This window comes from Symphodus melops (genome assembly GCF_947650265.1).
Source record: "Symphodus melops genome assembly, chromosome: 14".
NCBI lineage: Eukaryota > Metazoa > Chordata > Actinopteri > Labriformes > Labridae > Symphodus > Symphodus melops.
Genome location: NC_136704.1, coordinates 2425946 through 2570124, shown reverse-complemented (window position 1 = coordinate 2570124; position 144179 = coordinate 2425946). Strand labels below are relative to the sequence as shown.

Sequence of the window (144179 nt, the reverse complement as noted above, 5' to 3'; positions counted from 1 at the left end):
AGATGAAACCATTACAGCTACACAACTTTGGCTTGGGGCTGCACAGTTGTATTGCTGTTGCCTCACAGCGAGAAAGTTCCTGGTTGGGATCCCCAATGGGCCATTGTTCTCTCCGGGTACTCAAGCTTCCTCCCGCAGTTCAAACACATACTTGTTAGTTTAACTGGTGAGTCTAATGGTCAGCTCCCTGTCCCAAACTTACGTCCTGATGTGTGCTTATTTTTCTGAGGAAGGAATCACAAATTAACTAACCCTAACCCTTAGCCAAATTCTAAATTTATAATGTGATTACATTTAATTTTATGCGTAACATTAATATTATGATTTAGTCTTTGTGAGGATTTAAAGTTTGTATCAACAAGAACACCATGTTTCAATCAGAGCTTCTCAAAATGATCTTGTTCATCTACTCAAACATTCATTTAACATCTCTGCCCGTAGCTACAACCAGTTTACCGAACTTGTACCGCAGTGCTGTTGTGGATCCCTTCACTCGACTCTTCATCTCCTCCAGTTTCTTGACCTTCTCTGTGTCTCCGTTCTCCTTCATCTTTTCAATCAGAAAGTCCAAGTGGACAAGAGTGGACAGAGAATCAACATTCAGAGCGATCTGCTCCAGTCTGAGAACATGCTCATAGGACTCTTCCAACAATCGATCTTTGTCGTCTTTAAGTTTGTCCATTGTCTTCTGAAGTGTTTCCAGAAGACTTGTTTTCTCTTTGCGGTCTGCTTTACCTTGGTCATACTTCTCTTTCACATCTTGAAGAGTTATCTGACGTTTCCTTGTCTTCTGAACATATCTCCACTTTTCCTTCACATGATCAGACGCAGGGCATTTCCCTGTACAGACAGTGCAGCGACCCTTACTCATCACCTCACAGTGTTTGGGATACAAGGCCATCGAGCATCCAGGGTAGTGACAGTTCTCCTCACAGACTGTACAGCACACAGCCGCTTCATAAAACACCAACCACCACATTCCACTGCTGATATCTTCTTTGTCTTTGTAGACCTCATCGACTTCGACAGTTAAGTTCTTGTTGCTCTTCATCTCTTGTTCACGTGTCTTCAGGGCTTCCTGAGTCTGTTGGACTTCTCTCTGTTTTAATTCAATCAGCTCAACTCGCTCTTTCAGGTTTTGGATCGAGGCTTTCAGTCTGACGCGTTCGATCAGAACGGCCACAGTTGTCCTCAGCTGTTGTGGAGGCGTTTTTCGCAGAAACTTTCCAAACTCTGACATTCCTTCTGTTGATACATCATATGCATGTTTAAGTGCTCTTTTGTTCTTTGTGTTCGTCCTTTCTTTATTTTGAAGGTTATCAAACAGGAAGTGAACAGGCTGCTTCTCTTCATTTTTGGCACACTTGATGTTTGCTACTTCAAGGGCTTTAAGAAGATGTTCAGGTGTTATTCCATTTGAGTATGTGATGAGACAGACAATGTTGTTCTTCATGTTTTTTCCAAACAGAGACGTCACTGAATCAAGGATGTACCTGAAACGATCACTCAGGCGATTGTCGCTCGCTTTCAGCACCAGACCCACAACATTTATCTCAGAAACTCCGTCCTCTGAGCGGAACAAGTCAACTAATCTATTGGTGATGTCGTCATCATGTGCAGTCCCTCTGGTGTCTCCGTATCCAGGAGTATCAATGATGGTCAGAGAGCAGGACAGAGTTTTATCTTCAAAACCAAAGAGATCATACACGATCACATCTGATGTCTGACTGTCAAACTGATCTCTCTCCTTCTCCTCCTTCTCTACGATCTCAAACCAGACATTGTCGTTCCACGTCACTCCCATGGCGTAGTTGACCAGAACGTTGATCAGAGTAGATTTTCCTGTTCCTGTTTCCCCCACAAGCAGGATGGTTTTGTGTATTTTAGTTGGATCTCTTTCACCAAGAGTCATTCTTGTTACGGTCCCAATCTTCTCTTTCTTTGGTGTCAGCTGGTAGACATCAGGAGATCCTGGACGGATCAGGTGTTTGCAGGTGATGTTGTCATACCTGGTTGTTGTGCTTCTGTTGAGAGGTGAAGACATCCGATCAAAAACCAGAAAACATGAACAAAGAGATCCAAATGGGATCTTTTAATAAAAGCAGTTCCTGACCTAGCTAAAGTCAACATGGACCCCCTGCTAGACCAACTCAAAGCAGATATTGTAAGATGGGTCCCTTTATTCCTATCATTATGGGGAAAAGCTAATGTACTGAAAATGACTTGTGCACCCAAAATTTATTACCTTCTCCAGGCATTTCCAATCAGAATCCCCCTAAAAATTTCAAGCAGCTAGATGTGCCTTTTAATAGATTCTTCTGGAATAGTAAGCGTCCAAGGCTTCATTTATCGAAATTACAAAAACCGGTTGTAGAGGGAGGTTTGGGCATCCCGAATTTGCTATTGTACTATTATGCCTTTGGCCCTGGACACCTTGCACACTGGTGCCTTCCCCCTGAACGTGCCCCTCCCTGGTTTCACATTGTAAAGGACCTTTGTCATCCACTGTCCCCCATCCACCTCATCATAGCTGCACTGCCTGGGGAGGTTCAAGCCCACCCAAATCTTACGAATATGCAATAGATCTGGAAAAGGGTTTCTATTAAACTTAATATGAATCCCCACCTGAATTTGTCTGCAAATCTCTGGTTGAATCACAAGCTAAAAATAGAAAATAAGCCATTCTTGTGGAAGCATGGGTGGAAAAAGGTATTCTGGTGCAAGGATATCTATATGAGGGAGGCACACTGAAATCTTTTACATTACGAGCGCAGCAGTTCGGCCTGCATCAGCAGCAGTTCTGACATCTCCTTTCTCAAACCTTTAGTTCCACCTCAACAGCCCCCCCTAGCTCCAACATTCTATCTTGTATAATAAAAATATTTGGTACAGGCCGAGAGGCCTCCAAATACTACTCTTTATTACTTAAAAGCACTACTAGCAAGAGTGCTAACCTAAAGTCGGCTTGGAAGTGTGATCTTAGACGGCCATTTACAGAGGAAGAATGGAGCAGTATTTTAAAGAATTGTAAGAAAACATTGCGAGAACTTAGAACTAGACTGGTACAATTCAAAATACTAAACAGGGTGTACTGGTCACCCTCTAGGCTTCATGGGGTGAAATTGAGGGATAGCCCGGATTGTTGGAGGTGTGGGAGGAGTATTGGTACACTCCTCCATATGTTGTGGTCCTGTCCGCTGGTACAAACCTTTTGGTCAGCTATTCATGAAAACATTAAACTGATCCTCAAGGTAAATATTCCCTTCTGCCCGAGCCTGGTCATCCTCGGCGATCCTTTCCCTCTACAAGCCCTCCCTTCGGCACAAGCAGAGTGGGTACAAACAGCCCTCATGCTGGTAAGAGAAAGTGGTGGTCTGACAGATGTGCAGATTGCATCGGCTTTGGTGGAGTGACCATCACACATTGGGCTAAGATCACATGAATGTTTTTAAATGCATTAAATGGATCTCAGCCTACTGCAAAGAGGCAATACCACTCCTTACCAGCAGGTGGTAGGAGTCTGATATTTTTCACTCAAAGCAGAAAACTTAAAGTTGAGGAAACACAAATGGGATGTTTACACTCTTTCATCATTATGTTCTGAACGCATTCGTAATGAACATGACTTGATGGAAACATGGTACAGGCGTAACATGAGAAGAGACTTCTGTAAACGCCCTCTTCATGCCTTGTTGACTGACTGTATGTCTCCAACTGGTCGCCACCAGTTCAACATGTTAAATCTGACAACAAAACCTTCAACAAGCTCCGAGCAGTACCGACCAGAACCACAGACTTTACCTGGAAGCCCTGTGTACCTGCCTTAAAAGTTCTGCTCTCTCTTAATTCAAAGCTGTTTATTGGCTTGAACATGTAAATATATTACCAAAGCATAAAAGAACAAATAATGTTCCGTTACAGCTGTAACTTTGTGTGTTATCTGCCCCCGAGTGGTTGACTTTAAGTTAGGTTTCAGGTGTCATGTGACAGGAAGTAGTTACATTGCTCATCACGATCACCTGCTGCTGACACTTTCCACAATCCTTCGCCATGTGCCTTCATCCTTTGACTTTCAAGGCATTGTCTGTATGTATATTGTTTATATGATATTGATCTTTAAGTACATGCAGATATTTTTTTAAGTTTACTGTATTTTATGCTGTTTTTAAAATGTTGTATCTTTGCACTGTTTAGGCTTGCTTTAAGTTATGTGGTACTGCTGTGAACAGCGTATGCATGTCAAGGACTCTGTAAGAGTACATTTACTATTTTTTAAGTCTAATGCTAATGCCAACTGCACAGGTTTAACCTTTACTCTTAGTCACATAGGGGCTGCTAAATCTTGTTTGGGGGATTATTGTATACAGAGGGGAGGGGGGAAAGCGGGTGTGTATTGTAACCAATGTCTTGTGTCCTGCCTGTCTGTATACTGCTACTGGATGCCCTGAATTTCCCTCGGGATCAATAAAGTATCTATCTATCTATCTATCCATCTATCCATCTATCCATCCATCCATCCATCTATCTTTAAGTAATCTATTGTTTTATGTTTTATTTATAGTTTCACAACTTCGATCATTATTAAACCTGTGGACAACAACTACTACGGTCTTCAGAGTCGTAATGTGAAAAAGATGTTGACACTTGCTGCCAGTGCTCTTGTTCAATCACAAGACAAGAGAGACGGTACAAATTGTGACATGGCCACTACTGTGAGGGAGGTCCCTGTGGGTGTGAGGGTGTGTGTGTGTTATCTCCCTGCCTGTGTGCCTGGAGTGGCGACCTAATTAGCTAGGGAGACACAGGTGTGTGAGGGGGGGGCGGAGCAGAGGTGAACAAAGGGAGAGGGGGAAATGTTTGCAGGGGATTTTTTTTTGGTTTGGTTAGGAGTGAGCAGTGGGACGGTGTGGCTGAAGAGAGATGGTTTTTTACTGGATGAAGATGAGGGAATAAGTGTTTTTGGAAGTCGCGGTGTTTCCTCCTGGACAGGGTTTTTGTGTTGGAGTTGGGAGGTCCGGACGTCACAAAAAGAGACCTGATTTTCCCTGGACAATCTCAAAAAAGGAAGTAGGCCGCCAGACCGGTGAGTGCCAAACGAATGTTTTTTTTATTTTGTTTCCTTTTTTTCTTTTTTTGTGGAGTATACTTTTTTCCCCTTCCGGATCCCTTTCAGTGGACTTGGAAATTTTTTTCTTGACTGTTAAAGGAGGACATTATTTGTTTTCTGTGGCAATGACATTTGTTTTGTTTTTTTTTGTTAAAAACGGAGTAAAGTCTGTATTTAATTTCATCCAGTGCTCTTTTGATTTATTTTGGGGAAATTAAGGTCCTAACCCAGTGACACTATTGAGTTTACAGTAGGTTTTGATTGAATTATGTAACGGTGACCTTAAAAATATTAAGGGGATTGTTATAAAATAATGTAATTATAATAATAACCATGAATAATAATAAGGAACAAATTAAAAGTAACAATAATAACTAACAACAACATAGGGTTACGTTGTAACCTTGGTTCTCTGAGTGAAGAGACTATCTCTCCACCCCGTTACATTCTATGTACGGGATATGATCCCTTGCTTGTCAGAGTCCGTGGATATTTCTTTAAGACACACCGGCTTAACCGGGCACGCCCCACAGCTCACCTATAAAGCACCTGTGCTGGCGTGCAATCATTGAGCGTTTGATCGGAACGTGTCTCCCAGCGGCCTAGAGGCTGGAGAGATAGTCTCTTCACTCAGAGAACCAAGGTTACAACGTAACCCTACGTTCTCTTTCGTCTCGAGACTATCTCTCCACCCCGTTACATTCTATGTACGGGGTAACTCTTTAAGACACCCCGCTGGGAGACAGTGCAAACCAATCCCATACACCAGTGTGTAACAAATGAACTTTTTACAAATATACACTATTTACATGCCAACCAGGACAAGGCGCCGCAAGACGCAAAGGCCAAGCCTAGGAGGCTGAGGGGCCAAATGAGCCAGTCTGCAAGACGCGGGACTGACTGAGAACGCGGGCAAGGCCCCACCAAGCCAGTGAATCGAGGCCACTCCGGTCAGCCTACAGCCGCTAGGCTGACCGAGGGACCCCATTGTCTACCAAGAGGTTACACCCAGCACCCGCTCCCCAAAGGAGGGACTGGCTGCCACATTGAGCTGGTAGAATCTGGAATATGTGGATTTTGATGACCATGTGGCCGCAGCACATATGTCAGCAAGTGAGGCACCGCGCCACAAGGCCCATGAGGTAGCCACACAGCGAGTCGAGTGTGCCCAAATCCCAGATGGAGCAGGCACACCCGAGAGGGCATATGCATGCTGGATAGTCTCCACAACCCAGTGAGACAGTCGAGGTTTTGACAAGGGCCGGCCCAAGTTTCCATGGTCAAAGCAAATGAAGAGCTGGTCAGACCTCCTGAAAGCCTGCGTACATCGGATGTACTGAGCCAGGGTCCTGACCGGACACAAGACAGACTGGTTCTGCTCTCCCTCCTGACCATCCATGCCAGAGGAGAGTGACCGCAACTCGACCACCTGAGACAGATGGAATTTAGATAAGACCTTAGGCAGAAATGCCGGGTTGGGTCGGAGGACTACACCAGAGCCATCTGGAGAGAATCTGAAGCAGTCTGCATGAACAGACAGTGCGTGGAGCTCACTTATTCTTCTGGCAGAAGTTACAGTCAGCAGAAATGCTGCCTTAAAGGAGAGCCATTTCAGATTCACCTCCTCAAGAGGTTCAAAAGGCAGGTGCCGCAAGGCACTGAGGACTAGATCCAGGTCCCAAGGTGGAACTGGGGGTCCCCTCCTGCGGATTGTAAGCCTCTGTGCACCCCTGAGGAACCGTGAAATTAAGGAACAGCCTTCTTCGGTAAGTGCGTATTCACCAAGTCGAACTGCCTTAATTGCTGCCACCAATTCCTGAATTTCCCTCGGGATCAATAAAGTACCAACCAACCAACCAACCAACCAACCAACCCACCCACCCCCGCAGCGTAACAGCTGATTTTCGAACCTCTAGCTGAGACTGCAAGAATTGCAGGACCTCCTGATGCTTGGCCAGGTAGGGGTCCACGTTGTGGGCCCCACACCAAGATGTCAACAGACCCCAACGGTAAGCATAAGCAGCCCTAGTAGATGGTGCCCGTGCTTCTTGCATTGTTCTCACTACAGGCTCTGGTAATCCTAAAGCAAGGAGCCTGTCCTTTTCAGGGGCCAGGCCACCAACCTGAGCCCTGCTGGAAATGGATGGAAGAGGGTCCCACTGGCTTGAGACAGCAGGTCTCGCCAAGGTGGGAGCTCCCATGGCACACCGTCTAACAGGGGCCGGATTGACGAAAACCACGTCATGTGGGGCCAAAACGGTGCCACCAGTATCAGCCTGACTCCCTCCAACTGCACCCTTCGGAGAAGGGGCTGTAGGAGAGTGAGTGGGGGAAGGCATAGAGCAGAAGCCATGGCCAAGAATGAGCCAAGGCATCCCACCCCAGAGGAGGATTGTCGTTCTTCAAAGAGAAAAAGAGCGGACAATGAGCCGACTCTCTTGAAGCGAACAGGTCGACTTCCGCTCTGCCCAGGCGACGCCAGATTTCCCTGACCACCTGTGGATGAAGCCTCCACTCCCCAGGGTGTGGGCCCCCTCTCGACATTATGTCCGCCACTGAGTTTAACAGACCCGGCACATGCACAGCTCTCAAGGAGCAAAAGAGGGGCTGAGCCCACTGCCACAGAGTGGTTGCCAGTCTGCACAGAAAGGGAGACCGCAGGCCCCCCTGCCTGTTTATATAAGCAGCTGTCACTGTGCTGTCTGTCCGAATGATGACATGGTGTCCTCTCAGTCTCGGCAGTAGTGCTCTGAGGGCGAGGATAACAGCCCTCAGCTCCAGGACATTTATATGCTGGTTCAACCAGCGGCCAGACCAGTGTCCACTGATCCCGCAGCCCTCGTGAACAGCACCCCAACATAGTAGGGAGGCGTCTGTGAAGACCAGCTGGCGATAAATCACCGGCCCCAGAGCATGGCCTAACTTGATGTTGGCTGGGTCTCTCCACCACTGGACCGCACTGTGCAGCCTCCGAGAGACAACCACCCTTGTTTGGTGACATCTTTGTGGATGCAAGCCCTGACGCAACAGACACCTCTGTACAGGTCGCATGTTTAAGAGTACCAATCCCATTCAATGTCTGATTCTCAGTGTGAGATATGCTCTCAGACATCATTTCAAATGAATATACTGATGATTTAGGTTTTTAAAAGCACCAGCAACATTTACCCAAACTGCATCCCAGTCTAATTCTTGTCCCAGTCTGGATATATCCCTGTCCCAAGCTTTCATTTCTGATGTGGGCAAATATTTCTGGGAAAGGAATTTTAGATTTACAATGTGATTACATTTAATTTCATGTCTAACATTAATATTATGATTTCATTGTTTTGAAGATTTAAAGGTCGTATCAACAACAACAACAACGATTTTTCAATCAGAGCTTCTCAAAATGATCTTCTTCACTTACTGAAACATTCTGCCAGCAGCTTCAGCCAGATTACCGAATTTGTACCACAGCGCTGTTGTGGATCCCTTCACTCGACTCTTCATCTCCTCCAGTTTCTTGACCTTCTCTGTGTCTCCGTTCTCCTTCATCTTATCAATCAGGAAGTCCAAGTGGACAATAGTGGACAGAGAATCAACATTCAGAGCGATCTGCTCCAGTCTGAGAACATGCTCGTAGGACTCTTCCAACCATCGATCTTTGTCCTCTTTAAGTTTGTCCATTGTCTTCTGAAGTGTTTCCAGGAGGCCTTTTTTCTCTTCACAGTCTGCTTTACTTTTGTCATACTTCTCTTTCACACCTTGAAGAGTTATCTCACGTTTCCTTGTCTTCTGAACATATCTCCACTTTTCCTTCACATGATCAGACACAGGGCATTTCCCTGTACAGACAGTGCAGTGACCCTTACTCATCACCTCACAGTGTTCGGGATACCAGGCCATCGAGCATCCAGGGTAGTGACAGTTCTCCTCACAGACTGTACAGCACACAGCTCCTTCATAAAACACCAACCACCTCATTCCACCACTGATTGGTTCTTTAACTTTATAGGGCTCATCAACTTCTACAGTGAAGTCCTTGTTGCGCTTCATCTCTTGTTCATGTGTCTTCAGGGCTTCCTGAGTCTGTTGGATTTCTCTCTGTTTTAATTCAATCAGCTCAACTCGCTCTTTCAGGTTTTGGATCGAGGCGTTCAGTCTGATGCGTTCGTTCAGAACGGCCACAGTTGTCTCCAGCTGTTGTGGAGGCGTTTTTCGCAGAAACTTTCCAAACTCTGATATTTCTTTCATTGATACATCATATAAATGTTTAAGGGATCTTTTGTTCTTTGTGTTCGTCCTTTCTTTATTTTGAAGGTTATCAAACAGGAAGTGAACAGACTGATTCTCTTCATCTTTGGCACACTTGATGTTTGCTTCCTCAAGGGCTTTAAGAACATTTTCAGGTGTTATTCCATTTGAGTGTGTGATGAGACAGACAATGTTGTTCTCCATGTTTTTTCCAAACAGAGACGTCACTGAATCAAGGATGTACCTGAAACGATCACTCAGGCGATTGTCGCTCGCTTTCAGCACCAGACCCACGACATTTATCTCAGAAACTCCGTCATCTGAGCGGAACAAGTCAACTAATCTATTTGTGATGGTGTCATCATGTTGAATCCCTCTGGTGTCTCCGTATCCAGGAGTATCAATGATGGTCAGAGAGCAGGACAGAGTTTTATCTTCAAAACCAAAGAGCTCGTACACGATCACATCTGATGTCTGACTTTCAGATTGATCTCTCTCCTCCTTCTCCTTCTCTACGATCTCAAACCAGACATTGTCGTTCCACGTCACTCCCATGGCGTAGTTGACCAGAACGTTGATCAGAGTAGATTTTCCTGATCCTGTTTCTCCCACAAGCAGGATGGTTTTGTGTTCTTTAGTTGGATCTCTTTCACCAAGAGTCATTCTTGTTATGGTCCCAATCTTCCCTTTCTTTGGTGTCAGCTGGTAGACATTAGGAGATCCTGAACGGATCAGGTGTTTGCAGGTGATGTTGTCATACCTGGTTGTTGTGCTTCTGTTGAGAGGTGAAGACATCCGATCAAAAACCAGAAAACATGGACAAAGAGATCCAAATGGGATCTTTTAATAAAAGAAGTTGCATTTTCACACCACATGGTAACCTTTCACAACAATAAGTCTGAATGTGACTCCATCTCAACATTGAATATAAGAAGAAGACGTGCGCACGTGGGTGCGTTCGGATTGTCCCTCCTATCCACTTTCACTTGCGGTCTTTCCTTAACCCTGGAAGCAGTTAAGTGGCGGCCATGATAAGAGCCGTTCGAATTCTTTAAAAGTTAAGGAAAGGTGGCTCAATGCTTCCTTTATAACGTCCTTTAGCACAGGAAACACTGGCCCATCCTTTACCAAAGGAAATAAGAAAGTGCCGCCCCACAATTCATTCACTCGCGCATCCCACCCATATCGGAGCGTTCACGAAAACTAAGGATCTGTCAGAGGAGAAATGTGAGGACAATCTGCTCACTGATTTGACTTATAATTATTTACAGCCTGCCTTTGTATTTATTTCATTTCTTTCTGTGTGTGTGTGTGTGTGTGTGTGTGTGTGTGTGTGTGTGTGTGTGTGTGTGTGTGTGTGTGTGTGTGAGTGAAGAAGGTGAACCTTGCTTTTATAAGGATAAGGATAAACTTTATTGATCCCCTAATGGGGGAAATTTGGGTGTTAGAACAGCTCCAAAAAACAGTAAAACAGGGAATATAAACAGCATCAAATAGCAAAAAAGAAAAAAAGAACAGCTATGAGCCAGTTTACAGTAATTAAATAAAGGGGTTAAAGAAAAATACAATAGACTTAAATAATACCAGGAATAAACACTATGTACACTGTTGCTTGTGGAAAGACAGATCAGGAATTAAAACACACAGTGTGTAACATTAATGATAAAGATGATTATAACAGTCATGTGGTAGTGATGCTGTTAAACAGCAGATGGGATGATCAGTCTTGCAGGGTGGATGTCTCAGTCTGCTGCTGAAGGAGCTGCTCAGAGACCCCACAGTGTGATGCAGGGGGTGAGAGGGATTGTCTATGATGGATGTCAGCTTCACTAACATCCTCCTCTCAGCCACCTCCTCTACAGAGTCCAGAGTCCTGTATGAATTCTCCTAACACCTTTCCTTAACCCTGTGACGTTTTCACAGGGTTATGGAAAAGTGGTTAGTGAAAGTAGATAGGAGGGACAATCCAAATGCATCCCTTGTCACCTTTCAGTTCCCCTTATGGAGGCTACAGACTGAACGGTAAAGGGATTTTCAGGGACTCAAAGACCCCGTTCATTGGATTTTTAATGCTGATTCCCGCCCTGTGCACAGTGGTGTTCAGCTTCTCCCGTCTGGACGGAGGTGTTAAGTCCCACAATGCAGAACAAAGCTGTAAAAAAAATGCTGAGACCACTGAACTGAACAAGGTGTAACTATATTTGTACACTTTCATGTATTTATTTATGTCCAAAAAAATATTCATACCCTTCCTGAAGAGATTTGTATTTTTCATTGATCTTATCAGTTCAGACTTCTCTCTCCTTTATTCCTACAATTCACTTAGCAGATGCTTTAATCCAAAGCAACGTACATCAGAGACGAAGTAAAACACAAGCAAAGAGCAAACCATGTCAGTATGTGCAAACAATCAGCTTTAAGTCCGACTGGACACACAAGTGCTGACAGGAAGTGACCAGAGGTAAAGCACAACAGCTGTTTTTAAGAGTTCTAACCAGCATAGAAACCATCTTAAAAGTTTTTGTTATCAAACAAAACCATCTTCATTATCAATAATATTCAGACCTGATTGGTGGAACCTAAACGCTTTAATTACTTTTTATGTTTTTATGATTGTTTGATAGCTCTCCTTGTTGATGTGTTGTTGGATGTTGTTCTTGCTATCTGATCACAAATCTACTTTCGGGCAAAGTCACCTGAACAACAAACAAGCATTCCACACAGATCAGATAACAACAACACAAAAACCTCATATCAAGATCTCATTGAACCGTTGAGTCTTGAATGATTGGAATGTAGTTGGGCCGGTCAGTGTTGAATGTGTCTGGAGAGTTCCTGAGGGAGGGAGGGAGCTGTGGAGAAAACTCTGACCCAGCAGGTTCAGTGTTCAGTTATGTGTGGTGGATAAAAGATGTTGGTGTCTGAAGATAGGGGTCGGCTCCTTCCCCTAAGCGTCTGAGGCTCGGAGAAGGAGTGTGATGGTGAAGGACATCAGTGAGGTAGGAGGGGGTCAAGGACTTTGTTTAAAGAGAAGGATTTTGAACTTAATCAAATAATAATGTTGGACCAACAAGCATGTACACAGAGTGATGAGCTACGTAGTGCATCACAGGCTGCAAGTCGGCACGAAGCGTCATTCACAACATCAGTGTGCATCAACCAGATCGAGGTCGAGGCAACACGACACAATCCACTGGTCAACTCACCGGTACACAAAGATAACACCAGAGATACAGACGGACAGAGAACAAAAAGAACCTTCAGGTCGGTCATGACCAGCATGTGGTCAAAATGTTCTGACAACACGCGGTCAAATGTGACAAAGCAGGATTTGTATTTCAACAATCAAATAATAAAAACTGAAACAACTCATCTGTGTTCAGGAAATATATAAATATATTACTCACGTTGCCATAGTTACCAGATGAGCTGGAGGAGGGGGCAGCTGATTTATTCTCTGAAATAAAAATTAAAAAAATAAGCAAATGACCTCGACGTCCTGTCCGCTGATTTCTTGATATTTTCAGCTTTTACCGAGTGAACAAACTTGCTTAGCTTCTCCTCCTTCATGCAATCATGTATTAAAGAATTTCACTTAATTTCAGTCTTACCGTCACAGTTTGTCTCCAACGTGTCCCACGTACTTCAATCTGCTGTTATCCCTTGTTTGTAAGTCTGTGTTTTAAAGCATTCTAACCTGTCGCTCAGCTCTTGAGGACAGCGAGCACAGTTTATATCAGCAGTGGGAGGGCGCTTTGAGGTCACAAAAAAAACAGACTGCAGAAATGTTTGAGTTATCATAACAATAACATTACCTTTTAAAGTCAACTCTCCTCCCTCTCTTCCATTCGGTTTCACTCAACCTCACAGTTTCTCTGAAATCACGTGACAAGAAAAGATTTTTATTACATAATGAAGAATAATACCTGACCTGTCTTCCCAAACATGACAAGAATCTTATCAGATACCAGCTAACTTAGATTCAAGAAGTTGAAGCAAGGTAGTTGAAGCAGATGAAAGGGAGAACATACCATCATTCCTCCATGACCTCAACATCAAGGATGGTCCCTTCACGGTCACTGAGTTTGCCGAAGCTAAAAGTACTCTAAGAGAGGGTAAGAGTGCTGGGCCGTACGCCATACATCCAGAGGTTGCAATGAAGTGCGGTCAACTCAGAGCAAGAGCTGAACGTGAGAAAGGCACTTGCATGGAGAGCCCTGAATGGTATGGCCAGTGTCTGGAACTCCAATCTCCAACAACAAATCAAACTCAGCTTCTTCTATGCGACAGTGGAGTCTGTTCTCCTTTATGGCAGTGAATGCTGGACCATTAAGCCAACTTTGCAGAAGGCTTTAGACGGGTGCTAAACTAGAATGCTACGTGTAGTGCTGAACATCAGCAAGAGCGCACATGTCACCAACAAGACTCTGTATATTGGAGTATCCAGGGTGAGCGACAAAATAGCTGCTAGGGGAATGAGACTTGCAGGACACTGCCAAAGACACCAAGAGCTGCCAGCCAGCAAACTGGTGCTGTGGGAACCAGCACATGGGCACCGGTCACAAGGACATCCCACAAACACATGTCTGGATGTTATCAAGAAGGACACAGGAGCACAAAGCTCCAACGAGCTGCCGGAAGTATGAAAAGCTGGGATAACTGGAAGTGACGATGGAAGGCTCATCTGACGATGACCTAGAGAGAGCAACCCACTAGAAACGTCAAAGTCAAAGAAAAAACTGTTTAACAAAAGGAACTCTGAGTTATCTGACAAAATGCTTGTGTGTAGTTTTTTATATTGTGCATGTATTTCTACGGAAAGACAAATAAAAGGACATTGAGGAACATGGAGTATTAAATACAAACAACGTTTCATTAAAATGATAAAATGCAAGAAAACAACAACACTAGGTAATTTTTGACCCACTTATCTATTTATGGGAAAGCTTTGTAACCAGCACCATTGGTACTCTGACCCTTAAAATGTGTGTACAGCAGTTAAATCAACATTCCAGCTTCTTCAGAGGTCAAGTTTTGAGTTCTGTTTTGTTTATTCCATGCTGTTTTTTTTCCGTGTAACTTTGTTTCCTCTTGTCCTTCTATGTTGTCTTCAATATTGTTGCCTGTTTTACTTGTGCATTAATGTTTCTTGGTTCAGTCTTTAATGTTCCCTGTTTTAAGTTGTAGTTCTGGTCTTCAGTGTTCTTGTTTCCTGCTCTGTTTCCCTCCTGTCTTGATTACCCTGATTGTCCTCACCTGTCTCATTGGTCTCAACTGTGTCTGATTTGTCTATTTAGTCTGTGTTTTTCTTTCCCTCTGGTCGGTTCATTGTCTTTGTCAATTCTGCAATTGGGTCCTCCCTCCCTGTTTTTTGCCCGTAACAACATGACTTAAGCCCCGTTTCCACTGAGCGGTCCGGCTCAGTTAATCTCGGTACGGCGTGCATTTTGCGGCATTTCCATCGACCAATTCTGGGGAAGATTCCCAAATAACCGATTCGTACCATCCCACTTTTTGGGACCCTTCCGTTGGGGTGCCAAGAATGATGAGCCGACCCAAAAAGGTGGAACTAAACACTGCAGTCCGTTGATTGGTTGAAAGAATCGTCACTTCCTGTGTTACGTCGGCAAACAAAACCCCACCGTGTTTAAACCATTGACTGTAACACAGCTGATTGTTTACGTCTGTATTTCATCTCGCGGCACACAGCCTTCTCAAAGCTTGATTGAGTTCTTGTAATGAAGAGTCACATGTCAGTGACAGAGGAGATGAACTGCTGGATGTCTTCCAGCGTTGGTTTTGTTTGTGTAGCGTTTTTCTCCTTCGTTGAATTTATTATTTTGCAGTTAGCTGTTAGGTTCAAGGTTCAAGGTTCTTTATTGTCAATTCCAAAATATGTCAGACATACAGTGAAATCGAAATTACGTTTCCCCCTCCCCACGGTGCAATGTAGATAAAAAAAAGGTATGGTAAATAAAATAAAACAAGGTAAAAGATAAATAATATTTACATTAATAAAACCTAAATTTGCAAAAAGTACAATGTTAAATAAAATGGAGTATAAAACAAGATTATAAGAAAAGTGAAACTTGTGCATGCGTGCAATGTGCAATAAGTGACATGGGTTCTGTTTCAATGTTCAAACAGGAGGAGGTTCCAATGTTCAGTGTTCATGGGGGCAGAGGGGAGGGAAGGGAGGGGGGAGAGAGTTGTTTCTCAGTCTGGCAGATGTCTCCCCGATGGCAGGAGGCTGAAGAGGCTGTGTGAGGGGTGGGTGGAGTCACTCACAATGCGGGTTGCTTTGCGGGTGAGGCGGGTGCCGTAGAGGTCCAGAAGAGAGGGGAGCGGGACACCGATGATCCGTTCAGCCGCCTTCACTGTGCGCTGCAGGGTCTTGTGGTTGGCAGCAGTGCAGCTCCCCAGCCACACAGTGATGCCGCTGGTCAGGATGCTCTCGATGGTGCCTGTGTAGAAGGAGCACATGATGGGTCGGGGTGCTCTCCATGGTGCCTCTGTAGAAGGAGCACATGATGGGTCGGGGTGCTCTCCATGGTGCCTCTGTAGAAGGAGCACATGATGGGTGGGGATGCTCGTGCTCTGTTCAGCTTACGGAGGAAGTAGAGGCGCTGCTGGGACTTCTTGACCAGTGATGTGGTGTTGGCTGTCCAGGAGAGATCCTCACTGATGTGGACCCCCAGGAACTTGGTGCTGCTCACTCTCTCCACAGCAGCACCGTCGATGGTCAGGGGGGGTTTGGGAGTGGGTGCCCTCCGGAAGTCGACAACGACCTCCTTGGTCTTGTCGATATTCAGGAAGAGGTTGTTGTCTTTGCACCACGTGGCCAGTTGGCCCACCTCCATCCTGTAGTGCGTCTCATCGTTGTTGGAGATGAGACCGACCACTGTTGTGTCGTCCGCGAACTTCACAATGTGGTTGCTGCTGAAGGATGGAGTGCAGTCATGGGTCAGCAGCGTGAAGAGCAGGGGGCTGAGCACACAGCCTTGGGGGGCCCCAGTGCTCAGGATGGTGGTTTTTGATGCGTTGCCGCCAACCCGCACAGTCTGAGGCCTCTCGCTGAGGAAGTCCAGCAGCCAGTTGCACGGGGAAGTGCTGAGCCCCAGCTGGTCCAGTTTGCCGATCAGCTGCTGAGGGATGACGGTGTTGAATGCTGAACTGAAGTCTATGAACATCATTCTGACGTATGAGTTTTTGGAGTCCAGGTGGGTGAGGGCTGGGTGAAGAGCAGAGTAGATTGCATCCTCGGTTGACCTGTTGCCCCGGTATGCAAACTGGTAGGGGTCCAGGGTGGAGGGAAGGGTGGATTTAATGTGGGCCATGACTAATCTTTCAAAGCACTTCATGGTGATGGGCGTCAGTGCAACGGGTCTATAGTCATTGAGAGTGGATGGTGATGGCTTCTTTGGAATGGGTATGATGGTGGTCGTTTTGAAGCACAACAGAACAACAGTCTGCCTCAGAGAAGTGTTGAAAATGTCTGTGAAGACATCTTTGAGCTCCTCTGCACAGTCCTTCAGAACACGGCCAGGGATGTTGTCTGGGCCTGCAGCCTTGCGGGTGTTCATGTTGGAGAAGGTTCTCTTCACGCTGGCTGCAGTCAGGCACAGGGTCTGGTCGTGGGGAGGAGGGGTTGTCTTCTGTGCGGGCATGCTATTGTTTGCTTCAAACCTGGCAAAGAAGCTGTTTAGGTCGTTCAGCAGAGAGGTGTTGTTGTCACAGGTCTGTAGCTTGGGTTTGTAGTCTGTGATGGTCTGGATACCACGCCACAGGCTCTGAGCGCCTCTGCTGTCCTTGAAGTGTCTGGTTACTTTAAGTGAGTAGCTGTGTTTAGCTTTCCTGATGCCACGGGACAGGTTAGAAGTTAGCTGCTATCATATGATGCTATTTACATAGCGGCTATCTTCATCCGGCATACACGCCACCTACCAAATAGGGCACGGGGCCAAACTGCTGTGTGGAAACGGGGCTAAAGAACAAAGTAAAGTTTTACAATGGCTGTTTTTAAAAATGCAACATGGCCGCCACTTAGACAACTAGGAAAATGCACACATTGTTTTTCTGACTCCTTATCCGATTACCTTTCCAAAAATGTTTAGTTTAGCAAATCCCGCAAAAAGATATTGTGAACCTGACTATTTGTTTAATATTGATCTTTCTCAGACTTGAGTGTGAGAATAATAATACATGATTTTTGCATCATGACAAATGCATAATCACCAAGTGTAATCTATTAGTGTCTGCATTGTTACTGTAAAAATCAGTTACTGTTCTCATTGTCTTAACAGAACTGCTTGACTGCCTCTTGAGCCTGTGCATCTTTTTTATCTCTCTCTCTCTCTCTGTGGAGCGGGGATTGCTTGCTGTATCAGTTTGTAAGTCTGTAAAAACTTCGACCAATGTCTGCCACGAGGTATGAAGGATAAAAGTTGCGATATAATCCTTTTCCTATGTTGTTAATAGAAATCTGACTCCTTTAAATAATTACCTCAAATCTCTGTGCATTCTTTTGATGGGATGAGAGGAATGACTGGAGGCGTCTCTTTCAGGTTAACAGAGTTTATTAACCCGATGAATCAAGAATAGAAGTTTCAGAGTCTCTGGGTTCAAACCACGCGTCCCTGACAACAGACAGATGCTGGATCAGTTCACGAAGTCTGAACCACGACTATCTTTCCCTGAACCCTTTTATACTTTAGACAGAGATTATCTAACAAAATTATGCATTTGAGAATGTGCGGTGTCCTTCCTCCAATTGGGCAGCTTTCCAGATTATGCGCCTCCTGATGTTTGGTTCTGCTTCTCTCATTGGTGCATCATACTCCAGAATCCTTTGTCCTATCTGTAGGGGAAGACACATCCTGCCTGGCCTGTTTCTTATCACAGGAAGATGTCTAGCCTAGTCATCATTTCCTTTTAAGCAACAAACCATTTGAGTGATTATCTATCAAGGCCCACTGAACCTATCAATGTGGATGAGTGATTAACTATTCAGGGCCTTAAACTAAACCTATGTTTGATGTGGTGAGTGATTTATTTTAAAGGGCCACATGAAACACATGTTGGAATGTGTAATCACTTCTGCAAGCCCTCTTCACAGAATACCTTTAACCTCTGAACTGAAATGTCAAACAATTGGATTAAAACACGATATAACAACTGATATAATATAAATGTGAACAACAATCATTCATACTGTAAATATCAAACCTTTCCTTTGGACCGGGTGATGAAACTTTATTGCAGTAAGCACATTGAATATAAGCAGAAAGAGGCCTAATATTCTATCAACTCCCCCTTTTGACCTCTTTAAACATGAGGTCAATATAAAAGAGTCTTCTTCATGAGAATCAATGTTAAGTTCCTGAATAACAACATCAAGGAAAAACAAGGCCTAAGCATTAACATGCAATCAAGGGCAATACGCCCTGATAAACTGAATGGTGGGCTTCATTTTATTACCACTTACATCCTGGGGTTGTGTAGTCCAGTCATCTGGTCTGGTAGTGGTGAAATCTACCTGCATTAAAGGAATTAATCATTTACGTCTGTTAAACACATGTTGCCATTGAAGTCTAAGAATTTCAATGGTATTGGAGAAGTGAAGATATTGAGAACTTGCAAGATCACTGCGCCTGCCTCTGAATCCTAAGAGAAAGATAGCACAAGAGAAAAGGAGAACAAAAAGAGAAAAAAACAAAACAAAACAAAACTGTCCTGATCCATTCTTAAACATGTCAATAATAATCATTAAACAAAAAATTTGTATTAATTTATTATTATTATTATTATTATTATTATTATTTTATACATATAGAAAGAGAAGCTACGAGTACAATTAGAGCCCCATAATAAAATCCATATTCAAGTCTGGTGAGATCCAGGGGCGTCCCCCTTAGACCCACTGTCACTGAATATGAATATATTAGAGGGATAATGACTGAAAGTACTTACCAAAAACAACGTAAAGTTACGTGTGGCTTAAAGTTCAAAAAACACCAAAAAGAAAAAATATATATCTTGAGAGAAGTGACAAGAGCAGCAGATCTTAGTGTGCTACCATCAGTCTTTCACACCATCTCCACAGGTCATTTAAATCTCAAATGACCCTCAGTCAGAGGCATAAAAAGAACTAAAGTATTCTTAAAAATGAAGGTACTATTTTTTATTAATATTTTACTAAAATACTCAAAGTCAGTCTAAACATGCACTCAAATGAAAATAAAAACTAGCTAATTGAAAATCTACTGTAAGTAAAAGTTACTTATTACTGTCTCTTTTTTTGTTATTCATTGAAGGAAAATATTTACAAAGATGTATCCTGCAAACATATTGTTTTGTACCCCTTTAACAAAAACAAATTATAAATAGACATTAAATCTCCAAACCTCCTTCTAACTGCATCCTCACATTTGCTTCCTCACATCCACCAACAGGTTCATCTGAACCACTTTTACTTTCTGTCACCTTCTTTCACTCACTATTACCTTTAAATTCTTCCTTCAGGATCATTAAAGTGTCTATGTCACCTTTTGCTGCTTTCAATGCTATATCTAGTACTTTTACTTTTTGTGATGAAGGGAATCTTCTACATTTCCCGTTTAGTCAGAGGTAAGTGGTACAGTTTCTCTGGATGTCTAACACAACAGACATCTGTAAAAAATATTCTCACCTCTAAATGAGCAATATACACATTTGACAAATTAGCCTTTAGTTTTACATATTTCTGGACTTGTTCTTCACAGATATAAGAAGTTAAGGTTCATTTAGTCAGCTATGTTGATGCTTTCTGCAGTGTAAATAATGTGTGGATGGAACAAAACTATTTACAACTTTGTTTGTCTGAGATTTGTCACGATGAATGCTTTAGATAAGATGAGGGAAGTCACACTATGTGTTGTCTTTACAAGAGCTTTTACTACAGCCACTGCATATATTATTATGCATCAATGCCCGTCTATATCCCCCTTTTTTCGAAAAAGGGCCAAATTAACAACACCCCCTTTTTCAGAAACATCTAAGAAGAATGGAGTAAAATAATCTGAGAATTAAAACTATTCTGTCTGTTAGAGGTCAAATGAACAGCAGCTACAACACGCTCTGAGCCCATAAGAATACAGAGAGAGGTAATACACCAGTGAGAGTTAACAACATGCTTCAAAAGCATCATGATACACAAAGTTGGGAGTACGAATGTAATTTAAAGTGACATGGTACAGGTCTTTTGGAGGGACTAAAGGCTGGATGGACTGCACCCAAGTTTTCCAAAAGTTGTAAAAAGCAAGAATGTCCCCTTTTTTCAAGTGTCTCTGAGAATGGTCGTTGGTGTACCCTTGAACTCCACTACTGGAACCCATTGCGATGAAGATTGAAGGTTGTGAAACATCACCAGTGAGAGTGGAGTAACATAGTCTTGTGTCAACCATAGAGCTGCATGAAGTCAACAGTCATTGTGAGGAGGGGCTCTGCCAAACCCTCTCCCTTAAAGCACTCTGGATGACCCTTGACATGTAACCAGGCTGCTGTCACACCTGGATAGCTCCTTGTCCATTAGGAGTCCGGTACTGATAAGAACCATGCTGCTTGCTGCTACAGAGGGCCCTGTGATGGAGGGCTGGAGCAGCCCACTGTCCTGGGCGGTGTCTGGCCCAGTGGTCGAGTGTCCCATAATAAAAACATCCTTGATTCTGTGGACCTGGAGCAAACCCAACCCAGCCAAGTCCACCATATCCCCTGTAACCACGCCTGTACGGATTGAAATTGTACCCTGTACTCCTCCCATAAGAGTGATATAGCTGCTGTACATATGGTTGCTCTAGATGAAACACCGGAGTGTATTTGGTTGCATCATAAAGTAGCCTCTCCCTCTTGAAGCTGAATCTTTAGGAGGTGCAGCTCTAAGTCTTATTAACTCTATCATCTGCTGTTGTTTATGTGAGCGTAAGTGATGTAAGATGTGTATCTCCCATCTGGGGAGCGATACACTATTACAACCATTACAGTACATTACAGTAAAACCAGGCATTTCAACTAGTTCTGCTTTTACTGATTCTGGGATGCCTGCTACTAGGACTGCTTGTTTGAACTGAAGCTATGCCCCCCTAGTACAACCTTATATTAAGAACATGCCAAAAAGATTAGCACCATCTAATTTGACTTTTACCCCAAATTTTTGTGTACAGTTTGTCAGTCATATCAGTAAAATGTCCAGTCTAATTGTTTAAACATCACTCGTAAACAGTCTAGAAATAGTTGAAATGTCAGCAAGGTGAACATATTATAAAGTTTAAATTATTTACTAAGCTATGGGGCCAAATTAAAGTAATTTTTGGTGTTCTATTTTAACAATGTAAAAAACAAAGTCAGAATGGGTTGTTTGTATAATCAATGCATGCAAATAAGTACTAGTGATCTACGACAGCTACCTCATTTCCTGCGCTCCTTGAATTAATCAATGCTTAAATTTAGCTATATAATATGTCTATATAACAACAAGAAAAAAACACTATAAAACATGAACACATTTAACTACATAAAAACAAAGCAACAACAGTGAGGACTGTGGGGTAATACTGAATGGGCTAAGAAAGGGTGGGGACTTCTTCTCTCCTGTAAAACACCCTATCTAATCTCTCCTTTAAAGATACTGATCAACTCAGTGCACAAAGTCAACAAGCACACAGACCAGAGCCCCACTCTTCCAATCAACAGCCAAAACCCAAAATGTATCTTTTAGCAGTTAAAAAGGAACTATGCAAATGTATAGTTCATTTGTTTAAAACCTTTTAGAAGAGTTTTAAAAGATTTCCCCCTCTCCTTCAGTAAATGTTCCACTATTATTGCCTATTTAATAACACCAAAATTCTATTTATCAATCACACTCAAACAAAATAATCACACAGGCCTTCACACACATGATTTACCACACAGCACACAAACACACATCTACTCAGCACAGCACTCACACACACACATCCAAAAACTCCACCAGCACACACACATCTACTCACAGGTTTACCAGGTAGAGCTAAAGGTGTTGCTCAAAATACCCGTAACAGGGTAGAAGAAATAACCCCTACCTTTCCCCTTTCCACTCTCTGAACCAGTGAGAGAAAAGAGAAAAGGGGGTCCGATGGACGAAAAAAAAAATATATTTCTAAATATTTGTACTTAAGGAGCAGAACTTAAGTTCAAATTAACGCACAACAAAAAACACTATATACACGTGAACAGCAGAAAATGTATAGACGCAATGCTCTATTTGGAGTCCTAACTGGCAAGCTTCTACAGCAGTCCTAATGACAACTGCGGCCAGTCACTGGGGGTTCTATCCCAGACTCACAAACAGTTTTAATACACTTCTGCTGGTTCACCGCCTCCCCAATGATCCCACACACAGTTCTCTGTCAACTGAAATGACTAGCGCTCAACCTGTTGCCTTCTTTACATTGTCATTCAGCGTCAAAAGAAAAGACCCAGCCCAACATTTATCCCAGCCAGTCTCTCGCCCCTGGCTTTCTAACCAGTCTCTCGCCCCTGGTTTCCTAGTCAGTCTCTCGCCCCTGATTTTCTTACCAGTCTCTCGCCACTGGATTCACAGCCAGTCTCTCGCCCCTGACTTCTCTTCGTACGGCCTTCTGTTCGATCGCTTACTTGTATTCTTGATTCATTTTTCTAAATTTAGACATTAACACCGTCTATACCCAAACCAGACACCGATAATTTAGATTTTCCAATGTGCACAATTTTATGGAAAAGGTTTGTGTCCACCTTTGGTATTTGTGAGGCCTCTCAATGTCTGGACAGGTCTGGACGTTGTACCATAGACTGCAATGCAGTCATTCTACTACCTTAAGAAATTAATACATTTGAATGAAAGATATTTAAAAATTTTTTTTAGAAATTAATCAATACTTACGTCCTCCGTCAAACCTCATCCCCCATCGTCGGGGTCACCAAGTGAAGGATAAAAGTTGCTATTTCATCCTTTTCCTATGTTGTTAATAGAAATCTGACTCCTTTAAATAATTACCTCAAATCTCTGCGCATTCTTTTGATGGGATGAGAGGAATGACTGGAGGCGTCTCTTTCAGGTTAACAGAGTTTATTAACCCGATGAATCAAGAATAGAAGTTTCAGAGTCTCTGGGTTCAAACCACGCGTCCCTGACAACAGACAGATGCTGGATCAGTTCACGAAGTCTGAACCACGACTATCTTTCCCTGAACCCTTTTATACTTTAGACAGAGATTATCTAACAAAATTATGCATTTGAGAATGTGCGGTGTCCTTCCTCCAATTGGGCAGCTTTCCAGATTATGCGCCTCCTGATGTTTGGTTCTGCTTCTCTCATTGGTGCATCATACTCCAGAATCCTTTGTCCTATCTGTAGGGGAAGACACATCCTGCCTGGCCTGTTTCTTATCACAGGAAGATGTCTAGCCTAGTCATCATTTCCTTTTAAGCAACAAACCATTTGAGTGATTATCTATCAAGGCCCACTGAACCTATCAATGTGGATGAGTGATTAACTATTCAGGGCCTTAAACTAAACCTATGTTTGATTTGGTGGTGAGTGATTTATTTTAAAGGGCCACATGAAACACATGTTGGAATGTGTAATCACTTCTGCAAGCCCTCTTCACAGAATACCTTTAACCTCTGAACTGAAATGTCAAACAATTGGATTAAAACACTTAGAGTAAAACATGATATAACAACTGATATAATATAAATGTGAACAACAATCATTCATACTGTAAATATCAAACCTTTCCTTTGGACCGGGTGATGAAACTTTATTGCAGTAAGCACATTGAATATAAGCAGAAAGAGGCCTAATATTCTATCAGGTACCAATCTGATGAACCAATCACAGCCTCCCTGTCTCCCTGCTCGTTCTCTACCTCTTGCGTGCTCTAGCTCACATTCAAAGCTCGTCCCTGATGACGGAGTTTATACTGAGAGTTTACTGACCGCTGAATGACACATGAAACGACGTTGTTTCTACATGAAGAGATGAGCTGAGGTCACCTTCTGGAGCAACGGCAGTAGGCCATGTAAGTGAGGGGGCGTGGCTTCAGAGGGAGCACAGAGGGGAGGGGGAGGGTGTAGACAGAGCACTGAGGGAATGCGACTTTTTACATTTCAGTTATTTAAATTCACCAAACCTGCCTTTAAGTGTAATGTGGACATTTTAAGTTTTCAATTTAACCATCAGCTCTTACAGCGTGAGAAACGGCGATATTATCGGTCACATCAAGATTCAAGCGGCCCAGAAATCTGAACTGACGAGCAGGTTGCCATCAGTGTTGCTTCACACAGTATACCTGCACGGTAAATATACTGTGTGTGTGTGTGTGTTTGTGCGTGTGTGTGTTTTAAGAGTGGCCTCTGTGTCTGCATGTCGGTTACACTCTGTTCGCTTCATCCTTGGAGTCTGTAATAGAAATGATCCTGAATGGATGAATAAACTGCTGCACTGAAGGGAAATGAACGTGTTCATGTCTGAAGGTCTGGTGCTCGGCGAGAGATTTAATGGTGTGTTGAGAGACTACAAGCCACAAAGAGTGCAAATGTGGCGTGTGGGTTGAAGTGTTGGTCTGCAGGTACAGTCTCCCAGGCACAAGGTTTTATAAAAAGGCTGCACTTTAAAAAGTCAGTTTGAACTACTGCAGTGACCTCTGGAGAGACCGGTGAGCCGGAAAGGTACCTCAGAAAGAACAGACAGTGATATAGTCCTTCTCCTGATTCTCCTGACATCTGATTTCTTCTCAAGCTGTCACAAGAAACTGAGGTCACGTTTGATGGACGACAGACAGACATCTAAAAAATGCAGTCAAAGAAATATATATATTTTTTTTTTCAGGTGAATTGTTTGGATTGGTAATCCAATTAAATCCTTAACACAGACACCATGCCGAGTCTGACGCATTTATTTTTCTATTAATTGCGAAGAGCCGAAAAAGTAAAAAAAAAAAAAAGACAAAATGGACTTACCATGTTTCCACTCACATGTACCTCCACAGGCAAATCAACTGTAAATCCATTAAATCTTATGGGAATCTCCTTGATATCTGATGTGGCTGAGAAAATCCCCCCTTCGTAATATTTTGGTCCAATGGACAAAAAAAAAACTGAACTTCAGGATTTCAGAGACAGATGCAAATTTCGTACGAAAAAAACCGTACACAATGTGCATGGTTTCTGCACATTAGAGTTTTTATCAGTTTGTGGTAAAATAAAAATGGATACAATAAAAACAGACTGTGAAATGACCTTAATATATTATCATGCTTGAATGGAAACCATGGAGGTTTTCTCCCAGCAGAGGTTACTCATGACACCGTTTCGTCTCCCTCCATCAAATTACATCTCTTGCTTGTAATTTTACTCCAAAGCTTCCTCCCTTATTGCCTCGCCGGCTGTGTCCCCGGGGGAATCAGGTCCCAATTTGAGCAGGTTTGTGCAATATAGGCTCCTGTGGATTGTTTGTTTATTGGCTGCAGGCTGTCTGTCAGGTTGGTCGTTTCTGTTCAGATGAGGTTTTGTGAGAAACTTTGTGTCCTAAAGGGGAAGAAGCTCAATGTGTGTCACTCTCAGGAGAAGATCTGCTGCCTGACAGATGAACTACAGCAAGAACGTTTATGCCGAGGAAAGTTTTTAAAGACATCTGCACATAATGAAATCCTCTTTTTGTTTTATTCTGCTGTTTACATGTTTGGCCTTGTAGTCAAAGATGCAGTCTCTACACCAGAGGTCGGGAACCTTTTTTGCTGAGGGAGCCAAAAAAGTCACATATTTTGAATTTTATTTCTGTGAGAGCCATCCTATATTTTGACCGTTTCATCAATGAAATGTTATCATTGCATATTAGACACACTGCGGTCCCTGCTCTCTGCACAAATGTGAATTCCTCTGTCCATTCATGCTGAAGTGTACGGTACTCCTCATCTCTTTTTCTTTTCCCCATCTTCTTCGGGTTTGCTCTGCATCAAGCAGCGAGCTGATTTACTGATTAAAACGGCAGGAAGTGTACGCTAATATAGCTATTTACCGCATATAAGTCCCATACGTAAAGTCGAAGGACAGCTGTGATTGGCTCCAGACCAGCGCAACTCTAAACAAGTGCGGTAAAAAACGATAATAATGTATGGTGGTTTGTTTTTTTTTAAAGATTATTTTAACACTATGATTTCTGTAACATTTTACTTGAATATCAGTGGATTTATTTACTACTTTTTGTGTAAAGAAATGCCAGTTGAAATTTATCTGAGAGCCAGATGCAGTCATCAAAAGAGCCACATCTGGCTCGCGAGCCAAAGGTTCCCGACCCACTTAAAGGTGCATTCAGTCAGCCGTGTAGTGAATGAAGTAGTAAAATGATCCTCTGTGATCAGACATGAAGGAAACATGTTATGTTGAGATAGCTCTCTGCAATGATTAGAATTTAGACTGTAGTACCCATTTCAAACACTAGGTGTCAGAGTTACATATTACTCCTTTAAATCTACACAAACAGAACAAGTCTGTAACTAAGAACACTTATAAATGTTATGCTAAAAGATCCTTAATTACACATTTTCAGTGAAACGTGTTTCCACACTTTAAATTCAACATGAATAGTAAAAACCATAAAAACCTGGATTTTTTAGTTATTTTTCTGACATTTTAATCTTTGGCGTGAGGCAGTAACAACGGGCCCAGAGCAGGCTGTCAGTGCTTGGGCTCCGGAGTTAGAAGGTACACACACACACACACACACACACACACACACACACACACACACACACACACACACACAAACGAGTGTGTTCAAACTGAAAAGTCCTTGATGAAAACAGAACACTGTGTCTGATCGACTTCATGTGTGTTTAAGTTTCTGCAGGTTAACCGTTAAAAGCTGAAGTTGGAGGTCTGGTTGATGGCGGCCGGTTTAGTGAGTAGATTTCTGAGGTGGAGGTCGACGGTGCAGCTTTCTTCCACTTCCTGCAGGTGTAGGCGACGGTGATGGTAAATTAATGGTTGAAGAGGAGTAGGTGATGAAGATTCATCAAGGCGAGCACACTGGAAATAAATGTGATCATATAAATGTTAAAGTTCTGCCAAGCTCGTGAGTTTCTAAAATGTTGAAGAAAGTTGGTTACTTTCTTGTTTTTATTAAGATATGTGACTTACTTTAGTTTTTGATTGTATTGACAAAGTTCGATGTTTCTGGCTGAAGATGCTCCTCATGGTGAACACGCTGTTTGTGACGCCGGCCTCAGAAGCCACAAAGCTGATCCTGTCCTCTCTGAACGTGACGTGTTGAGGATGTGGTCTGTAAAAAAACATCCAACATGACATTAAAGAGTGAGAAACTTTGCTGCAGGAGACATAAAGTGACAACAACAGGAAGTGATATCTAAAATAACAGCAGTCACATTTCAGTAATAATCAAGCTAATGCTAATCTCCCCTGAATATTAAAGTAGGAGATGAGGCTGCAGCTTACTTGACTTTCAGTAGAAGAAGAGTGCAGACAGGAGCTGAAGCTTCATCCTGTATTTCAGGAAGTCTGCAGGCAGAAGCTGGAGCTTTCACAGGTAGAGGTCAATGCTACAGGATGGGTGCAGAACCTTCAGCTGGATTTGGACAGCAGGTGGAGGCTTCTGACCCAGGAAGAGGCAGAGAGGGAAGTTTCTGCTTTCTTTTGTACCTGTCTACACCGGTGAAGGAAACAGAGCAGGTTATTTAAAGAAGCAAGAAGAATCTGAGGATGGAGGCAGCGGCTGTTGCTTTCTCCTTGATGTTTGGGATTCCCTCTCTTTCAGAACCTTGCTGACTGAAATCCTGACCGTAGTTGACTCCTCTAAATAGTGTGGCATAAGTGTATAATGTATGTAATAAGGCATAAATGTGTGACATAAGTTCTTTAAACATGTTGGAAACACAATGCAGGAACTGGCAGAGTTAAAAAGTTCAGCTTCAGGGTGCAGCTGTCTATTTTGCAGACAGGAAGCTGCAGGTTGGGTTTTACATTGTGTCTTAGTCTTTGATGTGGTTAGAGTATAAAGCTCCTCTCAGTCTGTCTGCAGACGGAGGAAGCTGCAGGTTGCTGACAAAAGCTTCAAGGTGGAAGTCTTAGCGGCATATTTCTGCCTGATGCAACCAGTAGAGACGACATTACAGGTTGCATGCAGGAGTTAGAGGACACAGCTGGTGTCAAAGTTGGCTTCAAGGGTCATGTGCAGTTATACACCTGTGCAGGTTGAGGTGATATTTGCTTGCAAAGGCCCTCAGTGGAGGTTTGATATGAGTCTGTCTGCCAGGATGCAGGTGGAGGAAGCTGCATGTTTCTGACAGAGGTTGAAGGTAAAGCTTGGTTGAGGAATCAGAGACTGGTGTTGTAGTTTGAGGCCTCAGATCCTCAGGTGGAGGCAGACTGGTTTCTAGATGTTGTCATGGTAGCTCTTAGCAAGCAGCATCTGCAGGTGGAGGAAACTGCAGGCTGCTCACAAAGGCTTCAAGATGGAGGATTAATATAGACGATTCTGTCAGATGCAACGAGCTAAGATGACTTTTCAGGTTGCAGACAAGAGTTAGAGGACATAGTTGGTGTAGAAGTTGGCTTTTAGAGTCATTTGTAAGAATCTACAGGTGGAGTTTGTAGTGATATTTTAATGCAGATTCCTTAGTTGGAGGTTTGATATCCACATATCTGTAAGAGCCTGCAGGTGGAGGAAGCTGCAGGATCCTTGCAGAGGTATCAAGTTGACCAATAAGGTGAATATTGTAGTTCTAGCTTCGAGCTTGGAGGTAGAGCTAAGCTAAAGCTAATGGTTGTAGGTAGAGAATTTGTATTTGGCTGTGTGCAGGTGGAGGTGTTAGCAGCAGAGGACTGATGGCAGTGTTTAGATTTTAAGAGTGATGGAAGATCCTCCTGCTGCTTGCTGTCAAATGTATTTATCCCAGGAGGTGCTTAAGGTGGAGTCTTGATTTAAGAGCTTTAATCTAAGTCACTAAAAGTCTATTAATCTATTCTAATATTTACAGCTGCATTTTGGTCTTTGTATGCAGCATCTTCTTTCGTTTTAGTTTGACTTCTTGGCTCTTTTACGGGGCGAGTGTTCAGGACTCGGCTCTCCAATCGTGTCGATATCAAACAGTGGAGGATAGACGCCGCGTCCGTATGACACGTCGACACTCACCTGTCCGTCTTCGTCCTCTGACTCTGTGAAAGAGGGACGGTCCAGTGATTCCCACAGCTTCTGTTTGAGCCGACGTCCCAGGTCTAAACTGTAGGGACGAACCCGGCCACTCTTGTATCTGTGAGGACAGGAGGGAACACAAATATAGTTAATATTAATAATTACATATAAATCAAAAATTCAGATTTTTAGCAATGAGTGATTCATTATTTTATGGAAACATACCGAAGGAGATCATCTGCCACTTCATGGTAGATGATCTGGAACTCGTCCACTGAGCGGTTGTGAACAGCCAGAGGACCCGTGTCAGGAGGGCTCGGCTGGTCCTCGGTGGAGGCCGGGAGGCTTCGGGGAAACTTTGATGCCACCGGCAGGTCAGCAGGTGGGATGGTGGCAGAAAGAGGCCTGGAGAGGAAGTCCGTCTCCACTGGAGGTTGAGCAGGAGGACGGGGCTCAGAGCTCCTCTTCCTCTTCTGACGGAGGTTTTCAGCAGAGGGCTGCGGCCTCGTGCTGCTGGCTTCAGGCTTCTCCGCACGCCGTGCAGAGATTCTTCGCCTCCAGTAGTTATGGTCTCTCAGGTGGACAGGACACTGCAACAACAACACAGACACCGTACATGAAACCTCTATGATGTAAATGTTAAAATGACACGAGGCAGAGAGTTTGGATCTCTGTCTTTTAGCTTTACATAAAAGAGCAGCAAAATTCAGTTTGTTCACCTTCAAAACAAAAAGTCCTGGATGTCATATTTGTGAGTGGGAACTGAAATCACAGTGTAATGGTGTTTTTTCTCGTGCTCTAAACTCCTCTGTTTGTTATTCTGCACACTCGAGTTGATACTGTGAATATGTCCAACGTGTTCGTACGTAGCATTGATATAAAGGCCAAACACCGTCATTATATAGAAGCTCTCAATAAAGAAACCTCAGGCCAGAGGAACTTCTCATATCTATAAACTCTGGGAGTAATGTGTGTGTCTGATCACACTCAGTCACATTTTACAACCTGTACTTGGACACAGAATAAAAATAACCACTTCAATATGAGCCCTGAATTCAGCTAATGAAGCTCCACTTACACTGATAAAAATATTCTGCGAGACCTACTTCAAAAGATTAAGGCAACTTTTTGCATAATTTCTTTATGTTGATCAAGCAAGATCGCTCTTTGTTTAAACTACTTTTTCTTTTTTTACATGAAAAAGAAAGTCCAAGTAAAGTGTACGTAATTTTGTCAAGTAGATTAAGCAAAACTAAACTTTGTATAAACTACACATTGTTGTTGTCAATGACATTTGCAAGTATAACCAACTTGATTATATCATGTAGATTAAACAAAACTAGTCTTTGTACATTACTTATAATCAGGGGCCTTTATAAAGGAAATAATCAACTTTATGCAAAAAAAATCCTCCTTAACGATTTAATTTTAGTCGACGTAAAGTCCCTGCAAATCTGCTGAGATAAGAATTATACTAATATATTTACGTATTCTTAAATGATTCATTTTGTTGATGTGTTTACTTTAAAACTTAATATTACATCTGGAGGACGTAGCTTAGCATCACTGACAGCGTGTGGAGTTAGATTATTTACTAACCTGCCCAGAAGGCCTAAAACACGCGTGTTGGTGCATCTTTAGCGTGTACACATGTAGTAAATATTCTCGCATTAATGACTGAGCGTCCACACACATTTAAAAGTAAAACAAATAAAAGTTCTAAAATGTTTATAATCTCACATTTTCCATGACGGTGGCTCGTTTATTTTCTGTCCTCTGGGAGTCTTTCGTTCTTCTCAGGATGAAGAAATTTTCAGTCGAATCGGAAACTTTTTGGGACAAATCGTCGAGATAAAAGTTGTGTGACCTTTCTCTTGGCTGTTTGGATGATGAGTGAGTCCAAATGTTGTTTTGATTCAAAGGATGCACCAGGAGACGCTGCCTAGCAACCGAGCATTCTCACCTGCACGTCTGTTCTAGAATGTCATGAAGTTTCATCCAATCAGAGCGCAGAATGACCCAGACTGTTTCCGTGTATGGAAATGAATTATTATTAATAATCAAGAATATAGATACAGGCAACATGGCAGTGAGATATCTACTGAATTAGTTCATAGCATGACCTCACTGCATCATCAGATATTAAAGGGGACAAATCCACCTCAGTGTTTTTGAACATTTATCTGGGTAAAGCCTGGTTCACACGGCAGGATAATTACGTCGATTTTGGCCCCAATTCTCCCCTTCCGATAATCTTAAGGACGCCCTGATCATCATAAAATAATCTTAGAAGATCACCCTGCTGTGTGCGGTGTGTTAAGACTGCTCTTGTCGGGACCGCTCCGATCTCAAATCGGGGATATTAGGATAGGATATAACTTTATTGATCCCCAATGGGGAAATTCAGGCGTTACAGCAGCAGCAGTGCAGAATCAAAACAAAGAGTCAAAAATAAAATAAAATAATAACATAAACATGAATACAGTCCAGGTAGAAAGGGGGGTATATACAGAGGACTATAGTGTGGTGGACTCAGCAGGACAATAAAAGAGATAGTATACTGTGCAGTAAATGGCATGTTAAAGTGACCAGTGATGAATTTAAAGTGGCATTTGTGATCAGAAGGTTATGTAAACAGTATTGACCGTTATAAGTAATAAGTTATAAGTATAATTTATATAGTGCAGTTTTGACTAGAGTATAGATATATAGTTATAAGAATATAAGAGTCTAATGTAATATATAATATAGATAGTATAGACATATAGGGAGTTGAAGACCTCGCTAACAGAGGGTTCAGCCAGACGTTCCCAGCAGACCCTCACTACACGTTTGGGCCTGCCGAGTCTGACCGGCTTCCTCCCCTGCCAGCGCATCCAACTCACCACCAGGTGGTGATCAGTTGACAGCTCAGCCCCTCTCTTCACCCGAGTGTCCGAGACACACGGCCGAAGGTCAGATGACACGACCACAAAGTCTATCATCGCCCTCCGGCCGAGAGTGTCCTGGTGCCACGTGCACTTACAGTATGGACATCCCTGTGCTCGAACATGGTGTTTGTTATCTGGTTCAGATCAGAGAGGCCGTTCATCTCAATCACCCCCAGATCTCACTGTTATTGCCCATGTTGTGAAATTATTAGTGTTATTATTAACACACATCGTAATAAAAACAGGGCACCACCTGGCTGACCAAGAACAACTATGTTAATAATTATGGGAATTAATAAGTTATTAATTATGAAATTTTGATGAAGTTATTAATTATGAATTCCATCAACCTCATATCTGAAATTATGAATTCCGGATCAATCAGCAACCGGAAATCACACGAACAAGCTTCTGAGTTTTATGTGCAGAATTTAATGAAAGAAAAAGTGAACAATATCAGAATAATGGCATGAATGAAATTGCGTTATGAACGTGGAACCAAAATACAGTGACTGATATATTTGATGTAGGTGAACACCAGAAATGATAAATGTTATTATGCCGACTTGAGTATGGTATTGTGGTCTAACGTTCATCTGATAAACGTGTTAATTTAGTTCGGGACAAAAAGGATGGATGAACGGTGAAAAAGTTTTCTTCTAGATTAAAGAAGAGTATAACCTGAACTCTGGGGAGTTGAAAAGGACACGATATGACAGACCTCTTGCATATATATGACACCAGCTGTTAAATGCGTCTTACTTTGTTGTAGACTCAACGAATCCACCCTGGGGGTACCGAAGATTAGAGGACGTGTTCTGAAGATCCGTCCTCAGCTTCCACGGTCCAGAACTGCTGTGACAATTCGAGTCGGGTCTACTGGTGCAGTTGGGTCGCGTCTTGAGCGTCCAACGGCTTCCCGGAGAGCTCAGAGATTTATCCAAAACAAATATTTCTCTTGATGAACGATAGTTAACTTCCTGTTAACTGAAATGGCCAATTCAGTTAGTTCAGATAACTAAAACGTTTAAGAGTCAATGGTGGAAAAAGGAATAATTCCAAAAAATTTCCAAAAATGATGAAAAACTATTTCATTGAAAATGCGCATGCCTGGACTGGGTTTTTTCATTCAGACATACAGCTTTAAGTTACTGGCTCTTTTTAACTATTTTTTATGCTTTTTTTTTTTTTTTTACATTTTTATCGAATTAATTTTGCACAGTGTGATTTTCTTCTGCTATCTTGCTTTTCTGCTGTACCTGTAAATTTCTCCTTTTGCGAGATGAATAAAGGATTATCTTATCTTATCTTTTAGAGATGTAAAAATACCACAAGGATAGAAAGAATATACTTAGACTTGTTTTAATATGACTTTATTTTATTCATCGACCAAACAAACTAAATAAATAAAACCATATAATCTCAAAATCTTGAATGAAAAAAGAAGAAATGAGAAAAATAATCCCACAACTAGCCCCTAAATTACATGTCATTTTATAGTAATCAAAGATCATGTATCCAGCATAGCACTGAAACAGCCCTCCTTATAGTCACACATGACCTCCTCCTCTCCTCTGACTACTCTCCATCCTCATAGATTGTATCTGATGTGGTGGTCTGACAGATGTGTAGATTGTGGTTGTTGTGGTGGTCTGACCGTCACACATTGGGCAAAGATCACATTAATGTCTTAATGATGATGACATCATTGACTGCAAAATCTGAAGCTCAGGTTTGACTGTCAATGAGTTTTGATAATTTCTTTAACTGAAGCTGTTGAACCATTGAATCCTTATCAGCAGAGCTTTATACAGTCTAATTGTCAAAATTTTCAAAAACAGTTACAATGGTCGTGTTAGTTTACTCTTTGAATCTTTGACTTTGTGGTCAGAATAAAATGAAGCTGTCGGATTGATAAAAACATCTTTAATTGAAGAATAAAAACAGAAAGTTGCAGATGAGATGAAGACAAGCTGAGCAAACGGATTCCTAAAAACTCATTATTACAGATTCAATAAATGTAGATTAGATTACATATAAAACATAGATCAATGAAAATAACATCAACATGAATCAGAACGTTTGTGTCGGCTAATTATTTGATTTCAAACACACATTTAGAAAGCCATTAATCAGCTTTTTTTGTGTGCATTTCGTACTTATTCATCACTCTGTGTTCAAAAACTTTTGTTTTCATGTTCTAAAGACGAATAAATGAACTGCAAATAGTTATCACTGAGCAGCAAGGTTTTGACTCACTGTCTCCATCTAGTGGCAAGATGAAACCATTACAGCTACACAACTTTTAACAGAGATGACTGGCTTGGGGCTGCACAGTTGTATTGCTGTTGCCTCACAGCGAGAAAGTTCCTGGTTGGGATCCCCAATGGGCCATTGTTCTCTCCGGGTACTCCAGCTTCCTCCCGCAGTTCAAACACATGCTCGTTAGTGTTAACTGGTGAGTCTAATGGTCAGCTCCCTGTCCCAAACTTACGTCTTGATGTGTGCTTATATTTCTGAGGAAGGAATCACAAATTAACTAACCCTAACCCTTACCCAAATTCTAAATTTGACATTATCCAAATGACATTAATATTATGATTTAATCTTTGTGAGGATTTAAAGTTTGTATCAACAAGAACGCCATATTTCAATCAGAGCTTCTTAAAATTATCTTGTTCATCTACTCAAACATTCATTTAACAACTCTGTCAGCAGCTACAGCCAGTGTACCGAACTTGTACCGCAGTGCTGCTGTGGATCCCTTCACTCGACTCTTCATCTCCTCCAGTTTCTTGACTTTCTCTGCGTCTCCGTTCTCCTTCATCTTTTCAAGGAAGTCCAAGTGGACAAGAGTGGACAGAGAATCAGCATTCAGAGCGATCTGCTCCAGTCTGAGAACATGCTCGTAGGACTCTTCCAACCATCGATCTTTGTCCTCTTTATGTTTGTCCATTGTCTTCTGAAGTGTTTCCAGAAGACTTGTTTTCTCTTCACGGTCTGCTTTTCTTTGGTCATACTTCTCTTTCACGTCTTGAAGAGTTATCTGACGTTTCCTTGTCTTCTGAACATATCTCCACTTTTCCTTCACATGATCAGACACAGGGCATTTCCCTGTACAGACAGTGCAGCGACCCTTACTCATCACCTCACAGTGTTCGGGATACCAGACCATCGAGCATCCAGGGTAGTGACAGTTCTCCTCACAGACTGTACAGCACACAGCTCCGCTATAGAACAACAGCCTCATTCCACCACTGATTGGTTCTTTGTCTTTGTAGACCTCATCAACTTCTACAGTGAAGTTCTTGTTGCTCTTCATCTCTTGTTCATGTGTCTTCAGGGCTTCCTGAGTCTGTTGGATTTCTCTCTGTTGTGATTCAATCAGCTCAACTCTCTCTTGCAGGTTTTGGATCGAGGCGTTCAGTCTGATGCGTTCGATCAGAACGGCCACAGTTGTCCTCAGCTGCTGTGGAGGCGTTTTTAACAGAAACTTTCCAAACTCTGACATTCCTTTCATTGATACATCATATGCATGTTTAAGTGCTCTTTTGTTCTTTGTGTTCGTCCTTTCTTTATTATGAATGTTATCAAACAGGAAGTGAACAGGCTGCTTCTCTGCATCTTTGGCACACTTGATGTTTGCTTCTTCGAGGGCTTTAAGAAAATTTTCAGGTGTATTTCCATTTGAGTGAGTGATGAGACAGACAATGTTGTTCTCCATGTTTTTTCCAAACAGAGACGTCACTGAATCAAGGACGTACCTGAAACGATCACTCAGGTGATTCTCACTCGTTTTCATCACCAGACCCACGACATTTATCTCATAAACTCCGTCCTCTGAGCGGAACAAGTCAGATAATCTATTTGTGATGTCGTCATCATATTCAATCCCTCTGGTGTTTCCGTATCCAGGAGTATCAATGATGGTCAGAGAGCAGGACAGAGTTTTATCTTCAAAACCAAAGAGATCGTACACGATCACATCTGATGTCTGACTTTCAGTCTGATCTCTCTCCTCCTCCTTCTCTACGATCTCAAACCAGATATTGTCGTCCCACGTCACTCCCATGGCGTAGTTGACCAGAGCGTTGATCAGAGTAGATTTTCCTGTTCCTGTTTCTCCCACAAGCAGGATGGTTTTGTGTTCTTTAGTTGGATCTCTTTCACCAAGAGTCATTCTTGTTATGGTCCCAATCTTCTCTTTCTTTGGTGTCAGCTGGTAGACATTAGGAGATCCTGGACGGACCAGGTGTTTGCAGGTGATGTTGTCATACCTGGTTGTTGTGTTTCTGTTGAGAGGTGAAGACATCCGATCAAAAACCAGAAAACATGGACAAAAAGATTCAAATGGGATCTTTTAATAAAAGCAGTTCATGCATTTTCACACCACATGGTAACCTTTCACAACAATACATCTGAATGTGACTCCATCTCAACATTGAATATAAGAAGAAGACCTAATCACCTTTCAGTTCCCCTTATGGAGGCTACAGATTGAACGGTAAAGTGATTTTCTGAGACTCAAAGACCCCGTTCATTGTATTGTTAATGCTGATTCCCGCTCTGTGCACAGTGGTGTTCAGCTTCTCCTGTCTGGACGGAGGTGTTAAGTCCCACAATGGAGAACAAAGCTGTAAGCAAAACAGCTTTTTTAATGCTGATCCGCTGAACTGAACAAGCTGTAGCCATATTTGCACACTTGTATTTATTTATGTCCAAAACTTATTTGTACCCTGCATGAAGAGATTCTTTATTTGTATTTTTCATTGATCTTATCAGTTCAGACTTCTCTCTCCTTTATTCCTACAATTCACTTCGCAGACGCTTTAATCCAAAGCTACGAACATCAGAGACAAAGTACAACACAAGCAAAGATCTAGAGAAGAGCAAACCATGTCAGTATGTGCAAACAACCAGCTTTAAGTCCGACTGGACACACAAGTACTGACAGGAAGTGACCAGAGGTAAAACACAACAGCTGTTTTTAAGAGTTCTAACCAGCATAGAAACCATCTTAAAAGTTGTTGTCAAACAAAACCATCGTTGTCATCACCATCATCTTCATCAGTATGATACCAAGGAACTGATCGGTGGAACTGTAACACTTCCCACACAGATCAGATAACAAAAACACAAAAACCTCATATCAAGATCTCATTGAACAGGTGAGTCTTGAATGATTGAAATGTAGTTGGGCCGGTCAGTGTTGAATGTGTGGAGAGTTCCTGAGGGAGGGAGGGAGCTGTGGAGAAGACTCTGACCCAGCAGGTTCAGTGTTCAGTTCTGTAACGCGGCTAAAAGATGTTGGCGTCTGAAGATAGGGGTCGGCTCCTTCCCCTAAGCGTCTGAGGCTCGGAGAAGGAGTGTGATGGTGAAGGATATCAGTGAGGTAAGAGGGGGTCAAGGACTTTGTTTAAAGAGAAGGATTTTGAACTTAATCAAATAATAATGTTGGAATGACAAACATGTACACAGAGCGATGAGCTACGTTGTGCATCACAGGCTGCAAGTCGGCACGAAGCGTCCATCACAACATCAGTGTGCATCAACCAGATCGAGGTCGAGGCAACACGACACAATCCACTGGTCAACTCACCGGTACACAAAGATAACACCAGAGATACAGACGGACAGATAATCCACAGCTGAAGTGAAAACAGGAACTTTAACCATGGTTATGTTTTCAGAGGAGCTGGAGGAGGCGGCAGCTGCTCTGAATATTAAAAAAACAAGCAAGTGACCATGGCGCCCTGTCAGCTGCCATCTTGATAATATCAGCTCTTAACGAATGAACAAAGTCGCTCAGCTCCTCCCCCTTCATGCAAACATTTATTTAACAAATTCACTGAATGTCGCTTCACATCAGTCTTACCGTCAGTTTGTCTTTGTTCCCGTGTATTTCAATCTGCTGTTATCTCTTCTCTTTGTTTGTAAGTCTGTGTTTTAAAGTGTTCTAACCTGTCGCTCAGCTCTCAGAGTCAGGCAGATGCCTGATGTCGAGGAGAGCGAGCACAATTTATATCAGCAGTGGGAGGGCGCCTGTGGTCACATGATTTTATAGAAACAGACTGCAGGAATGTTTGATTTTTGATAGAAAAAACAGATTACCTTTTAAGAGTCAACTCTCCACCCTCTCTCACTTTTTGGTTAGACAGATGACTAGAATGTGTCTGCTGTGGTGGTCTGACAGATGTGTAGATTGTGGTTGCTGTGGTGGTCTGACAGATGTGTAGATTGTGGTTGTTGTGGTGGTCTGACAGATGTGTAGATTGTGGTTACTGTGGGCTAAGATCACTTTAATGCAGTCTTAATGATGATGGAACAAGTCCTAAGTCTAGAAGAGAAATAGCTTAAAACCAACAACAGACCTTTTGACTGTAAGTCGAAGCTGGGCAAAATCTGAAGCTCAGGTTTGACTGTGAATGAGTTCGGATAATTTTTTAAAATGAAGCTGTTAAAACATTAAATTCTTATCAGCAGAGCTTTACACAGTCTATCTATTATGAAAAAAATTCAGGAACAGTTAAAATGATCGTGTTGGTTTACTCTTTGAGTCTTTGACTTTGTGGTCAGAATAAAATGAAGCCGTCTGATTGCTAAAAACATCTTTAATTGAAGAATAAAAGCAGAAAGTTGCAGATGAGATGAAGACATGATGAGCAAACTGATTCCTAAAAACTCATTATTACAGATTCAATAAATGTAGATTAGATTACATATAAAACATAGATCACTGAAAATATCATCAACATGAATCACAACGTTTGTGTCGGCTAAATATTTGATTTCAAACACACATTTAGAAACTTCTCCAAAAATCTAAACACAGAAAACTTGATTTTAAAAGTGAAAGTTTGATTCACCGTCAAAAGATATTTTACTTTCTAAAAGCTGCTAACCTTCAAACTGACGACAACGAGCTGCATCGCAAACGACTGCTGTGTTGTGTTCTGTCCGCCGCCGCCGCGGTCATTCAAACTGATCTCAGCCTACTGCAAACAAGCAATACCACTCCTTACCAGCAGGTGGCAGCAGTCTGATATTTTTCACATAAAGCAGAAAACTTGAAGCTGAGGAAACACAAATGGGACGTTTACACTCTTTCATCATTATGTTCTGAACGCATTCGTAACGACCATGACTTGATGGAAACCTGGTACAGGCGTAACATGAGAAGAGACTTCTGTAAACGCCCTCTTCATGCCTTGTTGACTGACTGTATGTCTCCAACTGGTCAACACCAGTTCAACATGTTAAATCTGACAACAAAACCTTCAACAAGCTCCGAGCACTACCGACCAGAACCACAGACTTTACCTGGAAGCCCTGTGTACCTGCCTTAAAAGTTCTGCTCTCTCTTAATTCAAAGCTCTTTATTGGCTTGAATATGTAAATATATTACCAAAGCATGAAAGAACAAATAATGCAATAATAATAACCATGAATAATAATAACAAATCAAAAGTAACAATAATAACTAATAATAACAATATTTTAACAGGAGTAATAATAATAATAATGTTTTGTTTTAAAGCATATGTATAAGATTAACACAAGTGTGTTTGCATGTGTGTGTGTGCGTGCGTGTGTGTGTGTGTGTGTGTGTGTGTGTGTGTGTGTGTGTGTGTGTGTTCAGCTCTTTGTAGTCTGTGATAACAGAGTTCAAGTTGATCAAATAAAAGTTCCTCCTTTCATCAGTTCATTTACAATGTAGGAGAACGTGCATCTCTGTCTCCACCTCACCTGACCACATGGTCTGTTTTCTTTTGGTTGTCATGGTTTCTTGTCTCTTCCTGTTTGCTAGTTTGTGGTCACTGAGCCTGTACCTGGTGAGGATCTGTCTTGTTCCAGTTATGTTTCTTTACATCGTGTTATAATTAGTTTTACTCTGATTGGTTTTTGGAGAGTAACACGCCCGGACACAACATGTTTAAAAGAGTCAACTGTTCTCTGGGAGCAGAATGAACAATACAGGTCAGGTACCAATCACATTCAATGTCTGATTCTCAGTGTGAGATATGCTCTCAGACATCATTTCAAATGAATATACTGATGATTTAGGTTTTTAGAAGCACCAGTAACATTTACCCAAACTGCATCCCAGTCTAATTCTTGTCCCATTCTGGATATATCCCTGTCCCAAGCTTTCATTCCTGATGTGGGCAAATATTTCTGGGGAAGGAATTTTAGATTTACAATGTGATTACATTTAATTTCATGTCTAACATTAATATTATGATTAAATCTTTCTGAGGATTTAAAGTTTCTATCAACAAGAAAACGATGTTCAAATCAGAGTTTCTCAAAATGATCTTCTTCACTTACTGAAACATTTTGCCAGCAGCTACAGCCAGTTTACCGAACTTGTACCGCAGCGCTGTTGTGGATCCCTTCACTCGACTCTTCATCTCCTCCAGTTTCTTGACCTTCTCTGTGTCTCCGTTCTCCTTCATCTTTTCAATCAGGAAGGCCAAGTGGACAAGAGTGGACAGAGAATCAACATTCAGAGCGATCTGCTCCAGTCTGAGAACATGCTCGTAGGACTCTTCCAACCATTGAGCTTTGTCCTCTTTAAGTTTGTCCATTGTCTTCTGAAGTGTTTCCAGAAGGCTTGTTTTCTCTTCACAGTCTGCTTTACTTTGATCATACTTCTCTTTCACGTCTTGAAGAGTTATCTGACGTTTACTTGTCTTCTGAACATATCTCCACTTTTCCTTCACATGATCAGACACAGGGCATTTCCCTGTACAGACAGTGCAGCGACCCTTACTCATCACCTCACAGTGTTCGGGATACCAGGCCATCGAGCATCCAGGGTAGTGACAGTTCTCCTTACAGACTGTACAGCACACAGCTCCGCTATAGAACAACAGCCTCATTCCACCCCTGCTGATATCTTCTTTAACTTTGTAAGGCTCATCAACTTCTGCAGTGAAGTTCTTGTTGCTCTTCATCTCTTGTTCATGTGTCTTCAGGGCTTCCTGAGTCTGTTGGACTTCTCTCTGTTTTAATTCAATCAGCTCAACTCGCTCTTGCAGGTTTTGGATCGAGGCTTTCAGTCTGATGCGTTCGTTCAGAACGGCCACAGTTGTCCCCAGCTGTTGTGGAGGCGTTTTTAACAGAAACTTTCCAAACTCTGACATTCCTTCCATTGATACATCATATGCATGTTTAAGGTGTTTTGTGTTCTTCGTGTTCGTCCTTTCTTTATTTTGAAGGTTATTAAACAGGAAGTGAACAGGCTGATTCTCTTCATCTTTGGCACACTTGATGTTTGTTTCCTCAAGAGCTTCAAGAACATTTTCAGGTGTTATTCCATGTGACTGTGTGATGAGACAGACAATGTTGTTCTCCATGTTTTTTCCAAACAGAGACGTCACTGAATCAAGGACGTACCTGAAACGATCACTCAGGCGATTCTCGCTCGTTTTCAGCACCAGACCCACGACATTCATCTCATAAACTCCGTCCCCTGAGCCGAACAAGTCAACTATTCTTTTTGTGATGTCGTCATCATATTCAATCCCTTTTGTGTCACCGTAACCAGGAGTATCAATGATGGTCAGAGAGTAGGACAGAGTTTTATCTTCAAAACCAAAGACATCGTACACGATCACATCTGATGTCTGACTGTCAAACTGACCTTTCTTCTTTTCCTTCTCTACGATCTCAAACCAGACATCGTCATCCCACGTCACTCCCATGGCGTAGTTGACCAGAACGTTGATCAGAGTAGATTTTCCTGATCCTGTTTCTCCCACAAGCAGGATGGTTTTGTGTACTTTAGTTGGATCTCTTTCACCAAGAGTCATTCTTGTTATGGTCCCAATGTTCTCTTTCTTTGGTGTCAGCTGGTAGACATCAGGAGATCCTGGACGGATCAGGTGTTTGCAGGTGATGTTGTCATACCTGGTTGTTGTGTTTCTGTTGAGAGGTGAAGACATCCGATCAAAAACCAGAAAACATGGACAAAAAGATTCAAATGGGATCTTTTAATAAAAGTAGTTCATGCACATTCACACCACATGGACTTTTAATGCTGATTCCCGCCCTGTGCACAGTGGCGTTTAGCTTCTCCTGTCTGGACGGAGGTGTTAAGTCCCACGCTGCAGATCAAAGCTGTAAATAAAACAGCTTTTTTTACTGCTACTACAATTGAACTGAGCGAGCTGAAACCATATTTGCACACTTGTATTTATTTATGTCCAAAACTTATTTGTACCCTGCATGAAGAGATTCTTTTTATATTTTTCAGTGACCTTATCAGTTCAGACTTCTCTCTCCTTTATTCCTACAATTCACTTAGCAGACGCTTTAATCCAAAGCTACATACATCAGAGACGAAGTACAACACGAGCAAGGATCGAAAAAAGAGCAAGCCATGTCAGTATGTGCAAACAATCAGCTTTAAATCCGAGTGGACACACAAGTACTGACAGGAAGTGACCACAGCAAAGCACAACAGCTGTTCTTAAGAGTTCTAACCAGTATAGAAACCATCTTAAAAGTTCTTGTGATTTTAACAAAATCCTCATCATTACTATCATCATCATCATCATCATCATCAACAATATCGAGACCTGATTGGTGGAACCTTGACACTTTAATTACTTTTTATGGGGGTTTTGTGTCTGGTTTGATAGCTCTTCTTCACTATGATGCGCTTTTGACACCATCCATCCCCTCCTAATGAGAGACAAGCTGACCGAGATGAGGGTGGACTTGCACCTGGTGAGGTGGATCACTGACTATCTCACAGAGAGACCACAGTACGTCAGACTGAAGGACTGCACATCTGGTCAGCAGCACCGGAGCACCACAGGGGACCGTGCTCTCCCCTGTCCTGTTCACCCTGTATACCTCTGACTTCCAGTATAACTCTGAGCTCTGCCACATGCAGAAATACTCGGACAACACAGCGATAGTTCGTTGTTCCAGGGATGGACAGGAGTACAGGAGCCTGATCGAGGACTTTGTGACGTGGTGCAGTGCCAACCATCTGCAGCTAAACAACTCCAAGACCAAAGAGATGGTGGTGGACTTCCGAAGGAACAAACCACATCTAGAACCTGTTTCCATCGGGGGGGTCGACGTGGAGGTGGTCAGGACCTACGGGTATCTGGGGCTGCAACTGGATGACAAGCTGGACTGGTCGCCTAACATGGACACTACCTGCAGGAAGGGACAGAGCCGTCTGTACTTCCTGAGAAGGCTGGGGTCCTTCAATATCTGCAAAAAGCTGCTGCAGATGTTCTACCAGTCTGTGGTGTCCAGCGTCCTCTTCTACGCCGTGGTGTGCTGGGGAGGAGGCTGCAAGAAGAGGGACGCAGCACACCTGGACAGACTAGTTAGGAGGGCCGGCTCTGTGGTGGGCACAGAGCTGGACTCACTGGTGACAGTGGTAGAGAGGAGGTCTCTGGACGAAATGCTCTCCATCATGGACAACACACACCACCCTCTGCACAGCACCTTCACCGGACAGAGGAGCATGTTCAGTGACAGACTGCTGTCACAGTCATGCTCCACGGACAGACTCAAGAACTCCTCTGTCCCCCTATAGGCCATAAGACTGTACAACACTTCATTGTCACAGCAGGGAAGAAGCACACAGTGAATCCTGGACTCCTCATCTGCACTGCTGACCTCAGAGTCAGCCCCCAGTTGGACACTTTAATGCATATTGATAGTCACCTTACTGAGCACTGCTCACTTTAATGATAATCACCCTAATCATGTCTGGTTTCATCCTACTGTTGTGTTATGCTACATCTGTAAGGGTTGACATGATCACCCTAATTAGGTCAAGTTTCACTCTATTGTCTTTGACACTTAATGCTAATCTGCTCCTCAATAGTTGGGTACTTTAATGACAATCACCCTAAGCACTCCTGGTTTCACCTTATTGTTTTGGACACTTAATGCTAATCACTGCTCCTTTATGTTGCTGAGCACTTTAATAGCCCAGTCTGCATCCCTGCATTGACTGTTTAATGACTGTACTCACACCTCTGGCACTACCTCAAACACCTCTGTACATGCACAAACAAAAAATGTTTCTAGAAGGTCAGCACTTTGTTTCTAAGGCTCTTTAACTGTTTACAGGTCTCTTTTAACAAGCACACATGTTTTTCTCTCCTTCACAGGTTATGCAATTTATGCTATATACGTTTAAGTCCAATGCTAATGCTAACTGCACAGGTTTAACTTGTAATTATGTTTACTCTTATAACTATCTATCTATATACCTATCTATCTGTCTGTCTGTCTGTCTGTCTGTCTGTCTGTCTGTCTGTCTGTCTGTCTGTCTGTCTGTCTGTCTGTCTGTCTGTCTGTCTGTCTGTCTGTCTGTCTGTCTGTCTGTCTCTCCATCCATCCATCCATCCATCCATCCATCCATCTGTGTGCCAACAGAAAGCGAGCTCTTGCAATAGTGGTGTTCATATGCACAGATAAAAAGAAGGATAGAAAAATGTGGTAAAACAGAATTAATTTCCAACTTTATTATTATCTCCAAATTAATCTGATCTGCAGCAGGCAACACAACACAATCCACTAATCGACTCGACGGTACACAAAGACAACACCACAGACACAGATAGATAATCCACAGCTGAAGTGAAAACAGGAACTTTAACCACACCGAGCCAGACGCGAGAACAAGTTCAGAAACCGTACAGAAAAGAGCCTTCAGATCAGTCATGACCAACACGCGGTCAAATGTGACAAAGCAGGATTTGTATTCCAACAATCCAATATAAAAACTGAAACAACTCATCTGTGTTAATGAAATATATTACTCACGTTGCCATGGTTACGTCTTCAGATGAGCTGGAAGAGGGGGCAGCTGATTGGTTCTCTGTAATGAAAAAAAAACAAGCAAGTGACCTCGGCATCCTGTCAGCTGCCATCTTGATATTATCAGCTCTCAACGAGTGAACAAACTCGCTCAGCTCCTCCCCCTTTATGCAAACATTTATTAAACAATTACACTGAATGTTGCTTCATATCAGTCTTACCGTCAGTTTGTCTTTGTTCCCGTGTATTTCAATCTGCTGTTATCGCTTCTCTTTGTTTGTAAATCTGTGTTTTAAAGTGTTCTAACCTGTTGTTCAGCTCTCAGAGTCAGCGGTCTGATGTCGAGGAGAGAGAGCAGAGTTTATATCAGCAGTGGGAGGGCACCTGAGGTCACATGATGTCACAGAAACAGACCACAGAAATGTTTATTTCATCAAAGCAAAAACATTACCTTTTAAAGTCAACTCTCCTCCCTCTCATTCTTTGTTTCACTGAACCTCGCCGTTTCTCTGAAATCACGTGACAACAAAAGATTGTTTTTACTTCATGGAGAGTAATACCTGCCCCTCTTCATAAACATGCTGAGAATCTTATCAGAGACCTGCTTACTTGCATTCAAAAAGTTGGAGCAAGGAACTCAAATGTCATTGATATTTCTGTTTGTTGAAAAAAAAGGTCTCAAGTTAATTATTCGTCTTTGTGTATTTTATTACAGAGAATAAATGTTCTTTTGCAAAAGGAGGGAGTGAAAGGCACAAGTGATAGAAATCACCAGGGCAGTGCAGAAAACCCATGCTGACATGTTCTATCATTCTGCTCTAAGAAGTCAACATTTCTCAAAATGGGGAAACTGAGAGCGCTTTTCAGAAAGGAGGAGCTGAATGCAGCCAATAGTACAGACATAAAAAATACAATATCTCCATATAAAATACATTAAAAAGGTCATACTTCAAAATCACAAGAATCAGAGAACGAGTCCATCAACCATCTGTGTGCTCACACCTGGTAGGTTTAGGAGAACACATCATAAAATAGTGTGCTACAAAAAACGCCACTCAGTGGGTTGGCCTGCTGGGTGCAGCATTTGGAGCATCATAAGTGTGGATTGTGGGTGGTGGTGACTGTCTTTGCTGCTGTTCTAAAGCAGCAGCTGCCTCCCGCAGCAGCTCCACAACGGTTTTCGCCATGTTAGTATCAAACCATAGTAACGTGTCTCAAACTGACCGGTCTTCTCGTTCTATGGATTTAGTGGCTAACAACTTGCAGTTGCACCAGCGTGAAAGATGCACACCACAGCGCCACCTATTGTACTGGATGCGCAGTCAGCCTGTGAGCTGACGTCTGATGTCACTTTCCTGCGCCGTCCACTTTGTCAATTCCTTTTCGAGTTGGTTTGAATTATGATCAGTTTTTAGCACAGCAAGTTTGAAAAGGAAAATCCAAAGACATTTTCGTCTTCATTTGGATTATTTCATACAATGTGCATGCATAGAGAGCAAAAGTATGATGCAAACTAGATATTCATTTTAAATATAGGTCAAATAATGCCCCTACATTCTAAAAGTTAAAACGTATTTCTGTTCATGCATTTTCATTATAAAATTTGCATTTTCATATAAATTATGATACAAATTTAGCAGGGCATTTATTGAAGATGAAAAGCATATGCCATTTTTTTCCTTAATTTTAATTTAGTCAAAGAATGTGCATTTTTGAAGTTGAAAAATAAAATTGAAATTAGATAAATTAATCATAATTTTATTTTAGAATCAAATAATACACTGATATTCTGAAAATTAAAATGCATTTCTGTGAATACATTTGAATTTTAAACTTATTGTTATCATTTGAATTGTGATCACTAATCACTTCCATACTGATTCCATACCAAGTTGAGCTGATTTGAGAGTGATCGGAACAGGTTTGTAATTTTTTTTATATCCAACATCATATTTCTCTATATATTACACATCTATACTTATTTCTACATTTCTACATATTGCTCTCCCTTGAACTGCTACCTTATCGTGGTGGGGGGGTTTAAGTACCCAAATGATTCCAGGAGCTATGTTGTCGGGGACTTTATGCCCCCAGAAGGGTCTCCAAAGGCAAACAGGTCCTCTGTGATGGGTCAGACTAAAAGCAGTTCAATATACCCCTATGAATAGAAAACCAGCAAGAAGTGAGACGTCGCCCAGTACGGCGCAGCAGGGACCCCACCCTGGAGCCAGGCTTGGGGTTGGGGCTCGTAAGAGAGTGTCTGGTGGCCGGGCCTTTGCCCGCGGGGCTTGATTGGGCTCAGCCTGAATGGACGATGCGGGCCTGTGATCTCTGTTAGCAGTGCTTTCGCTACTACTACAGCGGTTGCATGCTTGGCTGGAAAGTCTTCCACCCATTTTTAGAACATGTCCACCATGACTAGGAAGTATCTTTTACCCTCGCTGGGGTCAGTTTGATGAAATCCATCATAACATGTTGAAATGGTCTGTCCATTGCAGGGTGTGCAGCTTGATGTGTCAAAGGTTTGGGCCTGCCTGGATTTTTTTCAGCACAAATCAGTTTTTACAAAAATAAGCTGCAAAAGTTGAAAACCCCTTTGTAAACTGTTCATTAAACCAGAAGGTTTAATAAAGCAAGGAAATACAATGCCACCGATTCTGATTAGCAGATGCGAATTGAAACTCTTTGAAGGTGATGTAGGGACCTCCCACGGCGGCAACATTATGTTGGGTTTTATGATGTAAAATTTAGTTCAATCAGGAGAGACAAGTGATATTAAGAATGAATTTATTACAGTGAAAAAGTGATTGACAGAATGAGATTTGACAGAATGTTTTGGCGCTTGGACTCTATGGGATGGAAGATGCGATTTAGTGATGAAGTCCTGCTCGTCATTAGGATAGATCCCCCCATGGAGTCCAGACCCTGGTGGTGGAGGACTGATGATTTGATGAGACCGAGTTGGAGAAGAATTGATGGGAGTCGACTCTGCTTCTGAAGATGGCGGTGATGGGGAGGTGGAGGGGCGCACAAAGCCAGCTTGAAAGAACTAGGGAAGAAAAAGGATCATATTTAAAAGGAGAGCTGAACGATGATTGGCCGAAAATGAAGGAGGAACGCTGCGCCATTGGTTAGATGAGGTCCGGTGACAGAACAGCTGATTAACCCACGGACGGCCCAAACTGACAGCTCGAAAAGGACAGTGTGAAAAGGGTGACTGAGAAACCTGATTGTGGATCACTTAAAGTCTTCCTTACTGAACTTTTGCTAAGCTTCATTTGTCGAATTAAATGTAATAATTAAGTTTACTTAATTATTAATATAAATCAATAATTATTATTAAACTGAGTTTAATAAACCTCTGAGCACCACCCTGTAAACAGGGAACAACCAAAATATTACAAATATCAGTCTCAAATTACTTACTTAAATACCAATATCATCAATAATTAAAAATCTGTATTTAATTGAAGGTGTGAAATCCAAACACAAAGCCCTTTCAGCCAGCCTAAGTCACAATGAAAATACACAGTAATCACAAACAACTGCTCTTTAAATTATAACAGAATTTATTTAACAAAGAAAAATCAACTTAATCAATGAAACTCAATCAAACAAACAACTATTACAAACTAAACTACAGGTAACAAACAAAAACAAACAAGCATGGCACGTGTGTGCGTGTGTGTGTATGTGTATATGTGCGCGTGTTTCTGTGAGAGTCAGAGAGAGAGAGAGATCAAAATGGCAGCGTGACCACGCGATGGCGGACTCTGAACACAGGTCTCCTAACCTGGTCTATTGTCTAGAGACGGAGTCAAACTCTGTCTCTACCTGATCTATGTTTCTGTAGCGTCTGGAAAGCCACAGATCTCTATGTGTGTGCGTCTGCCAAAAGGTGCGTGTGTGAGTGCGTAAAAGGTGGGAAGAGAGAGAGAAAAGAGCACACCTTGAAAGCTCAATCTCAGCCTGGAACTCACGCACAACTCAGAGCATAGTTAACTTCACTACCAGAAGCCAGTGGCCGGATTTGTATCAGATGGCGCTCACACTAGTCTTTCTGATAATGAGTCTATTACCTGGTTATGACGCAAGAGTTCACAGAGAAACACACGGGACGCAGCGGTCCAAATAAAGAAAACAAAAGAGGTTTTACTCTCATAAAACCTAAGACACGGTGGTCAAACACCAAGCAAAGTTTCCCAATAATAACTCAGTTATTAAACACACTCTCTATATCTAACTGCCCAGACCTAGCTAAGCCTCACTGGTAACCATTTGTCCGCGGCTGATGAAGGAAGGAAAGGGGTCCTTGGAGCGGTCTTTATCCGTCTCCCTGCAGTTGTATGTTGATGGCGGCGCGTCCAAGGGGTTGAGCAGGGCCGTGGTGTCCTCCGTCGAGCGAGGTGATCTCAGTGGATGTCCTTTCTTTAAAGGACGGAACGAGACGTAATCCTTACGATCTCTCTCAATACCGTTTTAATACGGGAGACACAAGACGCTCTTCTTAGAGATGCGTTCAAATGGATGATCTAAGCTCGGAATTCAGGATGTCGGTGTGCTTCAAGGCCTTTGATTAGCTGCGCGCCAAAACTTTTAAACAAAGAAAATCGTGCTGTCAAACAGGAAGCAGAGTTGTATCCTCGGACGTCACCAGACGACGTATGAAAGAGACAGAACAATGGGGCACGACCGGTTTTATCCCTCCCAAACTTCACACCTATGTGTTAGATGTGGCAAAGCCTTCTGGGAGTACCTGCAAGGCATGCTGGGATAAAGAGTCTTTTGTCATGGTTCTCCAAAGGGACACAGCCTGAACTTTGTCATCCTGGCTGGACCCAACAGTGATTTTCTGTCTGCGAACCCCCCAAGGAGTTCAGTTTGGCGTCAGAGTCGTTTACTTTGGAATGTGTTGAAAGGGAGTGTGAATCCAGAGAAGGAGGGGGGGGGGGGGGGGGCAAGAGACCCTCTGAGGAATCAGTAGATAGACATATTCCACAACAGTGTCAACAGCTACTATATGTGTGTGGTGTGTAAAAGCACCCTACAAATCAATCTAATACGGAAAATCAAAAAAGTCTAACCTTAACTCAACCACCCAAAACAGCACTACAACTGGCAGAGTGAAAACTTCAAGGCACTAAGTAGGAAGGAGCCTGGTGACAATGAATTGACACTTGTACACCTGACACTAGCTTTTTGGAAGGAAAAGCCTCTGCCAACACCCTCCAACATTATTTCATCATAGATGCAGGAAATGGAGTAAGCTTAAACATAGCTGAAGTAATGCGACTATGGGTTGTGAGTGTTGGTGTTCACAGACACATTAGAGCTGATAATCTGTTTAAATGTCCGACGCTCCGTTTAGCATCTTTTTAATGTCCGTCTTTTCTCCAGTATTAAACTCTGCTCATGTTGAGAAGTTTCATTGAAGTCTGATCCCGTGCAGCGTCCAATCAATGAGTGATATACGAGAAGGGGGCGTTAAGTCAGCTCTCGTGTCTCCTCAGTCATCGCTCCTCAGATCTGCCTCCTCTCTCCTTCGTTCGCTATAAGAGCTTTGGAACGATCCTCAACATGGCGGCTCTGGAACTACTTCTAGTTTGGCCGAGGACCGAGGACTGAGGAGACTGCAAATAAGGGACTTGGGATCCAGCCCCTGTTGCTGGGATCATCTCCCTCTAAACCTGTGGAGGCAAGTGTGGGTCTGGCAGAGGAACAGAAAACACAATCCTTCCATCTAGTTAACTTTAACAGTGAATTCAGCCCATTTGAGCCACAAATTTTGGTCCCCATAACCTGTCCCCAGTGAGAGTGCGTCTTGTACAGTCGGGTGGTGGTCATGGTGGCAGTGTAGTCAAGTCCGTGAGTACTCACGTTAACCTTTCCGGTGGGACCTTACCGCTAAATAGAAACGCCCTATAGACTGGTGTAGTTATGAGTCCTAAAACCAGGAAGTGAGTTAGAATTTTAGCGCCATGGGTTCCTAACTCTAAAAGTCAATGGGGATTTTGAATGTGTTTGTGTTTAGACGCCTGAAATAAGGTCTGTGGTTAACACAAGCTGAAGAGATGTTGATGTTTTGTTAGACGAGATAAACTACGTTAGCTAAAACCCCACTTGTGAATTTTAAAGTTTTTATGCGAACTTTAAACGCTGGTTGCTAACGAGTAGCTAACTGAAACTACAGTGGTTGTCATGGAGACGTTACACGTCATCACGCCGGGAACTCTCTCTAATCCTCCTTACAGTCTCTAGTCATGTTTTTCAGTGTTCTTGCAAATATTAGGTTAATAAACAATTTATTAAGCTGGCGTTTCAATGCAAAAATCCCATAGGCAAATTTTCGAAGGAACCACTGGCGCCATTTTTTCGGGTTGGCCGACAAAAATACGTCATTACTACACCAGTCTATTGAGTCAGTTTTATTGGCTTATTGTTTAACAAAAAGGGAATTTATTTTTTGTAGAGTGTGCTCTCTGTGTACAATGCAAACATAATAACAACAATAACAATTAGCTAATTAAAGACTTATGTAAGAGACTGGATGAAGATAGACTGGATTATTCTCACTGAAGTGAATGAATGAAAAACAATCAACGTTATTGTTTGGACTTGTTACAAGGTTTTGTTTGTAAAGATAACAAAGTCAAAAATAAATTGCACAACATTTCACTTTTTTTGTTTATTGCTTCTATAGTAGTATTTTCCAAACACAATTTAACAAAGCCTATTTCTACAAATATTTACATTTTATTCTTCTGATTGCCAGTACCAACTATTCAAAATATATTATTTTGTATTTTACAGTGAGAGAACGTTGAGCAGAGTTCAAGTTATCGTTGGTGCGGCCCTCTGACAAAATGTGGGTTTCTCATGTGGCCCCTTGTAAAAAATATTCTCCCACCCCTGCTCTATAGGCTACATTTGTTTTTCCAAAAGATCCCTGTGTGTTAAATGCTGATTATTAAAGGTCGAGTGTTAGGTTACTCAACTTTAGATTAGTATGTCTGCAGTTAGCCTACCTTGTGTTGTGGATCGGGGGGGTCCCTCAGCAGAAGGATGTGTAGTTTCCTTCAGTGAATGCAGGGAGGCTTGTTTAAAAGAAAGGTTGCTCCATTGCCGTCTGTGTCAACTCCCGCTGAGTCTAATTCCTCCTGTGTGTCATCTTTGAAATCTGTTGACAGGAATACCCTATTTTTTAATGCAGTTAACGTTTAGAATCTGTTAAATTTGTCATGACAAATACTGATCATATTGGCTTAAGTTACGAACTATTCGAATGTAGCTGAACACCTTATCTATATTCTGTGTGTTCTTGTGACGGTTCACCATTCGTTGCACCAGAGAAGCCGACATCAACTCCACCATCTGCTGTAGTAGCCAGAGGACGGTGACCAAGCATCTCGTTCAATAAGTTGTGAAATTTAAATGTTGATGGATTAGAGCCACTTCTATTGTTCTGGTGTTTGGCAATATATAACTGTTTCTTCAAAATCTTCCATCGTGACCTAACCTGCTTAAATAGGTCAGCATTTCTATGCTTTCTCCCTTCAGAACATCCAATTATGTTCAAGTCATTCATTACGGGAAGACAAAACTTGGTTTCTTCGTTGCTCCAGAAGTAAGAAGTTGTCGTCATCGCCATCACGTTTGTTTTGGATTCGCTCGTCAGTTACAAACTATGCACAAAGCATGATGTGTTCTGTACACATCAGTGTGAAACGGACACTTTTGTGGTGCCACTTGTTCTTTAAACGTGGGCACAAAAGGTGTGAGGGCCAGGCATAGACAGACAGGCAGAAAATGCATATTTGTCGGTGCACTCAGTCTTAAATTCATGATATTCAGAATCCACGTATTTGTTAAGTTTGGAGCATGCCATGTTTGCAAATCTGACTGTGTTGTTGTAGCTAATGATCACCTGTGTGACCGCGGGGAAGTCAGTTTTATGTTGGAGGTTTGATGTTCAGTTTACCTGGAGCAAAGCCGAGCGAACGTCTGCCAAATATCCAACTTAAAACTAACTTCCTGCAGAGGAAAGGAGCACTCGGTGGAAGAAAAATTAAAAAGCACTCACGGCCACAATGAGTTGCCATAGTGACGTTAAATAACAGCTGATAGGACATTTGAAATGGGCACGGGATAGATACGTGATTGGACACAAAAGTCTCCTTGTCTCCGTCCTCCATCATCTTTTCAATCTGGGAGGCCAAGTGAACAAGAGTGGACAGAGAATCAACTTCTACAGTGAAGTTCTTGTTGCTCTTCATCTCTTGTTCATGTGTCTTCAGGGCTTCCTGAGTCTGTTTGATTTCTCTCTGTTTTAATTCAATCAGCTCAACTCGCTCTTGCAGGTTTTGGATCGAGGCTTTCAGTATGATGCGTTCGTTCACAACGGCCACAGTTGTTTTCAGCTGTTGTGGAGGCGATTTTAGCAAAAGCTTTCCAAACTCTGACATTCCTTTCATTGATACATCATATGCATGTTTAAGGATTTGTTTGTTCTCTTCTGTTCTTTCTTTATTTTGAATGTTATTAAACAGGAAGTGAACAGGCTGCTTCTCTGCATCTTTGGCACACTTGATGTTTGTTTCATCAAGGGCTTTAAGCAGATGTTCAGGTGTTATTCCATCTGAGTGTGTGATGAGACAGACAATGTTGTTCTCCATGTTTTTTCCAAACAGAGACGTCACTGAATCAAGGACGTACCTGAAACGATCAATCAGGCGTTTCTAGCTCGCTTTCAGCACCAGACCCACGACATTTATCTCAGAAACTCCGTCCTCTGAGCCGAACAAGTCAGATAAACTATTTGTGATGGCGTCATCATGTTCAATCCCTCTGGTGTCTCCGTATCCAGGAGTATCAATGATGGTCAGAGAGCAGGACAGAGTTTTATCTTCAAAACCAAAGAGATCGTACACGATCACATCTGATGTCTGACTGTCAAACTGATCTCTCTCCTCCTTCTCTACGATCTCAAACCAGACATTGTCGTACCATGTCACTCCCATGGCGTAGTTGACCAGAGCGTTGATCAGAGTAGATTTTCCTGTTCCTGTTTCTCCCACAAGCAGGATGGTTTTGTGTTCTTTAGTTGGATCTCTTTCACCAAGAGTCATTCTTGTTATGGTCCCAATCTTCTCTTTCTTTGGTGTCAGCTGGTAGACATTAGGAGATCCTGGACGGATCAGGTGTTTGCAGGTGATGTTGTCATACCTGGTTGTTGTGTTTCTGTTGAGAGGTGAAGACATCCGATCAAAAACCACAAAACCTGAACAAAGAGATCCAAATGGGATCTTTTAATAAAAGCAGTTCATGCACATTCACACCACATGGAAACCTTTCACAAAAATACGTCTGAATGTGACTCCATCTCAACATTGAATGTAAGAAGAAGCCCTCGTCACCCTTCAGTTCCCCTTATGGAGGCTACAGACTGAACGGTAAAGTTATTTTCAGGGACTCAAAGACCCCGTTCATTGGATTTTTAATGCTGATTCCCGCCCTGTGCACAGTGGTGTTCAGCTTCTCCTGTCTGGACGGAGGTGTTAAGTCCCACAACGCAGAACAAAGTGGTAAAAAACAGCTTTTTTCATGCTGAACCATTGAACTGAACAAGCTGTAACCATATTTGCACACTTGCATTTATTTATGTCCAAAACATATTCGTACCCTGCATGAAGAGATTCTTTATTTGTATTTTTCACTGATCTTATCAGTTCAGACTTCTCTCCTTTGTTCCTACAATTCACTTAACAGACGCTAAGTCTGCTCAGTGAATTCAGTGACGTCAGCGACGTACATCAGAGACGAAGTACAACACAAGCAAGGATCTAACAAAGAGCAAACCATGTCAGTATGTGCAAACAATCAGCTTTAAGTTCACTGGACACACACGCACTGACATGAAGTGACCGAGGTGACCGAAGTGCTGACAGGAAGTGACCAAAGCAAAGCACAACAGCTGTTCTTAAGATTTTTAACCAGTATAGAAACCATCTTAAAAGTTGTTATCAAACAAAACCCTCATCAATGACTTTTTTATGGGGGTTTTTGTCTGGTTTTAGTAGGTTTGATAGCTCTCCTTCACTATTTGTTGTTGGATGTTGTTCTTGCTAGCTAATCACTAATCACAATCTTGATTTTCCCTCGGAATCAATAAAGTATCATCCGTCCGTCCTTGCTTCCTTCATTCCTTCCTTACTTCGAGTAAAGTCACATGTACCAACTAAAAAACATCCCCCACAGGTCAGATAACAACGTGCATGGGGAGTTCCTGAGGGAGGGAGGGAGCTGTGGAGAAGTTCTGTACAGCAGATAAAAGATGTTGGCGTCTGAAGATAGGGGTCGGCTTTTTCCCCGAAGTGTCTGAGGCTAGGAGAAGGAGTATGATGGTGAAGGATATCAGTGAGGGAGGAGGGGGTAAGGGCTTTATGTTTGAAGAGAATGATTTTGAAGGTAATGAAAAATGATAAAAAATAATGTTGGAACAACAAACGTACACAGGGCGATGAGCTACGTAGTGCATCACAGGCTGCCAGTCAGCACGCAGCGTCATTCACAACATCAGTGTGCATCAACCAGATCGAGGTGAGGTGCCATGTGTGCCAACAGAAAGCGAGCTCTTGCAATAGTGGTGTTCATATGCACAGATAAAAAGAAGGATAGAAAAATGTGGTAAAACAGATTTAATTTCCAACTTTATTATTATCTCCAAATTAATCTGATCTGCAGCAGGCAACATGACACAATCCACTGATCGACTCGACGGTACACAAAGACAACACCACAGATACAGATAGATAATCCACAGCTGAAGTGAAAACAGGAACTTTAACCACACAGAGCCAGACGCGAGAACAAGTTCAGACACGGCACAGAAAAGTGTCTTCAGATCAGTCATGACCAACACACGGTCAAATGTGACAAATCAGGATTTGTATTCCAACAATCCAATATAAAAACTAAAACAACTCATCTGTGTTATGGAAATATATCACTCACGTTGCCATGGTTACGTCTTCAGATGAGCTTGTTCTCTGTAATCAAAAAAAAAAACAAGCAAGTGAACTCGACGTCCTCTCAGCTGCCATCTTGATATTATCAGCTCTTAACGAGTGAACGAACTCGCTCAGCTGATCTGTTGGGAGACACTGTGTGCAATATTACTAATCTGCTGTGTTCTGGAGCAAAGCCGAGCGTGTGTGTTTTGTATACTCATGTTGTCCTAACATGTTTTGTCCTATCTCTATTTTGTCATGTTTTGAGCTATGATACATGAGGATGTTCCTGACTCCTACCTCCCCCTTTTGAAATAGCACGTGCTGTGCTTTTTAGAAACATCCAAGTGAAAAGGTTTTGAGTAATCAGGGGAGTGGAGAGTGGACGCAGAATATAGAGATTTCTTGAGAGAAATAAAGGCCTGTTCAGCGTCAGTAGTCCAGTCAAGAGTAGCCTGTAAGTTAGTCTGTCCAGCAGCAGTCATGAGGGCCAGAGAGGTGCTACATCCTCTGTGTAGTCAGTGATAAAAGAGGAACTGTAACCAGTCAGACCAAGAAAAGACATCATATCACCAACTGTTTGAGGTTTGATATGATTCAAAATGCATGCCAGTCTTGAGAAGTCAGCATTTCTCAAAAAGGTGAAACTAAGAGTCAGCGCTTTTAAGAAAGGAGGAACTGAAATACAAAAAACATAGAAAAAAAATACAATATCTCCATATAAAATACGTTAAAAAGGTCATACTTCAAAATCACAAGAATCAGAGAAAGAGTCCATCAACCATCTGTGTGCTCACACCTGGTAGGTTTAAGAGAACACATCATAAAATAGACAGTGTGAAGCTGAAGTCTGTAACTGAAACATTTAAGAAGGAGATGAAAAGAGAGAGGTTTTGGGTTTGTAGAGATTTGAGGGAACATTCAGGGATAGCACTGTTCTTCTGACTGGCGACTGTGTGTGTTAAAGTCAAAGCGGTGGCGGCACAGAGGGTGTCAGCAGGAGACGGGGTAAGTTTGAAAGGGGGCCGAGGAGGACATTGAATGTGGCAGTAGTGCACATAACAACATTAACAGGAGTATGAGATGTTAAGGCGGCGTACTGCGAGCACCACGGCCCGGTACCAAGAGTTCGTGTGATAAGCTGCATAACTTCTCTTGGACAAATTCAAGAGTGTCCTGTCAGCTGCCATCTTGATATTATCAGCTCTTAACAAGTGAACAAACTCGCTCAGCTCCTCCCCCTTCATGCAAACATCTTCATTAAAGACGTTCACTGAATGTCGCTTTACATCAGTCTTACCATCACAGTTTGTCTCCGACATCCCGTGTATTTCAATCTGCTGTTATCTCTTCTCTTTGTTTGTAAGTCGGTGTTTTAAAGTGTTCTAACCTGTCGCTCAGCTCTCAGAGTCACTAAAATGTTTCATCTATCATAACAATAACATTACCTTTTAAAGTCAACTCTCCTCCCTCTCTTCCTTTCTGTTTCACTGAACCTCGCCGTTTCTCTGAAATCATGTGACAACAAAAGATTTTAGTCGACAGGGAACAAAGGCCGTGGAGAGCCTTGGTGACAGAACCATCAGGGGCTGCTGTTGGGGATGAATGTGTAACAGGAAGCTCCAAACATGCTGCAAACGGCCCCCTCTTTGGCCAACAGCATGTTGAGCGCCATTCTATTCTGTAAGGTCATAAGAGAAGTGGCTGCCAGTTGCTCTGAAAGACCAGCAACAGCATCACAGGTGAGATTAGTGTTGGGGTTTTCAGGAGCAAATACCAAATTAATTAATTACATACCAATATCATCAATAATTAATAACCTGTATTTAATTGAAGGTGTGAAATCTGAACACAAAGCCCTTTCACCCAGCCTAAGTCACAATGCAAATCCACAGTAATCACAAACAACTGCTCTTTAAATTATAACAGAATTTATTTAACAAAGACAAAATCAAGTTAATCAATGAAACTCAATGAAACAAACAACCGTTATAAACTAAACTACAGAGACAAACAAGCGTGATGTGTGTGTGTGTGTGTGTGTTTCAGTGAGAGAGAGAGAGATCAAAATGGCAGCGTGACACAGAACACAGGTCTCCTAACCAGGTCTATTGTCTAGAGACGGAGTCAAACTCTGTCTCTACCTGATCTATGTTTCTGCAGCATTTGAAAAGCCACAGATATCTATGTGTGTGGGTCTGCCGAAAGGTGCGTGTGTGCGTACAAGGTGGAGAGAGAGAGAGAGAACAGAGCGCACCTCGAAAGCTCAATCTCAGCCTGGAACTCACCACAACTCAGAGCATAGTTAACTTCACTACCAGAAGCCAGTGGCCGGATTTGTATCAGACGGCGTTCACACTCGTTTTTCAGATAATGAGTCTATTACCCGGTTATGACGCAAGAGTTCACAGAGAAACACACGGGACGCAGCGGCACAAATTAAGGATACAAAAGAGGTTTTACTCTCATAAAATCTAAGACACAGTGGTCAAACACCAAGCAAATATTATCACAGTTTCACAATAATAACTCAGTTATTAAACACTCTCTAAATCTAACTGCCCAGACCTAGCTCAGCCTCACTTGTAACCGTTTGTCCGCTGTTGATGAAGGAAGCAAAAGGGGTCTTCGGAACAGTCTTTAGCCGTCTCCCTGCAGCTGTATGGTGATGGCGGCGCTTCCAAGGGGTTGAGCAGGGCCATGGTGTCCTCCGTCGAGCGAGGTGATCTCCGTGGATGTCCTTTCTTTAAAGGACGGAACGAGACATAATCTTTACGATCTCTCTCAATACAGTGAGAGATTTAATACGGGAGAAATAAGACGCTCTTCTTGGCGATGCGTTCAAATGGATGATCTCAGCTTCGAATTCAGGATGTCGGTATGCTTCAAGGCCTTGGCTTAGCTGCGCGCCAAAACTTTTGAACAAAGAGAAGCGTGCTGTGAAACAAGATGCAGATGGGTATCCCCGGACGTCGCCAGACGACGTGTGAAAGAGAGTGAACAAGGGAAGACAACCGGTTTTATCCCTCCTAAACTTCACACCTATGTGTTAGGTGTGGCAAAGTATTCTGGGAGTACCTGCAAGGCATGCTGGGATTAAGAGTATTTTGTCATTGTTTTCCAAAGGGACACAGCCTGAACTTTGTCATCCTGGCTGGACCCAACATTAGTCAGTAGTTGCAAATTATAATGAACATAATTATTTCTGTCCACATTTTCATTAGATAGATAGATAGATAGATAGATAGATAGATAGATAGATAGATAGATAGATAGATAGATAGATAGATAGATAGATAGATAGATAGATAGATAGATAGATAGATAGATAGATAGATAGATAGATAGATAGATAGATAGATAGATAGATACTTTATTGATCCCGAGGGAAATTCAAGGCATCCAGTAGATTAGATGTTATCCAAACAGAAAGAAAAATTCAAAGCCACTGGCATTTTGATCAGAAAGTTTATACTTGTCAGGCACTCCACGAGGGACCCCAATAGCATCCATATATGTGGGGCCCTTGGACTGGTCAAAATAGTAGATGTAGTCCGTGGAGACGCCAACTGCTGATCTCCTCAACCGGAGGATTTGTGAGAGATAGAAACATTATAATGGGTTCTCATCATGGTCACAGGCAGGATCAGGGTCTCCAGGGAACAAACACCAGTCCAATCGGTAGGGAGGGTTTGCCAAAGGGAATAAAAATAACAATGCCCGAATAAAACTGCACAGGCTTCCAACAGTCCATTAAATTCATTGTTAACATTAATTGTATCTGAGCATAAATGGGATGGCTGAAAACATACATGAAGTGTTCCATAAACATGTTCCAGAAACATCCAAGTGAAAGTGTTTTGAGTAATCAGGAGAGAGGACGCAGAAGATAGAGATTTCTTGAGAGTTATAAAGGCCTGTTCAGTGTCAGTAGTCCAGTCAAGAGTAGCCTGTAAGTTAGTCTGTCCAGCAGCAGTCATGAGGGCCAGAGAGGTGTTACATCCTCTGTGTAGTCAGTGATAAAAGAGGAACTGTAACCAGTCAGACCAAGAAAAGACATCATATCACCAACTGTTTGAGGTTTGATATGATTCAAAATGCATGCCAGTCTTGAGAAGTCAGCATTTCTCAAAAAGAGTAAACTAAGAGTCAGCGCTTTTCAGAAAGGAGGAACTGAAACACAAAAAACATAGAAAAAAATACAATATCTCCATATAAAATATGTTAAAAAGGTCATACTTCAAAATCACAAGAATCAGAGAAAGAGTCCATCAACCATCTGTGTGCTCACACCTGGTAGGTTAAAGAGAACACATCATAAAATAGACAGTGTGAAGCTGAAGTCTGTAACTGAAACATTTAAGAAGGAGATGAAACGAGAGAGGTTTTGGGTGTGTAGAGATTTGAGGGAACGTTCAGGGATAGCACTGTTCTTCTGACTGGCGACTGTGTGTGTTACAGTCAAAGCGGTGGCGGCACAGAGGGTGTCAGCAGGAGACGGGGTAAGTTTGAAAGGGGGCCGAGGAGGACATTGAATGTGGCAGTAGTGCACATAACAAGATTAACAGGAGTATGAGATGTTAAGGCGGCGTACTGCGAGCACCACGGCCCGGTACCAAGAGTTCGTGTGATAAGCTGCATAACTTCTCTTGGACAAATTCAAGAGTGTCCTGTCAGCTGCCATCTTGATATTATCAGCTCTTAACAAGTGAACAAACTCGCTCAGCTCCTCCCCCTTCATGCAAACATCTTCATTAAAGACGTTCACTGAATGTCGCTTTACATCAGTCTTACCATCACAGTTGGTCTCCGACATCCCGTGTATTTCAATCCGCTGTTATCTCTTCTCTTTGTTTGTAAGTCGGTGTTTTAAAGTGTTCTAACCTGTCGCTCAGCTCTCAGAGTCACAAAAATGTTTCAATTATCATAACAATAACATTACCTTTTAAAGTCAACTCTCCTCCCTCTCTTCCTTTCTGTTTCACTGAACCTCACCGTTTCTCTGAAATCATGTGACAACAAAAGATTTTTATTTCATAATGAAGAATAATACCTGATCCGTCTTCACAAACATGACAACAATCTTCTACCAGCTAACTTACATTCAAGAAGTTGGAGCAAGGTGCGGCACAAACCAGTGAGCACAGGGGTCCTTCCAGCCCACAAAGCCCACCCTTGAGTTGGTCCAATCTCAGTGTAAATCTGACTCTTGTGGGAGGTGCTCCTGCAGAACTGAGGACTTAACCTGTACTGACATGTGTCAGCGCAGCAGCTGTGCTAGAATGATGACAAATTCCAAGACGTGATGCATGAGAGCGATGAGTTTTTAAGTCGTTTGTGTCGGACCCACCACAGCCAATCATTAAAGGGATTATCAACACCTGAATGTTCTGCAAGTGTAGTCGACAGGGAACGAAGGCCGTGGAGAGCCTTGGTGACAGAACCATCAGGGGCTGCTGTTGGGGATGAATGTGTAACAGGAAGCTCCAAACATGCTGCAAACGGCCCCCTCTTTGGCCAACAGCATGTTGAGCGCCATTCTATTCTGTGAGGTCATAAGAGAAGTTGCTGCCAGTTGCTCTGAAAGACCAGCAACAGCATCACAGGTGAGATTAGTGTTGGGGTTTTCAGGAGCAAATACCAAATTAATTAATTACATACCAATATCATTAATAATTAATAATCTGTATTTAATTGAAGGTGTGAAATCCGAACACAAAGCCCTTTCACCCAGCCTAAGTCACAATGCAAATCCACAGTAATCACAAACAACGACTTTTTAAATTATAATAGAATTTATTTAACAAAGAAACATCAAGTTAATCAATGAAACTCAATGAAACAAACAACTATTATAAACTAAACTACAGAGACAAACAAGCGTGATGTGTGTGTGTGTGTGTGTGTGTGTGTGTGTGTGTGTGTGTGTGTGTGTGTGTGTGTGCCCGTGTGTGTTTCAGTGAGAGAGAGAGAGAGAGAGAAAAGAGTGCACCTCGAAAGCTCAATCTCAGCCTGGAACTCACGCACAACTAAGAGAAAAAACTAAGAGTCAGCGCTTTTCAGAAAGGAGGAACTGAAACACACAAAACATAGAAAAAAATACAATATCTCCATATAAAATACATTAAAAAGGTCATACTTCAAAATCACAAGAATCAGAGAAAGAGTCCATCAACCCTCTGTGTCCTCACACCTGGTAGGTTTAAGAGAACACATCATAAAATAGACAGTGTGAAGCTGAAGTCTGTAACTGAAACATTTAAGAAGGAGATGAAACGAGACAGGTTTTGGGTTTGTAGAGATATGAGGGAACGTTCAGGGATAATACTGTTCTTCTGACTGGCGACTGTGTGTGTTACAGTGGGGGGGAAGGAGCCTGAGCTTGTGTGGGAGGTCGAGAGTTACTGGCTTAGATATAGTCAGGTCACGTGCATGCACAGCTTGGGCTCTGGAACCCAGCTCCTTGAGAGAGGCTGGACTCTTCATGTCTCTGGAGTTTCCTGCGGTGAGAGGTGGCGGGCTGGTGTGGGCTTGCTCATAGCCCCACAGCTCAGCCGCCAGGTGTTGAAGTTCACCCCGGTAAACGAGAGGGTCGCGTCCCTACGCCTTCGGGTTGGGGACAGGTATCTGACTGTTGTCTCAGCCTACAACTGAACAGCAGTGCGGAGTACCCGGCCTTCTTGTAGTCCCTAAGAAGGGGTGCTCAATGGCGCTCCGACTGGGGACTCCATTATTCTTGAAGGATAAAAGTTGCTATTTCATCCTTTTCCTAAATGTTGTTAATATAAATCTGACTCCTCTAAATAATTACCTCAAATCTCTGCGCATTCTTGTGATGGGATGAGAGGAATGACTGGAGGCGTCTCTTTCAGGTTAACAGAGTTTATTAACCCGATGAATCAAGAATAGAAGTTACAGAGTCTCTGGGTTCAACACTACGCGTCCCTGACAACAGACAGATGCTGGATCAGTTCACGAAGTCTGAGCCCCGACTATCTTTCCCTGAACCCTTTTATACATTAGACAGAGAATATCTAACCAAATTATGCATTCAAGAATGTGCGGTGTCCTTCCTCCGATTGGGGCAACTTCCAAATTATGCGTCTTCGGATGAGTGGTTCCCCTTCTCTCATTGGTGCATCTACTCCCGAATCCTTTCACCTTCTGTAGGGGAAGACACTTCCTACCTGTTTCTTATCACAACCTGACATCTAGTCTAGTAACTAATTCTTTTTAAGCAACAAACCATTTGAGTGATTAGCTATCAAGGCTAAAGTGGGTGAGTGATTAACTGTTCAGGGCCTTAAACTAAACCCATGTTTGAGTTGGTGAGTGATTCAGTTTAAAGGGCCACATCAAACACATGTTGGAATGTGCACTCACTCCGACAAGCCCTCTTCACACAAACACCTTACTGAAAAGTATGACAATTTTATTAACACACACAAACCTGGAATAAAACATGATAAAATAACTGGTATAATATAAACGTAAGCGAACATCATTCAAACTGTAAATATCAAACCTTTCCTTTGGACCGGGTGATGAAACTTTATTGCAGTAAACACATTGATTATAAGCAGAAAGAGGCCTAATATTCTATCAACTCCCCCTTTTGACCTCATTAAACATGAGGTCAATATAAAAGACTCTTCTTCATAAGCATCAATGTTAAGTTCCTGAATAACAAGGCCTGAGCATTAACATGCAATCAAGGGCAATAAGCCCTGAACTGAATAAGGTAAGATAAGATAATCCTTTATTCATCTGCAAACTGAGAATTTTACAATGGTGGGCTTCATTTTATTACCACTCACATCCTGGGGTTGTGTAGTCCAGTCATCTGGTCTGGTAGTGGTGAAATCTACCTGCATTAAAGGAATTAATCATTTACGTCTGTTAAACACATGTTGCCATTGAAGTCTAGGAATTTCAATGGTGTTGGGGAGGTGAAGATATTGAGAACTTGCGAGATCACTGCGCTTGCCTCTGAATCCTAAGAGAAAGATAGCACAAGAGAAAAGGAGAACAAAAAGAGAAAAAATACAACGCAAAACTGTCCTGATCCATTCTTGAACATGTCAATAATAATCATTAAACAAAAAATGTGTATTAATTTATTATTTTTATCATTATTTTACACATATAGAAAGAGAAGCTACTAGTACAATTAGAGCCCCATAATAAAATCCATATTCAAGTCTGGTGAGATCCAGGGGCGTCCCCCTTAGACCCACTGTCACTGAATATGAATATATTACAGAAATGATGAATGAAAATACTCACCAAAAAAAATGTGAAGTTTCATGTGGCTTAAAGTTAAAAACACAAAAAACATCTTGAGAGAAGTAATCAGAGCAGCAGATCTTAGTGTGCTACCATAAGTCTTTCACACCATCTCCACAGGCCATTTAAATGTCAAATGACCCTCAGTCAGAGGTATAAAGAGAACTAAAATATTCTTACAAGTAAAGGTACTATTATTTACTAATATTTTACTAAAATACTCAAAGTCAGTCTAAACATGCACTCAAAAGAAAATAAAAACTAGCTCATTGAAAATCTACTGTAAGTAAAAGTTACTTATTACTGTCTCTTTTTTTGTTATTCATTGAAAGAAAATATTTACAAAGATGTATCCTGCAAACATATTGTTTTGTACCCCTTTAACAAAAACAAAATATAAGTAGACATTAAATCTCCTCTCAATCTCTCTGTCTCAAACTCTCTCACCTTCATCTGTCTCATCACTTCCTGAACTCTTTCTAATCACTTACTTAATTCCTTCTTTCTGCACTTTCTCTTCCTCACATCCACCAACAGGTTCATCTGAACCACTTTTACTTTCTTTCACCTTCTTTCACTCACTACTACCTTTAAATTCTTCCTTCAGGATCATTAAAGTGTCTATGTCACCTTTTGCTGCCTTCAATGCTATATCTTGTACTTTCACTTTTTGTGATGAAGGGAATCTTCTACTTTTCCAGTTTACTCAGTGATAAGTGGAACAGTTTCTCTGGATGTCTAAAACAACAGACATCTGTAAAAAACGTTCTCACCTCTAAATGAGCAATATACACATTTGACAAATTAGCCCTTAGTTTGACATATTTCTGGACTTGTTCTTCACAGATGTGAGAAGTAAAGGTTCATTTAGTCAGCTATGTTTATGCCTTCTGCAGTGTAAATAATGTGTGAATGGAACAAAAGTATTTACAACTTTGTTTGTTTGAGATTTGTCACGGTAAATGCTTTAGATAAGGATGAAGGAAGTCACACTATGTGTTGTCTTTACAAGAGCTTTTACAACAGCCACTGCATATATTATGCATCAGTGCCCGTCTATATCCCCCTTTTTTTCTGAAAAAGGGCCGCATTAACAACACCCCCTTTTTCAGAAACATCGAAGAAGAATGGAGTAAAATAATCTGAGAATTAAAACCATTCCATCTATTAGAGATCAAATGAACAGCAGCTACAACACGCTCTGGGCCCATAAGAATACAGAGAGAGGTAATACACCAGTGAGAGTTAACAACATGCTTCAAAAGCATCATGATACACAAAGTTGGGAGTACAAATGTAATTTAAAGTGACATGGTACAGGTCTTTTGGAGGGACTAAAGGCTGGATGGACTGCAACCAAGGTTTCCAAAAGTTGTAAAAAGCAAGAATGTCCCCTTTTTCAAGTGTCTCTGGGAATGGTCGTTGGCGTACCCACGAACTCCACTACTGGAACACATTGCGATGAAGATTGAAGGTTGTGAAACATCACCAGTGAGAGTGGAGTAACATAGTCTTGTGTCAACCATAGAGCTGCATGAATTCAACAGTCATTGTGAGGAGGGGCTCTGCCAAACCCTCTCCCTTGATGCACTCTGGATGACCCTTGACATTTAACCAGGCTGCTGTCACACCTGGTTGGCTCCTTGTCCATTAGGAGGCCGGTACTGGTAAGAACCATGCTGCTTGCTGCTTCAGAGGGCCCTGTGAGGGAGGGCCAGAGTAGCCCACTGTCCTGGGCGGTGTCTGGCCCAGTGGTCGAGTGTCCCACAATAAAAACATCCTTGATTCTGTGGACCTGGAGCAAACCCACATCAGCCAAGTCCACCATATCCCCTGTAACCACGCCTGTACGGATTGAAATTGTGCCCTGTACTCCTCCCATAAGAGTGATATGGCTGCTGTACATATGGTTGCTCTAGATGAAACACCGGAGCGTATTTGGTTGCATCATAAAGTAGCCTCTGTCTCTTTAAGCTGCATCTTTAGGAGGTGCAGCTCTAAGTCTTATTAACTCTATCATCTGCTGTTTGCTGTTGTTTATGTGAGCGTAAGTGAGGTAAGACGTGTATCTCCCATCTGGGGAGCGATACGCTATTAAAACCAGGCATTTCAACTAGTTCTGCTTTTACTCATTCTGCTAGGCCTGCTACTAGGACTGCTTGTTTGAACTAAAGCTATTCCCCCCTAGTACAACCTTATATTTAGAACATGCCAACAAGTGTAGCACCATCTAAGTTGACTTTATTTTTGTGTACAGTTTGTCATTGATGTCAGTAAAATTTACAGTCTAATTCTTTAAACATCACTCGTAAACAGTCTAGAAATAGTTGAAAAGTCAGCAAGGTGAACATATTACAAAGTTTAAATTATTTTCTCAGCTATGGGGCCAAAATAAAGTAATTTTTGGTTTTCTATTTTAAGAATGTAAAAACAAAGTCAGAATGGGTTGTTTGCATAATCAATGCATGCAAATAAGTACTAGTGATCTACGACAGCTACCTCATTTCCTACGCTCCTTTAATTAATCAATGCTCAAATTTAGCTATATAATATGTCTATATAACAACAAGAAAAACACTGTAAAACATGAACACATTTGACTACATAAAAACAAAGTAACAACAGTGAGGACTGTGGGGTGATACTGAATGAGCTAAGAAAGGGTGGGGCCGTCTTCTCTCCTGTAAAACACCCTATCTAATCTCTCCTTTAAAGATACTGATCAACCCAGTGCACAGAGTCAACAAGCACACAGACCAGAGCCCCACTCTTCCAATCAACAGCCAAAACCCAAAATAAATATTCTAACTGTTAGAAAGGAACTCCTCCTCTTAACTATGCAAATGTATGTTCATCTATTTTAAACCTTTAGAAGAATTTTAAAATATTTTCTCCTCTCCTTCAGTAAATGTTCCACTCTTAATGCCTATTTAATAACACAAAAATTCTATTATCAATCACACTCAAACAAAATAATTACACAGGCCTTCACACACATGATTTACCACGCAGCACACAAACACACACATCAACAGACATCAACAGCACACACACACACATGTACTCAGCACAGCACTCACACATCCAAAGACTCCACCAGCACATTCACATCTACTCACAGGTTTACTAGGTAGAGCTAAAGGTGTTGCTCAAAATACCGGTAACAGGGTAGAAGAAAAAACCCCTACCTTTCCCCTTTCCACTCTCTGAACCAGTAAGAGAAAAGGGGGTGCGATGAACGAAAAAAATATATATTTCTAAATATTTGTACCCAAGGAGCAGAACTTAAGTTCAAATTAACACACAACAGAAAACACTATATACACGTGAACAGCAGAAAATGTATAGACGCAATGCCCTATTTGGAGTCCTAACTGGCAAGCTTCTACAGCAGTCCTAATGACAACTGCGGCCAGTCACCGGGGGTTCTATCCCAGACTCACAAACAGTTTTAATACACTTCTGCTGGTTCACCGCCTCCCCAATGATCCCACACACAGTTCTCTGTCAATTGAAATGACCAGCGCTCAACCTGTTGCCTTCTTTACATTGTCATTCAGCGTCAAAAGAAAAGACCCAGCCCAACATTTATCCCAGCCAGTCTCTCGCCCCTGGCTTTCTAACCAGTCTCTCGCCCCTGGTTTCATAGCCAGTCTCTCGCTCCTGACTTCTCTTCATACGGCCTTCTGTTCGATCGCTTACTTGTATTCTTGATTCAATTTTCTAAATTTAGACATTAGCACCGTCTATTCCCAAACCAGACAACGATAATTTAGATTTTCCAATGTGCACAATTTTATGGAAAAGGTTTGTGTCCACCTTTGTTTTTAGTGAGGCCTCTCGATGTCTGGATAAGTCTGGACGTTGTACCATAGACTTCAATGCAGTCATTCTACTACCTTAAGAAATTAATACATTTGAATGAAACATATTTAAAAAAAAAATCATAAATTAATCAATACTTACGTCCTCCGTCAAACCTCATCCCCCATCGTCGGGGTCACCAAGTGAAGGATAAAGGTTGGTATTTGAAGGATAAAAGTTGCTATTTCATCCTATTCCTAAATGTTGTAAATAGAAATCTGACTCCTCTAAATAATTACCTCAAATCTCTCTGCGCATTCTTTTGATGGGATGAGAGGAATGACTGGAGGCGTCTCTTTCAGGTTAACAGAGTTTATTAACCCGATGAATCAAGAATAGAAGTTACAGAGTCTCTGGGTTCAACACTACGTGTCCCTGACAACAGACAAATACCTGATCAGTTCGCAAAGTCTGAGCCCCGACTATCTTTCCCTGAACCCTTTTATACATTAGACAGAGATTATCTAACCAAATTATGCATTCAAGAATGTGCGGTTTCCTTCCTCCGATTGGGGCAACTTCTAAATTATGCGTCTTCGGATGAGTGGTTCCCCTTCTCTCATTGGTGCATCTACTCCCGAATCCTTTCACCATCTGTAGGGGAAGACACTTCCTACCTGTTTCTTATCACAACCTGACATCTTGTCTAGTAACTAATTCTTTTTAAGCAACAAACCATTTGAGTGATTAGCTATCAAGGCTAAAGTGGGTGAGTGATTAACTGTTCAGGGCCTTAAACTAAACCCATGTTTGAGTTGATGAGTGATTCAGTTTAAAGGGCCACATCAAACACATGTTGGAATGTGCATTCACTTCTGCACACCCTCTTCACACAAACACCTTACTGAAAAGTATGACAATTTTATTAACACACAAACCTGGAATAAAACATGATAAAATAACTGGTATAATATAAATGTAAGCGAACATCATTCAAACTGTAAATATCAAACCTTTCCTTTGGACCGGGTGATGAAACTTTATTGCAGTAAACACATTGATTATAAGCAGAAAGAGGCCTAATATTCTATCATTCTACTGGGGGACTTCAACGCTCACGTGGGCAACGACAGTGAGACCTGGAGGGGGATGATTGGGATGAACGGCCTCCCTGATCTGAACCAGATTGGTGTTCTGTTATTGGACTTCTGTGCCAGTCACAGTTTGTCCATAACAAACACCATGTTCGAGCACAGGGATGTCCATAAGTGCACGTGGCACCAGGACGCACCAGGTCGTAGACTTTGTGGTCGTGTCATCTGACCTCCGGCTGTGTGTCTCGGACACTCGGGTGAAGAGAGGGGCGGAGCTGTCAACTGATCACCACCTGGTGGTAATCACATGGCTTCACTCCATGGTGCTGCTGACGAGACGAGGAGCTCTGCTTGAGATTGCAGAGACAAAGCTGCCAGCTGGAAACCCCAGGAGCGCCTCTTTATACTTGATATGATCTGCACTTACTTCACATGAAAGCTCAGCTGAGTTATGTCACCTAAGTTTGTGTTTTAAGTTTTTATCATGCAGCAGTAACACAATGCACACAGGATCAACAATGGATCAAATAATTATAGCGACTGTAATTAGCATTAAAGTCAGGGTCGGTCATTTCCTCCAGATCCACTTTTTAAGATTCTCGTTGAAACTGTCTTTAGGTCCTGAGAGAAATTAATAATTCAGGTTCTCTGAAAAAGGAACAAAGTAAATCCATCATCTGTATCGGTTTGTAAGTCTGTAAAAACTTCAACCAATGTCTGCCACGAGGTACCAATCTGATGAACCAATCACAGCCTCCCTGTCTCCCTGCTCTCTGATGAACCAATCACAGCCTCCCTGTCTCCCTGCTCTCTGATGAACCAATCACAGCCTCCCTGTCTCCCTGCTCGTTCTCTACCTCTTGCGTGCTCTAGCTCACATTCAAAGCTCGTCCCTGATGACGGAGTTTATACTGAAAGTTTACTGACCGCTGAATGAGACATGAGACGACGTCGTTTCTACACGATGAAGAGATGAGCTGAGGTCACCTTCTGGAGCAACGGCACTAGGCCATGTAAGTGAGGGGGCGTGGCTTCAGAGGGGAGCACAGAGGGGAGGGTGTAGACAGAGCACTGAGGGAATGCGACCTTTTACATTTCAGTTATTTAAATTCACCAAACCTGCCTTTAAGTGAAACATGGACATTTTAAGTTTTCAATTCAACCATCAGCTCTTACAGCGTGAGAAACGGCGATATTATCGGTCACATCAAGATTCAAACGGCCCAGAAATCTGAACTGACGAGCAGGTTGCCGTCAGTGTTGCTTCACACAGTATACCTGCACAGTAAATATACTGTGTGTGTGTGTGTGTGTGTGTGTTTGTGCGTGTGTGTGTGTGTGTGTGTTTTAAGAGCGGCCTCTGTGTCTGCATGTCGGTTACACTCTGTTAGCTTCATCCTTGGAGTCTGTAATAGAAATGATCCTGAATGGATGAATAAACTGCTGCACTGAAGGGAAATGAACGTGTTCATGTCTGAAGGTCTGGTGCTCGGCGAGAGATTTAATGGTGTGTTGAGAGACTACAAGCCACAAAGAGTGCAAATGTGGCGTGTGGGTTGAAGTGTTGGCCTGCAGGTACAGTCTCCCAGGCACGAGGTTTTATAAAAAGGCTGCACTTTAAAAAGTCAGTTTGAACTACTGCAGTGACCTCTGGAGAGACCGGTGAGCCGGAAAGGTACCTCAGAAAGAACAGACAGTGAAATAGTCCTTCTCCTGATTCTCCTGACATCTGATTTCTTCTCAAGCTGTCACAAGAAACTGAGGTCACGTTTGATGGACGACAGACAGACATCTAAAAAATGCAGTCAAAGAAAAAACAGAAAAAAGACTTTTTGAAAACCGGCTTCTTTTTTTTTCCAGGTGAATTTTTTGGATTGGTTATCCAAATAAATCCTAAACACAGAAACCATGCCGAGTCTGACACATTTATTTTTCTATTAATTGCGAAGAGCCGAAAAAGTAAAAAAAAAGACAAAAAAAAGACAAAATAGACTTACCATGTTTCCACTCACATGTACCTCCACAGGCAAATAAACTGTAAATCCATTAAATCTTATGGGAATCTCCTTGATATCTGATGTGGCTGAGAAAATCCCCCTTCGTAATATTTTGGTCCAATGGACAAAAAAAAAACTGAACTTCAGGATTTCAGAGACAGATGAAAATTTCGTACGAAAAAAACCGTACACAATGTGCATGGTTTCTGCACATTAGAGTTTTTATCGGTTTGTGGTAAAATAAAAATGGATACAATAAAAACAGACTGAAATGACCTTAATATATTATCATGCTTGAATGGAAACCATGGAGGTTTTCTCCCAGCAGAGGTCACTCATGACACCGTTTCGTCTCCCTCCATCAAATTACATCTCCTGCTTGTAATTTTACTCCAAAGCTTCCTCCCTTATTGCCTCGCCGGCTGTGTCCCGGGGGAATCAGGTCCCAATTTGAGCAGGTTTGTGCAATATAGGCTCCTGTGGATTGTTTGTTTATTGGCTGCAGGCTGTCTGTCAGGTTGGTCGTTTCTGTTCAGATGAGGTTTTGTGAGAAACTTTGTGTCCTAAAGGGGAAGAAGCTCAATCTGTGTCACTCTCAGGAGAAGATCTGCTGCCTGACAGATGAACTACAGCAAGAAAGTTTATGCCGAGGAAAGTTTTTAAAGACGCATCTGCACATAATGAAATCCTCTTTTTGTTTTATTCTTCTGTTTACATGTTTGGCCTTGCAGTCAAAGATGCAGTCTCTACACCAGAGGTCAGGAACCTTTTTTGCTGAGAGAGCCAAAAAAGTCACATATTTTAAATTTTATTTCTGTGAGAGCCATACTGTGTTTTGACCGTTTCGTCAATGAAATTATATCATTGCATATTAGACACACCGCGGTCCCTGCTCTCTGCACAAATGTGAATTCCTCTGTCCATTCATGCTGAAGTGTACGGTACTCCTCATCTCTTTTTCTTTTCCCCATCTTCTTCGGGTTTGCTCTGCATCAAGTAGCTGATTTACTGATTAAAACGGCAGGAAGTGTAGGCTAGTATAGCTATTTACCGCATATAATCCAATAAAAATAGAATCGTCTGACCCTCCCGTACGTGAAGTCGAAGGACAGCTGTGATTGGCTACAGACCAGCGCAACTCTGAACAAGTGCGGTAAAAAACGATATTGATGTGTGGTGGGGGGGTTTTTTGTGTTTTTTTAAGATTATTTGAACACTATGATTTCTGTAACGTTTTACTTGAATATCAGTGGAATTATTTACTACTTTTTGTGTAAAGAAATTCCAGCTAAGATTTATCTGAGAGCCAGATGCAGTCATCAAAAGAGCCACATCTGGCTCGTGAGCCAAAGGTTCCCGACCCCTGCCCGACACACTTAAAGGTGCATTCAGTCAGCCGTGTAGTGAATGAAGTAGTAAAATGATCCTCTGTGATCAGACATGAAGGAAACATGCTATGTTGAGATAGCTCTCTGCAATGATTAGAATTTAGACTGTAGCACCCATTTTAAACACTAGGTGTCAGAGTTACATATTACTCCTTTAAATCAACACAAACAGAACAAGTCTGTAACTGAGAACACTTATAAATGTTATACTAAAAGATCCTTGATTACACATTTTCAGTGAAACGTGTTTCCACACTTAAAATTCAACATGAATAGTAAAAAAATAAAAACCTGGATTTTTTAGTTATTTTTCTGACATTTTAATCTTTGGCGTGAGGCAGTAACAACGGGCCCAGAGCAGGCTGTCAGTGCTTGGGCTCCGGAGTTAGAAGGTACACACACACAGACACAGACACACACACACACACACACACACACACACACAGACACAAACGAGTGTGTTCAAACTGAAAAATCCTTGATGAAAACAGAACACTGTGTCTGATCGACTTCATGTGTGTTTAAGTTTCTGCAGGTTAACCGTTAAAAGCTGAAGTTGGAGGTCTGGTTGATGGCGGCCGGTTTAGCGAGTAGATTTCTGAGGTGGAGGTCGACGGTGCAGCTTTCTTCCACTTCCTGCAGGTGTAGGCGACGGTGATGGTAAATGAATGGTTGAAGAGGAGGAGGTGATGAAGATTCATCAAGGCGAGCACACTGGAAATAAATGTGATCATATAAATGTTAAAGTTCTGCCAAGCTCGTGAGTTTCTAAAATGTTGAAGAAAGCTGGTTACTTTGAGGCTGCAGCTTACTTCACTTTCAGTAGAAGAAGAGTGCAGACAGGAGCTGAAGCTTCATCCTGTATTTCAGGAAGTCTGAAGGCAGAAGCTGGAGCTTTCACAGGTAGAGGTCAATGCTGCAGGATGAGTGCAGAACCTTCAGCTGGATTTGGACAGCAGGTGGAGGCTTCTGACCCAGGAAGAGGCAGAGAGGGAAGTTTCTGCTTTCTTTTGTACCTGTCTACACCGGTGGAGGAAACAGAGCAGGTTATTTAAAGAAGCAAGAAGAATCTGAGGATGGAGGCAGCGGCTGTTGCTTTCTCCTTGAGGTTTGGGATTCCCTCTCTTGCAGAACCTTGCTGACTGAAATCCTAACAGTTGATTCCTCCAAATAGCCATGATACAAGTGGGGGATACAAGTTTTTTTTTTTTTTGCCAGGAAAAATTCCCCACGCGATCTCCTCTCAGTCTGTCTACATGTGGAGGAAGCTGCAGGTTGAGTTTTACATTGTGTCTTAGTCTTTGATGTGGTTAGAGTATGAAGCTCCTCTCAGTCTGTCTACATGTGGAGGAAGCTGCAGGTTGCTTACAAAAGCTTCCAGGTGGAAGTCTTAGTGGCATATTTCTGCCTGATGCAACCAGTAGAAATGACATTACAAGTTGCTTGCAGGAGTTAGAGGACACAGCTGGTGTAGAAGTTGGCTTCAAGGGTCATGTGCAGTAATACACCTGTGCAGGTTGAGGTGATATGTGCTTGCAAAGGCCCTCAGTGGAGGTTTGATATGAGTCTGTCTGCCAGGATGCAGGTGGAGGAAGCTGCATTCTGGCAGAGGTTGAAGGCAAAGCTTGGTTGAGGAATCAGAGACTGGTGTTGTAGTTTGAGGAATCAGATCCTCAGGTGGAGGCAGACTGGTTTCTAGATGTTGTCATGGTAGCTCTTAGCGAGCAGTATCTGCAGGTGGAGGAAACTGCAGGCTGCTCGCAAAGGCTTCAAGATGGAGGATTAATACAGACGTTTCTTTCAGATGCAACGAGCTAAGATGACTTTGCAGGTTGCAGACAAGAGTTAGAGGACATAGTTGGTGTAGAAGTTGGCTTTTAGAGTCATTTGTTTGAATCTACAGGTGGACTTTGTAGTGATATTTTAATGCAGATTCCTTAGCTGGATGTTTGATATCCACTTATCTGTAAGAGCCTGCAGGTGGAGGAAGCTGCAGGATTCTTGCAGAGATATCAAGTTGACCAATAAGGTGAATATTGTAGCTTTGAGCTTCGAGCTTGGAGGTGGAGCTAAGCTAAAGCTAATGGTTGTAGGTAGAGAATTTGTATTTGGCTGTGTGCAGGTGGAGGTGTTAGCAGCAGAGGACTGATGGCAGTGTTTAGATTTTAAGAGTGATGGAAGATCCTCCTGCTGCTTGCTGTCAAATGTATATATCCCAGGAGGTGCTTAAGGTGGAGTCTTGATTTAAGAGCTTTAATCTAAGTCACTAAAAGTCTATTAATCTATTCTCATATTTACAGCTGCATTTTGGTCTTTGTATGCAGCATCTTCTTTCGTTTTAGTTTGACTTCTTGGCTCTTTTACGGGGCGAGTGTTCAGGACTCGGCTCTCCAATCGTGTCGATATCAAACAGTGGAGGATAGACGCCGCGTCCGTATGACACGTCGACACTCACCTGTCCGTCTTCGTCCTCTGACTCTGTGAAAGAGGGACGGTCCAGTGATTCCCACAGCTTCTGTTTGAGCCGACGTCCCAGGTCTAAACTGTAGGGACGAACCCGGCCACTCTTGTATCTGTGAGCACAGGAGGGAACACAAATATAGTTAATATTAAAAATTAAATATGAATCAAAAATTCAGATTTTTAGCAATGAGTGATTCATTATTTTAGGGAAACATACCGAAGGAGATCATCTGCCACTTCATGGTAGATGATCTGGAACTCGTCCACTGAGCGGTTGTGAATAGTCAGAGGACCCGTGTCAGGAGGGCTCGGCTGGTCCTCGGTGGAGGCCGGGAGGCTTCGGGGAAACTTTGATGCCAGCGGCAGGTCAGCAGGTGGGATGGTGGCAGAAAGAGGCCTGGAGAGGAAGTCCGTCTCCACTGGAGGTTGAGTAGGAGGACGGGGCTCAGAGCTCCTCTTCCTCTTCTGACGGAGGTTTTCAGCAGAGGGCTGCGGCCTCGTGCTGCTGGCTTCAGGCTTCTCCGCACGCCGTGCAGAGATTCTTCGCCTCCAGTAGTTATGGTCTCTCAGGTGGACAGGACACTGCAACAACAACACAGACACCTTACATTAATCCTCTATGATGTAAATGTTAAAATGACACGAGGCAGAGAGTTTGGATCTCTGTCTTTTAGCTTTACATAAAAGAGCAGCAAAATTCAGTTTGTTCACCTTCAAAACAAAAAGTCCTGGATGTCATATTTGTGAGTGGGAACTGAAATCACAGTGTAATGGTGTTTTTTCTCGTGCTCTAAACTCCTCTGTTTGTTATTCTGCACACTCGAGTTGATACTGTGAATATGTCCAACGTGTTCGTACGTAGCATTGATATAAAGGCCAAACACTGTCATTATATAGAAGCTCTCAATAAAGAAACCTCGGGCCAGAGGAACTTCTCATATCTATAAACTCTGGGAGTAATGTGTGTGTCTGATCACACTCAGTCACATTTTACAACCTGTACTTGGACACAGAATAAAAATAACCACTTCAATATGAGCCCTGAATTCAGCTAATGAAGCTCCACTTACACTGATAAAAATATTCTGCGAGACCTACTTCAAAAGATTAAGGCAACTTTTTGCATAATTTCTTTATGTTGATCAAGCAAGATCGCTCTTTGTTTAAACTACTTTTTCTTTTTTTACATGAAAAAGAAAGTCCAAGTAAAGTGTACGTAATTTTGTCAAGTAGATTAAGCAAAACTAAACTTTGTATAAACTACACATTGTTTTTCAATGTTGTCAATGACATTTGCAAGTATAACCAACTTGATTATATCATGTAGATCAAACAAAACTAGTCTTTGTATACATTACTTATAATCAGGGGCCTTTATGAAGGAAATAATCGACTTCATGCAAAAAAAATCGTCCTTAGCGATTTAATTTTAGTCGACGTAAAGTCCCTGCAAATCTGCTGAGATAAGAATTATAATAATATATTTACGTATTCTTAAATGATTCATTTTGTTGATGTGTTTACTTTAAAACTTAATATTACATCTGGAGGACGTAGCTTAGCATCACTGACAGCGTGTGGAGTTAGATAATTTACTAACCTGCCCAGAAGGCCTAAAACACGCGTGTTGGTGCATCTTTAGCGTGTACACGTGTAGTAAATATTCTCGCATTAATGACTGAGCGTCCACACACATTTAAAAGTAAAACAAATAAAAGTTCTAAAATGTTTATAATCTCACATTTTCCATGACGGTGGCTCGTTTATTTTCTGTCCTCTGGGAGTCTTTCGTTCTTCTCGGGATGAAGAAATTTTCAGTCAAATCGGAAACTTTTTGGGACAAATCGTCGAGATAAAAGTTGTGTGACCTTTCTCTTGGCTGTTTGGATGATGAGTGAGTCCAAATGTTGTTTTGATTCAAAGGATGCACCAGGAGACGCTGCCTAGCAACCGAGCATTCTCACCTGCACGTCTGTTCTAGAATGTCATGAAGTTTCATCCAATCAGAGCGCAGAATGACCCAGACTGTTTCCGTGTATGGAAATGAATTATTATTAATAATCAAGAATATAGATACAGGCAACATGGCAGTGAGATATCTACTGAATTAGTTCATAGCATGACCTCACTGTATCATCAGATATTAAAGGGGACAAATCCACCTCAACAGTGTTTTTGAACATTTATCTGGGTAAAGCCTGGTTCACACGGCAGGATAATTACGCCGATTTTGGCCCCAATTCTCCCCTTCCGATAATCTTAAGGACGCCCTGATCATCATAAAATAATCTTAGAAGATCATCCTGCTGTGTGCGGTGTGTTAAGACTGCTCTCGTCGGGACCGCTCCGATCTCAAATCGGGGATATTAGGATAGGATATAACTTTATTGATCCCCAATGGGGAAATTCAGGCGTTACAGCAGCAGCAGTGCAGAATCAAAACAAAGAGTCAAAAATAAAATAAAATAATAACATAAACATGAATACAGTCCAGGTAGAAAGGGGGGTATATACAGAGGACTATAGTGTGGTGGACTCAGCAGGACAATAAAAGAGATATTAATTATACTGTGCAGTAAATGGCATGTTAAAGTGACCAGTGATGAATTTAAAGTGGCATTTGTGATCAGAAGGTTATGTAAACAGTATTGACCGTTATAAGTAATAAGTTACAAGTATAATTTATATAGTGCAGTTTTGACTAGAGTATAGATATATAGTTATAAGAATATAAGAGTCTAATGTAATATATAATATAGATAGTATAGACATATAGGGAGTTGAAGACCTCGCTAACAGAGGGTTCAGCCAGACGTTCCCAGCAGACCCTCACTACACGTTTGGGCCTGCCGAGTCTGACCGGCTTCCTCCCCTGCCAGCGCATCCAACTCACCACCAGGTGATGATCAGTTGACAGCTCAGCCCCTCTCTTCACCCGAGTGTCCGAGACACACGGCCGGAGGTCAGATGACACGACCACAAAGTCTATCATCGCCCTCCGGCCGAGAGTGTCCTGGTGCCACGTGCACTTACAGTATGGACATCCCTGTGCTCGAACATGGTGTTTGTTATCTGGTTCAGATCAGAGAGGCCGTTCATCTCAATCACCTCCAGGTCTCACTGTTATTGCCCATGTTGTGAAATTATTAGTGTTATTATTAACACACATCGTAATAAAAACAGGGCACCACCTGGCTGACCAAGAACAACTATGTTAATAATTATGGGAATTAATAAGTTATTAATTATGAAATTTTGATGAAGTTATTAATTATGAATTCCATCAACCTCATATCTGAAATTATGAATTCCGGATCAATCAGCAACCGGAAATCACACGAACAAGCTTCTGAGTTTTATGTGCAGAATTTAATGAAAGAAAAAGTGAACAATATCAGAATAATGGCATGAATGAAATTGCGTTATGAACGTGAAACCAAAATACAGTGACTGATATATTTGATGTAGGTGAACACCAGAAATGATAAATGTTATTATGCCGACTTGAGTATGGTATTGTGGTCTAACGTTCATCTGATAAACGTGTTAATTTAGTTCGGGACAAAAAGGATGGATGAACGGTGAAAAAGTTTTCTTCTAGATTAAAGAAGAGTATAACCTGAACTCTGGGGAGTTGAAAAGGACACGATATGACAGACCTCTTGCATATATATGACACCAGCTGTTAAATGCGTCTTACTTTGTTGTAGACTCAACGAATCCACCCTGGGGGTACCGAAGATTAGAGGACGTGTTCTGAAGATTCGTCCTCAGCTTCCACGGTCCAGAACTGCTGTGACAATTCGAGTCGGGTCTACTGGTGCAGTTGGGTCGCGTCTTGAGCGTCCAATGGCTTCCCGGAGAGCTCAGAGATTTATCCAAAACAAATATTTCTCTTGATGAACGATAGTTAACTTCCTGTTAACTGAAATGGCCAATTCAGTTAGTTCAGATAACTAAAACGTTTAAGAGTCAATGGTGGAAAAAGGAATAATTCCAAAAAATGTCCAAAAATGATGAAAAACTATTTCATTGAAAATGCGCATGCCTGGACTGGGTTTTTTCATTCAGACATACAGCTTTAAGTTACTGGCTCTTTTTAACTATTTTTTATGCTTTTTTTTTTTACATTTTTATCGAATTAATTTTGCACAGTGTGATTTTCTTCTGCTATCTTGCTTTTCTGCTGTACCTGTAAATTTCTCCTTTTGCGAGATGAATAAAGGATTATCTTATCTTATCTTTTAGAGATGTAAAAATACCACAAGAATAGAAAGAATATACTTAGACTTGTTTTAATATGACTTTATTTTATTCATCGACCAAACAAACTAAATAAATAAAACCATATAATCTCAAAATCTTGAATGAAAAAAGAAGAAATGAGAAAAATAATCCCACAACTAGCCCCTAAATTACATGTCATTTTATAGTAATCAAAGATCATGTATCCAGCATAGCACTGAAACAGCCCTCCTTATAGTCACACATGACCTCCTCCTCTCCTCTGATTACTCTCCATCCTCATAGATTGTATCTGATGTGGTGGTCTGACAGATATGTAGATTGTGGTTGTTGTGGTGGTCTGACCGTCACACATTGGGCAAAGATCACATTAATGTCTTAATGATGATGACATCATTGACTGTCAGTCAAAGCTGGCAAAATCTGAAGCTCAGGTTTGACTGTTAATGAGTTTTGATAATTTCTTTAAATGAAGCTGTTGAACCATCTAATTCTTATCAGCAGAGCTTTAAACAGTCTATTAGTTATCATGTATTTTTTCAAAAACAGTTAAAATGGTTGTGTTGGTTTACTCTTTGAATCTTTCACTTTGTGGTCAGAACAGAATGAAGCCGTCTGATTGATAAAAACATCTTTAATTGAAGAATAAAAACAGAAAGTTGCAGATGAGATGAAGACAAGCTGAGCAAACGGATTCCTAAAAACTCATTATTACAGATTCATTAAATGTAGATTAGATTACATATAAAACATAGATCACTGAAAATAACATCAAGATGAATCAGAACGTTTGTGTCAGCTAATTATTTGATTTCAAACACACATTTAGAAAGCCATTAATCAGCTTTTTTTGTGTGCATTTCGTACTTATTCATCACTCTGTGTTCAAAAACCTTTGTTTTCATGTTCTAAAGACGAATAAATGAACTGCAAATAGCTATCACTGAGCAGCAAGGTTTTGACTCACTGTCTCCATCTAGTGGCAAGATGAAACCATTACAGCTACACAACTTTTAACAGAGATGACTGGCTTGGGGCTGCACAGTTGTATTGCTGTTGCCTCACAGCGAGAAAGTTCCTGGTTGGGATCCCCAATGGGCCATTGTTCTCTCCGGGTACTCAAGCTTCCTCCCGCAGTTCAAACACATGCTCGTTAGTGTTAACTGGTGAGTCTAATGGTCAGCTCCCTGTCCCAAACTTACGTTCTGATGTGTGCTTATATTTCTGAGGAAGGAATCACAAATTAACTAACCCTAACCCTTACCCAAATTCTAAATTTGACATTATCCAAATGACATTAATATTATGATTTAATCTTTGTGAGGATTTAAAGTTTGTATCAACAAGAACGCCATATTTCAATCAGAGCTTCTTAAAATTATCTTGTTCATCTACTCAAACATTCATTTAACAACTCTGCCAGCAGCTACAGCCAGTTTACGGAACTTGTACCACAGCGCTGTTGTGGATCCCTTCACTCGACTCTTCATCTCCTCCAGTTTCTGGACCTTCTCTGTGTCTCCGTTCTCCTTCATCTTTTTAATCAGGAAGTCCAAGTGGACAAGAGTGGACAGAGAGTCAACATTCAGAGCGATCTGCTCCAGTCTGAGAACATGCTCGTAGGACTCTTCCAACCATCGATCTTTGTCCTCTTTAAGTTTGTCCATTGTCTTCTGAAGTGTTTCCAGGAGGCTTGTTTTCTCTTCACGGTCTGCTTTACCTTGGTCATTCTTCTCTTTCACGTCTTGAAGAGTTATCTGAGGTTTCCTTGTCTTCTGAACATATCTCCACTTTTCCTTCACATGATCAGACACAGGGCATTTCCCTGTACATACAGTGCAGCGACCCTTACTCATCACCTCACAGTGTTCGGGATACCAGACCATCGAGCATCCAGGGTAGTGACAGTTCTCCTCACAGACTGTACAGCACACAGCTCCGCTAAAGAACAACAGCCTCATTCCACCACTGATAGGTTCTTTGTCTTTGTAGACCTCATCAACTTCTGCAGTGAAGTTCTTGTTGCTCTTCATCTCATGTTCATGTGTCTTCAGGGCTTCCTGAGTCTGTTGGATTTCTCTCTGTTTAAATTCAATCAGCTCAACTCGCTCTTGCAGGTTTTGGATCGAGGCGTTCAGTCTGATGCGTTCGTTCAGAACGGCCACAGTTGTCCCCAGCTGCTGTGGAGGCGTTTTTAACAGAAACTTTCCAAACTCTGACATTCCTTTCATTGATACATCATATGCATGTTTAAGTGCTCTTTTGTTCTTTGTGTTCGTCCTTTCTTTATTTTGAATGTTATCAAACAGGAAGTGAACAGGCTGCTTCTCTTCATCTTTGGCACACTTGATGTTTGCTACTTCAAGGGCTTTAAGAACATTTTCAGGTGTATTTCCATCTGAGTGTGTGATGAGACAGACAATGTTGTTCTCCATGTTTTTTCCAAACAGAGACGTCACTGAATCAAGGACGTACCTGAAACGATCACTCAGGTGATTCTCACTCGTTTTCATCACCAGACCCACGACATTTATCTCATAAACTCCGTCCTCTGAGTCGAACAAGTCAACTATTCTTTTTGTGATGTCGTCATCATATTCAATCCCTCTGGTGTTTCCGTAACCAGGAGTATCAATGATGGTCAGAGAGCAGGACAGAGTTTTATCTTCAAAACCAAAGAGATCGTACACAATCACATCTGATGTCTGACTGTTTAACTGACCTTTCTCCTCCTTCTCTACGATCTCAAACCAGACATCGTCGTCCCACGTCACTCCCATGGCGTAGTTGACCAGAACGTTGATCAGAGTAGATTTTCCTGTTCCTGTTTCTCCCACAAGCAGGATGGTTTTGTGTACTTTAGTTGGATCTCTTTCACCAAGAGTCATTCTTGTTATGGTCCCAATCTTCTCTTTCTTTGGTGTCAGCTGGTAGACATTAGGAGATCCTGGACGGATCAGGTGTTTGCAGGTGATGTTGTCATAACTGTTTGTTGTGTTTCTGTTGAGAGGTGAAGACATCCAATCAAAAACCAGAAAACATGGACAAAAAGATCCAAATGGGATCTTTTAATAAAAGCAGTTCATGCATTTTCACACCACATGGTAACCTTTCACAACAATAAGTCTGAATGTGACTCCATCTCAACATTGAATATAAGAAGAAGACCTAGTCACCTTTCAGTTCCCCTTATGGAGGCTACAGACTGAACAGTAAAGTGATTTTCTGAGACTCAAAGACCCCGTTCATTGGATTTTTAATGCTGATTCCCGCCCTGTGCACATTAGTGTTCAGCTTCTCCTGTCTGGACGGAGGTGTTAAGTTCCACAATGCAGAACAAAGCTGTAAGCAAAACAGCTTTTTTAATGCTGATCCGCTGAACTGAACAAGCTGTAGCCATATTTGCACACTTGTATTTATTTATGTCCAAAACTTATTTGTACCCTGCATGAAGAGATTCTTTATTTGTTTTTTTCATTGATCTTATCAGTTCAGACTTTTCTCTCCTTTATTCCTACAATTCACTTCGCAGACGCTTTAATCCAAAGCTACGAACATCAGAGACAAAGTACAACACAAGCAAAGATCTAGAGAAGAGCAAACCATGTCAGCAAGTGCAAACAATCAGCTTTAAGTCCGACTGGACACACAAGTACTGACAGGAAGTGACCAGAGGTAAAACACAACAGCTGTTTTTAAGAGTTCTAACCAGCATAGAAACCATCTTAAAAGTTGTTATCAAACAAAACCATCGTTGTCATCACCATCATCTTCATCAGTATGATACCGAGGAACTGATTGGTGGAACTGTAACACTTCCCACACAGATCAGATAACAAAAACACAAAAACCTCATATCAAGATCTCATTGAACAGGTGAGTCTTGAATGATTGAAATGTAGTTGGGCCGGTCAGTGTTGAATGTGTGGAGAGTTCCTGAGGGTGGGAGGGAGCTGTGGAGAAGACTCTGACCCAGCAGGTTCAGTGTTCAGTTATGTGTGGTGGATAAAAGATTTTGGCGTCTGAAGATAGGGGTCGGCTCCTTCCCCTAAGCGTCTGAGGCTCGGAGAAGGAGTGTGATGGTGAAGGATATCAGTGAGGTAAGAGGGGGTCAAGGACTTTGTTTAAAGAGAAGGATTTTGAACTTAATCAAATAATAATGTTGGAATGACAAACATGTACACAGAGCGATGAGCTACGTTGTGCATCACAGGCTGCAAGTCGGCACGAAGCGTCCTTCACAACATCAGTGTGCATCAACCAGATCGAGGTCGAGGCAACACGACACAATCCACTGGTCGACTCACCGGTACACAAAGATAACACCAGAGATACAGACGGACAGATAATCCACAGCTGAAGTGAAAACAGGAACTTTAACCATGGTTATGTTTTCAGAGGAGCTGGAGGAGGCGGCAGCTGCTCTGAATATTAAAAAAACAAGCAAGTGACCTCGGCGCCCTGTCAGCTGCCATCTTGATAATATCAGCTCTTAACGAATGAACAAACTCGCTCAGCTCCTCCCCCTTCATGCAAACATTTATTTAACAAATTCACTGAATGTGGCTTCACATCAGTCTTACCGTCAGTCTGTCTTTGTTCCCGTTTATTTCAGTCTGCTGTTATCTCTTCTCTTTGTTTGTAAGTCTGTGTTTAAAAGTGTTCTAACCTGTCGCTCAGCTCTCAGAGTCAGCGGTCTGATGTCGAGGAGAGCGAGCACAATTTATATCAGCAGTGGGAGGGCGCCTGTGGTCACATGATTTTATAGAAACAGACTGCAGGAATGTTTGATTTTTGATAGAAAAAACAGATTACCTTTTAAGAGTCAACTCTCCACCCTCTCTCACTTTTTGGTCTGACAGATGACTAGAATGTGTCTGCTGTGGTGGTCTGACAGATGTGTAGATTGTGGTTGCTGTGGTGGTCTGACAGATGTGTAGATTGTGGTTACTGTGGGCTAAGATCACTTTAATGCAGTCTTAATGATGATGGAACAAGTCCTAAGTCTAGAAGAGAAATAGCTTAAAACCAACAACAGACCTTTTGACTGTAAGTCGAAGCTGGGCAAAATCTGAAGCTCAGGTTTGACTGTGAATGAGTTCGGATAATTTTTTAAAATGAAGCTGTTAAACCATTAAATTCTTATCAGCAGAGCTTTACACAGTCTATCTATTATGAAAAAAATTCAGGAACAGTTAAAATGATCGTGTTGGTTTACTCTTTGAATCTTTGACTTTGTGGTCAGAATAAAATGAAGCCGTCTGATTGATAAAAAACATCTTTAATTGAAGAATAAAAGCAGAAAGTTGCAGATGAGATGGAGACATGCTGAGCAAACTGATTCCTAAAAACTCATTATTACAGATTCAATAAATGTAGATTAGATTACATATAAAACATAAATCACTGAAAATAACATCAACATGAATCAGAACGTTTGTGTCAGCTAAATATTTGATTTCAAACACACATTTAGAAACTTCTCCAAAAATCAAAACAAAGAAAACTTGATTTTAAAAGTGAAAGTTTGATTCACCGTCAAAAGATATTTTACTGTCTAAAAGCTGCTAACCTTCAAACTGACGACAACGAGCTGCATCGCAAACCACTGCTGTGTTGTGTTCTGTCCGCTGCCGTCATCACGCTGTTCAAACTGATCTCAGCCTACTGCAAACAAGCAATACCACTCCTTACCAGCAGGTGGCAGCAGTCTGATATTGTTCTCACAAAGCAGAAAACTTAAAGCTGAGGAAACACAAATGGGACGTTTACACTCTTTCATCATTATGTTCTGAACGCATTCGTAATGACCACGACTTGATGGAAACATGGTACAGGCGTAACATGAGAAGAGACTTCTGTAAACGCCCTCTTCATGCCTTGTTGACTGACTGTCTGTCTCCAACTGGTCACCACCAGTTCAACATGTTAAATCTGACAACAAAACCTTCAACAAGCTCCGAGCAGTACCGACCAGAACCACAGACTTTACCTGGAAGCCCTGTGTACCTGCCTTAAAAGTTCTGCTCTCTCTTAATTCAAAGCTCTTTATTGGCTTGAATATGTAAATATATTACCAAAGCATAAAAGAACAAATAATGCAATAATAATAATGATGAAAAATAATAACAAATCAAAAGTAACAATAATAACTAATAATAACAGTATTTTAACAGGAGTACTAATAATAATGTTTTGTTTTAAAGCATGTCTGTATAAGATTAACACAAGTGTGTTTGCATGTGTGTGTGTGCGTGCGTGTGTGTGTGTGTGTGTGTGTGTGTGTGTGTGTGTGTGTTCAGCTCTTTGTAGTCTGTGATAACAGAGTTCAAGTTGATCAAATAAAAGTTCCTCCTTTCATCAGTTCGTTTACAATGTAGGAGAACGTGCATCTCTGTCTCCACCTCACCTGACCACATGGTCTGTTTTCTTTTGGTTGTCATGGTTTCTTGTGTCTTCCTATTTGCTAGTTTGTGGTCACTGAGCCTGTACCTGGTGAGGATCTGTCTTGTTCCAGGTATGTTTCTTCACATCGTGTTATAATTAGTTTTACTCTGATTGGTTTTTGGAGAGTAACACGCCCGGACACAACATGTATAAAAGAGTCAACTGTTCTCTGGGAGCAGAATGAACAATACAGGTCAGGTACCAATCCCATTCAATGTCTGATTCTCAGTGTGAGATATGCTCTCAGACATCATTTCAAATGAATATACTGATGATTTAGGTTTTTAGAAGCACCAGTAACATTTACCCAAACTGCATCCCAGTCTAATTCTTGTCCCATCCTGGATATATCCCTGTCCCAAGCTTTCATTCCTGATGTGGGCAAATTTTTCTGGGGAAGGAATTTTAGATTTACAATGTGATTACATTTAATTTCATGTCTAACATTAATATTATGATTAAATCTTTCTGAGGATTTAAAGTTTCTATCAACAAGAAAACGATGTTCAAATCAGAGTTTCTCAAAATGATCTTCTTCACTTACTGAAACATTTTGCCAGCAGCTACAGCCAGTGTACCGAACTTGTACCGCAGCGCTGTTGTGGATCCCTTCACTCGACTCTTCATCTCCTCCAGTTTCTTGACCTTCTCTGCGTCTCCGTTCTCCTTCATCTTTTCAATCAGGAAGGCCAAGTGGACAAGAGTGGACAGAGAATCAACATTCAGAGCGATCTGCTCCAGTCTGAGAACATGCTCGTAGGACTCTTCCAACCATCGAGCTTTGTCCTCTTTAAGTTTGTCCATTGTCTTCTGAAGTGTTTCCAGAAGGCTTGTTTTCTCTTCACAGTCTGCTTTACTTTGATCATACTTCTCTTTCACGTCTTGAAGAGTTATCTGACGTTTACTTGTCTTCTGAACATATCTCCACTTTTCCTTCACATGATCAGACACAGGGCATTTCCCTGTACAGACAGTGCAGCGACCCTCACTCATCACCTCACAGTGTTCGGGATACCAGGCCATCGAGCATCCAGGGTAGTGACAGTTCTCCTTACAGACTGTACAGCACATAGCTCCGCTATAGAACAACAGCCTCATTCCACCCCTGCTGATATCTTCTTTAACTTTGTAAGGCTCATCAACTTCTGCAGTGAAGTTCTTGTTGCTCTTCATCTCTTGTTCATGTGTCTTCAGGGCTTCCTGAGTCTGTTGGACTTCTCTCTGTTTAAATTCAATCAGCTCAACTCTCTCTTGCAGGTTTTGGATCGAGGCTTTCAGTCTGATGCGTTCGTTCAGAACGGCCACAGTTGTCCCCAGCTGCTGTGGAGGCGTTTTTAACAGAAACTTTCCAAACTCTGACATTCCTTCCATTGATACATCATATGCATGTTTAAGGTGTTTTGTGTTCTTCGTGTTCGTCCTTTCTTTATTTTGAAGGTTATTAAACAGGAAGTGAACAGGCTGCTTCTCTTCATCTTTGGCACACTTGATGTTTGTTTCCTCAAGAGCTTCAAGAACATTTTCAGGTGTTATTCCATGTGACTGTGTGATGAGACAGACAATGTTGTTCTCCATGTTTTTTCCAAACAGAGACGTCACTGAATCAAGGACGTACCTGAAACGATCACTCAGGCGATTCTCGCTCGTTTTCAGCACCAGACCCACGACATTCATCTCATAAACTCCGTCCCCTGAGCCGAACAAGTCAACTATTCTTTTTGTGATGTCGTCATCACGTTCAATCCCTTTTGTGTCACCGTAACCAGGAGTATCAATGATGGTCAGAGAGTAGGACAGAGTTTTATCTTCAAAACCAAAGAGATCGTACACGATCACATCTGATGTCTGACTGTCAAACTGACCTTTCTTCTTTTCCTTCTCTACGATCTCAAACCAGATATTGTCGTCCCACGTCACTCCCATGGCGTAGTTGACCAGAACGTTGATCAGAGTAGATTTTCCTGATCCTGTTTCTCCCACAAGCAGGATGGTTTTGTGTACTTTAGTTGGATCTCTTTCACCAAGAGTCATTCTTGTTATGGTCCCAATGTTCTCTTTCTTTGGTGTCAGCTGGTAGACATTAGGAGATCCTGGACGGACCAGGTGTTTGCAGGTGATGTTGTCATACCTGGTTGTTGTGTTTCTGTTGAGAGGTGAAGACATCCGATCAAAAACCAGAAAACATGGACAAAAAGATTCAAATGGGATCTTTTAATAAAAGTAGTTCATGCACATTCACACCACATGGACTTTTAATGCTGATTCCCGCCCTGTGCACAGTGGCGTTTAGCTTCTCCTGTCTGGACGGAGGTGTTAAGTCCCACGCTGCAGATCAAAGCTGTAAATAAAACAGCTTTTTTTACTGCTACTACAATTGAACTGAGCGAGCTGAAACCATATTTGCACACTTGTATTTATTTATGTCCAAAACTTATTTGTACCCTGCATGAAGAGATTCTTTTTATATTTTTCAGTGACCTTATCAGTTCAGACTTCTCTCTCCTTTATTCCTACAATTCACTTAGCAGACGCTTTAATCCAAAGCTACATACATCAGAGACGAAGTACAACACGAGCAAGGATCGAAAAAAGAGCAAGCCATGTCAGTATGTGCAAACAATCAGCTTTAAATCCGAGTGGACACACAAGTACTGACAGGAAGTGACCACAGCAAAGCACAACAGCTGTTCTTAAGAGTTCTAACCAGTATAGAAACCATCTTAAAAGTTCTTGTGATTTTAACAAAATCCTCATCATTACTATCATCATCATCATCATCATCATCAACAATATCGAGACCTGATTGGTGGAACCTTGACACTTTAATTACTTTTTATGGGGGTTTTGTGTCTGGTTTGATAGCTCTTCTTCACTATGATGCGCTTTTGACACCATCCATCCCCTCCTAATGAGAGACAAGCTGACCGAGATGAGGGTGGACTTGCACCTGGTGAGGTGGATCACTGACTATCTCACAGAGAGACCACAGTACGTCAGACTGAAGGACTGCACATCTGGTCAGCAGCACCGGAGCACCACAGGGGACCGTGCTCTCCCCTGTCCTGTTCACCCTGTATACCTCTGACTTCCAGTATAACTCTGAGCTCTGCCACATGCAGAAATACTCGGACAACACAGCGATAGTTCGTTGTTCCAGGGATGGACAGGAGTACAGGAGCCTGATCGAGGACTTTGTGACGTGGTGCAGTGCCAACCATCTGCAGCTAAACAACTCCAAGACCAAAGAGATGGTGGTGGACTTCCGAAGGAACAAACCACATCTAGAACCTGTTTCCATCGGGGGGGTCGACGTGGAGGTGGTCAGGACCTACGGGTATCTGGGGCTGCAACTGGATGACAAGCTGGACTGGTCGCCTAACATGGACACTACCTGCAGGAAGGGACAGAGCCGTCTGTACTTCCTGAGAAGGCTGGGGTCCTTCAATATCTGCAAAAAGCTGCTGCAGATGTTCTACCAGTCTGTGGTGTCCAGTGTCCTCTTCTACGCCGTGGTGTGCTGGGGAGGAAGCTGCAAGAAGAGGGACGCAGCACGCCTGGACAGACTGGTGAGGAGGGCCGGCTCTGTGGTGGGCACAGAGCTGGACTCACTGGTGACAGTGGTAGAGAGGAGGTCTCTGGACAAAATGCTCTCCATCATGGACAACACACAACACCCTCTGCACAGCACCTTCACTGGGCAGAGGAGCATGTTCAGTGATAGACTGCTGTCACAGTCATGCTCCACGGACAGACTCAAGAACTCCTCTGTCACCCTATAGGCCATAAGATTGTACAACACTTCATTGTCACAGCAGGGAAGAAGCACACAGTGAATCCTGGACTCCTCATCTGCACTGCTGACCTCAGAGTCAGCCCCCAGTTGGACACTTTAATGCATATTGATAGTTACCTTACTGAGCACTGCTAACTTTAATGATAATCACCCTAATCATGTCTGGTTTCATCCTACTGTTGTGTTATGCTACATCTGTAAGGGTTGACATGATCACCCTAATTAGGTCAAGTTTCACTCTATTGTCTTTGACACTTAATGCTAATCTGCTCCTCAATAGTTGGGTACTTTAATGACAATCACCCTAAGCACTCCTGGTTTCACCTTATTGTTTTGGACACTTAATGCTAATCACTGCTCCTTTATGTTGCTGAGCACTTTAATAGCCCAGTCTGCATCCCTGCATTGACTGTTTAATGACTGTACTCACACCTCTGGCACTACCTCAAACACCTCTGTACATGCACAAACAAAAAATGTTTCTAGAAGGTCAGCACTTTGTTTCTAAGGCTCTTTAACTGTTTACAGGTCTCTTTTAACAACCACACATGTTTTTCTCTCCTTCACAGGTTATGCAATTTATGCTATATACGTTTAAGTCTAATGCTAATGCTAACTGCACAGGTTTAACTTGTAATTATGTTTACTCTTATAACTATCTATCTATATACCTATCTATCTATCTGTCTATCTGTCTATCTGTCTGTCTGTCTGTCTGTCAGTCTGTCTGTCTGTCTGTCTGTCTCTCCATCCATCCATCCATCCATCCATCCATCTGTGTGCCAACAGAAAGCGAGCTCTTGCAATAGTGGTGTTCATATGCACAGATAAAAAGAAGGATAGAAAAATGTGGTAAAACAGAATTAATTTCCAGCTTTATTATTATCTCCAAATGAATCTGATCTGCAGCAGGCAACACGACACAATCCACTGATCGACTCAACGGTACACAAAGACAACACCACAGATACAGATAGATAATCCACAGCTGAAGTGAAAACAGGAACTTTAACCACACCGAGCCAGACGCAGGAAAAGTTCAGACACGGCACAGAAAAGTGTCTTCAGATCAGTCATGACCAACACACGGTCAAATGTGACGAAGCAGGATTTGTATTCCAACAATCCAATATAAAAACTGAAACAACTCATCTGTGTTAAGGAAATATATTACTCACGTTGCCATGGTTACGTCTTCAGATGAGCTGGAAGAGGGGGCAGCTGATTGGTTCTCTGTAATGAAAAAAAAACAAGCAAGTGACCTCGGCATCCTGTCAGCTGCCATCTTGATATTATCAGCTCTTAACGAGTGAACAAACTCGCTCAGCTCCTCCCCCTTCATGCAAACATTTATTAAACAATTACACTGAATGTCGCTTCACATCGATCTTACCGTCAGTTTGTCTTTGTTTCCGTGTATTTGAATCTGCTGTTATCTCTTCTCTTTGTTTGTAAGTCTGTGTTTTAAAGTGTTCTAACCTGTCGCTCAGAGTCAGCGGTCTGATGTCGAGGAGAGAGAGCAGAGTTTATATCAGCAGTGGGAGGGCACCTGAGGTCACATGATGTCACAGAAACAGACCACAGAAATGTTTATTTCATCAAAGCAAGAACATTACCTTTTAAAGTCAACTCTCCTCCCTCTCATCCTTTCTGTTTCACTGAACCTCGCCGTTTCTCTGAAATCACGTGACATGCTGAGAATCTTATCAGAGACCTGCTTACTTACATTCAAAAAGTTGGAGCAAAGAACTCAAATGTCATTGATATTTCTGTTTGTTGAAAAAACAGGTCTCAAGTTAAACCATTTGTCTTTCTGTATTTTATTACAGAGAATAAATGGTCTTTTGCAAAAGGAGGAAGTGAAATGCACAAGTGATAGAAATCACCAGGGCAGTGCAGAAAACCCACGCTGACATGTTCTATCATTCTGCTCTAAGAAGTCAACATTTCTCAAAATGGGGAAACTGAGAGCCCTTTTCAGAAAGGAGGAGCTGAATGCAGCCAATAGTACAGACATAAAGACATAAAAAATACAATATCTCCATATAAAATACATTAAAAAGGTCATACTTCAAAATCACAAGAATCAGAGAATGAGTCCATCAACCCTCTGTGTGCTCACACCTGGTAGGTTTAAGAGAACACATCATAAAATAGACAGTGTGAAGCTGAAGTCTGTAACTGAAACATTTAAGAAGGAGATGAAACGAGACAAGTTTTGGGTTTGTAGAGATTTGAGGGAACGTTCAGGGATAGTACTGTTCTTCTGACTGGCGACGATGCGATGACGGCACAGGTAGGGAGGCTATATTTGTCAAATATGCTTCATGTTAAACATACAGCACAGATGAAATTTCAATCCCCTCAACCCACAGTGCAAACCTGCAGTGCATTAAAAAACAAAAAAAAGCACTGGGCTTAATAAACATGACAATTAAATAAAAAATGGCAATAAAAAAATAGCAGTACTTTAAAAAAAAAAAAAAATTCTTAGCAGCAAAACTTAACTGAAGACATTCGAGACAAAAAAGGAACGACAGACAATCAGTAGCCAATCAACAGACAAGGGCACCTGTGAATATTCAGCGGGATAATCTTTACAGATGAACATCATTTATATGAAGTTTGAAGAATGCAGCCCAGAGAAGTAAAAAGCTAACGTTATGCGCTAGCGAACTACACCGCGGTCGGTTTATAATGACGTCACGACCGTTATGCTTCATCGATCTAATCAGCGGATTTGACAAGCTAGCTAAACGTTAGCTTAATAAGTTGTTTATTAACCTAATATTTACAAGAACACTGAAAAACGTGACTAGAGGCTGTAAGGAGGATTGGGGAGAGAGTTCCCGGCGTGATGACGTTTAATGTCTGCAACAACCACTGTAGTTTCAGTTAGCTACTCGTTAGCTACCGCCGTTTAAAGTTCACGTAAAAACTTTAAAATGCACAAGTGGGGTCTTAGCTAACATAGTTAGCAAAACATCAACATCTCGTCAGCTTGTGTTCACAGACCTTATTTCAAGCGTCTAAACACAAACATTCAAAATCCACATTGACTTTTAGAGGTTAAAACCACGGCGCTAAAATGCTAACTCACTTCCTGGTTTTAGGACTCAAAACTACACCAGTTTGTGAAGGAGTGATGTCTGCTGGGAAAACTCAGGGGGCGGGGTCATCTCATTTAAAGAGACACACGCACCAAAACGGATCTGCACATAACAGCAAAATGTTTTATTACCCTGAAATGAAATCTCTCCACACTGAAAGGTGCATTCAGTCAGCTGTGTAGTGAATGAAGTAGTAAAATGATCCTCTGTTATCAGACATGAAGGAAACACGCTATGTTGAGATAGCTCTCTGTAATGTTTAGAATTTAGACTGTAGTATCCGTTTTAAACACTAGGGGCCTGATTTACAAAGATCTCAATTAAAGAGTACTAAATTGCGTGTTCATTGCAAAAGTTTGCACGTTTGGCTTGTGGACGTTTTGCAGGTGATTTACTAAGAACATTTGCATGAATGACGTCAGGTGCAAACCTTGTGGAGGCGGTAGTATTTCTGTCAGGTTTTTGTGTGTTCTACTGGTTTACGTCACAGAGAGTTTGGACGGAAAGCTGGACGACTGCAAGCGCAAAATAGGTATTAGTTAGAGGCAAATGAACGTCCAGTATTTTCAAGTAATAGCAGATAAATATGAATTTAACAAAAGGAAAAAGTGGCTAATAAGAAAACCTGGGTATTAAACACGGCCTCTCTTTTCTTCCCTCCTTCTTTTGAATGAATTGTAATACATTGCGCAGGAGGTGCGAGTCCTCTGTGGCACTGGTGCTCAGTGTGTGTGTGCCACTCGTGCACCAGAAGCTGGTCAGCGCTGTGTCTGATCGGACATGAATGCCATGGCAACAGGTACTGAAGTTGGGGGGAACAAGCATGATGAGCCCCCCGTTCAAGCGTCCCACAGCGCAGCAGCAGGGGGGGGGGGCTGTAGAGTGAAGAGACGAGCGCGCTCTGGAGCGAACCAGAGACACGCAACCTGAGAAAATGAAATGTCCAGTTTAAAATGTAATGTTGGCGAGAAGAGGGAAACAGGACGACATAATGTCAATGTTGAAATTCTTTAGAATGCAGACGCTGTGAATGTTCAGTTTAATCACGGCGTTTCTTTTAAACTATTATTGAAGCAAGATACAAAATGAATGCAAACCATTTATGTTTCTGTCATTGAAACATGTTAACACGTCTTTTATTGAGCCTATGTCTCCTCCTAACTGCAGCCTGCAGTGCGTCACACTGGGGCTCTTAGATTAGCACGTTCTTTTCAAAGGTGGTAAATTTAGACACCGTCACCATCACTGCAGTCTTTACCTGTGTTGGTAAATCACATTGTGTGTACTAACTTAACTTCTTTACATTTTCTCCTCCCAGTATTTTGCACGCTGAGGCAGAAACGCCTTGTTTTGCATATTCATTACTAAATGAACAGCACGTGTTGTTTTGCTCATATGAAAGACGCAATCCTCACTGCACGCTGTTAGTAAATCAGATAGCACATTTTTTCTGGTGGTATCAAGTTTGCACACGTTTAGTAAATCAGGCCCTAGGTGTCAGAGTTACATATTACTCCTTTAAATCAACACAAACAGAACAAGTCTGTAACTGAGAACACTTATCAATGTTATGCTAAAAGATCCTTGATTACACATTTTCAGTGAAACGTGTTTCCACACTTAAAATTCAACATGAATAGTAAAAATAAAAACCTGGATTCTTTCATTTTTAGTTCTTTTTCTGACATTTTAATCTTTGGCGTGAGGCAGTAACAACGGGCCCAGAGCAGGCTGTCAGTGCTTGGGCTCCGGAGTTAGAAGGTACACACACACACACACACACACACACACACAAACGAGTGTGTTGAAACTGAAAAGTCCTGATGAAAACAGAACACTGTGTCTGATCGACTTCATGTGTGTTTAAGTTTCTGCAGGTTAACCGTTAAAAGCTGAAGTTGGAGGTCTGGTTGATGGCGGCCGGTTTAGCGAGCAGATTTCTGAGGTGGAGGTCGACGGTGCAGCTTTCTTCCACTTCCTGCAGGTGTAGGCGACGGTGATGGTAAATGAATGTTTGAAGAGGAGGAGGTGATGAAGATTCATCAAGGCGAGCACACTGGAAATAAATGTGATCATATAAATGTTAAAGTTCTGCCAAGCTCGTGAGTTTCTAAAATGTTGAAGAAAGTTGGTTACTTTCTTGTTTTTATTAAGATATGTGACTTACTTTAGTTCTTTGATTGTATTGACAAAGTTGGATGTTTCTGGCTGAAGATGCTCCTCATGGTGAACACGCTGTTTGTGACGCCGGCCTCAGAAACCACAAAGCTGATCCTGTCCTCTCTGAACGTGACGTGTTGAGGATGTGGTCTGTAAAAAAACATCCAACATGACATTAAAGAGTGAGAAACTTTGCTGCAGGAGACATAAAGTGACAACAACAGGAAGTGATATCTAAAATAACAGCAGTCACATTTCAGTAATAATCAAGCTAATGCTAATCTTCCCTGAATATTAAAGTAGGAGATGAGGCTGCAGCTTACTTGACTTTCAGTAGAAGAAGAGTGCAGACAGGAGCTGAAGCTTCATCCTGTATTTCAGGAAGTCTGCAGGCAGAAGCTGGAGCTTTCACAGGTAGAGGTCAATGCTGCAGGATGGGTGCAGAACCTTCAGCTGGATTTGGACAGCAGGTGGAGGCTTCTGACCCAGGAAGAGGCAGAGAGGGAAGTTTCTGCTTTCTTTTGTACCTGTCTACACCGGTGGAGGAAACAGAGCAGGTTATTTAAAGAAGCAAGAAGAATCTGAGGATGGAGGCAGCGGCTGTTGCTTTCTCCTTGAGGTTTGGGATTCCCTCTCTTGCAGAACCTTGCTGACTGAAATCCTGACCGTGGTTGACTCCTCTAAATAGCCATGATACAAGTGAGGGCGAAAAAACCTGTTTTTTTGAGCCAGGAAAAATTGAGAGTGGAATTGTGAGTGGAAACTGAAATCACAGTGTAATGGTGTTTTTTATTATTCTGCACACTCGAGTTGATACTGTGAATATGTCCAACGTGGTCGTACGTAGCATTGATATAAAGGCCAAACACCGTCATTATATGGAAGCTCTCAATAAAGAAACCTCGGGCCAGAGGAACTTCTCATATCTATAAACTCTGGGAGGAACGTGTGTGTCTGATCACACTCAGTCACATTTTACAACCTGTACTTGTACACAAACTAAAAATAACCGCTTCAATATGAGCCCTGAATTCAGCTAATGAAGCTCCACTGACACTGATAAAAATATTCTGCTCGATCTACTTAAAAAAAATAATTTATTTATGTTGATCAAGCAAGATCACTCTTTGTTTAAACTACTTATTTATTTTTACATGAAAAAGAAAGTCCAAGTAAAGTGTACGTAATTTTGTCAAGTAGAAAACTAAACTTTGTATAAACTACACAGTTTTTTCAATGTTGTCAATGACGTTTGCAAGTATAACCAACTTGATTATATTATGTAGATCAAACAAAACTAGTCTTTGTATACATTACTTATAATCAGGGGCCTTTATAAAGGAAATAATCGACTTCATTCTAAAAAAAAATCCTCCTTAACGATTTAATTCTAGTCGACGTAAAGTCCCTGCAAATCTGCTGAGATAAGAATTATAATAATATATTTAAGTATTGTTAAATGATTAATTTTGTTTGTTTACTTTAAAACACAATATTACATCTGGAGGACGTAGCTTAGCATCACTGATAGCGTGTGGAGTTAGATAATTTACTAACCTGCCCAGAAGGCCTAAAACACGCGTGTTGGTGCATCTTTAGCGTGTACACGTGTAGTAAATATTCTCGCATTAATGACTGAGCGTCCACAGACATTTAAAAGTAAAACAAATAAAAGTTCTAAAATGTTCATAATCTCACATTTTCCATGACGGTGGCTCGTTTATTTTCTGTCCTCTGGGAGTCTTTCGTTCTTCTCGGGATGAAGAAATTTTCAGTCGAATCGGAAACTTTTTGGGACAAATCGTCGAGATAAAAGTTGTGTGACCTTTCTCTTGGCTGTTTGGATGATGAGTGAGTCCAAATGTTGTTTTGATTTAAAGGATGCACCAGGAGACGCTGCCTAGCAACCGAGCATTCTCACCTGCACGTCTGTTCTAGAATGTCATGAAGTTTCATCCAATCAGAGCGCAGAATGATCCAGACTGTTTCCTTGTATGGATATTAATTATTATTAATAATCAAGAATATAGATACAGGCAACATGGCAGTGAGATATCTACTGAATTAGTTCATAGCATGACCTCACTGTATCATCAGATATTAAAGGGGACAAATCCACCTCAACAGTGTTTTTGAACATTTATCTGGGTAAAGCCTGGTTCACACGGCAGGATAATTACGCCGATTTTGGCCCCGATTCCCCCCTTCCGATAATCTTAAGGACGCCCTGATCATCATAAAATAATCTTAGAAGATCATCCTGCTGTGTGCGGTGTGTTAAGACTGCTCTCGTCGGGACCGCTCCAATCTCATATTAGATATTAGATATTAGGATAGGATAAAACTTTATTGATCCCCAATGGGGAAATTCAGGCGTTACAGCAGCAGCAGTGCATAATCAAAACAAAGAGTCTAAAATCGAATAAAATAATAACATAAACATGAATACAGTCCAGGTAGAAAGGGGGGGATGTATAAAGAGGACTTTAGTGTAGTGGACTCAGCAGGACAATGAAAAAGATAGTAATTATACTGTGCAGTAAATGGCATGTTAAAGTGACCAGTGATGAATTTAAAGTGACATTTGTGATCAGAAGGTTTTGTAAACAGTATTGACCGATATAAGTAATAAGTTATAAGTATAATAAATATAGTGCAGTTTTGACTCGAGTATAGATATATAGTTATAAGAATATTGTTAGATTTACGTTTGGCGGACCATAAAATGCAGAGACAGACAAAAAACCGAAACAGTTTTCACAAAAATATATTTAATGTTTCAACGGGGAAAAAACAAAAAGAGCAGGCAGTGAGGGCCGGCTGGTACTGGCGGCCTACCAGGCTTGTCAGGATAACGAGTATAAAAGTCATTAATAAGCAAAATCAGGGACCAAAATCAGGGAGCGAGAAATCCATGAACGCTCCTCTGGCCCATAACCTTCCTAATCCACCAAATACTGGAAGCCCCGGCCTCGCCTCAACACATCCAAAAGTTGCTGGACTGAAAAGGCAGGGGGATTGTCAATGATCCGGGGGGTGGAGGGGGTTCGGCCGGAGGACAGAGAGTGCTGGAGTTTACAGGTTTAAGGAGTGAAACATGGAAAGAAGGGTGAACCTTCAACGAGGGGGGAAGTCTGACGTGGACCACTGGGGGTAGTACCCGGAGGACAGGCTGACTGACGCCCCCCAACGCCTGACAAAAGGCCTTCCAAACCTGCGCTGAGAATTGTGGACCTCTGTACGAAACAATGTCCTCAGGAATACCATGGAGTCTAAAAACATGCAGGGTGAGCAGAGATCTATCTATCAAAAAAAAACCAACCTGAATTTCCCTCGGGATCAATAAAGTATCTGTCTGTCTGTCTGTCTGTCTGTCTGTCTGTCTGTCTGTCTGTCTGTCTGTCTGTCTGTCTGTCTGTCTGTCTGTCTGTCTGTCTGTCTGTCTGTCTGTCTGTCTGTCTGTCTAATCTTTCTATCTAATCTTTCTAATCTTTCTAATCTTTCTATCTAATCTATCTATCTATCTCGAGAGGCCGTCTCCAGGGCAGAAGGCATCTTAGGCAGGGGAACAAAGTGCGACATCTTCGAGAATCTGTCAGCAATAGTCAGAATGGTGGTATTACCTTCAGACGGAGGTAGGCCTGTGACGAAATCTACGGCAATGTGGGACCAAGGTCTGTGAGGAGTAGGGAGGGGACGAAGCAGACCAGCTGGAGCACGGTGTGACTCCTGCAGGTCCAAACTGAGCAGGCTGAAACATATTCCTTAGTGTCCGCTGACATGGAATGTCGTTGTCGTAGGAGACTCAGGGTCCGATGAAAACCCGGATGGCAGGCGATCTTGGACCCATGTCCCCACTGAAGAACCTCCAACCTAGCAGCCGGAGGAACGAACAGCTGACCAGGCGGACAATCCACAGAAGTCCGGTGATTCCCTTGGGCCTCCTGGACCAACCTTTCAACCTCCCAACGAGCTGCCCCCACCACACAAGAGGACTGCAGGATGGTTTCCTCCGAGACATCCTCAACAGGTGGAGAAAACTGCCGCGACAGATCGTCAGGCTTAACGTTCCTAGATCCTGGGCGGTAAGTGAGGGTAAAGTTGAAGCGTCCCAGGAACAGAGCCCAGCGAGCCTGGCGTGGATTGAGCCTGCGGGCAGAATGAAGGTAAGAGAGTTTTCTTGTGGTCTGCCCATACCACAAAGGGATGAGTTGAACCCTCCAACCAGTGCCGCCACTCCTGCAAAGCCAGCACGACAGCCGGCAGCTCACAGTTCCCCACATCATAATTCTTCTCAGCGGAAGTGAGACGTCGGGAGGAGAAGGCACAGGGATGCAATTTTACTGATCAGCGGCAGAGCGTTGGGAGAGAACAGCCCCAACACCAGAGTCCGAGGCATCAACGTCAACAACAAACTGACCAGAGGGGTCAGGGTGAGACAAAACAGGAGCTGAAGAAAATAAACTCTTTTATTTAACAAAAGCCCCTTCTGCTGTAGAAGACCAAATGAAGGGAACCTTCACCAAGGTTAGCTTGGTCAGTGGTGTAGCAACTCTACTATAATCACGGATAAACCTTCGATAGAAATTGGCAAATAATGGAATCTTTGAAGTTGCTTTCTTGTTGTAGGAGTGGGCCATTCGGCCACTACCCGAACCTTGGTAGGGTCGGTCTTGATTTGCCCCTTCTCCACAATAAAACCAAGAAAACTGACTGAGGACACATGAAACTCGCACTTTTCAGCCTTTACATAGAGTCTGTTCTCTAATAGTCTTTGCAGCACAAGTTTAACGTGCTTGACATCCTCCTGAAGTGACTATGAAAAAATCTAAATGTCATCTAAGTACACAAATACAAACCTGTTGAGCATGTCGCGGAGAACATCATTAATGAGTGCCTGGAAGATGGCAGGGGCTAGGTGTGGTAGTGGCAGTGGTGGGTATCGCAGAGTGTAAGCAGTGGGAATGACAGAGCAGACTCCAATTAGTAATGGTTAGCGTAGACCAGTCTATGGGTGGGCAGTGGAGCTGAAGCCAGGGGAAGCCTAACACGAGTGGTGATGTGGGTGACGAAATTATATGTAACGAAATGGTCTCATGATGGTTACCTGACATAACCAAGGTAATAGGGCCAGTGTGGTGAGTGATACGGGCGAGGAGTCTACTGTCGAGAGCAAACACGTCCTTAGGTCTGGGAAGAGGCTCAGATGGTAAGTGGTGCCGGGGAAACAAAACAAGAGTCAATAAAATTGTCATCTGCTCCAGAATCCACCAGAACTTGGAGCGAAACAGAGGTCTGAAACCAGGAGACAGTACCTTTGAGGGTTCAGCCAGACGTTCCCAGCAGACCCTCACTGCACGTTTGGGCCTGCCGAGTCTTACTTGCTTTCTCCGCTGCCAGCGCATCCAACTCACCACCAGGTGGTGATCAGTTGACAGCTCAGCCCCTCTCTTCACCCGAGTGTCCGAGGCACACGGCCGGAGGTCAGAAAACACGACCACAAAGTCTATCATCGACCTCCGGCTTAGAGTGTCCTGGTGCCACGTGCACATGGACATCCCTGTGCTTGAACATGGTGTTTGTTATGGACAAACTGTGCCTGGCACAGAAGTCCAATAACAGAACACTGCTCTGGTTCAGATCAGAGAGGCCGTTCATCCCAATCACCCCCCTCCAGGTCTCACTGTCGTTGCCCACATGAGCGTTGAAGTCCCCCAGTAGAACAATGGAGTCCCCAGTTGGAGCACCGTCCAGCACCCCTCCCAGAGACTACAAGAAGGCCAACAACAGTCAGAGACCCTTTTCTTTGACATGTAATTGATTTTAATGTTTCATAAATGGATTCTTTTAACATGAATCTTTTGGCTCCTTTTTTGAAAAGTGAAAGTTGAAGTTTGGGTCATTGAAAGTGATGAGCTGTCGGCCTGGTTTTGAAACCATCCTGTAGTTCCTTTTCAGCAGGTCATTCTTCTCTCTCTCTCTCTCTCTCTCTCTCTCTTTCTTTCTCTCTCTCTCTCTCTCTCTCTCTCTCTCTCTCAAAAGCAACAAAATATTTTGTTGCTGATCTTGTTAAATTTTCAAAAAGCTTGTGTAACTGTTTATCTATGAAAAGCCTTTAATCAGCTTTTTTGTGTGCATTTCTTACTTATTCATCACTCCGTGTCTAAAAACGTTTGTTTAATGTTGTTCTAAAGACGAATAAATGTACAGCAAATAATTCTTTGAAATGATGGTCTGATCACCAAGCAGCAAGGTTTTGACTCACTGTCTCCATCTAGTGGCATGATGAACACGTCACAGTAACAAAACTTCCTTTAACACAGATGACTGTCTTGGGGCTGCATGGTTGAGCAGTGCTGTTACCTCACAGCGAGAAGCTTCCTGGTTGGGTTAGGGTCAGCGTATGTTCTCTTCTCGTACTCCAGCTTCCTCCCACAGTTCAAACACTCATTATTTTAATTCCTGACTCTAAATTCGCCCTCGGTGTGAATGTAAGTGTGACTGGTTTTCTGTCTCCATATGTCCCATGCCTCCTCCCTCCCCTCCACTCCTCTTATCACCTCTCCTCTCTCAAAATGTTCTCCCATCTCCCAAGCTGATCTGTCCAAAATCATCTCAACCAGGAAATCCTCCACCTGCATTTTAGACACCATCCCATCCTCCCTCGTTAAACTGTTATCACCAGAATTATAAACTCCTCTCTCAGCTCCTCCACTGTCCCTCTGTCTCTCAATCTGGCTGCCATCACCCCCCCTAAAGAAACCTGGACTCCTCTCTGAGATCCTTGGACATGCTGTAGCCACCCAAATCAAGTTCATTTCACATTTCACTAACAACACCCTCAACAACCAATTTCAATCTGGATTGTGTATCCAGCATAGCACTGAAACAGCCCTCCTTAAAGTCACACATGACCTCCTCCTCTCCTCTGACTACTCTCCATCCTCATAGATGTATCTGATGTGGTGGTCTGACAGATGTGTAGATTGTGGTTGTTGTGGTGGTCTGACCGTCACACATTGGGCTAAGATCACATTAATGTCTTAATGATGATGACATCATTGACTGCAAAATCTGAAGCTCAGGTTTGACTGTTAATGAGTTTTGATCATTTCTTTAAATGAAGCTGTTGAACCATCGAATCCTTATCAGCAGAGCTTTACACAGTCTATTAGTTATCATATATTTTTTCAAAAACAGTTAAAATGGTCGTGTTGGTTTACTCTTTGAATCTTTGACTTTGTGGTCAGAATAAAATGAAGCCGTCTGATTGCTAAAAACATCTTTTATTGAAGAATAAAAACAGAAAGTTGCAGATGAGATGAAGACATGCTGAGCAAACTAATTCCCAAAAACACATTATTACAGATTCAATAAATGTAGATTAGATCACATATAAAACATAAATCACTCAAAATAAAATCAACATGAATCACAATGTTTGTGTCGGCTAAATATTTGATTTCAAACACACATTTAGAAACTTCTGCAAAAATCAAAACACAGAAAACTTGATTTCAAAAGTGAAAGTTTGATTCACCGTCAAAAGATATTTCACTGTCTAAAAGCTGCTAACCTTCAAACTGACGACAACGAGCTGCATCGCAAACGACTGCTGTGTTCAAACTGATCTCAGCCTACTGCAAACAAGCAATACCACTCCTTGACCAATGACCACGACTTGATGGAAACATGGTACAGGCGTAACATGAGAAGAGACTTCTGTAAACGCCCTCTTCATGCCTTGTTGACTGACTGTATTTCTCCAACTGGTCACCACCAGTTCAACATGTTAAATCTGACAACAAAACCTTCAACAAACTCTGAGCAGTACCGACCAGAACCACAGACTTTACCTGGAAGCCCTGTGTACCTGCCTTAAAAGTTCTGCTCTCTCTTAATTCAAAGCTCTTTATTGGCTTGAACATGTAAATATATTACCAAAGCATAAAAGAACAAATAATGCAATAATAATAACCATGAATAATAATGAACAAATCAAAAGCAACAATAATAACAGTATTTTAACAGGAGTAATGATAATAACAAAATTATGTTTTGTTTTTATAACATGTGTGTATAAGATTAACACAAGTGTGGGTAAATGGGTTTTAATAATAATAATAATACATTTTATTTGAGGGCGCCTTTCAAAAAACCCAAGGACACCTTACATGAAAGGTTTTAAAAAGACAATAAAACAGAAACATAAAAAGGTAAAAAAGGACAGATTTACATAACAACAATAAAAACTGGAGTGGAATGGGTGAAAATCAGAGTGAGTAGGCTTGTTTGAACAGATGGGTTTTGAGACGTGATTTAAAGATTGTCAGAGAGTCAATGTTACAGATGTCAGGTGGGAGGGAGTTCCAGAGGTGGGGGGCTGAGCGACTGAAGGATCTGGACCCCATGGTGGTCATGCAGGCAGGAGGGATGAGGAGGCTGAGGGAGGAAGATGATCTGAGGGTCCGGCTGGGTGTGTTTATGTGGAGGAGTTCAGCGAGGTAAGAAGGGGCGAGGTTATGGAGGGCCTTGAAGGTTATGGAGGGCCTTGAAGGTTAGGAGGAGAGATTTGTATATAATGCGGTCTGTGATAGGGAGCCAGTGGAACAGAACAGGGGGGATGTGGTTTGTGAAAGGTGTTCTGGTGATGATCCGGGCTGCAGCGTTCTGTACCAGTTGGAGTTTATGAAGGGACTTTTGGGGAAGACCAGAGAGAAGGGAGTTACAGTAATCCAGACGGGAGGTGACCAGAGAGTGGACCAGGATGGCGGTGCTGGGAGGGGTGAGGGAGGGACAGAGGCGGTTGATGTTTCGAAGATGGAAGTATGCAGACCGAGTGATGTTATTGATGTGGGTTTGGAATGACAGAGTGCCATCGAGGACGACACCCAATCTCTTGACCTGAAGGGAGGGGGAGACAGAAGAGATGTCGATGGTGATGGTGAAGCATCACAGTGGAAGTGGATGTTGTGTTTCCAGACTATTTGGCGAGGGGAAGAAGGTACAGAGGATTGGACCAAGGACAGAGCCTTGGGGAACACCAGAGGAGAGTGGGGAAAGCTGGGAAGTGAATGTTTTTAACTTAATGGATTAAGTGCGGCCGGAGAGATATGAAGAAAACCAGTCCTGGGGTGTGCCTGATAAACCAATGGATGCCAGTCTATGGAGGAGGATGGAATGGGAGATGGTATCAAAAGCCGCAGTCAGGTGGAGGAGGATGAGGATGGATAGGAGTCCGGAGTCTGGTGACATCAGGAGGTTGTTGGTTATTTTGAGTAGGGCAGTTTCAGTGCTGTGGTGGGGGCGGAAACCGGACTGGAACTTCTCATAAACGTTGTTATTGGAGAGGTGGGAGTGGACTTGTGATGCAACTGTTTTTTCTCAGATTTTTGAGATAAGTTTGAAATGGGACGAAGGTTATTGAAGTTTCTGGGGTCTGAACCAGGCCTTTTGAGAAGTTATTTCAGCAGATTTCAGAAGTGAGGGGACAAAAAGATATGAAGGAGGAGTGGATGATAGAGGTAAGCAGAGGTGCCAGGCAGTGGAGACAGGCTTTGACCAGGGGTGTCGGGAAGGGGTCTAGTTGGCAGGTGGATGGTTTAGGTTTCCTGATGAGATCAGATATGTCAGCAGGGGAGGGAAGGTGGAAACATGAGAGTGGTTGACATAAGGGAGCTGGGGGAACAGGAGGGAGTGGACTGCAGGAGGTGTGACAGGTCAGTTTCTGATGGATGTGAGTGAATTACAGTGGGCAGTGGAGTGGAAGTGTGAGGGAAGAGAGTCAGGTGGGCGGAGGGAGTTGCTAATTAAAGAGAACAGAGTCCGGGTGTTCCCATCACCAGCACTGATGAGAGTTGTGTAGTAGTGGTCCTTGGCTGTGTTTATTGAGTCCTTACAGAGAAGAGTGTGGTGGTGGTGCATTTCCATGTGAACAGTTAAGGTGGGTTTTATTGTACAGTCGCTGTATCCTTTATCTTTGAGGAGGCGGAGTAGGGGTGTGAACCAGGGAGCAGAGTGGGTGAATGATACGGTCCGGGTTTTCAGAGGAACCAGTGAGTTCAGCAGAGCCTGGAGACTGTTGTTGTAGAGGGAAACCAGTTCATCTGTGGTAGTGGGGGCTTGATGGTGGGGAGGGCTTCAATGCTCGTGGTGAGAGTTGTCATATTGTTGTAACACCCAAATTTCCCCTATTGGGGGATCAATAAAGTTTACCCTTATTCTTATTGATGTTCTTGATATTACGAAAGGAGATGGTGCGTGTAGGTTTAATTTTGGAAATAGTGAGATTTAAATTAATAGATACAAACAAATGGTCAGAAATGGGGAGCTCAGTTGAGGAGCTGTTAAAAGGGGAGACACCGGAGCAGCAGACCAGGTCAAGGATATGACGCTTTGAGTAGGTGGGGAAATTAATGTATTGTTGGAAGCCAAAACTGTTAAGGCAGGATGTGAGGCGATACACAGTGGTTACTATGATTGGTGCTGGTCCTGTTATTTGCAGAGAAACTGATTCAAATGATGTGAATGAAGGGGTTGAGAGAGGCAAGACCTTCCATGTTTCCCGGTAGATTATCACAAGACCTCCCCCTCGGCCGATGAGGCGGGGCAGAGGTAAACAAACCCAGGTGGTGTAGCCTTGTTCACCTGGGAAAAGTCATTCTGTTGCTGCCAGGTTTCTGTCAAGCATAGGAAATCCAGTTTATGGTCGAGGAGCAGGTCCCGGGGGAGAAGTCCTTTGATCGTGAGAGAGCAGATGTTGAAAAGTCCGATGTGGACAGATGTGGTCAGGGGCAGTGCTAAGGTTAGCTGACCTGGCTTGGTTGGCTAACACACCACAGTCCGCTGTATGCGTGTTTGTGTGTTGCTCATTCCCTGTCCCTCAGATTGTGTCCTGTGCTGGTTTCTTGTGTCTTCCTGTTTGCTAGTTTGTGGTCACTGAGCCTGTACCTGGTGAGGATCTGTCTTGTTTCAGGTATGTTTCTTCACATTGTCTTATAATTAGTTTTACTCTGATTGGTTTTTTGGAGAGTAACACGCCCGGACACAACATGTATAAAAGAGTCAACTGTTCTCTGGGAGCAGAATGAACAATACGGGTCAGGTACCAACCCCATTCAATGTCTGATTCTCAGTGTGAGATATGCTCTCAGACATCATTTCAAATGAATATACTGATGATTTAAGTTTTTAGAAGCACCCAGAACATTTACCCAAACTGCATCCCAGTCCAATTCTTGTCCCATTTCGGGACAGGAATTGGAACGTCTCTGTCCCAAGCTTTTATTTCTGATGTGGGCAAATATTTCTGGGGAAGAAATCACAAATTAACTAACCCTAACCAAAATTTTAAATTCATAATGTGATTCCATTCAATTTCATGTCTAACATTAATATTATGATTTAATCTTTGTGAGGATTTAAAGTTTGTATCAACAAGAACGCCATTTTTCAATCAGAGCTTCTCAAAATGATCTTCTTCACTTACTGAAACATTTTGCCAGCAGCTACAAACAGATTACCGAACTTGTACCGCAGCGCTGTTGTGGATCCCTTCACTCGACTCTTCATCTCCTCCAGTTTCTTGACCTTCTCTGTGTCTCCGTTCTCCTTCATCTTTTCAATCAGGAAGTCCAAGTGGACAAGAGTGGACAGAGAATCAACATTCAGAGCGATCTGCTCCAGTCTGAGAACATGCTCGTAGGACTCTTCCAACAATCGATCTTTGTCCTCTTTAAGTTTGTCCATTGTCTTCTGAAGTGTTTCCAGAAGGCTTGTTTTCTCTTTGCGGTCTGCTTTACTTTGGTCATACTTCTCTTTCACGTCTTGAAGAGTTTTCTGACGTTTCCTTGTCTTCTGAACATATCTCCACTTGTCCTTCACATGATCAGACGCAGGGCATTTCCCTGTACAGACAGTGCAGCGACCCTTACTCATCACCTCACAGTGTTCGGGATACCAGGCCATCGAGCATCCAGGGTAGTGACAGTTCTCCTCACAGAATGTACAGCACACAGCTCCTTTATAAAACAAACACCTCATTCCACCACTGATTGGTTCTTTGTCTTTGTAGACCTCATCAACTTCTACAGTGAAGTTCTTGTTGTTCTTCATCTCTTGTTCATGTGTCTTCAGGGCTTCCTGAGTCTGTTGGATTTCTCTCTGTTTGAATTCAATCAGCTGAACTCGCTCTTTCAGGTTTTGGATCGAGGCGTTCAGTCTGATGCGTTCGTTCAGAATGTCCACAGTTGTTTTCAGCTGTTGTGGAGGCGTTTTTAACAGAAACTTTCCAAACTCTGTCATTTCTTCCATTGATACATCATATGCATGTTTTAGGTGTTTTGTGTCCTTCGTGTTCGTCCTTTCTTTATTTTGAAGGTTATTAAACAGGAAGTGAACAGGCTGCTTCTCTTCATCTTTGGCACACTTGATGTTTGTTTCCTCAAGGGCTTTAAGCAGATGTTCAGGTGTTATTCCATTTGAGTGTGTGATGAGACAGACAATGTTGTTCTCCATGTTTTTTCCAAACAGAGACGTCACTGAATCAAGGACGTACCTGAAACGATCACTCAGGCGTTTCTCGCTCGCTTTCAGCACCAGACCCACGACATTTATCTCAGAAACTCCGTCCTCTGAGCGGAAAAAGTCAGACAATCTTTTTGTGATGTCGTCATCACGTTCAATCCCTCTGGTGTCCCCGTATCCGGGATTGTTAACGATGGTCAGAGAGTAGGACAGAGTTTTATCTTCAAAACCAAAGAGATCGTACACGATCACATCTGATGTCTGACTTTCAGTTTGACCTTTCTCCTCCTCCTCTACGATCTCAAACCAGACATTGTCGTTCCACGTCACTCCCATGGCGTAGTTGACCAGAGCGTTGATCAGAGTAGATTTTCCTGTTCCTGTTTCTCCCACAAGCAGGATGGTTTTGTGTACTTTAGTTGGATCTCTTTCACCAAGAGTCATTCTTGTTATGGTCCCAATCTTCTCTTTCTTTGGTGTCAGCTGGTAGACATTAGGAGATCCTGGTCGGATCAGGTGTTTGCAGGTGATGTTGTCATACCTGGTTGTTGTGTTTCTGTTGAGAGGTGAAGACATCCAATCAAAAACCAGAAAACATGGACAAAGAGATCCAAATGGGATCTTTTAATAAAAGCAGTTCCTGCATTTTCTCACCACATGGCAACCTTTTACAACAATACATCTGAATGTGACTCCATCTCAACATTGAATATAAGAAGAAGACCTAGTGAAGAAGAAAGTGATTTTCTGAGACTCAAAGACCCCGTTCATTGGATTTTTAATGCTGATTCCCGCCCTGTGCACAGTGGTGTTCAGCTTCTCCTGTCTGGACGGACTTCTTGTTCTTCCGGACTTCTTGCTGCGACCACTGAACTGAACAAGCTGTGGCCATATATGCACACTTCTATTTGTTTATGTCCAAAACTTATTCGTACCCTTCCTGAAGAGATTCTTTATTTGTATTTTTCATTGGTCTCATCAGTTCAGTTCAGACTTCTTCAAAGTACTTCAAAGTACAACACAAGCAAAGATCTAGAGAAGAGCAAATCATGTCTTGAATTTCCCTCGGGATCAAGTATGTATGTATGTATGTGCAAACGATCAGCTTTAAGTCCGAGTGGACACACAAGTGCTGACAGGAAGTGACCAGAAGTAAAGCACAACAGCTGTTCTTAAGAGTAAAGTCACCTGAACCGACTAACAAATATCCCACACAGATCAGATAAAAACATGATAACCACACATTAAGCACTCATTGAACAGCTGAATCTTAAATGATTATTATATAGTTGGGCTAGTCAGTGTTGAATGTGCGTGGAGAGTTCCTGAGGGAGGGAGCTGTGTAGAAGCCCCAGCAGGTTCAGTGTTCAGTTCTGTACGGCAGATAGAAGAGGTTGGCGTCTGAAGATAGGGGTCGGCTCCTCCCTCTAAGCGTCTGAGGCTCAGAGAAGGAGTGTGATGGTGAAGGATATCAGTGAGGTAGGAGGGGGTCAAGGGTTGTATGTGTGAGGAGCAGGATTTTGAAGGTAATCAAATAATAATGTTGGAATCTTTGACTTTGTGGTCAGAATAGAATGAAGCCGTCTGATTGACCAAAAAATCTTTAATTGAAGAATAAAAACAGAAAGTTGCAGATGAGATGAAGACACGCTGAGCAAACTAATTCCTAAAAACACATTATTACAGATTCAATAAATGTAGATTAGATTACATATAAAACATCGATCATAGTTTATAATATCAACATGAATCAGAACGTTTGTGTTGTTGTGTTGTTTGTAAATGTTTGAGTTCAAACACATGTTTAGAAACTTCTCCAAAAATCAAAACACAGAAAACTTGATTTCAAAAGTGAAAGTTTGATTCACCGTCAAAAGATATTTTACTTTCTAAAAGCTGCTAACCTTCAAACTGATGACAACAAGCTGCATCAACAATGACTGCTGTGTTGTGTTCTGTCCGCCGCCGCCGTCATCACACTCATCAAACTAATCTCAGCCTACTGCAAACAAGTAATACCACTCCTTACCAGCAGGTGGCAGCAGTCTGATATTTTTCACACAAAGCAGAAAACATGAAGCTGAGGAAACACAAATGGGATGTTTACTCTCTTTCACCATTATGTTCTGAACGCATTCGTAATGACCACGACTTGATGGAAACATGGTACAGGCGTAACATGAGAAGAGACTTCTGTAAACGCCCTCTTCATGCCTTGTTGACTGACTGTTTGTCTCCAACTGGTCACCACCAGTTCAACATGTTAAATCTGACAACAAAACCTTCAACAAGCTCCGAGCAGTACCGACCAGAACCACAGACTTTACCTGGAAGCCCTGTGTACCTGCCTTAAAAGTTCTGCTCTCTCTTAATTCAAAGCTCTTTATTGGCTTGAACATGTAAATATATTACCAAAGCATCAAAAAACAAATAATGCAATAATGATAATGATGAAAAATAATAATGAACAAATCAAAAGAAACAATAATAACTAATAATAACAGTATTTTAACAGGAGTACTCGTAATAATAATAATGATAATGTTTTGTTTTATAGCATGTGTGTATAACATTAACACAAGTGTGTGTAAATGGGTTTTTATAATAATAAAAATAATAATAATAATAATAATAATACATTTTATTTGAGGGCGCCTTTCAAAAAACCCAAGGACACCTTACATGCAAGATTTTAAAAAGACAATAAAACATAAACATAAAAAGGTAAAAAAAAAAAGAGATTTACATAACAACAATAAAAACAGGAGTACAATTGATGGAAATTAGAGGGAGTAGGCTTTTTTGAACAGATGGGTTTTGAGACGTGATTTAAAGCTTGTCAGAGTCAATGTTATGGATGTCAGTTGGGAGGGAGTTCCAGAGGTGGGGGGCTGAGCAACTGAAGGATCTGGACCCCATGGTGGTCATGCAGGCAGGAGGGATGAAAAGGCTGAGGGAGGAAGATGATCTGAGGGTCCGGCTGGGTGTGTTTATGTGGAGGAGTTCAGCGAGGTAAGAAGGGGCGAGGTCATGGAGGGCCTTGGAGGTTTTGGAGGGCCTTGAAGGTTAGGAGGAGAGATTTGTATATAATGCGGTCTGTGATAGGGAGCCAGTGGAGCTGTTGGAGAACAGGGGTGATGTGGTGGGTGAAATGTGTTCTGGTGATGATCCGGGCTGCAGCGTTATGTACCAGTTGGATTTAATTAAGGGACTTTTGGGGGAGACCAGAGAGAAGGGGGTTACAGTAATCCAGACTGGAAGTGACCAGAGAGTGGACCAGGATGGCAGTGCTGGGAGGGGTGAGGGAGGGACGGAGGCGGTTGATGTTTCAAATATAGAAGTATGCAGACCGAGTGATGTTATTGATGTGGGTTTGGAATGACAGAGTGCCATCGAGGACGACACCCAGACTCTTGACCTGAAGGGAGGGGGAGACAGAAGAGTTGTCGATGGTGATGGTGAAGCCGTTTGTTTTTGTGAGAGTGGATTTGAACTCATGAGGAGAATCTCAATTTTGTCACTGTTAAATTTGAGAGAGAGAAGAGAACCAGGATTTGTTTTCCTGTAAACAATCACAGAGGGAGGGTGGAGTTGGGTTTGGTGGAGAGGTAGAGCTGGGTGTCGTCCGCATAACAGTGGAACTGGATGCTGTGTTTCTGGAATATATGGCAGAGGGGAAGAAGGTACAGAGGATTGGACCAAGGACAGAGCCTTGGGGAACACCAGAGAAGAGTGGGGAAAGCTGGGATGTGAATGTTTTTAACTGAATGGACTGAGGGCGGCCTGAGAGATATGAAGAAAACCAGTCCAGGGGTGTGCCTGATAAACCAATGGATGCCAGTCTATGGAGGAGGATGGAATGGGAGACGGTATCAAAGGCTGCAGTCCGGTCGAGGAGGATAAGGATGGATAGGAGTCCGGAGTCTGCTGACATCAGGAGGTCGTTGGTTATTTTGAGTAGGGCAGTTTCAGTGCTGTGGTGGGGGCGGACACCGGACTGGAACTTCTCATAGAGGTTGTTATTGGAGAGGTGGGAGTGGATTTGTGGCAACTGTTTTTCCCTGGATTTTTGAAATGAATGGTAAGTTTGAAATGGGACGAAGGTTATTGAAGTTGCTGGGGTCTGAACTAGGCTTTTTGAGAAGTTATTGCAGCAGATTTCAGAAGTGAGGGGACAGAACTAGATATGAGGGAGGAGTGGATGATTGTGGTAACCAGAGGTGCCAGGGAGTGGAGACAGGCCAGGGGTGTCGGGAGGGGGTCTAGTTGGCAGGTGGATGGTTTAGGTTTCCTGATGAGATCAGATATGTCAGCAGGGAAGGGAAGGTGGAAACATGAGAGTGGTTGACACAAGTGAGCTGGGGGAACAGGAGGGAGTGGACTGCAGGAGGTGTGACAGGTCAGTTTCTGATGGATGTTTTCCATTTTTGTGCTAGAAATGTTCATGAGTGAATTACAGTGGGCAATGGAGTGGAAGTGTGAGGGAAGAGAGTCAGGTGGGTGGAGGGAGTTGCTAATTAAAGAGAACAGAGTCTGGGTGTTCCCATCACCAGCACTGATGGGAGTTGTGTAGTAGTGGTCCTTGGCTGTGTTTATTGAGTCCTTACAGAGAAGAGTGTGGTGGTGGTACATTTCCTTGTGAACAGTTAAGGTGGGTTTTATTGTCCAGTCGCTGTAGTTGTCGCCCTTTAGCTTTGAGGAGGCAGAGTTGGGGTGTGAACCAGGGAGCAGAGTGGGTGAATGATACGGTCCGGGTTTTCAGGGGAGCCAGTGAGTTCAGCAGAGTATGGAGACTGTTGTTGTAGAGGGAAACCAGTTCATCTGTGGTAGTGGGGGCTTGATGGTTGGGAGGGCTCCAATGCTCGTGGTGAGAGTTGTCATATTGTTGTAACACCCAAGTTTCCCCCATTGGGGGATCAATAAAGTTTATCCTCATTCTTATTGATGTTCTTGATGTTATGAAAGGAGATGGTGCATGTAGGTTTAATTTTGGAAATAGTGAGATTTAAATTAAAAGATACAAACATGGGAAGAAATGGGGAGATCAGTTGAGGAGCTGTTAAAAGGGGAGACACCGGAACAGCAGACCAGGTCAAGGATATGACGCTCTAAGTGGGTGGGGAAATTAATGTATTGTTGGAAGCAAAAACTGTTAAGGCAGGATGTGAGGCGATACACAATGGTTACTATGATTGGTGCTGGTCCTGTTATTTGCAGAGAAACTGATTCAAATGGTGTGAATGAAGGGGTTGAGAGAGGCAAGACCTTCCATGTTTCCCGGTAGATTATCACGAGACCTCCCGCTCGGCCGATGAGGCGGGGCAGAGGTAAACAAACCCAGGTGGTGTAGCCTCGTTCACCTGGGAAAAGTCATTCTGTTGCTGCCAGGTTTCTGTCAAGCATAGGAAAACCCGTTTACGGTCGAGGAGGAGGTCCTGGGGGAGAAGTCCTTTGATCGTGAGAGAGCGGATGTTGAATAGTCCAATGTTGACATGGCTGCGGTCAGGGGCGGTGCTAAGGTTAGCCGACCTGGCTAGGTTGGCTAACACACCACAGTCCGCTGTGTGTGTGTTTGTGTGTTGCTCATTCCCTGTCCCTCAGATTGTGTCCTGTGCTGGTTTCTTGTGTCTTCCTGGTTGCTAGTTTGTGGTCACTGAGCCTGTACCTGGTGAGGATCTGTCTTGTTCCAGGTATGTTTCTTCACATTGTGTTATAGTTAGTTTTACTCTGATTGGTTTTTTGGAGAGTAACACGCCCGGACACAACATGTATAAAAGAGTCAACTGTTCTCTGGGAGCAGAATGATCAATACAGGTCAGGTACCAATCACATTCGATGTCTGATTCTCAGTGTGAGATATGCTCTCAGACATCATTTCAAATGAATATACTGATGATTTAAGTTTTTAGAAGCACCAGGAACATTTACCCAAACTGCATCCCAGTCCAATTCTTGTCCCATTTCGGATGTGTCTCTGTCCCAAGCTTTCATTCCTGATGTGGGCAAATATTTTTGGGGAAGGAATCACAAATTAAGTAACCCTTACCCCAATTTTTAATTTACCCTGTGATTGCATTTAATTTTTATGAGTAACATTTATATTATGATTTAATCTTCTGGAGGATTTAAAGTTTGTATCAACAAGAACGGCATGTTTCAATCGGAGCTTCTGAAAATTATCTTGTTCATCTACTCAAACGTTCATTTAACATCTCTGCCAGCAGCTACAGCCAGTGTACCGAACTTGTACCGCAGCGCTGTTGTGGATCCCTTCACTCGACTCTTCATTTCCTCCAGTTTCTGGACCTTCTCTGTGTCTCTGTTCTCCTTCATCTTTTCAATCAGGAAGTCCAAGTGGAAAAGAGTGGACAGAGAATCAACATTCAGAGCGATCTGCTCCAGTCTGAGAATATGCTCGTAGGACTCTTTCAACCATCGATCTTTGTCCTCTTTAAGTTTGTCTATTGTCTTCTGAAGTGTTTCCAGAAGACTTGTTTTCTCTTCACGGTCTGCTTTACTTTGATCATACTTCACTTTCACGTCTTGAAGAGTTATCTGACGTTTCCTTGTCTTCTGATCATATCTCCACTTTTCCTTCACATGATCAGACACAGGGCATTTCCCTGTACAGACAGTGCAGCGACCCTTACTCATCACCTCACAGTGTTTGGGATACCAGGCCATCGAGCATCCAGGGTAGTGACAGTTCTCCTCACAGAATGTACAGCACACAGCTCCTTTATTAAACAAACAGCACATTCCACCACTGATTGGTTCTTTGTCTTTGTAGACCTCATCAACTTCTACAGTGAAGTTCTTGTTGCTCTTCATCTCTTGTTCATGTGTCTTCAGGGCTTCCTGAGTCTGTTGGATTTCTCTCTGTTTGAATTCAATCAGCTCAACTCGCTCTTTCAGGTTTTGGATCGAGGCGTTCAGTCTGATGCGTTCATTCAGAACGTCCACAGTTATCCCCAGCTGTTGTGGAGGCGTTTTTAACAGAAACTTTCCAAACTCTGTCATTTCTTCCATTGATACATCATATGCATGTTTTAGGTGTTTTGTGTCCTTCGTGTTCGTCCTTTCTTTATGTTGAAGGTTATTAAACAGGAAGTGAACAGGCTGCTTCTCTTCATCTTTGGCACACTTGATGTTTGTTTCCTCAAGGGCTTTAAGCAGATGTTCAGGTGTTATTCCATTTGAGTGTGTGATGAGACAAACAATGTTGTTCTCCATGTTTTTTCCAAACAGAGATGTCACTGAATCAAGGACGTACCTGAAACGATCACTCAGGCGTTTCTCGCTCGCTTTCAGCACCAGACCTACGACATTTATCTCAGAAACTCCGTCCCCTGAGCGGAACAAGTCAGACAATCTATTTGTGATGTCGTCGTCATGTTCAATCCCTCTGGTGTCCCCGTATCCGGGATTGTTAACGATGGTCAGAGAGTAGGACAGAGTTTTATCTTCAAAACCAAAGAGATCGTACATGATCACATCTAATGTCTTACTGTCAGACTGATCTCTCTCCTCCTTCTCTACGATCTCAAACCAGACATCGTCGTTCCACGTCACTCCCATGGCGTAGTTGACCAGAACGTTGATCAGAGTAGATTTTCCTGTTCCTGTTTCTCCCACAAGCAGGATAGTTTTGTGTACTTTAGTTGGATCTCTTTCACCAAGAGTCATTCTTGTTATGGTCCCAATCTTCTCTTTCTTTGGTGTCAGCTGGTAGACATTAGGAGATCCTGGATGAATCAGGTGTTTGCAGGTGATGTTGTCATACCTGGTTGTTGTGTTTCTGTTGAGAGGTGAAGACATCCGATCAAAAACCAGAAAACATGGACAAAGAGATCCAAATGGGATCTTTTAATAAAAGCAGTTCCTGCATTTTCTCACCACATGGTAACCTTTCACAACAATAAGTCTGAATGTGACTCCATCTCAACATTGAATATAAGAAGAAGACCTAGTGAAGAAGAAAGTGATTTTCTGAGACTCAAAGACCCCGTTCATTGGATTTTTAATGCTGATTCCCGCCCTGTGCACAGTGGTGTTCAGCTTCTCCTGTCTGGACGGACTTCTTGTTCTTCCGGACTTCTTGCCGCGACCACTGAACTGAACAAGCTGTGGCCATATATGCACACTTCTATTTGTTTATGTCCAAAACTTATTCGTACCCTGCCTGAAGAGATTCTTTATTTGTATTTTTCATTGGTCTCATCAGTTCAGTTCAGACTTCTTCAAAGTACTTCAAAGTACAACACAAGCAAAGATCTAGAGAAGAGCAAATCATGTCTTGAATTTCCCTCGGGATCAAGTATGTATGTATGTATGTGCAAACGATCAGCTTTAAGTCTGAGTGGACACACAAGTGCTGACAGGAAGTGACCAGAAGTAAAGCACAACAGCTGTTCTTAAGAGTAAAGTCACCTGAACCGACTAACAAATATCCCACACAGATCAGATAAAAACATGATAACCACACATTAAGCACTCATTGAACAGCTGAATCTTAAATGATTATTATATAGTTGGGCTAGTCAGTGTTGAATGTGCGTGGAGAGTTCCTGAGGGAGGGAGCTGTGTAGAAGCCCCAGCAGGTTCAGTGTTCAGTTCTGTACGGCAGATAGAAGAGGTTGGCGTCTGAAGATAGGGGTCAGCTCCTCCCTCTAAGCGTCTGAGGCTCAGAGAAGGAGTGTGATGCTGAAGGATATCAGTGAGGTAGGAGGGGGTCAAGGGTTGTATGTGTGAGGAGCAGGATTTTGAAGGTAATCAAATAATAATGTTGGAATCTTTGACTTTGTGGTCAGAATAAAATGAAGCCGTCTGATTGACCAAAAAATCTTTAATTGAAGAATAAAAACAGAAAGTTGCAGATGAGATGAAGACACGCTGAGCAAACTAATTCCTAAAAACACATTATTACAGATTCAATAAATGTAGCTTAGATTACATATAAAACATCCATCATAGTTTATAATATCAACATGAATCAGAACGTTTGTGTTGTTGTGTTGTTTGTAAATGTTTGAGTTCAAACACATGTTTAGAAACTTCTCCAAAAATCAAAACACAGAAAACTTGATTTCAAAAGTGAAAGTTTGATTCATTGTCAAAAGATATTTTACTTTCTAAAAGCTGCTAACCTTCAAACTGATGACAACAAGCTGCATCAACAATGACTGCTCTGTCCGCTGCCGCCGTCATCACGCTCTTCAAACTGATCTCAGCCTACTGCAAACCAGTAATACCACTCCTTACCAGCAGGTGGCAGCAGTATTATATTTTTCACACAAAGCAGAAAACTTGAAGCTGAGGAAACACAAATGGGACGTTTACTCTCTTTCACCATTATGTTCTGAACGCATTCGTAATGACCACGACTTGATGAAAACATGGTACAGGCGTAACATGAGAAGAGACTTCTGTAAACGCCCTCTTCATGCCTTGTTGACTGACTGTTTGTCTCCAACTGGTCACCACCAGTTCAACATGTTAAATCTGACAACAAAACCTTCAACAAGCTCCGAGCAGTACCGACCAGAACCACAGACTTTACCTGGAAGCCCTGTGTACCTGCCTTAAAAGTTCTGCTCTCTCTCTTAATTCAAAGCTCTTTATTGGCTTGAACATGTAAATATATTACCAAAGCATCAAAGAACAAATAATGCAATAATAATAACCATGAATAATAATGATGAACAAATCAAAAGTAACAGTAATAACTAATAATAACAATATTTTAACAGGAGTGCTTCTACTAATAATAATAATAAAATAATGTTTTGTTTTTTAGCACGTGTGTATAAGATTAATACAAGTGTGTGTAAATGGGTTTTAATAATAATAATAATACATTTTATTTGAGGGCGCCTTTCAAAAAACCCAAGGACACCTTACATGCAAGGTTTTAAAAAGTCAATAAAACAGAAACATAAAAAGGTAAAAAAGGACAGATTTACATAACAACAATAAAAACAGGAGTAGAATGGATGGAAATCAGAGTGAGTAGGCTTGTTTGAACAGACAGGTTTTGAGACGTGATTTAAAGATTGTCAGAGAGTCAATGTTATGGATGTCAGTTGGGAGGGAGTTCCAGAGGTGGGGAGCTGAGCGACTGAAGTATCTGGACCTCATGGTGGTCATGCAGGCAGGAGGGATAAGGAGGCTGAGGGAGGAAGATGATCTGAGGGTCCGGCTGGGTGTGTTTATGTGGAGGAGTTCAGCGAGGTAAGAAGGGGCGAGGTCATGGAGGGCCTTGAAGGTTATGGAGGGCCTTGAAGGTTAGGAGGAGAGATTTGTATATAATGCGGTCTGTGATGGGGAGCCAGTGGAGCTGTTGGAGAACAGGGGTGATGTGGTGGGTGAAAGGTGTTCTGGTGATGATCCAGGCTGTAGCGTTCTGTACCAGTTGGAGTTTATGAAGGGACTTTTGGGGGAGACCAGAGAGAAGGGCGTTACAGTAATCCAGACGGGAGGTGACCAGAGGATGGACCAGGATGGAGGTGCTGGGAGGGGTGAGGGAGGGACGGAGGCGGTTGATGTTTAGAAGATGGAAGTATGCAGACCGAGTGATGTTACTGATGTGAGTTTGGAATGACAGAGTGCCATTGAGGAAGACACCCAATTTCTTGACCTGAAGGGAGGGGACAGACGAATTGTCGATGGTGATGGTGAAGCCGTTTGTTTTTGTGAGAGTGGACTTGAACTCATGAGGAAAATCTCAATTTTGTCACTGTTAAGTTTCATAAAGTTGAAAGAGAACCAGGATTTGATTTCCTGTAAACAATCACAGAGGGAGGGTGGAGTTGGGTTTGGTGGAGAGGTAGAGCTGGGTGTTGTCCGCAAAACAGTGGAAGTGGATGTTGTGTTTCTGGAATATATGGCAAGGGGAAGAAGGTACAGAGGATTGGACCAAGGACAGAGCCTTGGGGAACACCAGAGAAGAGTGGGGAAAGCTGGGATGTGAATGTTTTTAACTGAATGGACTGAGGGCGGCCGGAGAGATATGAAGAAAACCAGTCCAGGGGTGTGCCTGATAAACCAATGGATGCCAGTCTATGGAGGAGGATGGAATGGGAGACGGTATCAAAGGCTGCAGTCCGGTCGAGGAGGATAAGGATGGATAGGAGTCCGGAGTCTGCTGACATCAGGAGGTCGTTGGTTATTTTGAGTAGGGCAGTTTCAGTGCTGTGGTGGGGGCGGACACCGGACTGGAACTTCTCATAGAGGTTGTTATTGGAGAGGTGGGAGTGGATTTGTGGCAACTGTTTTTCCCAGGATTTTTTAAATGAATGGTAAGTTTGAAATGGGACAAAGGTTATTGAAGTTTCTGGGGTCTGAACCAGGCTTTTTGAGAAGTTATTGCAGCAGATTTCAGAAGTGAGGGGACAGAACCAGATTTGAGGGAGGAGTGGATGATAGAGGTGACCAGAGGTGACAGGGAGTGGAGACAGACTTTGACCAGGGGTGTTGGGAAGGGGTCTAGTTGGCAGGTGGATGGTTTAGATTTTCTAATAAGATCAGGTATGTCAGCAGGGGAGGGAGGGTGGAAACATGAGAGTGGTTGACACACAGGAGCTGGGGGAACAGGAGGGAGTGGACTGCAGGAGGTGTGACAGGTCAGTTTCTGATGGATGTTTTCAATTTTTGTGCTGAAAATGTTCATGAGTGAATTACAGTGGGCAGTGGAGTGGAAGTGTGAGGGAAGAGAGTCAGGTGGGCAGAGGGAGTTAATTAAAGAGAACAGAGTCTGGGTGTTCCCATCACCAGCACTGATGAGAGTTGTGTAGTAGTGGTCCTTGGCTGTGTTTATTGAGTCCTTATAGAGAAGAGGGTGGTGGTGGTACATTTCCTTGTGAACAGTTAAGGTGGGTTTTATTGTACAGTCGCTGTAGTTGTCGTCCTTTAGCTTTGAGGAGGCAGAGTTGGGGTGTGAACCAGGGAGCAGAGTGGGTGAATGATACAGTCCGGGTTTTCAGGGGAACCAGTGAGTTCAGCAGAGTATGTAGACTGTTGTTGTAGATGGAAACCAGTTCATCTGTGGTAGTGGGTGCATGATGGTTGGGAGGGCTTCAATGCTCGTGGTGAGAGTTGTCATATTGTTGTAACACCCAAATTTCCCCCATTCGGGTATCAATAAAGTTTATCCTTATCCTTATTGATGTTCTTGATGTTACGAAAAGAGATGTCGCATGTAGGTTTAATTTTGGAAATAGTGAGATTTAAATTAAAAGATACAAACATGTGGTCAGAAATGGGGAGATCAGTTGAGGAGCAGTAAAAAGGGGAGACACCGGAGCAGCAGACCAGGTCAAGAATATGACGCTTTGAGTAGGTGTCGAAATTAATATACTGATGAAAATCAAAACTGTCAAGGCAGGATGTGATGTCCATAGTGAGGTTCAGATTGTCCATGTAGATATCATAATCACCAAGCACAATGACATTGGGAGAGAGGGTGCAGAGGTGGGTGAGAAGTGAGGAGAATTTGTTGATAATATCCTTATTATTTTTGGGTGGGCGATGCACAGTGGTTACTATGATTGGTGCTGGTCCGGTTATTTGCAGAGAAACTGATTCAAATGATGTGAATGAAGGGGTTGAGAGAGGCATGTTTCCTGGTAGATTATCACAAGACCTCCCCGTCGGCCGATGAGGTGGGGCTGACAGAGGTAAACAAACCCAGGTGGTGTAGCCTCGTTCACCTGGGAAAAGTCATTCTGTTGCTGCCAGGTTTCTGTCAAGCATAGGAAATCCAGTTTGCGGTCGAGGAGGAGGTCCTAGGGGAGAAGTCCTTTGATCATGAGAGAGCAGATGTTGAATAGTCCAATGTGGACACGGCTGGGTTGGCTAACACACCACAGTCCGCTGTATGCGTGTTTGTGTGTTGCTCGTTCCTTGTCCCTCAGATTGTGTCCTGTGCTGGTTTCTTGTGTCTTCCTATTTGCTAGTTTGTGGTCACTGAGCCTGTACCTGGTGAGGATCTGTCTTGTTCCAGGTATGTTTCTTCACATCGTGTTATAATTAGTTTTACTCTGATTGGTTTTTTGGAGAGTAACACGCCCGGACACAACATGTATAAAAGAGTCAACTGTTCTCTGGGAGCAGAATGAACAATACGGGTCAAGTACCAATCCCATTCAATGTCTGAGTCTCAGTGTGAGATATGCTCTCAGACATCATTTCAAATGAATATACTGATGATTTAGGTTTTTAGAAGCACCAGGAACATTTACCCAAACTGCATCCCAGTCTAATTCTTGTCCCATTCTGGATATATCCCTGTCCCAAGCTTTCATTCCTGATGTGGGCAAATATTTCTGGGGAAGGAATCACAACTTAAGTAACCCTTACCCCAATTTTTAATTTACCCTGTGATTGCATTTAATTTTTATGAGTAACATTTATATTATGATTTAATCTTCTGGAGGATTTAAAGTTTGTATCAACAAGAACGGCATGTTTCAATCAGAGCTTCTGAAAATTATCTTGTTCATCTACTCAAATGTTCGTTTAACATCTCTGCCAGCAGCTACAGCCAGTGTACCGAACTTGTACCGCAGCGCTGTTGTGGATCCCTTCACTCGACTCTTCATCTCCTCCAGTTTCTGGACCTTCTCTGTGTCTCTGTTCTCCTTCATCTTTTCAATCAGGAAGTCCAAGTGGAAAAGAGTGGACAGAGAATCAACATTCAGAGCGATCTGTTCCAGTCTGAGAACATGCTTGTAGGACTCTTCCAACCGTCGATCTTTGTCCTCTTTAAGTTTGTCCATTTTCTTCTGAAGTGTTTCCAGAAGGCTTGTTTTCTCTTTGCGGTCTGCTTTACCTTGGTCATACTTCACTTTTACGTCTTGAAGAGTTTTCTGACGTTTCCTTGTCTTCAGATCATATCTCCACTTTTCCTTCACATGATCAGACACAGGGCATTTCCCTGTACAGACAGTGCAGCGACCCTTACTGATCACCTCACAGTGTTTGGGATACCAGGCCATCAAGCATCCAGGGTAGTGACAGTTCTCCTCACAGACTGTACAACATACAGCTCCGCTATAGAACCACAGCCTCATTCCACCACTGATTGGTTCTTTCTCTTTGTAGACCTCATCAACTTCTACAGTGAAGTTCTTGTTGCTCGTCATCTCTTGTTCATGTGTCTTCAGGGCTTCCTGAGTCTGTTGGATTTCTCTCTGTTGTGATTCAATCAGCTGAACTCGCTCTTGCAGGTTTTGGATCGAGGCTTTCAATGTGATGCGTTCGTTCAGAACGGCCACAGTTGTTTTCAGCTGCTGTGGAGGCGTTTTTAGCAAAAACTTTCCAAACTCTGACATTCCTTCCATTGATACATCATATGCATGTTTAAGGGCTCTTTTGTTCTTCGTGTTCGTCCTTTCTTTATTATGAATGTTATCAAACAGGAAGTGAACAGGCTGATTCTCTTCATCTTTGGCACACTTGATGTTTGCTACTTCAAGGGCTTTAAGAACATTTTCAGGTGTACTTCCATTTGAGTGTGTGATGAGACAGACAATGTTGTTCTCCATGTTTTTTCCAAACAGAGACGCCACTGAATCAAGGATGTACCTGAAACGATCACTCAGGAGATTGTCGGTCTCTTTTATCACCAGACCCACGACATTTATCTCATAAACTCCGTCCTCTGAGCCGAACAAGTCAACTATTCTTTTCGTGATGTCGTCATCATGTTCAATCCCTCTGGTGTCTCCGTATCCAGGAGTATCAATGATGGTCAGAGAGCAGGACAGAGTTTTATCTTCAAAACCAAAGAGATCGTACACGATCACATCTAATGTCTTACTGTCAGACTGATCTCTCTCCTCCTTCTCTACGATCTCAAACCAGACATTGTCGTTCCATGTCACTCCCATGGCGTAGTTGACCAGAGTGTTGATCAGAGTAGATTTTCCTGATCCTGTTTCTCCCACAAGCAGGATGGTTTTGTGTACTTTAGTTGGATCTTTTTCACCAAGAGTCATTCTTGTTATGGTCCCAATCTTCTCTTTCTTTGGTGTCAGCTGGTAGACATTAGGAGATCCTGGACGGATCAGGTGTTTGCAGGTGATGTTGTCATACCTGTTTGTTGTGCTTCTGTTGAGAGGTGAAGACATCCGATCAAAAACCAGAAAATATGAATAAAAAGATCCAAATGGGATCTGTTAATTAAATTAGTTCATGCACATTCACACCACATGGATTTTTATTGCTAATTCCCGCCCTGTGCACAGTGGCGTTTAGCTTCTCCTGTCTGGACGGCGGTGTTAAGTCCCACGCTGCAGATCAAAGCTGTAAATAAAACAGCTTTTTTACTGCTGCTACAACTGAACTGAGCGAGCTGAAACCATATTTGCACACTTGTATTTACTTATGTCCAAAAACTTATTTGTACCCTGTCTGAAGAGATTCTTTATTTGTATTTTTCATTGATCTTATCGGTTCAGACTTCTCTCCTTTATTCCTACATTTCACTTAGCAGACGCTTTAATCCAAAGCTACGTACATCAGGGACGAAGTACAACAAAAACAAGGATCGAAAAAAGAGCAAACCATGTCAGTATGTGCAAACAATCAGCTTTAAATCCGAGTGGACACACAAGTACTGACAGGAAGTGACCAAAGCAAAGCACAACAGCTGTTCTTAAGAGTTCTAACCAGTATAGAAACCATCTTAAAAGTTGTTGTTATTAAACAAAATCCTCATCATTACTATCATCATCATCATCATCAACAATATCGAGACCTGATTGGTGGAACTTTGACACTTTAATTACTTTCTATGGGGGTTTTGTTTCTGGTTTTAGTAGGTTTAATAGCTCTTCTTCACTATGATGCGCTTTCGACACCATGCATCCCCTCTTACTGAGAGACAAGCTGACTGAGATGAGGGTGGACTCGCACTTGGTGAGGTGGATCACGGACTACCTCACAGAGAGACCGCAGTACATCAGACTGAAGGACTGCACATCTGACACTGTGGTCAGCAGCACCGGTGCACCACAGGGGACTGTGCCCTCCCCTGTCCTGTTCACCCTGTACACCTCTGACTTCCAGTATAACTCTGAGCTCTGCCACATGCAGAAATACTCGGACAACACTGCGATAGTTGGTTGTGCCAGGGATGGACAGGAGGAGGAGTACAGGAGCCTGATCGAGGACTTTGTGACGTGCCAACCATCTGCAGCTAAACACCTCCAAGACCAAGGAGATGGTGGTGGACTTCCGAAGGAACAAACCACATCTAGAACCTGTTTCCATCGGGGGGTCGACATGGAGGTGGTCAGGTCCTATGGGTACCTGGGGCTATAACTGGATGACAAGCTGGACTGGTCGCCTAACATGGACACTACCTGCAGGAAGGGACAGAGTCGTCTGTACTTCCTGAGAAGGCTGGGGTCCTTCAACATCTGCAAAAAGCTGCTGCAGATGTTCTACCAGTCTGTGGTGTCCAGCGTCCTCTTCTACGCAGTGGTGTGCTGGGGAGGAAGCTGCAAGAAGAGGGATGCAGCACGCCTGAACAGACTGATGAGGAGGGCTGGCTCTGTGGTGGGTACAGAGCTGGACTCACTGGTGACAGTGGTAGAGAGGAGGACTCTGGACAAAATACTCTCCATCATGAACAGCACACACCACTCTCTGCACAGCACCTTCACTGGGTAGAGGAGCATGTTCAGTGACAGACTGCTGTCACAGTCGTGCTCCACGGACAGACTCAAGAACTCGTTTGTCCCCCTATAGGCCATAAGACTGTACAACACTTCATTGTCACGGCAGGGAAGAAGCACACGGTGAACCCTGGACTCATTTTTCACTTTTTTCTCACTCCTCATCTGCACTGCTGACCTCAGAGTCAGCCCCCAGTTGGACACTTTAATGCATATTGATAGTCACCTTACTGAGCACTGGTCACTTTTATGTTAATCACCCTAATCGTGTCTGGTTTCATCCTACTGTTGTGTTATGCTACATCTGTAATGGTTGACATGATCACCCTAACTAGGTCAAGTTTCACTCTATTGTCTTTGACACTTCATGCTAATCTGCTCCTCAATAGTTGGGTACTTTAATGATAATCACCCTAATCACTCCTGGTTTCACCTTATTGTTTTGAACACTTAATGCTAATCACTGCTCCTTTATGTTGCTGATCATTTTAATGGCCCAGTCTGCATCGCTGCATTGACTGTTTAATGACTGTACTCACACCTCTGGCACTACCTCAAACACCTCTGTACATGCACAAACAACATTAGTTTCTAGAAGGTCAGCACTTTGTTTCTAAGGCTCTTTAACTGTTTACAGGTCTCTTTTAATCAGCACATGTTTTTCTCTCCTCACAGGTTATGTACATTATGCTATATAAGTTTAAGTCCAATGCTAATGCTAACTGCACAGGTTTAACCTGTAATTATATTTACTCTTAGTCACATAGGGGCTGCTAAATATTGTTTGGGGGATTATTGTATACAGAGGGGAGGGGGGACAGCGGGTGTGTATTGTAACTAAATTGTCCTGCCTGTCTGTATACTGCTACTGGATGCCTTGAATTTCCCTTGGGATCAATAAAGTGTCTGTCTGTCTGTCTGTCTGTCTGTCTGTCTGTCTGTCTTTCTTTCTTTTTGTCTTTCTTTCTTTCTTTCATTTGGCACAGAGTCAAAACAAACTAATAACATATCAAGACGAGTACGACAGGGACGGAGCTACTGAACGTGCAGCCAATCGTGTCAGCGCACAGGTGAGAAGAGAGGAGGAGTATGATGGTGAAGGATATCAGTGAGGGAGGAGGGGGTCAAGGGCTTTATGTTTGAAGAGAAGGATTTTGAAGGTAATCAAATACTAATGTTGGAACAACAAACGTGCACACAGAGCGATGAGCTACGCAGTGCATCACAGGCTGCCAGTCAGCACACAGCGTCATTCACAACATCAGTGTGCATCAACCAGATCGAGGTGAGGTGCCATGTGTGCCAACAGAAAGCGAGCTCTTGCAATAGTGGTGTTCATATGCACAGATAAAAAGAAGGATAGAAAAATGTGGTAAAACAGATTTAATTTCCAACTTTATTATTATCTCCAAATTAATCTGATCTGCAGCAGGCAACACGACACAATCCACTGATCGACTCGACGGTACACAAAGACAACACCACAGATACAGATAGATAATCCACAGCTGAAGTGAAAACAGGAACTTTAACCACACCGAGCCAGACGCGAGAAAAAGTTCAGACACGGCACAGAAAAGTGTCTTCAGATCAGTCATGACCAACACGCGGTCAAATGTGACAAACCAGGATTTGTATTCCAACAATCCAATATAAAAACTAAAACAACTCATCTGTGTTAAGGAAATATAGTACTCACGTTGCCATGGTTACGTCTTCAGATGAGCTGGAAGAGGGGGCAGCTGATTGGTTCTCTGTAATGAAAAAAAACAAGCAAGTGACCTCGGCGTCCTGTCAGCTGCCATCTTGATATTATCAGCTCTTAACGAGTGAACAAACTCGCTCAGCTCCTCCCCCTTCATGCAAACATTTATTAAACAATTACACTGAATGTTGCTTCATATCGATCTTACCGTCAGTTTGTTTCCGTGTATTTCAATCTACTGTTATCTCTTCTCTTTGTTTGTAAGTCTGTGTTTTAAAGTGTTTTAACCTGTCGCTCAGAGTCAGCAGTCTGATGTCAAGGAGAGAGAGCAGAGTTTATATCAGCAGTGGGTGTGATCACAGTGTGAACTATATCAGCAGTTTCTGTGACATCATGTGACCTGAGGTCACATGATGTCACAGAAACAGACCACAGAAATGTTTATTTCATCAAAGCAAGAACATTACCTTTTAAAGTCAACTCTCCTCCCTCTCATCCTTTCTGTTTCACTGAACCTCACCGTTTCTCTGAAATCACGTGACATGCTGAGAATCTTATCAGAGACCTGCTTACTTGCATTCAAAAAGTTGGAGCAAAGAATTCAAATGTCATTGATATTTCTGTTTGTTGAAAAAAAAGGTCTCAAGTTAAACCATTTGTCTTTCTGTATTTTATTACAGAGAATTAATGGTCTTTTGCAAAAGGAGGAAGTGAAATGCACAAGTGATAGAAATCACCAGGGTAGTGCAGAAAACCCACGCTGACATGTTCTATCATTCTGCTCTAAGAAGTCAACATATCTCAAAATGGGGAAACTGAGAGCCCTTTTCAGAAAGGAGGAGCTGAATGCAGCCAATAGTACAGACATAAAAAATACAATATCTGCATATAAAATACATTAAAAAGGTCATACTTCAAAATCACAAGAATCAGAGAATGAGTCCATCAACCATCTGTGTCCTCACACATGGTAGGTTTAAGAGAACGCATCATAAAATAGACAGTGTGAAGCTGAAGTCTGTAACTGAAACATTTAAGAAGGAGATGAAACAAGAGAGGTTTTGGGTTTGTAGAGATTTGAGGGAACGTTCAGGGATAGCACTGTTCTTCTGACTGGCGACGATGCGATGACAGCACAGGTAGGGAGGCTTTATTTGTCAAATATGCTTCATGTTAAACATACAGCACAGATGAAATTTCAATCCCCTCAACCCACAGTGCAAACCTGCAGTGCATTAAAAAACAAAAAAAAAGCACTGGGCTTAATAAATTATAATAATTTACACTTTATTAATCCCACGAGGGGAAATTCGGTTTACACTCTGTCTAACACACACATAGGCCGAGATACACACTCATGCACAAACAGGGTTCTAGTGACATGCATTAATGGAGAGGTCTCAGAGTGAGGGGGCTGCCCACAGCGAGCGCTCCAGAGCAGTTTTGGGGTTCGGTGCCTTGCTCAGGGGCACCTCGGCAGTGCTCAGGAAATGGACTGGCACCTCTCCAGCTACCAGACCAGTTTCCGGACTTGGTCCGTGCCGGGACTTGAACCAAAACATGACAATTAAATAAAAAAATAGCAGTACTTTCAAAAAAAACAAATTCTTAGCAGCAAAACTTAACTGAAGACATTCGAGACAAACAAAAAAGGAACGACAGACAATCAGTAGCCAATCAACAGACAAGGGCACTTGTGAATATTCAGCAGGATAATCTGTACAGATGAACATCATTTATATGAAGTTTGAAGAGTTAATGCAGCCCAGAGAAGTAAAAAGCTAACATTATGCGCTAGCGAACTACACCGCGGTCAGTTTACAATGACGTCACGACCGTTATGCTTCATCGATCTCATCAGCGGATTCGACAAGAAGCTAAACGTTAGCTTAATAAGTTGTTTATTAACCTAATATTTGCAAGAGCACTGAAAAACATGACTAGAGACTGTAAGGAGGATTAGGGAGAGATTTCCCGGCGTGATGACGTTTAATGTCTACAACAACCACTGTAATTTCAGTTAGCTACTCGTTAGCTACCGCCGTTTAAAGTTCGCGTAAAAACTTTAAAATACACAAGTGGGGTCTTAGCTAACATAGTTAGCAAAACATCAACATCTCGTCAGCTTGTGTTCACAGACCTTATTTCAAGCGTCTAAACACAAACTTTCAAAATCCCCATTGACTTTTAGAGGTTAAAACCACGGCGCTAAAATGCTAACTCACTTCCTGGTTTTAGGACTCAAAACTACACCAGTCTATGAAGGAGTGATGTCTGCTGGGAAAACTCAGGGGGCGGGGTCATCTCATTTAAAGAGACACACACACCAAAATGGATCTGCACATAACAGCAAAATGTTTTATTACCCTGAAATGAAATCCTCTTTTTGTTTTATTTTTCTGTTTACATGTTTGACCTTGTAGTCAAAGATGCAGTCTTTACACACTTAAAGGTGCATTCAGTCAGCTGTGTAGTGAATGAAGTAGTAAAATGATCCTCTGTGATCAGACATGAAGGAAACATGCTATGTTGAGATAGCTCTCTGTAATGTTTAGAATTTAGACTGTAGTACCCATTTTAAACACGAGGGGCCTGATTTACTAAGATCTCAATTAAAGAGTAATAAATTGCGTGTTCATTGCAAAAGTTTGCACGTTTGGCTTGTGGACGTTTTGCGGGTGATTTTCTAAGAACATTTGCATGAATGACGTCAGGTGCAAACCTTGTGGAGGCGGTAGTATTTCTGTCAGGCTTTTGCGCGTTCTACTGGTTTACGTCACAGAGAGTTTGGACGGAAAGCTGGACGACTGCAACCGCAAAATAGGTATTAGTTAGAGGCAAATGAACGTCCAGTGTTTTCAAGTAATAGCAGATAAATATGAATTTAACACAATGAAAAAGTGGCTAATAAGAAAACCTGGGTATTAAACACGGCCTCTCTTTTCTTCCCTCCTTCTTTTGAATGAATTGTAATACATTGCGCAGGAAGTGCGAGTCCTCTGTGGCACTGGTGCTCAGTGTGTGTGTGCCACTTGTGCACCAGAAGCTGGTCAGCGCTGTGTCTGATCGGACATAAATGCCATGGCAACAGGTACTGAAGTTAGGGGGAACAAGCATGGTGAGCCCCCCGTTCAAGCGTCCCACAGCGCAGCAGCAGGGGGGGGGGCTGTAGAGTGAGGAGACGAGCGCGCTCTGGAGAAGCGCTCTGGAGCGCACCAGAGACACGCAACCCGAGAAAATGAAATGTCCAGTTTAAAATGTAATGTTGGCGAGAAGAGGGAAACAGGACGACATAACGTCAATGTTGAAATTCTTTAGAATGCAGACGCTGTGAATGTTCACAGTTTAATCATGGCGTTTCTTTTAAACTATTATTGAAGCAAGATACAAAATAAATGCAAACCATTTATGTTTCTGTCATTTAAACATACGACAAACAACCTTGAATGTTAACACGTCTTTTATTGAGCCTATGTCTCCTCCTAACTGCAGCCTGCAGTGTGTAACACTGGGGCTCTTGGATTAGCACGTTCTTTTCAAAGGTGTTAAATTCAGACACCGTCACAACCACCGCAATTTTTGGCTGTCTTGGTAAATCACATTGCGTGTACTAACTTTTGCACGCTGAGGCAGAAACTCCTCGTTTTGCATATTCATTAAGGCAAACGTACTAAATGAACAGTACGTGTTGTTTTGCTCATATGAAAGACGCAATCCTCACTGCACGCTGTTAGAAAATCAGATAGCACATTTTTTGCTGGTGGTATCAAGTTTGCACACGTTTAGTAAATCAGGCCCTAGGTGTCAGAGTTATATATTACTCCTTTAAATCAACACAAACAGAACAAGTCTGTAAGTGAGAACACTTATAAATGTTATGCTAAAAGATCCTTCATTACACATTTTCAGTGAAACGTGTTTCCACACTTAAAATTCAACATGAATAGTAAAAATAAAAACCTGGATTCTTTCATTTTTAGTTATTTTTCTGACATTTTAATCTTTGGCGTGAGGCAGTAACAACGGGCCCAGAGCAGGGTGTCAGTGCTTGGGCTCCGGAGTTAGAAGGTACACACACACACACACACACACACACACAAACGAGTGTGTTCAAACTGAAAAGTCCTTGATGAAAACAGAACACTGTGTCTGATCGACTTCATGTGTGTTTAAGTTTCTGCAGGTTGACCGTTAAAAGCTGAAGTTGGAGGTCTGGTTGATGGCGGCCGGTTTAGTGAGTAGATTTCTGAGGTGGAGGTCGACGGTGCAGCTTTCTTCCACTTCCTGCAGGTGTAGGCGACGGTGATGGTAAATTAATGGTTGAAGAGGAGGAGGGGATGAAGATTCATCAAGGCGAGCACACTGGAAATAAATGTGATCATATAAATGTTAAAGTTCTGCCAAGCTCGTGAGTTTCTAAAATGTTGAAGAAAGTTGGTTACTTTCTTGTTTTTATGAAGATTTGTGACTTACTTTAGTTTTTGATTGTATTGACAAAGTTCGATGTTTCTGGCTGAAGATGCTCCTCATGGTGAACACGCTGTTTGTGACGCCGGCCTCAGAAACCACAAAGCTGATCCTGTCCTCTCTGAACGTGACATGTTGAGGTGTGGTCTGTAAAAAATCATCCAACATGACATTAAAGAGTGAGAAACTTTGCTGCAGGAGGCATAAAGTGACAACAACAGGAAGTGATATCTAAAATAACAGCAGTCACATTTCAGTAATAATCAAGCTAATGCTAATCTTCCCTGAATATTAAAGTAGGAGTTGAGGCTGCAGCTTACTTGACTTTCAGTAGAAGAAGAGTGCAGACAGGAGCTGAAGCTTCATCCTGTATTTCAGGAAGTCTGCAGGCAGAAGCTGGAGCTTTCACAGGTAGAGGTCAATGCTACAGGATGGGTGCAGAACCTTCAGCTGGATTTGGACAGCAGGTGGAGGCTTCTGACCCAGGAAGAGGCAGAGAGGGAAGTTTCTGCTTTCTTTTGTACCTGTCTACACCGGTGGAGGAAACAGAGCAGGTTATTTAAAGAAGCAAGAAGAATCTGAGGATGGAGGCAGCGGCTGTTGCTTTCTCCTTGATGTTTGGGATTCCCTCTCTTGCAGAACCTTGCTGTCTGAAATCCTGACCGTAGTTGACTCCTCTAAATAGTGTGGCATAAGTGTATAATGTATGTAATAAGGCATAAATGTGTGCCATAAGTTCTTTAAACATGTTGGAAACACAATGCAGGAACTGGCAGAGTTAAAAAGTTCAGCTTCAGGGTGCAGCTTTCTATTTTGCAGACAGGAAGCTGCAGGTTGGGTTTTACATTGTGTCTTAGTCTTTGATGTGGTTGGAGTATAAAGCTCCTCTCAGTCTGTCTGCAGACGGAGGAAGCTGCAGGTTGCTGACAAAAGCTTCAAGGTGGAAGTCTTAGTGGCATATTTCTGCCTGATGCAACCAGTAGAGACGACATTACAGGTTGCATGCAGGAGTTAGAGGACACAGCTGGTGTCAAAGTTGGCTTCAAGGGTCATGTGCACTAATACACCTGTGCAGGTTGAGGTGATATTTGCTTGCAAAGGCCCTCAGTGGAGGTTTGATATGAGTCTGTCTGCCAGGATGCAGGTGGAGGAAGCTGCATGTTTCTGACAGAGGTTGAAGGTAAAGCTTGGTTGAGGAATCAGAGACTGGTGTTGTAGTTTGAGGCCTCAGATCCTCAGGTGGAGGCAGACTGGTTTCTATATGTTGTTATGGTAGCTCTTAGCGAGCAGTATCTGCAGGTGGAGGAAACTGCAGGCTGCTCACAAAGGCTTCAAGATGGAGGATTAATATAGACGATTCTGTCAGATGCAACGAGCTAAGATGACTTTGCAGGTTGCAGACAAGAGTTAGAGGACATAGTTGGTGTAGAAGTTGGCTTTTAGAGTCATTTGTTTGAATCTACAGGTGGAGTTTGTCGTGATATTTTAATGCAGATTCCTTAGCTGGAGGTTTGATATCCACTTATCTGTAAGAGCCTGCAGGTGGAGGAAGCTGCAGGATTCTTGCAGAGGTATCAAGTTGACCAATAAGGTGAATATTGTAGTTCTAGCTTCGAGCTTGGAGGTGGAGCTAAGCTAAAGCTAATGGTTGTAGGTAGAGAATTTGTATTTGGCTGTGTGCAGGTGGAGGTGTTAGCAGCAGAGGACTGATGGCAGTGTTTAGATTTTAAGAGTGATGGAAGATCCTCCTGCTGCTTGCTGTCAAATGTATTTATCCCAGGAGGTGCTTAAGGTGGAGTCTTGATTTAAGAGCTTTAATCTAAGTCACTAAAAGTCTATTAATCTATTCTAATATTTACAGCTGCATTTTGGTCTTTGTATGCAGCATCTTCTTTCCTTTTAGTTTGACTTCTTGGCTCTTTTACGGGGCGAGTGTTCAGGACTCGGCTCTCCAATCGTGTCGATATCAAACAGTGGAGGATAGACGCCGCGTCCGTATGACACGTCGACACTCACCTGTCCGTCTTCGTCCTCTGACTCTGTGAAAGAGGGACGGTCCAGTGATTCCCACAGCTTCTGTTTGAGCCGACGTCCCAGGTCTAAACTGTAGGGACGAACCCGGCCACTCTTGTATCTGTGAGCACAGGAGGGAACACAAATATAGTTAATATTAATAATTAAATATAAATCAAAAATTCTGATTTTTAGCAATGAGTGATTCATTATTTTATGGAAACATACCGAAGGAGATCATCTGCCACTTCATGGTAGATGATCTGGAACTCGTCCACTGAGCGGTTGTGAACAGTCAGAGGACCCGTGTCAGGAGGGCTCGGCTGGTCCTCGGTAGAGGCCGGGAGGCTTCGGGGAAACTTTGATGCCACCGGCAGGTCAGCAGGTGGGATGGTGGCAGAAAGAGGCCTGGAGAGGAAGTCTGTCTCCACTGGAGGTTGAGCAGGAGGACGGGGCTCAGAGCTCCTCTTCCTCTTCTGACCGAGGTTTTCAGCAGAGGGCTGCGGCCTCGTGCTGCTGGCTTCAGGCTTCTCCGCACGCCGTGCAGAGATTCTTCGCCTCCAGTAGTTATGGTCTCTCAGGTGGACAGGACACTGCAACAACAACACAGACACCGTACATGAAACCTCTATGATGTAAATGTTAAAATGACACGAGGCAGAGAGTTTGGATCTCTGTCTTTTAGCTTTACATAAAAGAGCAGCAAAATTCAGTTTGTTCACCTTCAATACAAAAAGTCCTGGATGTCATATTTGTGAGTGGAAACTGAAATCACAGTGTAATGGTGTTTTTTCTCGTGCTCTAAACTCCTCTGTTTGTTATTCTGCACACTCGAGTTGATACTGTGAATATGTCCAACGTGTTCGTACGTAGCATTGATATAAAGGCCAAACACTGTCATTATATAGAAGCTCTCAATAAAGAAACCTCGGGCCAGAGGAACTTCTCATATCTATAAACTCTGGGAGTAATGTGTGTGTCTGATCACACTCAGTCACATTTTACAACCTGTACTTGTACACAGAATAAAAACAACCACTTCAATATGAGCCCTGAATTCAGGTAATGAAGCTCCACTTACACTGATAAAAATATTCTGCTAGATCTACTTAAAAAATCACTCTTTGTTTAAACTACTTATTTTTTTTACATGAAACAGAAAGTCCAAGTAAAGTGTACGTAATTTTGTCAAGTAGATTAAGCAAAACTAAACTTTGTATAAACTACACAATTTTGTCAATGTTGTCAATAACATTTGCAAGTATAACCAACTTGATTATATCATGTAGATCAAACAAAACTAGTCTTTGTATATATTACTTATAATCAGGGGCCTTTATAAAGGAAATAATCGACTTTATGCAAAATGAAATCCTCCTTAACGATTTAATTTTAGTCGACGTAAAGTCCCTGCAAATCTGCTGAGATAAGAATTATAATAATATATTTAAGTATTGTTAAATTTTGTAGTTGTGTTTACTTTAAAACACAATATTACATCTGGAGGACGTAGCTTAGCATCACTGACAGCGTGTGGAGTTAGATAATTTACTAACCTGCCCAGAAGGCCTAAAACACGCGTGTTGGTGCATCTTTAGCGTGTACACATGTAGTTAATATTCTAGCATTAATGACTGAGCGTCCACAGACATTTAAAAGTAAAACAAATAAAAGTTCTAAAATGTTTATAATCTCACATTTTCCATGACGGTGGCTCGTTTATTTTCTGTCCTCTGGGAGTCTTTCGTTCTTCTCGGGATGAAGAAATTTTCAGTCGAATCGGAAACTTTTTGGGACAAATCGTCGAGATAAAAGTTGTGTGACCTTTCTCTTGGCTGTTTGGATGATGAGTGAGTCCAAATGTTGTTTTGATCCAAAGGATGCACCAGGAGACGCTGCCTAGCAACCGAGCATTCTCACCTGCACGTCTGTTCTAGAATGTCATGAAGTTTCATCCAATCAGAGCGCAGAATGACCCAGACTGTTTCCTTGTATGGATATTAATTATTATTAATAATCAAGAATATAGATACAGGCAACATGGCAGTGAGATATCTACTGAATTAATTCATAGCATGACCTCACTGTATCATCGGATATTAAAGGGGACAAATCCACCTCAACAGTGTTTTTGAACATTTATCTGGGTAACCTGAGAGTCTATCGACCCGCAATATGTGAAATAAATCCATCCAGTCTGACAACACAGAGAAAAATGCTCAGTTTCAAATGGGCTCCCCTTGTGATGTCACAGTGGGAGTCTGGTCGATAAAATCTCCTCCCTTCCCCTGGTATGTCCTCCCATAGACTCCCTCTCTAGGCTGGAGCTAAACTTTTGTGTAGGTCTGCCATCTTTATTCTCGTTTGTGAAGGAGTGCTGGGAAAACTCAGGGGGCGGGGCTTATTGCATTTAAAGAGACAGACACACCAAAACAGATTGTTCAGAGAGAGCTGGTTTCTACAGGGTCACAAACCTCCTCTGCTGCTTGATTCATGTTGTATTTGGACCAAAACTCAGAAACACAGATGTTTCATTCAGACCGCAGGGGGCGCTGTATGAAAAGGTGGAAGAGGGGATAACAAGTATCCCTGTGTCTGTTCTGAAGCTCCACCCCTCTCTCCGTCTGCTAACCCCTCTGGAAGTAATGCGTCTCGATCACATTATCATCCATAACCATGACTGAATCACTCTTAAGAAAGTACTTTGTTACTGAATGCAGTTATATGAACAGATGATCCAGTATAAAGGATGTTTCCCTGAAGGCAAACTTTGTTGCTAACATTAGCGTCTTTGCTTGGCGTAGTTTTTCATAAGGACAAATGTGTTCCTGAACTCTGTGTTACTTTTCTTATTGCTGTCAGTGTGTCACGGACTCCGACACTAAATATGTCCTGGAACTGCAGGCAAGGAGAGGAAAGGACGCAGGTTCGAATCCGACCTGCTGTGGATCTTTTCCTGCTCTTTCCCTGATTTCTGATAATTCACTGACTCTATGCACGGCCCCTTCTCTCTCTAAACAGGAGAGCATCCTGCAGGTGTTGTGGACAAACATTTTGAGTTCTACGGCAGAAAAAGTTTCTCAGTGGAACAAAAATTGCTGTTTTGATTTTGCATTAAAAAACATTTTAACCTTTCAGACACTTGACAGCAGACTCGATTTTAAAACCATTCTTAACATGCATTTTATACAGGTTTAATATTAGGAATAACAATCATTTATTTAATGTCTTTATGTGTGTTTAACAGGCAGTTTAAATTGTCAGCATTGTCCCCATTGAGGACAAAAAAAAACACACCTTGTCTGCGGGTTAATAGAGGCCACGTTTGGTGTCGACGACGTTTATTTTCAGCAGTGTAAAAGAATAAGATGAGAAAAGTCGGAAACAGAACACAAAGCGTGGCTTTATGATGTCAGCTAATAGTGAAGAAAGGTGCTGAACTGATTTCTTTTCCTCTCTGATTGCCACACGGGAACAAATGAGCGAGCTGCCAATCTGCTGAGCTGATTCTGTCGGGGCCTCAGGTTGCTGATTAATGAAATGTGGGAGGACAAAAAGACGGCTGTGAGCGCTGCCACAGCCTACCCACAATCCCTCACTGCTTTTTCTGATTGGGTTAATCACCCTATTGTCCCTCAGCACTTTGAGTCTGCGATTTAAAAAAAGAGCGACGAAAGGAATCACAAAAAAAACCCAGCTTTTCCTCGTTTTATCCCCTCCACCATCTCGCCGTTTTCTCCTCTCCCACATCAACCCGTGCACCATTACCTCCAGTTTCTCCATAACGCCTCATGTGTCATCCATCTCGCTCTCTTTAATGGCAGCCTCATAATTATTTAGATGATTATGTGTTGCAAGCCATTTAGCATGCTCAATGACACATGTTTAATTTATTTGCTGCTGCAGCTTCTCGTGGAGGGAAGAATCGAAGGCGGCGGCGGCGGCGTTGTCTGCTGCTGGTGAAGCAAATCACTGCGAGAAATTGTTTGATAAATTGCAGCTGTTGATATATAATATGCTATGCCACATCAAGGAGCTAATGTGAAACAAATAAGGTGTGTTTTGTGTAGCATTGCAAGGCAGCGTTTGCTCGGCCTAATGGCGTGTGTCTCGGTTGACCAGTGAACCCGCAGAACACGACGCACCATTGAGCAAGCTATTAGGACGTGATAATGGGAGAAGCTGCGGGATGCTGGATGGAGCCTCGTCTCCTTCAAGGTTTCTCAACGTCTCTCGCTGAAGGGAAAACAGGACACCATGCAGAATACTTCTTGTCTTTTTTTTAAGTATATCTGTCTAAATATTTTTTTCCTGATGCAAAAAAAAAAACATGTTGGGAAAGTTAAACGTGATTGCAAAACAATATATTTTGTGTCTGCAAAACATTCGGTGGACAATAAAATATTTTGACTTCAGCTGGTGGAAATTTAAACTCATGCATGCAGTTACATCCAGCAACCACTAGAGAGCAGTATAACATCATTGAACTGTAACAGATTTAGTCCTCCTCGCCCCAGAAGCACTTCAAGGCCTTTAAAAACACAAATGTTGTTTTTATCTTCATAACTCCAAACTGATTTATTCTCTTTCACGTCGTACAGTTTTGATCATTGAGAAGGACTGAAAAAGAATTTGAATCTTGTTTGTTTTTGTCTTTATTTACTCGTTTATTCCTGGTTGTGATTTCCTGTTTTTTTTTTGTTAATTGTATCCTTTTGTATCTCTGTTTCCTCTTCTGAATCCTGACTTTAGTTTTCAGTATTTCTTGTTTTATGTTGAGATTTATTTTAGAGAAAAGAAAAAAAACAATTTTATCTTTAATTGAAGAAATAACCAGATTGTGCATTCAATCAAACTAAAGTACGAAAGACAAAAAAAAGAAAAACTTCCTGCAGGAAAACAAATGACAGGGAGGCAGAGCAAGCCTCAAAGCAGAAAGCGATATGATGCAATTACTACGATTACTGGAGGGGTTTTTTGTTTGCGTGTGCATAAAGGGTTAAACTGAAAACTAAAAGAGCGTTCAACTCTGTTTTTCAAATTGTTGTCTCACTGTGCAGACTGATGCTTTCTGTCTTTGCATGAACCAGGAATTAGTGAAGTTAGAATCTGAAGGTAAATCTTGTTGCTGAGTGAAACTTACCGACGTCTTCAGAGAAGAAGAGGACGTTTGGTTGACGTGTACAATATTTGTAAATCTACTTTTTTTTTTCATAATTTCCGGTGAGATGACGCTGAGTGAACCAAACCGATCAGACAGACTTACAACATGTTTTCAGCTTGTCTCACGTGAGTCTTAATGTTTAAATACATCCTGTGTGACGTCACTGCGCGGCGGTCAGCACAGATTTGCTCCGTCATGTTTCAGGTTAGCACAGCTTGCAGACGCAGCATGGAGCGTGGCGAGCTGCAGCAGCAGCGTCCTGACGGGCGCTGAAGTCTGTCACTGCGCTCCCTCTCTGCTCTGTCATCTCCAGCATCTGCTCCGACTTCTGGTCGGAGAAGCTTCTGGAACAATCACACACCTCTGCGGCTGTCAGCACCTGGTGTTCCTGTCTGCCTCGCAGCAACATGACACACACGCTAACACACACACACACACGCTCATCAGAACGCACGTTTAACCATCTCTACTCCAAACACAAACAAGCAGCCGTGCTGCTGTCAATCATTTCCAGAATGTTGTATTTTCCTGCACACGTCTGTCCCTGCTGCAGCAAAAGAAAACGTTGTTTACACCGTTTTTCACAGCTGGTCACCCACATTATTCAAAAAGAGGCCCGTGTTATGAAGCGTTTCTTTTATTTGGATGAAAAACACCCAATTTATCCCCAAACTGCTCCTCTTAGTATAAAAGTATATTTGTTTTTCAGGCTGTTCTTTGGATTCACGCTGACCCAGAAAACATCCATCTACAGACAGCAGTGTGTTTAACCTCCTCCGGCTGATTGTGAAAAGAAACTAAGCTGCTTTTATTTTGATTACATGAAGAAGAAGACAAAGTCTTAAATGTCCAGAAGCAATTTAGATTCTACCAGTTTAATACGAAGAGAGAAATTCAACACCGAAATCATTTAAAAAAATTTAAATCTGATTTTAATCTCATGTATTCAAGATGAAAAAACTTTTAAAGTAACGAGTCACAAGATTCATGTGGGCTCAGCCTCCTGTATGTTCCCTTTTATGTTCCCTCAGCTCTATGTTCCTTAGCTCTATGTTCCCTCAGCTCTATGTTCCCTCAGGTCTATGTTCCCTCAGCTCTATGTTCCCTCAGCTCTGTGTTTCCTCAGCTCTATGTTCCTCAGCTCTATGTTCCTCAGCTCTATGTTCCCTCAGCTCTATGTTCCTCAGCTCTGTGTTTCCTCAGCTCTATGTTCCTCAGCTCTATGTTCCTCAGCTCTATGTTCCCTCAGCTCTATGTTCCTCAGCTCTATGTTCCCTCAGCTCTATGTTCCTCAGCTCTATGTTCCCTCAGCTCTATGTTCCTCAGCTCTATGTTCCTCAGTTCTATGTTCCCTCAGGCTGCACTATTCCTGGCCCATTCGTCTAGCGTTGCCGATCTCAGACTGACGATAATCATTCAGATTCTAAATGTTTGATTATTGTGTTTCTGGAGGGAGCTGATTGCATCTGCTTGCCTCACCTCCAAGAACCACAGCCTTCCCTTCAACCTTCCCACAGCTGGACTGAAACATTGATTGGGAGAGAAAAGACGATAAATAAGAAAATAAAAGCTGGACGATGTGCAGATTCCCAGTCCGGCTTCTTCAAAGTGGATTTATAATCCTCAACAAACATGTTTTCCTTCCTCTCTCTCCGTCGTCTTTGCTGAGGAGACGATTCCAAACATCGAAACCACAAAGCAAAAAAGAAAAGTTTGAAAAGCTTCAGCTTCTCTGAAACACAGATTCAAGACTGCCGAGGTATTTTTAACCCCTTCTGGTAACGCAGCACTTTGTGAAGCGAGCGTCACGTCAGATTAAATGATGATTGAAAGTCCCCTCACCTGGCTGCTTATGGAGATGCATTTCTGAAGTCTCTGTAATCAACACCTGATTAAATCAATGCAAACATCCAGTGATCCCTCTGACCCCTCCCCCGTCCTAAAACCATCCCTCCATTTGTTTCAATTAACCAGTTAATGGAGTTATAGTCACTTAATGAGCTGTCTATGCTCGCCGCTTTTTGTGTGCTTTTACTTTTTCCTGCCTCGCTCCATCAACAAACACTTCATCTTCAGTGAGAGGTTGATCCTCTTTGACTTCATGTTTTTTTCTCTGGGATTGATTAGTCGGTCTGAAAATGGAGACGCTGCAAAGCGTCTGAGCTGAGACGGCGTCGCGTTTATTTCCTCACAAAGATCTTCGTCACTTTGATCAGCGGCAACTTGCACAACACCGAGGTGTTTTTTTCAACTCGTGAATCACAAGAGTGTTTGATGCAGATTCAGATGAGCATGTTCAGGTTTGTGTTTAAAGAAAGAAGCAAAGAGAGGAGACGTCTGTTAGACTCAGTCAGAAGTTAAGAGCCAGAAGTCTGATTGAAAAGTCTTCAAAGAAGACGGAGAAGTGTCGGCGCAAAAACCCACAGACGAGTGCGAGGCTGCTTTCTGTTTGTCTCTGAACATTTTGACACTTTTCTGTGTGTTCACATTTATTACAATCTATGAATACTCTATCATGAAGATGTGAGAAAGAGTGAAAATCAAAGCTCAAGTTAATCTGACTAAAAACAGACGGTTTGATGAGAAGATCAGATCCACATCTTTATTAAACGGTTTTTCTGGTATTATTATTTTTTAAATCCTGGACTTGATCATATTTGGGGATTAAAAGACCAGAAAGTCAAACATGTTTTGGATCCACACAGTTGTTGCTTCAACCTGCAGCCATAAATCAGGCTGTAATGGCTGCAGCGTAATCCTCGGCGTCTTTGGAGCTCGGAGTCGATGCATTGAAAGGAAACAGTTCAGGAGGTCGTGACCTTTGGACGCCTCCTTGTCGCCTTCCTCTGGAGGCACGTCTGACGAGGAGGAGGTCCAGCAGGCTGGGAAAAACCTCGTGGCACCCCAAGGGGGAGCTGGAAATGATGACTGGAGAGAGTCATGATTCACCTCCACCCGGCCGGATAAGAGGAAGAGAAAAAGAAACACTCTGAAAGCCTCAGATATGATTTAGACGATTAAACAATTTTTATCCTTGACGAATATAGAAGTGACTGATTTAGTAGTTTTCACAATTTTATGATCTATTCTTATATAAACATTAGTTTGTCTTTTTAAACTCAAAGCTTTTATTTTTTTCATAAACAGGCATGTAAACAAACACACACTCCTGTGACCAACAAAAAGAACATGATGAGTTAATGATGAATGTGAATGTTTCCACGCATCGAGCAGAAGCGTCTTGCAAAGATTGAAGTTCAAGTATTTTATTTTGTTAAGAGAGTTCTTATAAAATCGGCTTCATGAGGTTTTTTTTCTCCGTTTTTTTTTTTTTTATTATTAGTTTTTTATGGTTCGCACTAAATGGCTGGCTTTCCCAAAATCCCCCAGGCTCAGGAGGCAGGAACAGGTCATTGTAATTTTCCTCTTGCAAAGGATTTTAGTGAAATACTGATTACCTGACAAGAGGGAAATGAGAGCACGGCCAGTGTTAGCAGGTTTTTTCTAAATCTGAATTGACAGGGCGGAGGTGGGTGGTTAAGTTCAATCCACTATTGCTGATGAGCGCGCTGATTTCTATTAACCTGCAGCCTGCAGATCAAACAGACTGTTCCATGCTGCTGCAGCCAGGAGAGAGAGAGAGAGAGAGAGAGAGGGAGGGAGAGAGAGAGAGGGCGAGGGAGGGGGGGAGAGCTGTGCCACCAAACTTTTATGACACAGAGTCTGCTTAATGGGCTGGAAGATTCTCCCCATTTCGCCCTGCGCGGAAATAAAAAGAAGCCGGTCGGTGCTCAGGAAAAATGGCCACTTCCAGTTAAGTCCCTCAGTGGATTGGAAATTAGGAAATTAAATGCGGAGTGATCAATCATGGAGGAGTCTGTGCTCGGGTGTGAAACGCCCCAGTGTTCCTGGAGCGACGACTAACTTCATGTGAGCATCACTTCCTCGTTAGCTCAGCGACGGCTGGGCGAGCACGAGCCAAAGTCAGCCTCAATTATCTCGTGTTCGTTCACAGATTTAGCTCAGATAAGCTGCAGCCCTTCGTATTTTTAGGCGCTGGCAGACGCAGGTTTGTGTCTCTCTGTAAACTGACACAGAATATGTCATAACCCGAAGTGATCGCTGGGATTTGTGTTGATTTCTATTCACACCACATCCCTTTTGTGTCCAGCCAGACATGAAGGCTCTTGGCGGAGAACTTCCAAACAAGCTCGGTGTTTTTCTCCCAGCATGCCCCGCTCTGACAGCTGCAGCCCCGGCACACGAGCGCAGAGAGCCGGCAGCAGCAGCAGGGCCAGGCAGGACGGGAGCAGAACCGCGGCCGACGGGGGGAACATGTCAGCGTCTGAGAGGGAAGATTATTGATGCAAAGCAATCATGACAAACAAGATGCAAATTGTCATCGTAAACAATCAGACATCTCTCGCAGCCGACAGTCGCAGATGTCTGATTGATGCTGAAAGTGAGGCAGAAGTTCGGCAGCGGGATTATCTGAGTTTACAGCTGGAACTTTTTTTGATTGACGCAGATGAGAGACACAAACAACAACAACACAGGGAGAGAAATCAACAAAGACATGAAACCAAGCAGAGGGCGGACTGTTTGTGTTGCTCGTGTGATCTTCACAAGTCTGAAGAAAAGCATGAATTAAGTGTCAGGAAACAGCTGATAGCAGGAGAACCTCTCCGACACATCTCACATGGAGGCACGTCATGAAGAGAGCAGCGTTCCATCTGTCTATGGAAAGCTGCATGTTAGCATCACTTCCTCCAATCCAGCACCGAGGTCCAGGTACACCAGAGACCCTGTTGTCTTAGATTCCCTCAAAATCTGGATTCAGTCCCGGCGTCATTTTAACTTTAGTAATGCTTCGATATAAACGACTTATCCCCCCGCCCTCCTCAACAAATTTCCACGGTCTTCTCTCTTTCATTATTTTTTAAATAGTGCATCATGTATTCACTCAGTTTATATTGTGTCCTTCACCTCCGTCCTTGTTGCCATCAGAAGTTATGCTTAAAGGAAGAAGGTGTTGATCCTGTAGCATGAAGCAAACTGCTGTTTGGCCACGCCTCCATCCCCTCTCCTCACATTTACACCAAGGAGTTTGTCCTGCATTGTTGTGCTAGCATGCTAATGTTAGCGCTCTTTAGTTAGCTCGTAGCCGGGTCCCATAACAAACTTTCTGTTTGTAACATCCAGATAATCAGTGAGTATGTTCTTCTTCTTCTTCTTGACTCAAACTGCTTTTATACACAAGGGGAGGAGCCGGCCGTCCCGTCCATGTAAACACAGCTCTGACAACAACACAGCCAGCAGGACTCCAGCTTCTCCCTCACTGTACACAGTCAGGACTCACACACACATTCACACAGGACACACTGGATCTCACACTTGGGTGACATGTTGCACATAAATCCCAACCAGGATCATTAATGCCTCACACACATCTGTCCTCAAACTTTCAGACGAGTAGAGGGGGGGGGTGAGTAAGTTCCACTCCATCATGTGCACGTCTTGGTCTCACTATTCTCAGTCATCATGTCAGCTGTAAACAAAAGGTAGATCTCTCTGCATCCTGCAGAAACCCGGGCCTGTTGTTCCAACACGGCTGTTCTGATGGAACATTTAAAACCAGCTTTCAAACCCTTTAAAATCAGAAGAACGCAGCGAACAGCTCAAATCACTGCTTCAACACGCCAGAGGAATTTGAGTGCAGGGACAGATCTGCATATTCTTCTATCTAAAGTAAGGCGATGATATAAACGTCCAATCTGATTTGCTTTTGGAGATCTTCGATTCACAAAAGGAAACTTCTGTGAACACGTCTGTGGTTTATTTTTTAGCACAAACGTCACAATATGGCGACAGATCTGTCTTTAAATCTGTAAATGAGAAGCGATCAGAGGTTTATTGGGACAGCGGTCGGAGGGTGGAAGTGTTGCACTGATGTGGGATCATCTGCGCTCTGCTTCTCCTCTGCTCATGCAAACCGCTTCGTTAATGACTCAAAGAGCCGGCACTCCAGTGCCGACACGTTTCCTCTCAGGTGGATCATTCCCGCCCCGTGGACTCTTCCGTTTCCTACTCCTTCATTCTGCATCTCGTCGGTAAGAAACCAGCCGCGAACCTTCTCTTTATTCTCCTCCTGATGATCCTCTGTCCAGACGTGATAAATTACAGGCCAGAAATAGTTCATGAATTAATGTTTTGATGGTTTTTGGTAACAGTGAGAGTGAAATAGGCTCCGTGATGAAAATAGAGTCTGTGATGAAAGGTGTGGGCAGGAAAATCTTTTATATAAATGGTCTGTGAGGTGGAGATGAGAGGTGAGGAAGACACAGGGGGAGTAATGGCCAGAGAGTGTGTGTGTGTGTGTGTGTGTGTGTGTGTGCATGTGTGTGTGTGCAGCGTGCTGATCATTCATGATGGCACCTCGGAGGCCGTCCTGTAAGGAAGAAAAATGAAAACTATTAAAGGCTCGCTGGGCTGTGTTGGCTTTGGTGTGTCAGCGATTATTAGGCGGCGACAGCAGTCTTTACAGGAGAGAGAGAGAGAG

The 144179-nt window shown here is 42.5% G+C and overlaps 6 protein-coding genes and 1 pseudogene across 12 annotated transcripts; all 7 read right to left on the bottom strand.

Moving 5' to 3' along the window:
• Positions 1 to 27004: 27004 nt before the first annotated feature.
• LOC306835274 (uncharacterized protein) lies at positions 27005 to 31441 on the bottom strand. 3 transcript variants are annotated; one of them, XM_079361729.1, is made up of 6 exons: positions 31287 to 31441; positions 29772 to 30136; positions 29547 to 29664; positions 27851 to 28058; positions 27536 to 27677; positions 27005 to 27424 (listed from the first exon to the last, which is right to left on the bottom strand). In XM_079361729.1, exons 1-4 carry the CDS (start codon positions 31293 to 31295, stop codon positions 27936 to 27938), a joined length of 615 nt encoding a protein of 204 aa, XP_079217855.1. In that variant the 5' UTR covers positions 31296 to 31441; the 3' UTR covers positions 27005 to 27424; positions 27536 to 27677; positions 27851 to 27935. The 3 variants fall into 3 exon arrangements, with proteins under 3 accessions (XP_079217855.1, XP_079217856.1, XP_079217857.1); XM_079361730.1 differs by having other exon boundaries at positions 27005 to 27346; XM_079361731.1 differs by lacking the exons at positions 27005 to 27424; positions 27536 to 27677; positions 27851 to 28058 and adding an exon at positions 28092 to 28207.
• An 8053-nt stretch (positions 31442 to 39494) lies between these two features.
• Positions 39495 to 42423, bottom strand: LOC306835126 (uncharacterized protein; the record flags this gene model as incomplete). The annotated part of the gene is made up of 2 exons (XM_079361554.1): positions 39495 to 39549; positions 41276 to 42423. 2 exons carry the CDS (start codon positions 42421 to 42423, stop codon positions 39495 to 39497), a joined length of 1203 nt encoding a protein of 400 aa, XP_079217680.1.
• Positions 42424 to 50955: 8532 nt separating this feature from the next.
• On the bottom strand, positions 50956 to 54531 carry LOC306835125 (annotated as a pseudogene). The gene is made up of 2 exons: positions 53428 to 54531; positions 50956 to 50961 (listed from the first exon to the last, which is right to left on the bottom strand). The product of its transcript is annotated as an uncharacterized misc_RNA (transcript).
• An 18518-nt stretch (positions 54532 to 73049) lies between these two features.
• Positions 73050 to 134327, bottom strand: LOC306835271 (uncharacterized protein). Of its 4 annotated transcripts, none has more exons than XM_079361723.1 (6): positions 134154 to 134327; positions 132685 to 133049; positions 132460 to 132577; positions 130764 to 131120; positions 130450 to 130590; positions 73050 to 73563 (listed from the first exon to the last, which is right to left on the bottom strand). In XM_079361723.1, exons 1-4 carry the CDS (start codon positions 134160 to 134162, stop codon positions 130890 to 130892), a joined length of 723 nt encoding a protein of 240 aa, XP_079217849.1. In that variant the 5' UTR covers positions 134163 to 134327; the 3' UTR covers positions 73050 to 73563; positions 130450 to 130590; positions 130764 to 130889. The 4 variants fall into 4 exon arrangements, 3 of the variants coding, with proteins under 3 accessions (XP_079217849.1, XP_079217848.1, XP_079217850.1); XM_079361722.1 differs by lacking the exon at positions 73050 to 73563 and adding an exon at positions 129975 to 130260; XM_079361724.1 differs by lacking the exon at positions 73050 to 73563 and adding an exon at positions 129975 to 130338 and having other exon boundaries at positions 130764 to 130971.
• LOC306835277 (uncharacterized protein) lies at positions 73676 to 77186 on the bottom strand. Its single transcript, XM_079361734.1, has 4 exons — positions 77054 to 77186; positions 75530 to 75894; positions 75305 to 75422; positions 73676 to 73869 (listed from the first exon to the last, which is right to left on the bottom strand). Exons 1-4 carry the CDS (start codon positions 77060 to 77062, stop codon positions 73747 to 73749), a joined length of 615 nt encoding a protein of 204 aa, XP_079217860.1. The 5' UTR covers positions 77063 to 77186; the 3' UTR covers positions 73676 to 73746.
• On the bottom strand, positions 103588 to 108168 carry LOC306835146 (uncharacterized protein; the record flags this gene model as incomplete). The annotated part of the gene is made up of 2 exons (XM_079361575.1): positions 103588 to 103971; positions 107467 to 108168. 2 exons carry the CDS (start codon positions 108166 to 108168, stop codon positions 103588 to 103590), a joined length of 1086 nt encoding a protein of 361 aa, XP_079217701.1.
• Positions 118382 to 122720, bottom strand: LOC306835145 (uncharacterized protein; the record flags this gene model as incomplete). The annotated part of the gene is made up of 2 exons (XM_079361574.1): positions 118382 to 118519; positions 121635 to 122720. The coding sequence occupies 2 exons, from the start codon at positions 122718 to 122720 to the stop codon at positions 118382 to 118384; spliced, it is 1224 nt and encodes a 407-aa protein (XP_079217700.1).
• Positions 134328 to 144179: the final 9852 nt, after the last annotated feature.

What these genes read in the sequence shown, in the direction of transcription:
- LOC306835271 (XM_079361723.1), bottom strand. An exon ending in GTGGCAGATGATCTCCTTCG is followed by an intron (nt 132,578 to 132,684) that starts GTATGTTTCCAT and finishes CTGTGCTCACAG; the next exon opens with ATACAAGAGTGGCCGGGTTC. An exon ending in CAGAGGACGAAGACGGACAG is followed by an intron (nt 131,121 to 132,459) that starts GTGAGTGTCGAC and finishes CACACTATTTAG; the next exon opens with AGGAGTCAACTACGGTCAGG.
- LOC306835274 (XM_079361729.1), bottom strand. An exon ending in GTGGCAGATGATCTCCTTCG is followed by an intron (nt 29,665 to 29,771) that starts GTATGTTTCCAT and finishes CTGTCCTCACAG; the next exon opens with ATACAAGAGTGGCCGGGTTC. An exon ending in CAGAGGACGAAGACGGACAG is followed by an intron (nt 28,059 to 29,546) that starts GTGAGTGTCGAC and finishes TCACCGGTGTAG; the next exon opens with ACAGGTACAAAAGAAAGCAG.
- LOC306835277 (XM_079361734.1), bottom strand. An exon ending in GTGGCAGATGATCTCCTTCG is followed by an intron (nt 75,423 to 75,529) that starts GTATGTTTCCCT and finishes CTGTGCTCACAG; the next exon opens with ATACAAGAGTGGCCGGGTTC. An exon ending in CAGAGGACGAAGACGGACAG is followed by an intron (nt 73,870 to 75,304) that starts GTGAGTGTCGAC and finishes CCACCGGTGTAG; the next exon opens with ACAGGTACAAAAGAAAGCAG.